Source organism: Canis lupus, chromosome 3 (genome assembly GCF_003254725.2).
Source record: "Canis lupus dingo isolate Sandy chromosome 3, ASM325472v2, whole genome shotgun sequence".
Lineage (NCBI taxonomy): Eukaryota > Metazoa > Chordata > Mammalia > Carnivora > Canidae > Canis > Canis lupus.
Window position 1 is genome coordinate 73,748,143 of NC_064245.1, and position 118,434 is coordinate 73,866,576.

Sequence of the window (118,434 nt, forward strand, 5' to 3'; positions counted from 1 at the left end):
TCTTGTGTTGTGCCATTTGCAGGGACAGCTAACTTCTGAATCCAGTATATGTTTCCTCATGTGTTTTGTTAGTTTGATTTTGTGAATCAAAGTAGGGCTTTCTCTGTGTCATGGGTTATGAGTATGTTGTTCTAAAAGTGCTTGGTATTTGCTCATAGCCAGGGATTTATATAGAAAGTCTCAGTTTCAGCTACTGTAATCAATATCATGTGGTGTTGGTGAAAGGAGGGATGCATAGAATAGTGAAACATGAAGCCCAGAAACTTGACCTATATGTATATGGTTAGGTGATTTTTTGAAAAAACTGCAAAGGCAATTTGAAGAAGAGTGACCTTTTCAAAAAGTGGTCTAGATGGGGCGTCTGGTTGGCTCAGTCAGTTAAATGTCCGACTCTTGATTTTGGCTCAGGTCATGATCTTGGGGTCTTGAGATCAAGCCCTGCATCAGGCTCAGCAGGGAATCTGCTTGGGATTCTCTCTCTCCCCCTGCCCCTTCCCCCACTCATGCGTGCACTCTCCTTCTAAATAAATAAATAAATAAATAAACAAACAAATAAATCTTTTTTTAAAAAGTGGTGCTGGAAGGGCACCTGGGTGGCTCAGCTGGTTAAGTGTCTGACTCTTGATTTCAGCTTAGGTCATGATTTCAGGGTTGTGGGATTGAGCCCTGCATTGGGCTCTGTGCTGATCATAGAGCCTGCTTAAGATTATCTCTCTCTTTCCCTCTGGCTCTCCACCACCACCCACTTCTCAAAATAAATAAATAAATACAATTCTGGAACATATTTAAAACAGTGGACCTTGACTCATACATTATATACAAAATTACCTCCCCATGTGTCAAGTGAAAACCTAAAGTAACGAAACCTCTAGAAGAAAAAAATAGAAAATTTTTGTGATCTTGGGCTAGGCAAAAGTTTCTTAGAACACAAAATATATGATCCATGAAAGAAAAAAATTGATAAATTTCATCAAAATTAAAAACATTTGCTTTTCAAAGATACTGTTGAGAGAAGGAAAAGACAAGTCATATACTAGGAGAAAATATTAGCACTTACATAGAGATTTTTCAAAATTCAATAATAAAAAAGCAAAGAACCCAATAAATAAATGCATGAAAGACTTGAACAGACTCTCCACTAATGAAGATATATGGATGTCAAATAAGCACATGAAAAGATGCTTATTGTAAGTCATGAGTGAAATACAAATTAAAAGAACACTGAGATACTTTCCCACCCATTAAGATGGATAAAACAAAGCAAAACACAACACTTGACCACAACAAGTGCTGGCAAGGTTGTGGAATATACGTTGCTGGTTGAAATGCAAAATGGTACAGTGACTCTGGAAAATAGCTGAAGAGTTTGTTAACAGAACTAAACATTACTGTGGCACCTGGGTGGCTCAGTTGGTTAGGCGTCGGACTCTTATTTTCACCTCAGGTCATGAAATCGAGGCCTGGGTTGGGCTCTGTGCTCAGAGAGGAGTCTGCTTCTCTCTCTCTCTCTCTCCCACTGCCTCCCCCCCTGCTCATACTTTCAAAAAGAAATAAATCTTTTTTTTTTTTTAAAAAAGAACTAAATATTACCTACCACATTTATCAATCTTAAGCATTTGCCCAAGAGAAGTGAAAACTTACGTTAACACAAAAACCTTTACATGAATATTTGTAACAGTGTTATTTATAATTGCCTCAGACTGGAAACAATCCAAAATCCTTCAGCTGGAGAATGTATAAGCATATTGTGGTATATCCAAATAAATAATGAAAAGGAACAAACTATTGAAACATATAACAACATAGAGGAATCTCAAATACATGCTTCCAAGCAATAGAAACCAAACTCAAAAGGCTATAATCCATTCTGAAAAAGACAAAAGTACAGGAAAGCAAAATAGGGCTAGAGATACGGATTAATTGCAGAGGGCGATGGGAGATCATTAGGGAGGATGGAATTGTTCTGTTTTTTGAAAAAATTTTAATTTAAGGGGCATCAGGGTAGCTCAGTCAGTTGAGTGTCTGATTCTTTTTTTTTAATATTTAATTTATTTATTCATGAGAGACAGAGAGAGAGAGGCAGAGACATAGGCAGAGGAAGAAGCGGACTCCATGCAGGGAGCCTGATGTGGGACTTGATCCTGGGACTCCAGGATCACAACCTGTGCCAAAGGCAGGCACTAAACCACTGAGCCACCCAAGAATGCCAAGTGTCTGACTCTTGATCTCAGCTCAGTTCTTGATCCCAGGGTTGTGAGTTCAAGTCCTACATTGGGCTGTACCCTGGGTGAGGAGCATATTAAAAAAAAACAATTTAAGTATAATTGGCACACCATGTTACATTAGTTTCAGGTGTACAACATAGTGATTTGACAAGTCTATGTGTCACCACGAGTGTAGCTACCATCTGTCACCATACAATGCTATTATGATACCATGAACTATATTCTCTATGCTGTGTGTTTCATCCCTGTGATTTATTCATTCCATAACTAAGAGCCTAGATCTCCCACTCTCCATCACCCATTTTGCCCATCCTCCCACCCTGCTCCCCTCTGGCACCTACCAATTTGTTCTCTGTATTTATGTTCTTTGTCTTAATTGTGTTGACTGCATGACTGTACGTGTTTGACAAAACTCATTGGAATGTGCACTAAAAAGAATAATTTTATTTTATGTAAATGATTCCTCAATATACCTGACGCAAAAAAATGTATTAAGCCTCATTTATGGAAATTAGCAAAATGTTGTCCTCCTGTACCACGTGGAGTGTTGTGGCTGTGCGATTATTGAAGAATTAGTAGTGTTTTTGCAGTTAGACCTGGGATGGTAGGGGCCGGCATCCCAGAAAATGACTCCATATAAGCAAACACAAGCATATATGGGTGACACTTTAATAAGAAGGCACCAAAATGACCCGGAGGTTACCTAGACCAGAACCAATGTAACAGCTAAGAGAGCAAACTCGAGTTGGACAGTCTGAATTTGAACCTGGCTCTTCCACTGCCTATCTTTGGGACCTTCGGCAAGTTACTTAACTTGACTATGCCTCAATCTCTGTCTGTACAAAGAAAATGATAATAGTCACATGCCTTGGGTGCTAAGAAGTAAACAACTAATACAAAGTGCTTAGACTTATGATGAGCATATAGTAAATGCTCAGTTAATGTTAACTACTATTACCCACTGGCTCCTTCAACCCACCTAAGTACCACTTTGTGCCCTGCCCTGAGACTGGACTTCGGACACTTGGAACAGAATCATCTTTGGATGATTTGAGATCTAGTGAGGGAAGGAGACAGACAGGCAAACAGACAATGCAGAGTGGATAAGTGCTAATAATTGACGAAAACACAAGGATTATGGGGACACAAAAGGAATGAAGGAGAAATTGATCTCTGCGGAGAAGAGGAAGTAGAATTCACCCAAAGAAAGCCCAAAGAGAAGGCAACTTTGAGTAGCATTTTGAAAGGTAACTAAGAGTTTGGAGACTATCTTCCTGAATACCTTGTGTACCTTTTAAAGACAGAGCCCAGAGAGTGTTTTGAGGATTCTTTGGGGGAAAAAAAAAAAAGAACAAGAAAAAGAAAAGTTTAATAACTATAGGTGAGGCTTTAAAGGGAGTAGGACTGAATTCAGAAGAACCAGAATTGCATGATCAGAGTTTTATTTTGGAAGGATGGTCCTGGTGTGGAGGACGATGGTCAGAGTGAGATAGTCAGTGAGGGGACTTCTCTGATAGTCCTGAGGGATGGGCTCGGGCAGGGAACCGGCAATGGACATTCAGGAGAGATTTCAGAGGGGGCTAGCTGGATGTGAAAGGGTCAGAAAGATGTTAGTGCCTGAGCTGGGACCAGAACTCAGATTTACCTAATCTGTCAACCACTGTGTAATGATGTCTGTCTTGTGTGCTGCGGAGGGTACAGAAGTGAACAAGTCTCACCCCAGCCCCTAGGGTTCTCATTCTGGTGGGGAAAGAGTCTTAGACAAATAATCAGAGGGTAATGAGTGATTTCAGGGAGGGTAGGGCCAAGCTGTAGAGCATGAAAGGGGTTCGAGGATGATGTGGGAGAAGCTGGATTGAATGTGTAGTGGGATTTTAGTTTGTGGAGGGATTGCACGAGCACAGCCATAGAGGCAAGTAACTGACAGGGAGGCAGCTGGACTTTGCTGTGGGAGATGAGATCTGGAGCAGAGGGGCAAGCCTTGAAGGTCCTCAAAAGCTTCCTCTTTGAGTTCTTTAGAGCTGAGTTCAGAGCCTGATGGGTTCCCAAGAGTAACTGGTTACTTGTATGTCAACTTGACTGAGCTACAGAGTGCCCAGATTAAACATGATTTCTGGGTGTGTCTGTGAGGGTGTTTCTGGCTGAGATTTACATTTTTGAACCTCTGGACTCAGTCAGGTAGATTGCCTCCCCCATGTGGGTGGGCATCATCCAATCCATTGAAGGCCTGAATAGAACAAAAAGGTGGGGGGCACCTGGGTGGCTCAGTCGGTTAAGCATCTGCCTTCAGCTCAGGTCATGATCCCAGAGTGCTGGGGTTAAGTCCCATGTTTTGGGCTCCTGCTCAGAGGGGAGCCTACTTCTCCCTCTCCCTCTATCCTCCCTGCTCTCTCTCAGATGAATAAATAAAAAAACTTAAAAAAAACCCAAAAAGAACAAAAGTGTGGAGGAAGAAGGAATTTGCCCCTTTTGCTTTCTGCCTTTGTGCTTAAGTTGGACCATTGGTCTTCTCCTGTCCTTGGACTCGGACTTACACCATTGGCTCCCATGGTTTTTAAGTCTTCAGATTAGAATTAGATCACTGTTTTTTCCATGTCTCTGGCTTGCAAATGGCAGGCAGATCATGGGAGTTCCCAGCTTCCATAGTCAAGTGAGCCATTTCCTCAGAGTAAATCTCTTTCTGTGCATACATATTCTACTGGTTCTCTTTCTCTCTGGGGATTCCTGACTGATACACTGGGTCAAGAAGCATGAGAGATATGGTCTAGGAACCTGAAGATCCAGCTTCTGTCTTCTATACTTAACTCACATCACTCAGGATGCCCATAGGAATGCATAACCAGGGACATAATAAGCCGAAGCACTCAAAGCAATAAACACGTCTATATTTAGTAAGAACTGCCATCCGCCAAAGTAATAAATTCAAAAAGAATTCTAATTTACAGCATGTATCACTCTAATTTAGGGGTCGCTGCCTTTACCAAACACCATGATTATGACTGGATCAGAAATAGGAAAAAGTAGCAGGTTCAGTTTACACATTTTAAAATGAAATGTAGGGACGCCCAAGTGGCTCAGCGGTTTAGCACCGCCTTCAGCCCAGGCCATGATCCTGGAGTCCCGGGATCGAGTCCTACATTGGGGCTCCCTGCATGGAACCTGCTTCTCCCTCTGCCTGTGTCTCTGCCTCTCTGAGTGTCTCTCATGAATAAATAAATAAAATCTTTAAAAATAAAATGAAATGTACCCTCGAAGAGCAATTTGTTGTTTTGTGCACATACAGGTTGCTCTGGTCTCTAACAGTTTAACTTATATATCTCTAGGTATGTGTTTTTACTACCATCTCAACTTGTCCTTCCCAGAACAGAGCCACTTCTTTCCTTTTAGGCACACTAGAACGGGTAACTTGTCCCCAGTGAGGCTCCTAATCTCTTCTTCAATCTGACAGCAAATAGTGGACCAATGATTATGTATCTGTGTGTGCATGTGCATACACACGTGTGTGTGCTGAACATCCTTCAACCATTCCTCAAAGACTTTGATTTCTCATAAAATTTGCATTTGTCACCGTTCAGATCACTTACCCACCTCTCTCATGTACTATCTCCTTGGAAGAATGGGTCTGCGGGGCACCTGGGCGGTTCAGCGGTTGAGCTCAGATCCTGATTCTGGGGTCCTGGGTTCTCCCGCATCGGTCTTCCCACAGGGAGCCTGCTTCTCCCTCTGCCTGTGTCTCTCATGAAGAAATAAAATCTTTAAAAAATAATTTTAAAAGAGGATGGGTCTGCTTTTGAACTCAGCAAATGTCATGTCACTCATAGTGGGAGGATTATAGCCAATCACCTGGACTAATCCAAGCCAGTGTTCCACTGGGATGTAGCAGTGACATATAATACATTTTGAGTTTACAGTCAACTATCTCAGTGTAAAAGCAAGAAGTTTCCTGGAGAAATCTGATGGAGAGTGCTCCAAAGTTTGAGTTCAGCCTTCTTCCCAACTCCTTCTCTTCTCCAAGCTGTGGAGGGGTCATGTAGTAAGTGCCAGCCAGATATTTTTTTCATGTTATGCTAAAATGAAGTCCAGGCTCAAAGTGGCTGTTGTGAGATCTAACAAGCCAGTATCTTAGTTCAATTACATTTAGGGGCAAGGGGAGAGTAAAGATGTTCTTACATTTTGCTCTAAATAAGAACTCTAAATCCCCATCAGAAACTATTTGTTGTTCCTATGATGCTGAGGATATACCAGTGTCCACAGACATGGCTTACTGAAGGCTTGAAGTTTATTCAGAATCATTTAATGCAGTTACTGTCCTGTTCCCCAACTCCCCAAGTTATGAATCCTAATCTTTTAAAAAAAATAAATATTATATATATTATACATTGTATCCTTTAATACAAGGCACTGAAAATCCTTTTTGGAAGAAGGTGGGTGTCATAAACAAAAAATAAATATTCCAAGAATGTATTAGGAAAGTTTGTGGATTCAGGGTGGGTTGTCTACAAGTTTATAGTTTGTGGCTTAGAAGACTTTGTGCTGCTGTTATCAAAAACCCAGAAACATAACTTCAAGGCTAAGTTAACTCATTCCATGCAATATCTGACAGATTTTTCTTTCTCTCCATCAACAATTGCCTATCAAAGAATGACTCACTTTGAAATTTCTAAGTACTGTCTCTTACATGTTACATTGCTAAGTTTTGCTCCTAGTGATCACTGCATGTATAGTAATCACATGATCACGCTTAATATTCTGATGGTTTTATTAACAAGTATATAATACATATATTGCATACTGTATATAGTATATGAGGACTGTACAGTACAAATTTATGTTCACAGTTTGACATGACAAAATGTCATTACTGAATTCCCATTGGACTACAGAGTAGAAACAGAGAAGGTACATTAAACATTCACATCTTTAGTAAGAAAGATTACCAAAATGTTTCAGTATTTGCAAGTATACTAATGCATGCTAAAAACCTTTACCCATTCAGTCTTATTAGCTTATAAAATATATTACACTTTATTAAAAATTTCTGCATAGTTTATACAAGTATTAAAGTATTGTAAATGTAATAATCCTGCTATACTTGCAGGTATGGTTTAAGAGATGCTAAGCAGAAAGATTATTTTGACCCTCTAACACTAAGTACATAACAGCAAAAAAAAAAAAAAAAAAAGTGCTAGTATTTGTAAAACATAGTATTGTTGTAGCCCTCGTTTAATGCATGTAAAATGGCTTTGTAAATGTATTAAGTGAATTTGCGATCATTTAGAACTTGTTAACCTCGACCAAGAAGAGAATAAAGACAACTCTGAGCAACTTCATGTATAACAGCAATTCCTTCAAGATGACTGTGTATTTTCTAACCAAATTATTTTAAAACCTTACATCTTTGAGATTGTCTTTAAAACAATCTAATCAGGAATGACGTGCAGATATATAGTATCAGCAATAAAGTCTTTCAAATTCCACATTAGTGCAACACTGATAGTGCAGATGGGTGTTTAATAAAATATACATTTACATCTATAGTTCCCCTATAAATCTGTTCCAAGGCTCTTGAAACTTCCATGTATTTAGCATTTCCTTAGTTGAACATAGCTATGCTGCTAACATGTTCTCCATACCAGATGATTTAGAATGTTAATGCCCATTTATGATGTAGATTCACATTTTAGAACTCTAAAATATGATGGATCCAGCCTTAATTTTTCTGACTTCCCCAAGATGACACTTGGACAATAAAAAGAAACTCTATAACAAAATTTATACAATACTAACTTCATGTTTACAAATCATTCTCATCAATGTAAAATATTGCAATTAAAACCACCATTGATAGTAACATGGCACATCATTAAAACCACATGTTCAAGGGCATCTTATCTTGTATTTGAGGTCTTCCACAATTAACACCTAAAAATGTCTAAGAGACTAAATTTCTCAACTATCATAGTAAAATACAAATATATATAAAAAAGGAAAATTTGGTTAAGAGCCAATTGGTAACTAAAGTATACAGACCAGAATGGGAACAGAGAATGGCCTCTCTGGGTTGCTTTTCTTTCAGAGTTAAAATGTATCTTTGTTAATGAACTGTTAACATAACCTAAGTAAGCTGAAGAGTAATGTAAGTCTTTGCAGGGTCTTGCTTGCTCTTTTGAACAAAATTTAAATATGCATAACACATCAAATTTCATGAGAACCTACAAAGCTTTCTATCAACTGGACTCACAAAGCTAATTATGCAAAGATGATCAATTCTACCCTTTCTTGCCTTTTTTCCTACCTTGTATATGGGTTGGAACACATACACAGGTCATCTCCATCTCCTTGCATTCCAACTCGATTCTTCAGTGTGTCATAAAAGAATCACTTCTAGAAATAAACACTTTGGCATGAATGTGACTGAGCATTTACAGTATGGACAATACCTACTTTATCCCTCAATTCATGTCATAGTTGCAAAAACACAAACAGAAAAAAAAAGCCCAATTAGGAGGTTTTAATATTCTAAACAAATTTTGCAGTGCTTACAAAAAAAAAAAAAAAATCAAAACCAAGTGCCAAGAAGATAACAAATCACTTTGCATTTCTCAACTACATTTCCTTTCAGCTGGTTCAGAGGGCTGAGTGGGATCTCTTAGGTGCACAGTCCCTACAACTAACTTATTAACATAGCGCCATCAAAGTAAGCTCCCCACATGATACGCAGGCCTCCAGAATCACTCATTCGCTGATGTTTTAAAAACAATTAAACAATGTGCTCCTCCCAGTAAGGTTGTGCTGGATCCTGAGCTGTGGCTGGGATGAATCGTCAGGATTCCATTCTTCTCTCTTCTCTTCCATCCTTTATCGAGGGATGAAGGCGCATTTGGTGATATGCACCCACATTTGACCACCGTCGCCCACTGTCTTCAAATTTAGGACCAATGACATTTCTATGCATGAATTATTTTTATTGGCATTTAGACTATGGTGCTCAAAAGCCAGCTTTTGAAAAAAACAAACAAAAAAAAAACTTCCCCCAAATAATGGCGCTATTTATCTTTAACATAAACACGAGTCATTTTCAGCTTCTTCTGATGGGATAATTGAGAGTGATAAATTTCCAGCTCTTTAGCAGTAGCTGTTGGGGAGATTGAGCTATAAATATATGAATCCCTGAACTGTGGTTTTCGTATTTTTCAGAAATCTTTCCCCCAAATGAAGGTATGTGTGCTTCACAACTAGTTGTATTTACAAATAGTGTCACTCAGGTCTTAAATTGAATGCATCTACTAAAGCATTAGCAGATACTTATTTATGGTATGTATCACAGACACAATTGACAGCCAACTTGGCACCTTACAGTTCACTCGGAAGAGTTTCTGTATAAAAGCTGTATGATTAATTTGATACGGGAATACAATTACCACTCAATGTGTCCCCGTTTGGAAAAAAAAAAAAAAGCTGTTAAGTAGGTTGGGAAAAAAAGGACCATCCAGATTCTTACCCAAAAGATTTCTTTCTTTCTTTTTTTTTTTAAACCATTACTGGGCAAATATTTTTGTGGTGTCCCTACAATCAACGCTTGATGACTCACATTAAGGACATTGGAGGAATGGTGACAGGTGCATGGATAACTGTCAGTTTTCGGCTTTGCTGTATGGTTCTGAACAGTCGGAACACAAGAGCCTGGAGCTCTGGGAATGCACTGCATAGCTAACCAAACAAACTGAAACTTCACCAAAGAGCCCTAGCCCAGGAGGAAGGGCCGGCTTCCTCCTCGGCCCCTGCCGCTTCTCCCCTGCGCAGTGCCCCTTTGTTCTGACTCCGTGCTAGGCAGATAGAGCATCCAGCCCTTAAGTGACACACCTCACCTGCCTGAATCAGCAGCTCTGGCTCAGCTCCAGTGGTGGCTGAGAACTTCTTGTCAGCTGCAGCCACAAAGGAGTGTAAAGGACTTAATTTAGATGATGTGGGAAATCCAAGTTGACAAGCAGGATCTGTGAAGGGCAATGGAAGAGTGGACGGTCCTACCTGAAATCTTGCTGCACCTCTAACTAGGCTGTGAAAGGGTGTCCACCCTTTTTGCTGGCGAGCACAAAATACGATCACTGGGCACAGAGGTATGAATGTCCCTGGCAAGGACTAGCAGGCTGGATACTGTATTTCTAATACATTTACTTTGACATTCTTTTGAGAAATACATGGAGAAACTGATAATTGGTTATTTGAAGTTTACATGTTCCCTTGTTCTCATTACATTAAACGTATCTGTAAGAAGGGTTTGCTTAGCATCCCCGGAAAAAAAAAAAAAAAAAAGTGTTCACATTCTTTAGGTCTGACCCGTGGTAAGGAGAGGAGGATTAGAGAACGTCTACTACTGACCATATGGAAGTCTGAATGATATAAATTCAGAGATTCAGACCAGCTGAATCAAAATTAAAATGTACATGTAAAAAATGAGTTAGATAATGGGTGGGAGGACAGAGAGAGAGCCGGGAAGAGTGGGGAGCCAGGCTGAGGTGGGGGACGGAGGCATTCAAACTAGCATGTGGCGTTTCCTATGCAGGGCGAGGTGGTCAGAACGGGAGAAGCTGCGGTCACAGTCTGGACACTGGAAAGGTTTGATTCCAGTATGTTTTCGGAAATGTCTTGTTAGTTCATCGGACCGAGCAAACTTCCATGTGCATCCTTCCCATGTACATTTGTAGGGTTTTTCTCCTGCAAAAAGGAAAAATGGCAGAGCTTATTTTTTTTCCCTGAGGGCAAAAGGCAATTCATTAGTAAAAAAAAAAAAAAAGAAAGAAAGAAAAGAAAACATTGGTGAAATTAAGATCTTTGAGCTAAAACACTGGGCAAATATTATTTTCAAGGTAGGTCCATCCATTTGTTTCCCAAAAAACACAGCACCACAGAAACCACAGCAAGATAAATGAGAAAAGGATGGCTTAATTCTCTTAATATTTAAAAAAATTTTTTTAAGAGTTCTTAAAGCATAAAGCCACTGAAATCCATTCGGAGGAGCTAGCAAATAATTTTGGTTTTGCCCTCAATAGTAGGGATGAATAACTTAAGAAACAACTCGTGATCTGTGTTTATCTCCAAGTCTTAAAGTTACTGGGGTGCTCAGTTTTATGCATTGCTTTCCACTTAATGAAAAGTCCAAATTGAAAGTCTGTGGGATTTTCTTATTATTTTAATAGTTTCCTAAAAATGAGAAGTGTGCCAGACACTGGCAAGGATTTCAGCATCTTTTGTTTAGTCAACAGCAATTACGCTTCAGTATAATGCTCTAATTCAGACATACTAAAAATACAGCAATTTCTCCCCACTCTGGCAGAAGCCAGGTCTCTCCAACCCCCTCCTGTGGGATGATGACAGGCAGGAACAGGAGCTCCTTGGGGGAAATCATAGGGAGAGCCAGGATGAAGACCCTTACAAATAAAAAGGCCATCACAGTGGCAATCTGAAATGTTTGCATTAGTAATCATGGGCAAATGGGCATCACAAATCAACTCCCGTCTACTATCCCTTGTTTTCTAGAAATTTTAAGGATTGACATTCCTTGGTATTTCAAGGAGATATTCAGACTTGTATTATCTGCTTTGCTTCACAGAACATTAAGTGCTGAGGTTATTTTCCCTATACCTCAATTGTTATTCAAATATTTAGTATCTGGGGCAGTTGGGTGGCTCAGTGATTGAGTGTTTGCCTTTGGCTCAGGTCGTGATCCTGGGGTCCTGGGATCGAGTCCCACATCAGGCTCCTAATGGGGAGCCTGCTTCTCCCTTTGCCTGTTTCTGCCTCTCATGAATAAATAAATAAAATCTTTAAAACGAACAAACAAATATTTACTGTCTTTTAAATCTTAGGCTGAAAGTTGGTAACATCCACCTCTCAGGTTCTATTAATGCCCTTGGTGGTGCTTTTACTAGTTACCTTGGCATCACCAACTGGATATTCCTCTAAACACAAGGTGATCACCCTAGTTCCCTCTGTAATAACAGGGACAGCCCAAGAATTCAGTTGTCCACAAGCTGGTGTCCCCTCTCCCAGGGAGTCACTGAAAAACTTCACTTCCATACCCCCATTTCCCTTCCCTTTTCTCTTCCAAATCCCAGATTTTCCTTTTTGTCAACATCCCTCATTCAAATGAATCATAAAAGCTCAAAAGCAAACAAACAAACTACATTCTGAGTTAAGGAAAAGGTGCACCCAGGACAACTGCTGTTGTACTAGGATTTCACATCGAAGGGGTTTGAGGTCAGGTCAGCTGGGACTTACTGTCAACTGTAACCACCAGTACTGACTGGGATTAATCAGGCCATGGAAAACATTTTTACACTTTTACACCGATTCCTTGAGATATTTTGCACATGAATGTTCAAGAGCAAATGGAACAGTATTCCTCACTGCTGTCATCATTTTTGTAAGATATGGCTGCGTGTTCTGTATTCAGTCCTGGGCAGAATAAATAATACCCTGGGACAAATAGGGCAGGCAATGGCATAGAGGTTCCCTCAGTTTTAGAAGACATGAATCCCCCAAAGACCTTTACTTTTCTGTATTTGTTCTGCATACTGAACTGTCGGGTTTTTTTTGTTTCGTTTTGCCATTGTGAATTTGATGATGTACAACACTTATTAAATGATGGTCCCTACAAAGGCCACATCCTTGATGAAACAGGCCTATGGCTAGGAGCCCTTCCCCTCTGTTCCAGCAGCCTTTCCAACCTTTTCTCTCTCCCTGAAACACAGAATATAGAACTCCACGGGACTGGGAGGGACCCTGTCACAGAGATAACCTGGAATCGAACGGAAGTATAAAAATAAATCTTGAACCAAAAGTTCGTTTTTCAGGACCAGCAGAGAGCTGTATAGCCCAACTCGGCTGGCTTGCACGACATCTGGACCATTTCATTAGAATCACCTTGCAAAGCTGGGATATCTATTTCTAACATCCCATTTTGCTATTTGTGAAGAAGAAAGCTGGAGGGAGTGTAGTATGTCTGATACCTGTGTGTGTTCTTCTGTGCGCTTTCAGGTGAGAGCTTTTAGTGTACACCTTGTTGCATCCGTCATAGTCACATCTGTGTATCCTTCGTTTCCGCTGGGTGTCCGGGGACTCCACAGGCAAAGGTCTCTTCCCTGGTTGTACTATGACTGATGGATGATTCCTATGAGAAAACCGACGTTAAATATAAGGTATCAGGTCAAAGTCTCTTCCTCTCCTTCAGTCTACCAAAGGCATTAACAACACTAGGCAAAAACAAACGAACAAAAAAACAAACAAAAAAAACCCAACAGAATAAACAAAAAGAAAATTAGCGGATCAACCCAAGAAGCACTGCTATATTCATTCAACAAACATTGAGTGAGCACCTACCATGAGCCAGGCACTGTGCTTGGCACCAGGACACAAAGATGAATAAAAACAGGGTTCCTGCCCTCGAGGAGCTCACACTCTAGGGGGAGACAGACATGTAGATAAGTAATGACAGCAAGAAGGGTTAGGTGCTATGCTAGAGGGAGATGCAGGTGCTAGGAGAGTCTCTTGCCCTCAGTAAAAATTTGCCTGTTCAGAAAATCTCATGGTACTTTATAAAGCCATGCTGAACCCTGTTACCCTGTCTTGTCACTGGCTGCCCTGAGTGTCACTTATTGCTCTTTAGGGAAAAAGGTAAAAGGCCAAATTCCTAAATCTCTGGCAACCCCCACTAAGTTATCTACATTTTAGCCTTTACATAATGGGCAATTAATTAGCTTCTCTTCAAGATCACCAATTCACATTGGAGTTTCAAATTTTGGCTCTTCTAAAATCAAGAAAGAAAAAGAAAGAATGGCGCTACTGAGTTCACGACCTCAAATACCTGTTGCTGGTATTCCTGCATGAGGGCGAATTTTGGTTGGTGCCGTGCTAGCTGTCAGGCAAGGAGGAGTCCCCTCAGCCCCGACAGTGGCTCTCAGGGGCCCCTGGGTCTCCCAGCTTTCCTGGCTGCTCGCCCAGACCCATGCCTGCACTGGCACACCTTTCCAGGGTGGGTTTGCAATCATGTCAAACAGTATTGCTCTGAACTTTCTTTTTCAGAAAGGGATCTGGTGGAAAGAGGAGGCAGATGGGGAAGGGCTGGGGAAAGTCTGCAAGCCTTCCTCGGGCTTCCTCTGCTGATTAATGTCTGTAATTAAAAAATTCTAATCTGTTAATTTGCTTTCCTAATGACTAATTACTTGATACATCACAAGCTTATGGAACTGGCCTCTGACAGTAATGAAAACTTCTTTGTCTTTTAAATTGGAATCTAAAGTTCTTAAAAACGTTCCAAATAACATATGAATTTTCTGTACAAGCATGGATGAAGAGAAAGGGAATCTGATGAAGGCAAATACTCAAGCTTGGGAAATTAAAAAAAAAAAAAAAGGATAATAAAATTTCACCATAAAAATCAAAAGGGAGCCCCTGAAATGAAACTTGTTTGGATCTGGGTAAAAATCTCAACATATGTCCCTTATCGGTAACTCTTCCAGGTAGGCTAAGAAGTAACTAGGAAAAGAATAAAAGGTGCATTGACTTTAAGTGACTCTACTTATTTCTCACTTCTATTATTAGCAAAGAAAACTGGCAGTTGAGTCTCACTTTACCTTCCTACCTTGATGTTTAGTGGGGGTGATATAGAAGAATAAAATAGCCAAGATGGAAAAGTGAACATGGGTGGGTGTGTGTGTGGGAGGGACAAGGACTTCAATTCTATATATATGTACAAACAGAGAGAAAATAGAAAAGTGACAGATCTATGGACACGTACAATTTTTAGACAGCTGAATCATTAATTTAAAATCCTTCAATAGAAAGAAAAGAGTTATCAGTTTATTTTTAACTTTCCACCTTAATGCCATGGATTGAAAGGTTTCATCATCATTAAGAGAACTTCAAGAAATAAAATGCTGGGGGAGAAACTGAATGGTTAAATACATCTCCTCTGCCTCTGGGATACCGGGGGAGTATCCCAGGTGATTTTAGAAGTCTCTCCCAATTATTAGATTTTATGGGTTGGGAATCTGTCTAATAGTCTCTGTGCAGCAGTTACGATCGCTTTTCCCAGCTCGTTTTGCATATAAATGTATGTTAAAAGGCTGTGTGCTCCAGGGTCAAATCCCAGCTCTGTCACTGATAGTCCTTGTGACCCTGGGCAAAGGATTTACCCTTCTGTGCCTCCGTTTCTCCTATAAAATAGGGATGATGGGAATAATATGATCTCAGGAGGTTGTGAGTAATGTACACAAAGCAGGATAACATCTGTTCCAGATGTAAACCCACTAAACGGTAGCTGTTAATATTTTGAGGTTCAGAAACCCATTTGCAAACTTTGCCCCTTCAGCTGCTTAATCTCATCAGTTTTTTTTTTGGGAGGGGGGGGGGTGTCCCAACACTAGAAAAGGAAATCTCTGCTCAAGCCAATGTCTACCTTGACAGGTAGCATCACTGAGAGCGCATGGCAGCCCCATCTCTAAGAAAGCCAGATGCTGGCAGAAGGTGGAGAGCGGGATCTTGAGATCTCGTCCTTTTTGGACTCTCCACTGCTCACTTTCAAAAAGGCTATTTGGGACCATTACAGCCAAGAAGTTAGAACAGCTCTTAAATATCAGATACCTGGTAATTGTTTTGAGTTAAGCCGGACCCTCTTAAGTTTGTTAAAATTCACACACACAATTAAATGAGGAGATCGGATCCTCAAGCTTTTTGTTCTAAAGACATTGCACATGTGTAAATATTAAAAAAAGGAATCTGATAGACAGTTGAGTGCCTTTAAAAATAATTCTGAAGCTGTAACTCTTACATTCCAGCAAATGGATTTCAAAGCTGTATTTTAAAGTCCGCCTTCGGAAAGGAAGGCCTTCCGGAAGGCAAATATTGGAGCTGCCTCATCGCAATGGTACTAGGCGCTTGGTTTCCATCGATTCTTTCCTGGCTAGCTGGTTTCCTATGTGGGCTGTGACTGGGCACACGCCAAGACATTACTTAATCACATCTGTGAGAGAATTACTTAAAGAGTACATGTCCCAGTTGTGGCTAATCTGTTGAATTTTTTGAGGGGCAAAATGCATTCTTAGGTCAGCATTAAAATAAGCATATTACTCATTAATCATTAAAAGCCATTGAGCTTGAGATCATCAAAAGAACTTAAAGTAAGCAAAAACCATTTTCTTTTCAGCAGTATTTAGAGCACAGAACATTGCTTTCAAATATTCCTCTTTTATAATGGTTTACATTGTAATTTGTAACCACCTCGACTTTGGAATAACCCTTTTCCGGTCAATGGATCATCCCTCTCTCTGTGGGCACTTGGCTTTATTTAGTTGTAAGGCATATTCATCACCTGTGCAGGAATAATGACAAGTGCAAGTCATGTTGCCAGTTATCTTGCCAGAGACACCTGGCATCATTAAAAAAAAAAAAAAAAAAAAAAGAGGTAACTTAGCCTACAAGGTGTGTCTATTTTGGCCAGTTCTTCTGTGTCTCCTTTCACCTGAGAGTGGGAGCGGGACGCACTGGTTAGACAAGGATGTGGCAAGAAGAGCCCTCACTGGGTGGCAAGAGATCAAACCCGGACCCCCTCTGCTCTTATAGTGTGATTATAGGCGAGTTATCTAATGTCTTGGCTCATCAGTCTCCATTTGCTCTGACTCCCACGTGCTTGTTGCGGGGGAATGAAATAATTCCTTTGAAAACATGTGGGAAAGTTTCATTGGTGGGGGGAGAGTGCGTTATGCAATTGTGAAAGGTAATAATGTACAAGTTCATCAGACACACTCTCTCCCTGCTGATGTGGCTGGTCGTAGGATTCAGTCTCTTCTTCATTTATCAGTGAGGAGGGGACAACCGCCTCCCCCGCAAAATAACTTACTATGATTTGGTGCAATGAGCCATTAACATGACCTACTAAGAAGGTACCTACTTGGGTTGAATGTGGGTAGAATTAGAATGTACTCTAAGTTCCAGAAAACAGCTGTTTGAGAGCCAGAGGATTCACACTCTGTTGCACAATTAATTGGGTAAGGGAGAGGGGAAAAAGTGGAGTAGAAACGTGGGCAACACTGTTTCAAGTTGGGAAGAAAGTGCTATGGGAGAATGATGATGGAAGGGACCTGGAGGGAACGAAAACTACCACCTCTGTACTAGGAAGCTGGCCATTACGTCCAACCTTGAAAGTGCCCCAACCCAAGACAATTACAAGAAAAATAATTACAACTGATAAGGAAAATAAAGAGGAAACGGAGGCACCAAGATTAAGTGACTCGGCCAAGGTCATCCATATAGTGGAGAGCAGAGCTGGGATCCAAGATGTCCGATCCAAAGGTCACCTTCTTGGTTCCTACAAACACAGCCTCCAGTGTAATCACTGGTAGAAGGCAAGGCTACCTATTGTAGTGAATCCCATCAGTGATGCTATTTAGCTTGTGTATGACACCATCACATTATAGACCTAAAACAGACCACTGTTCAGTGCATGGATGTAGGCCAACACAGAAGCTTTCCTCCTGCATGGCAGTTCTAAGGCAGACTGAATATTTTAAGGGCAGATGTGATTAAAAAGACCAGAGAATAACGGGTCATTCTAACACTGAACTTCTCTGAACTACACGGACAACTTTCTGTGGCCACCACTATTTACAGGTCTTTATTGGAATGACTTCTTTGGGCTGTGGTTGGCCTGAAAATTCTGATTCAAGACACTCCCCATCACAGAAACAGACTACTGGAAGGACGAGGTGTGTCTTAATAACTAAAGTTTTCACGATCCAACCTTAAGTAGAATATCTACAATCCCAAATTCAATCCATATTGGAATTAAGATTATGGGAAAACTATGTATAGTCTGGAAGGATTTAAAAAAAAAAAAGAATCCCAAAACACCAGGATAAATCATGAGTGATCCAGATGCTGCAAACTTGGCGTCAAGGTCATAAAGCAGTCCACATAGCAGAACACATTGCCTCTGGAGTGATTTCCCCATTTTTCCCAGTGGCTGCCCCTACTGCAAGGTATTCCTGGCAATCACACCACAACACCACGAGCTGGAAGCCTGTGCTTCCAATCCAGGTCCCAAGATGCACGCTGCTACGCAAATGTCGGGTAGACCTGAACATACTTACTCTTGCAACAGTGCTTGCGGGGGGGACACTGAGTTCATTAAAGGGGGTGACATTTCTTCAGGATAATAATCTGTCCTCTGTGGTTCAATCCCAGGTTCTATTTTAATTTTTTTCTGTAATATAGGCTTCTCATATGATTCAATTACAGGTACTAAAAAAACAAAAATAGAAAAGTCACTCCATGTACAATTTACCAATTTCAGCTTTTAAAAGTCTATTGCACAGCTTCTATCTCTAACACCGGATTATTTGTTTGCCTTTGCCAAAATTACAGCAGAAACAAATCTGGGTTTGGGGTGGGGTCGGGGTGGAGGGGGACGACTCTCATTTGGCCCCCACCACTATTCTGCTAGCAAGCAGCATGCATAGGAAGCTGGACTTTGAGCACCTCAGTCCTCAAACGGTTTTACTTTAGGATTTTGGGTTAACCTCTTTTTAACCCTTTCGTCTCCTGCCTACGGCGAGCCAGTGAAGGAGGCGGCTTTTAGTAACCATTACTTATCACCACCATCAGAGGCGTGTATTAGATGCCATTTTAACAGAGCCACATCCGCATTCAATGAAGTAACATAGAAAGTCGGGATTTTTACCGGCCCGAAGTTGCCGATTATGCAGTGAAAGTAATGATTTTATGGCATTCAACAGCTGGACTCCTGGGAGCTCTTCCAGGATCAACACTTAAAAAAAAAAAAAAAGCCACGACCAGGGAAAGGAAACGATGCCTGGGGCAGGGGTCCCTGGAGGGCCAGAGGCGGGGCAGGTGGCGGGGACAGGTGGCGGGGACAGGTGGCGGGGGCAGGTGGCGGGGGCAGGTGGCGGGGGCAGGTGGCGGGGTACCTTGCATGCTGCTGTTGGAGTTCTCCATCTCCTCCGACAGGGAGACCATGAGCGGCTGCTGGAGGTGGCTGGTGTACATGAAGGGGACCGGCTGCACCACGACGGGCTGGATGACGGGCAGTATCCCGGGGCTGCGGATGCCGTGCCGGGACAGGGCCGCGGCCATCACCGGGGGCATGGACAGCGGCACCCCGAAGGGCTGCACGCCCGCGGGGGGCGGCGAGTACTTCTTCACGGGCGGGCTGGAGGAGGGCAAGCTCAGGCCGGGCGAGGCCCTCCGGTGCGACGGCTGGAACTTCAGCGACGACGGCGAGCTTCCTGCCGAGGGCGGCGAGCTGCGCTTGTTCACCGTCAGGTCCACCGGCTCCAACTGCATCCCGTGCGACAGGCCCTCGGGCGTCTGGAAGAACTTATCCGGTAGCGGCGTCGAGTAGATGACTCCGTACTTGTTGGGCTTCATCGGCTCCATGTAATTAGACGGGTAGGACTACCGGGAAGGAAGGACAGAAACGTCTCAAGCCACCGGCACAGGTGCGCTGCAGCGCCAGCTACCCAAGCCGTCGCTACGGGGCGCTCCCGAGGGCGCGCACCCCGCGAGCGCTGTACCTGGATGTATGCTGAGCCCCCCAAAAACGCTGAGGACGAGCACCCCGCAAGCGCTGTACGTGGGGATGCATGCTGACTCCCCAAAAAACGCTAGGACGCGCACCCCGCGAGCGCTGTACCTGGATGTATGCTGAGCCCCCCAAAAACGCTGAGGACGAGCACCCCGCAAGCGCTGTACGTGGGGATGCATACTGACTCCCCAAAAAACGCTAGGGCGCGCACCCCACGAGCGCTGTACCTGGAGATGTATGCTGACCCCCCAAAAAAAGCTAGGACGCGCACCCCGCGAGCGCTCTAAGTGATGTATGCTGAGCCCCCCAAAACGCTAGGATGTGCACCCCGCGAGCGCTGTACCGGAAGATGTATGTGCCCCCCCAAACGCTAGAAGGACGCACACCCCGCGAGCGCTGTACGTGGGGATGCATGCTGACTCCCCAAAAAACGCTAGGACGCGCACCCACTGGCGCTGTATGTGGAGATGTATGCTGACCCCCCACAAAAAACGCTATGAGGACAGGCACCCCGCGAGCGCTGTACCTGGAGATGTATGCTGGCCCCCAAAAAAACTCTAGGACACGCACCCCGCGAGCGCTCTAAGTGATGTATGCTGAGCCCCCCAAAACGCTAGGATGCACAACCACTGGCGCTGTACGTGGAGATGCATGCTGACCCTCCCCCCAAAAAAAAACCGCTATGAGGACGTGCACCCCGCGAGCGCTGTACGTGAAAATGCTGGCCCCCATAAACACTATGAGGGTGTAATGAATGTCAGGGTTAACGGGGTAACGATGTTACATGAGACATCTCAGGGTTTTTTTGTCTTTTTTTTTATTATTCCTGAGAGACACAGAGAGAGGCAGAGACATGGGCAGAACGAGAAGCAGCAGGTTCCCTGTGGGGACCCTGATGCGGGACTCGATCCCGGGATTCTGGGATCACGCCCAGAGCTGAAAGCAGATGCTTGCTCAACCACTGAGCCACCCCAGGCACCTCGAAATCTCAGATTTAATTCTATGATGATTCCCATCCAAAATGTTAAGGTTGAGGTTGATACCTGGCAAAAATTTTAAAACAGGTGATACACAGAAGATTTTTCATGGGCCTTGATCCCTAGGAGTCAGTGGGGCTTCTCAGTGGGCAGGAAATGTGGCTTTCCCCCTAGCGGTGCGAAGTGTGCTGTTCTCACCATACACTTGTGCCTAACACAGAGAAACGGAGCTGCAGTACATTTGGAGGGGCTTCCGCTGCTGACCAATCGATGCGTAGGGTGACCTGAGCAATGGTCCTGTTTGCACTGGACAGTCTGGTTTCAGCACTAAACGCCCTACTACATCCCAGGAGACACTCCGTCTCAGGCAACTGAGATGCTCAGTCATTCCCACCCACCTATATATCGAGGGCCACCCACTAGCCCCAACTCATTCAACGGTCTTATTCATAGTTTGAATGAAACTGTAGGTGGTGACTTGATGTCCAAATTTGTGCATGACACAGAAGTCTAAGAAATAGCTATATGACTCAAATAAGGACACATGGTGCCTGAAGTGACTACTTACACACAAATTGAAGCGTAGTGTTTCCTTCAAATCTAAGATCTGACGATTGACCTGACTGATCTTCAAATACCTTTCTCTCAAGAGAGAAAACAGTCATAATCATTGCATGCTATGGGTGTAGTCCTCGGCCATGGAATTCACTAGAATTACTTCTATTCCTTAACTAAAATTGAAAAAAAATTGTTTGCTGTAAGATGCTTTTAAAAAAATTAAACTCAACATAAACTATTTTCTTTACTCGTAGGTATTTTAGGGAAACTGAAACTTTTATTAGTGATAACATGTTTGCTAAAACTACTTGCATTTAAAAACTTTAGTCAAATTGATAAGCAACATACCATGCCTTGCTTTCAGTTCTAAAATCATTTTGAAGCAATACTAGCTCATGGGACAACGAAAACTTACCAATAGGGTCTTATCATTGAAGAGTTTACATGCATGAGAAATTTCCGGACTGTCTCCAGTGCCCCAGTAGCCACTACTGTGAGTTATAAATGACAGTGGGACAGCAGTAGTTTTTATTGGGATTACAACTGAGATCATACCCCTTCTTCTCTGGGCCTGCACTAGGTGCATCTTCACCTGGCTATGCATCCCCGGTGAGGTTTCTGAAACTCCCTTCTCTGGACCTACCAGGCAGAAGTATTGGGCCTATATGGGACCAGGCGGTATTTATCTTTATCTGCTTCTGAAGTCAGTTTCTCATCATTAGGATTGTGTGTTTTGTTCTTCTGCCCTTTCTTTATCCCTGTCAAAGCAATCTCTATCATCTCCTAGAGCAGTGATTCCTGCAACATGGTGCACATCTCTCTCTAGGGGTACCGCAGACACTTACAGGTAGTACACAAAGAATACAGTGCTTTAAAAGAGTTATAGGTTTATTTAAATGCATAAGAAAACTTTTTTTACAGTGTTGATACAAACTTCCTTTTCAGAATAAATTCATTAAAAAAGCAATTCTACAGAAGAAGGTAGGAAAGCTTACTAATATTTAGTGAGAAGTGCAGGTGCCATGAGTATAAGGCAAAACTTGTCAAGGTGATATTGAAAACCCACATTTTAGGAGGTTGTGAGGTTAAAATTAAAATTGGATTCAGTGAGATAAGCCATGTAATGAGCTTAACACACACCGTAGTGCTAGAAGTCCCTTCTCTTTCTAGACAAGAAGTGGCGCTGTAATGGGTCTGATCCTCTCAATCAGGGCTTCCCAAACTTTACTGTGCACAAATGTACCTATCTTGTCAAAATGCAGATTCTGGATTTCTGGGGAGTGGCCGGCCCTAGGTGCACAGACCTCTTTTGAACAGCGTTGCTCTCAACGACAAAGAGAGAATAGAATAAAAATACTAATTTTCAGTATTAAAATTTGATAAACCATTCAAAAACAATTTCAAAGTGCAGGAAGAATTTTTCACTGATAATACTGCTTAAAAACAAGGATGTGAAGGATATAAAATCAGGAAAAAGATTTATTTATTTATTTATTTATTTATTTATTTATTTATTTATTCATGATTTTATTTATTTGAGAGAGAGAGAGCCCATGTGCACACATGAGCAGAGGGAGGGGCCAAAGGGAAGGAAGAGGGCGAGAACCTCTAGCAGGCTCCACACTGAGTGTAGAGCCTGACGTGGGGCTTGATCCCAGGACCCTGAGATCATGACCTGAGCTGAAACCAAGAGTTGAACGCTTAACTGACTAAGCCACCCAGGCACCCCTATAAATTGTTGCTTTTAAAAACAACAATTGTTTTGAGTTATGTATCAAGAATCAAAGGAGGAAAAAGAATCTTCCTTTAGAACCAGGCACACATAAGTACACCACAGGGTAAGAGGCCCAAAACATACGGCCATACTAATATTAAATATATTTACACTTAAATATGAAAACAGGTAATGTTAAGAGGCACCAATCTGCTAACAAAACAAAAAAAATTCTAGTATGTTCAACAAAGGTTTAAAGAAATAATTAAATATGGGGAGAGAAAGATTTCTCCTAGTTCTAAAGGTTAACTCACTTTATAGAATTTTCAAAAGGGCAAAAAGTTCTTGTATTAGAAACAAAAAGTTAGGAGATGGGAGGCAGCATTAATTGTTTCTACTCACCAAATGTAGCTTCTCCCTTATTTTCAGCCTTATTCTTCAAAGACCTCCCTATGACCTAGATTTTAATGCCAAGTTATTGGCAGCTAAATAGAAAGCAGAATGAGGACACATTTTTATTGCTGTCATTGCTGGATTTTTCTAACTGTGGGGTGAGTTTAAGGAAGGTAGGAATTTAGAACCTGGGAGATTTGCAAATTTAATAATATTCTCAGGTTTCTGAAGCCATAAAAAGAGAAAGCCACACATAAAGCCAAGTTTTATAAACATTATGTACTTTTCTGCTGACTTCGCTCCCCAGTGAATGCCCCCCGGCCCCCCATACCCAACCGTGCAGTTTTTGCAAGGCTTTGGGGCTAAAAGTAGGGAGACACATTTGGATACACATCACAGTAAACGATTAACTATTTCCAGTCTGACGGCCTTGTAAAAGGGTGAAGAAATGTGGTTCCTCATACCATCTCACTAGAAATTTCCATAGTGGTGTTGATCAGAACCTTCTGTAAGATGTGTTTGCTTTAATTATTTGGATGGAGCACATGAGCTACTACAATCAGCTTGCAAACAATCTGGTTCTCCACAGTGTAAGGGACCAATACAGGGTTTGCTCTGGGCATGTGCCTTAGGTGAGTACACCGTGGTAAGAGTAGCTTCTCCTCCGTTCCAGACTTTTCCTATCTTCTAGCAAAGCAGTGCAAATAAGGGCCGCATTAGCCCCAAATCCCAATGGGAGGCAAGTGTTGAAGAGGCAGCAAAAGCTCCTCTGGCCACAGGTGGCTAACCAATCCCCCTGTGCACACAGCTTACCCGAGGAGGCCTCATATCCTGGAACAGAGCAGCCTGAAGACAAGGCTCCAGCAAGGGTCTCTCCCATCTTCCGGCCCTCACTGGGGGTGGTCATGAGTTGTGCTTTTCAAAAAGTTCTCTCCTGTTGTAATATACATTCATGTGTTCAACCTCCACACCGTGTGTAATTTCTTTGCTGGCGGCCTCCTCTTACGTGATGAATGAATGAAGTGAATCAATGCACACTCTGAGCAAGTTTTTACTACACTATGGATAGCATCAATTCTTTTGATTCTCAAAAACAAGGACTTTCATTGTGACGGGGAAAAAGGCACAGGGCTTGGATGATTTTTCCAAAGCTACCACTTTGGACTTAAGTGAGCACTTTAATCGTCTCTTGTTTTACTGGGAATCGTTTTGGTGAGTTTTCCATCACAAGACAGTTGAAGTGGATGGACTGACTGCATGAAACATGGGCAGAGTCTCTATTTCACTGCTTATTAATATGAAAACCGAGCGAACATCCGTGACAGGGCAATGGCAAGTCAAAGGCATCTTCATACCAAGGGTGGGGTTCCCACTGCAGAAAGGCGTGGTACATTTATAAACACACACTCTGGAAACAGCAAATGTCATACTCTTCTATGCAAACTAAAGTAGAAAGCTCTCTTTCTACCAGGCTCAGAAAAGTCATGAAAGTTTCTGTTAAAACAGAACAGAGGTACTACTGATTTTAAGCAAAACCTCAACCTGTAAAGAGTCTGTCAGAGGATAATTTTCATTACAAGAAGGAAGGGGAAAAAAATACACTTTTTTCCAAAAGTAATCTTCCTAAAGGAATAAAATATGAATACTTTTAAAAAACGTTTTCTTTCTCACTTCCTGATTTAAATTCTTTCATTTCCGACCTTCTTTGAAAATATATTGGTAAAAGCAATTCTTTGATATGTGCATTGTATATTCACGTCTCATATTTTGCATATTATCATTTCCAATTTTACAAAAAAAAAAAAAAAAGGCTCAGGGAACTGCTGGTGGTTTGCCAATATCACATTGATAGTAAGTAGAAGAGATCCACAGCACGGGGAGGGGGTGGTGGTCTACGCTGTTCCACATTAGGGCCATCCAAAGCCTTACTGTTTGCCTCAAAGCACAAGGGTTAGCAGAGGAGGGTACCGAAAGCTTACATTTCAGTAAGAGAAATGACACTTCCTTATTTTTTCTAAACTTTAGCAAAATACCATCAAATAGGTACTCAGCCTTCAGGTCAAAGGTGGAATTAAAAAAGAAAAAAAGAGGAACAAGGGAATAATAAATTAGGCTTAATGTACTCCACCTATAGAGACAGGAAGGATAAAATATGAAGATTCAAGAGTGGAAACAAAAGCTTTTTATTTAGTTTTGTAAAGTAAAGTAATCAACACCCCACACTACCCAAATGTTCCAGTTAACCGAGGTTTTGCTGAATCAAGAAAAAGAAATGTATTTGTAAGGACTGTCACTAACTTTTGATGAAATGATCTCATCAAATTCTTTAAGGGTTAGCTCGAAGTTGAAAACTAGAGCGTGAAGGAGAAAAAGACCATTAATTGCAAAAATACTTCTATATATTTTAACTTCACATATTTATGTAAGGTAACAGCATTGTAAGTATATCTGTTACTTCAAATTCATTTTATTTCCTTTTTTTTCCAGTCAAGTGCATTTCCTTGCACTTAATTATATCACACCAACTTAGCAACACGGATCTTCATTTGAGCTTTAAATTGGCTCTTCAGCCATATTTTCATGCTTGATTAAAAGCATTGGAAGTATACTGAATATTAAAACGCATCAAAGATGGTTCTGCATCATTTATAAAATTAATCATATTCTCCAGTACTAAAAACCTATTCATATTTCAAGGATATAATTAATAGGGAAATTTTATAGCTCAATTTTCCTCCAACGTGATCACGCGATAGTTTGGGGTAAGGGGGCTGATGAATATGGTGACAGCACCAAATAACATCAGAAGTCAATTTAGTTTTTGATTAATGAAGTTCTTATTGCTCAGTTATTATCACCTTCAGACACTTGGGTTATCCAGCTCACACGCTGGAATGTAAATGTTATTTCCTCCAAGCCACTTGGACCTCACTTTTCATTGTACCCAGTGGTAAACACTCCGCTGGTTCAGTCATGCCCATGGCGACTCAGCTCCAAGGGCCTCCGGGTGACCCCTGTGTCTTGTATAAACATTTTTGGCAGGAGCCTCAGCGGCCGATGCATAAGGATGATCTAATTTTGCAAGCGTGTCATTACCAACCTTCAGATACACAACTCGGCCAAGTTTTTCCCCTTGTGACTATTTTCCAAGCCCATGGAAGAAAAGAGCAAGGCAGAGTGGGAGCCTTGCCCTGTTATTTCCTATTGGCCCATCCGATCGCCAGGAGTCCAAACCACTCCCTGCCTGGAAGTCCCTGGACCCCTCTCTGTCACCGCCCCTGTCCCACTTCCATAGCACAGCACCAGTGCTGGCCCTCTATAAACCCCTGGACTAACTCCTAGCCGCCTGTGGCTCAGAAGCTTCCTGAGGGGTTGGCTTTGCACGAAGGTGTTGAAAAAGACAACAAGATTCCCTCCCAGCCACAGACTCTTCCATAGTGGAAAGGAATCCCATCCTCATGGCTAGGTCCTCTCTCGTTACCTTCTCTTCAACCATCTCACTCAGGCACAGCTCAGTATAAGCTGTTGTCATTGGCTTTATTCTAAATATGTTTGTATTTTATTTAAGATTTTATTTACTTATTCATGGGAGACACAGGGAGAGAGGCAGAGACGTAGGCAGAGGGAGAAGCAGGCTCCCCATGGGGAGCCTGCTGTAGGACTCGATCCCAGAACCCCAGGATCACAATCTGAGCCAAAGGCAAACACTCAACCACTGAGCCACCCAGGTGTCCCCCGAATACATTTTTAGATGCAGGGCTGAGAATTTTTTTCTTCCCCAGGTTTCATCTTTTATTTAATCAGCTCCAGGAAGGACATGCTGAACACCACAGGACACAAAACGGAATATTTTTTTTTCTTCCAGTATTGAAAAAGAAAAGGACATTCACAAACATTTTTAAGAAACTATTCTATATAATTGGGTTGGTGATCTTGAGTAAGAACACCTCATAGAAACACATTCTTGATGCAGATTTCTTGTAAAAGTACAGCTGAAAGCTTCTTAATCATGATAAACATTGAGTATGGGATTTTTTTTTAATATCCTGGATGCACATTAATTTTTAAAAATCAGTCTGGTCAGGCTTTTTTTTTTTGAGGGGGGCAAACCAATAATCCCAAGAGCCCCAACAAAAAAGCTGGTAACTGAGGAGTTTTTATAAACCTCCTTCTGTCATGACTAGATTCACCTGTGACCCAAGTTCTATGCTGATCACATCTTGGGGGGCCTGGGGTACTGGTCTTGAGGAGACATGGATCCCATCTATTGAAGGGTATATGGTATTAAAGGTGCTAGGAGGGTGTTTAGCCCAGTTACCAACCGTGGCTTTGAGAAAAGTGCGTTTACCAAATGCCTGTCAAGTGATGAGTAACTTTAAGGAATAACACAACACACAATAATGTTATTGCCACTTGCAGTAAATAGGAAGAGGTGTTCAATTTTGGAAAACTTACCACCGACACAGAGTCCATGACCTCTTGCTTGACAGGGACCGGGTCAAACATGAGCATTCTTTTAGTTAAGCTTTCTAGGGTGCTCTGAGGTTTAGCCTAGAAAACAAAACAAGGTGTCCAAATAAATCCCAAGGTCACTTTAAACATAAGTGAGTAAAAATAAAACCTAATATTCCTCAAACCCCTTCTCTGCTCCTTCCTCTCCCCTGGCCCCAGAATGGCTGGAATTTATTTTCCTTACCTATGAAAGATGCCATTTTATATAATTAAAACCAGATTCCACGGTCATAAGTAGATGAGAGCCAACTGGCATTTCTAACTCCAATACATAAACCCTGACATTTTCTGGAACAATATGTACAGTCCCTCCTGAGCAGCAAAGCTTGCATAACATTGCTGTGCAATTCACCATCAGTTCACATGATATATGAATGTTAAACATTTTTCCTTATGTTCATTACAGACAAATCAAGAAAAAAACAAGACAGGCAAAAAGAAAACCTAGAACCAACCACCATTCATAACTTTGTTTTTATCCTTCCAAACTCTCTTTTAAAATGGATTATAGTATACATACGATTTAGTACCTATAATTTCACTTGACAACTGATTGTAAAAATGTTTCTTTTTCAGTAAGTATGGTTCCATACTGTGGAATTCAGTGTGCCACTGTGTGAACACAGCTTTTTTTTAAAGTATCCCTTTTTACTGGGCACTTAGATTGCTTCTAAATGTTCATCATTATGGATGGCAGTGAGCATCTTTATACTTATGCCTTCCTGCACACCCTTAATTTATTGTTAAATAGCGTAAGGGTAAATCTCACGTGGAGGAATTCTTGGGTGAGAAGCATGTACATTTTCCAAAGCAGCTGATCTATCATCCAGCAAAAATGCTCTATTATTTCCATGAATAAAACAGAACCCATTTCTCAACATGCCCACCTGCAATGTGCATTACCACTTAAAAAAAAAAAAAAAAAAACAACTTGGTTAGTTTGTCAGTTTCAAACTGGCAAACTATTTTTATTCTAAATTGATTTTGTTAAAGTCAAATTTTTTCCATTTTTATTTTCCATTTGCATGTCTCCTCTAGAGAAATGCCTATATATTGAGGTCTTGACTCCTTCCCCATCCCCAAGCTGCCCATTGTTTCCTAACCCACTTTTTATACATGAAGACTTATTTTTTGGTATTCACTCCCAATTCTTCATTAGGAAATAAGCTAATCTACAGCCTAATGTAAAGGAAATGTCCATCTTAATCCCATTTGGCCTTTCTCTTCTTCTGTTGTTATGCTCGTGTTATCCCTCCCTTTTCTTCTGTGTTCTGTACTAGTTCACTGCTGGCACTAATCTACATCAAGCCAACTGCTTCCTCACAAAACAGAATTTTTTGCTCAACTTTGCTCAACATCCAACTGCATTTCATATGTTTGCGAATCACTGCCCAGCTACTACCCACCCAGATCTTCGACAACCTGCTTTAGGCACCTACTATCCAAATTTGGTTTCAGGCTTCAGAGCTTTGGTTGAAGGCAAGGTCTTTACTGGACCACTTTGGTTTGTGTGGGAGAGTGAACGAGTTCTGGACTGCAGTCTACCTGAAAAAGCTGCAGAAGTCTCTGGTTCTAGGTTACCTCCTGTATTTCAGGATTAAAACTCCCCAGCCCCACCTCCACAATAGCAGTTGTATCCACGCTCTGTGGGTTTTACTACGAAATCTTCACATACGATTATAAAAGTAATACTGTGTCGTTCTTGTGCTCCCTTGCTCAGTTGAAGAAAGACTGTTCTGGGTCTCATGACAACACGTGAGTATCGTCATTAACTCAACATAAGGCTCTAACTTCGAATTTTATTTTCCTACACCACAGTATGTATTATAATCTGTGAACACAATTTGATACCAGGCTGCTCAAATCAATGGTGCTAATACCCTCTTATGTATGCCAGCAAAAACAAACCCCAACAGCCAGTGAAAAATGGATGATTTCATAATGAAGGATGAAAACCCCTTTTGTGTCTTAGGATCTATTATTAACCAGTTCCCAGCCAAGCAGCTGCGGAGATGGATATGGTTCTAAAAAATACTGTCCAGTGCCTCACAGCAGACTATAAACAAAAGATGTGAGATCTTCTGCTCAAATCAATGAGGTCAGGTAATTCAGCAGCCCTGACCTTTGGCTGGCCACCCTTCCCCCAAGCCTTTTAAATTTAATTTAATGGCTACCCTTCCCCCAAGCCTTTTAAATTGAATTTACTCTTAGATTCATCCACTTGACTGAAGGGTATCTTGATGCAAATCCTTCTAAATATAAGCAGTCCTATTCTCAGGTGCATAACAAAAAGAGCTCTGGTCTTGGTCTCTCTCTCTTTTTTTTAAGATTTTATTTATTTATTCATGAAAGACACAGAGAGAGAGGCAGAGACACAGGCAGAGGGAGAAGCAGGCTCCCTGCAGGAAGCTGACGTGGGACTCGATCCCAGGACTCCAGGATCATACCCTGAGCCAAAGGCAGAAGCTCAACAACTGAGCCACGCAGGTGCCCCGGTCATGGTCCTGAGACTCAAACAGGAGAGCTGCATCCTAGCTATGAAATTTAAAGCAAAACAGAACCCTTTGCCCTGTAAAGAGTTCGTATCAATAAACACATACGCAATTTCTGGATATACATAGGTGTGTACACGGCACTAACGCTGTTGGTTCCAACTTCAGGAGCAAAGTCAAGCATTTGTCTCTTTGCTAACGTAGGTAGGCTTTAGAGGTCGGTCCCCTCTGCCCTTTAAAAGACTCAGACTGAATTCAGTTTAAAAGTGACTACCAGCCTACATCCTGCCTGAGAGCTCACAGAGGGGCTTGCCACTTCCCAGCTGCACCACTGCAATAGCTTCCCAGCAAGTGTATGCCTCGCGGTACCTTACAGCCTTCACTACCAGTAAGAGCACACAGTGGAATTAGGATGGGCTCTGGTTCAAATTCTAACTCCACCATTTAGCTCATAAAGCCATTAACAACTTTTCCTAATGCCCAGAGCCGTGGCTATTAAATCCATTTAGAAATGAATGACACATTAACCTACTCTATCTCTTATCACTTAAAGACGTTATTTAAATCGCTTCATTAATGTTTATGTTTTATCTGAATTTTAGGAAATGAATGCTCCACAACTTGAAATCATAAATGAAAAAGGTAAAGTCTAATATAGAGCATCTGCCCTAATAAATTTTTTTCCTAATAAAATTTATTAAAAAATAATTGTGAAGGTATGTTTATAATATGTTCAAAACTGTACCTCAAGAGTAATTCAATCCCTGGTGAAGTGATAGTTCTCATTATAGAAGTATTTCAGCTAGTGAATGAAAAAGAAGTGGTACAATTAGAAGATCTCATTTTGAAAGACTTAGACAACGCAACGCTGGACAAAGTCTGCAACATTCAAATATCATTATGAATAGAACCAAACTCACTCACTGTCCATTTGCACGTCGAACAGTATTCCGTTCCCGACCTGGCTGCCTCTAAAAGGACCGATCATACTTTCAGCGATAGTCACAGGATATGGAACAAGAGGTGAAGGACGTGCAAAGAAGACTGTACACTCTTAAACTGTCAACCAGACGGCCCTTCTTGGGAGGGGGTCACGGGGTGGGAGAGCTTTAAACACACATCTGTGTGCCAATGTTTAAATGTATCAATTCTAGAATTAAAACTCAATCAAAGCACAGGAGGGAAGCTAAGCCAGAAAGAAACCAAATTTAGGAAGAGAATGGAACACAGGAACACAAATCAGGCATTTGTTTATTTATGTGCAGAAAAATTCTATAGTCTGTAACTAACTCCTGTGCCTATCTCTGGTCCTGACCGTGTCTTTGGGTTCTAGGAGGAGTGACTGCAAAGTCTCCAAGGTGCCATGCATACGACTGAGAAGTAACTTATGCACTGAAAGAACTAGAACGCAGTGGATCTTGTTCCATGTGGACAGCTCAGGCTCGGGGGACACTAACATCCTCGGTAAAGGACACTAAATAAAACACAACCGCGGCCGGAAAGCTCTTACGCGACACGGACCGCAGTCTTGAGCAGAACCAGGAGGTGGCGCGCTACAACAGGTATTAGGGGCTAAGGACACGCGGGAAATGGGAGTTTGCCGACCTCCCCGTCCTTAAACCCAGTGGGTTGTAAGCGGGCCCAGGAATTCTGTTAACCACTTTCTGTGGGTGCCACGGAGATGAGAAGTCCCCAAACGTGGTTCTGTTTTTTGTTTTTGTTTTTTCAAACAGCTATTTTCCAATCATTAATGCATTTACATCGTAGCCCTACTGAACTTGCCAGAATGATTTTCCATAACCGGAACAAATGTCATCCCTCCCTAACTGGGTTATTTTGCTGGGAAGAGCCATCCGACTGAATTTTTTCTCCAAAGAGAAGAAACACATTTCCCTTCACTCTCTCTACTTACACTTCTGACTTTTCCCAAGTTAAGACATGGGTCAGATTTTTTTGTCAAAATGCAAAAACGTGTGATTTAGGTATTTAAAAGCTTTGGTGAAAATCATTTACATAAAGTTTCAGAAGGAATGCAGTTCCATCTCACACTCATCCAGTCCACCAGGAGGCCTACTCAACAGCTGATTTAGGAGGATACAAATGAGCTGCAGAGCTCAGAAATAAGCACAACTCTTGATGTAAGAGGAGCCTATGATGTCACCAAACCTCCTTTGAAAGAAGCTTGTCTTGAAGCAGGAGCAAGTTTTATTATAGAAACAATCTTACCATTGTCCCTTCCTTAGAAACATCACACACACACACACACACACACACACACACACACACACACAATGTGTGTGTGTCTGAAGCTAAGTTTCTTGTGATACAGCAGGATCTGCTCCTGACCTTCTCCCTTCTTGGGTACATTCCAAATCTCATTCCTCAGATCCTCAAAGGGTCCCTGCAGTATCCTCCCCCAACCCAGCCTGACCCTTAGACTCCAAATGACCTGCCAGCCTCGGAGCAATCTTTGTCTCCTGCTGACCTCAGCAAGGTGTAAGGAGAAAAACAGTAGGAACAAAGCATGACGTCATCTGCAAGTGCCCTTAATTTTCCCAAGGGTTTGGATGTTAAAAGAGAAAGTGTACTGCCTCCCCCCCACCACTGCCATTTACTCCCCAAAGGAACTGGGGAAAAAGAAAACACTAAAAAAAAAAAAAAAAAAATTCGTGTGTGTGTGTGTGTGTGTGTGTGTGTGAGAGAGAGAGAGAGAGAGAGAGAGAGAGAGAGAGAGAGACTCCTGGTCAGGAGAAGGGCCAGGCCAGGCAAGCAGGGGACATCCCTGCAACTGAACTTCCTTTCAAAAGAAACACTTCTTTCTTCACTTCTGTACCCAAATGCTTTTAAGAGCTCCTGAGGAGTCACATTTTTATGGCAGTTGCCTTGGCCAGAGACAGGGCGGTTGGGGTGGGGTGGGGGCAGGCAACAAATGTGGGAGGGCATTTTTAGGTTGCAGGCTGCTTTCGGAACAGCCAGATGCTGGCCCCTACCTGGAAATGCGCATTTTCCTAGGGCTGGATGATTTTCACCTATCTTAGTCTTCTATTGTTGGTTTGAAAGGGGAAAAAAAAAACGCCATGGAGCATTTCTAAATCTTTGCCCCTCACAAACTGGGTTGGCCATTTTGCATCAAAATGTTTTGTAAATGGAAAGAAGTTAATTATTTAGTTTTAGATTAAATATAATGATCCAGTGAGCAAACAATCCGCCCTCTCTCCTCTCTCTGCTAACAAGCCACCCAATTTTACTTTCCTGCCTCCACCCATCTGCTCCACCCTATGGAGAGTTGCCAAGGCGAGTCCAACTTGTCCAAACAGGACATGGCTTCAGATAAGATTCTGTCCACACCCTGTACCTCGGAAAAGACCAAGTGAAGCAATTGATTTTGCATGTAAATAGGGACAGGTGCAAAGGTAACAACCAAGCAAAATCCCTACACGTTTGCAGACTGAGGCCCAGCTAAAGCAGGGCTGGGGGGTGGGGGGTGGGGAAACCCAAACCCATACTCTTTATAGGTAAACTCTCAAGTTCAACGCTGCCACCTGGCTAGTAGCATTCCACACCTTTCTGAAAGACATTTTCGCAAATGCAAATCATTTCGCCTACTAAGGTTACACGCTTGTTTTCCTTCTTCAGGCTCTCTGGCAATTTTGTGTTTTAGTCTGAAGGGCACAGAACTCAAGATCAATTGAAAAAACGCCCATACTGTGTAATAATCCTGCTGTGTACATATCTTACAAGGCCGGCCGCAGCCCTCACAATTCTCTTCCGTGAAGCGTTATATAATCAAATCCAGAAGGGCTGCGTGAGGCCACACGGCCTCTCATCTGCCTCTGCGCTGGTGCCCTATCACTGGAGACCCACCCCGCTCTCCCCCAAGGGGCCTCCACCCATGGGGCCCCACCCAGCAGGGAGTGGGAGGCAGGGAGGGACCAACTGGCTCGGGTCAGCAGCCAGTTCCTGGAAATTCCGGCCTGAGCAGGGATGGCTGGGACCTTACAAATAACCAGAAAGAGGGACGTCTGGGTGGCTCAGTGCAGGTCGTGATCCAGGGGTCCTGGGATCGGGTCCCGCATGGGGCTCTCCGCAGGTACCCTGCTTCTCCCTCTGCCTATGTCTCTGTCTCTGCCTCTCTCTCTGTTGTCTCTCATGGATAAATAAATAAAATCTTAAAAAAAAAAAAAAGAGTCATTAGGGTGGTGGCAATTCCTGGGCTCCCAAGGAGTCTCCATTAAAAGCTGACCTCACAGGGCCACCAGACCTTTGGATATGAAACCATGAGCTAATACTGCCCCCTCCCTTCAAAAGTACACGAAAAAGAAAGAGGAAAGCATTTTGAGCCACTGCCATGGGAGAGAATTAACTCAACATGTCCCCAGCACAATCCTCCCTCTCCGGCTCCTGCCTTGAAAAGCCTGCCTGCTGCCCCCCACCTCCCCGGTGCCTTATTTTCTGGTCATTCGCCATGGAAACCAACCTAGAGGTCATCTTTCAAGTCTTCCTCACCAACTTTTCTTTCCATTCCTGCTACTGCCACTGGGGGCCAGGCCCCCGGTGTAAGACTGTGTCACTGGGTTCCCTCCACCACGCTCCCCACGGCGTCCCTGGGCCCTCCGACTCATCCTGACCCCCTTGCCGCCCACATTTCTCAAAGCCCAGCCCTCACCGGTCTGGCCCAAGCTCGCAAACCTTCCTCCAAAGGGGTGCCCAGGGCTTGCAGAGTGGGTTCGAGCGCCCATGCTCCCCACACCCCGTCTCTAACCAGCTGCCCCTTGCTCCAAGGGCCCTTCACGCTGGCCGCCCCGTCCATCCACCCCCACCTCCCACCCCCATGTCTTTGTTCATTTTTGGCTCCGATGCTGGGCAACCAGCGTGGAATGCCCCATCCCCTTCCGGCTTATCTAAATCCTCCTAATTCTTCAAAGACCTGCTCAAGGCCTCTCCACTCTGTGCAGCCAGCTGATTGCGCCCCAGTTGAGCTGAGGCCACCCCTTCTTACCTAGACGGGCGGGGCCTGTTAAATGGTTTGTGGCAGACCACCACCTGGATGGGGAGCATCACCTTCCATTTCCTTAGGGGAGCAGAGGGGGCCCCCTCCCATCTTCCCCAAGGGGGGTCAGGCTTGCTCACGAGAGGGAAGTTTTCTGGCAGGCATGAGGGGTGCTTCCAAGAGCACTCAGCCCACAGTAGGACTTCTACAGCCTTCCCTTTTCCCTTTGCCTTTGAAGACACTTGGAACTCTCTCTTAAAGTAAGTTAATAGGGGAGAGGGGCCCTAACTTTAAAGCAAACTTGTTAAACCAAACTTCCTTTAAAAAAAGTTACTGCTCCTAACCTTAACCTCCTTGCCTGTTACGGGTCCTCCAGAGACTTTATTAAAATCATCCTCCCAGAATTTTTTATTAGCTACCCAGAGAGATCTTCTAAACAAATCTCATGTCAATGTCTCTTCTCTGTTGTAAAACCTAAAATAGAAGAGGAAAAAAAGAAAGAGGAAAAAAAAGAGACAGGGCAATTTTCCATGAGGAGAGAGAGAGTGAGAAAGAGAGTGTGTGTTTGGAGGGTTTTCTTTGTTTTGTTTTGCTTTTTCAGGATACTTCTATTGACCAAGGAAAGCAAAGGAAAGCAAAGGGCTACGTGATGTCACAGGTTTCCTGCAAATCATCACCACCTTCATGACTGGTGGTCTCCAGGTGCTGTTCTTTACATGGACTGTGTCACTGATGCCTATCGGGTGGGTGGGTACCAGTTTCCTATCACTTAGGAGAACTACGGAACAAAGAGGTAAAGCAATCTGCCCCAGGATCACACAGCTGTTAAGTTGTACAGCCAGGTTTTGAACCCAAAGCAGCCTGACTGCAAAGCCGGTGGCCCCGGCAGCCTACTCTACTCCCCCCGCACCCCACCCCCCGGCAGAGGACCACATTACACCAGGGACAGCAATAGCAGGCCAGCGCGTCTGCAAACACATCTGTCCACGGGGGATGTGGAAGGCAGGGACAGAGTACCTCCAGTAGCAGCAATTCCACCTCCTTCCAACTGGCCCCTGCTGCCTACCCTGACTCTGAGTGTGCACGCTTGGACGCAAGATCAAAAGACACATTCTGAAGGCCCCAAATTAGGCCATTATTCTTCCTAGCCAATGCACCTGCAATTGGTCCATAAAACTGCTCAGAAAAAAACTGGCAGCTCTACCCAAGTAAATACGGAAATCCTCATAATAACTGTACAAAGGTGGAAGGGTCAGGTCCTCATCCCCATTTTAGAAATGAGGAAATGGAGGAACAGAGGTGAAATGACTTGCCCAAATTCACAGAGCTGGTTGGAGCTGCAGCCAAGAACAGAAATGTGTGCCCGCAGACCCAGGGCTCTTTCTGTTCTGCCTCAGGGGCCCGTGCGGTGGGACTGAGTTATAAGCAAAATCCTCTCAAACTGGGATCACTCTGGATACAGAGGGTATGCGACGTGTACAGTACCTGCTGGCCCATGTTGGGCCGTGCCCTGGGGAGGTTCCAGAGGGTAATTAAGATTTCAAAACGCCTTTTCAGGTTGGATAACTCGGGACCTACTCCATCCTTGTGGCATAATAATGACTGCACATAATTTGAGATTAGCTCTAATGAGTAGGTGCTCAATAAATACTTGTGAGATGAATAAATGAATGGATGTCAAACTACCCTTCTTACACGTGAGGAGAAAAAGAAGGGCAAGGGCCTCTATAATGACTGTACACCAGGTGGCACACAAGGAAAACTTGCCCAGGGGCCAGCGAAGCTAGCTTGAACATCATCTTCTAAAACCTAAAACGCAGCCAGTGCGAAAACTTCAGGAGGCTTGGCAGAGAAAACCTCCCTCGTTTGGAGAATGGAGTGGAACAGGGGCTTGAACTTGCTAAGGAGAGTAGTTTTGGGGTGCAAAGCTTGGGAAGGAACCGCGGTCTAAAAGCCTAAGAACAGATATAAAGGGGTGGATTTCAGTGATTAGACTCAAAGCCCAGTAGTTAGTAGACAGAAGGTGTACAGGCCAGGGGGGAAAACCCAGTTTGTTCACAGGTCGCTCTCCAGGGTAGAATGCACTGACCTCAACGTCCATTTGATCTCTTCTGTCTAGATTTGGCCAAACTCCACTGAACCGGATTGAGAACTAGCCACAGGCCATCCCTGGAGATCCCCAGGCCTTCCAGAGATTGGAACCACCTTACCCATGTCCCATTCTAAGGGGAGCTTTCTTCAGTGTCCTCTGGTCAGGGGGCTGCCTCGGGAAGCACCCACCTCCTAAACGTCAGGGTAGGAGCTAGACCCCAGGTTTGCTCAGAATGCATGAGATGAAGGGCAACTTCACTTGCTACATTTGGTCTCCAGCTCCCCTTAATAATTGGATGGAGGAAATGATAATGAATTCAGCCTGCCAACACAATGGAGTGAGTTTCAAAAAGCTCCAGGAACCTGTTTTGCTAGAAAATGAACTTGACTATTAAAAACCCTGACCAAGGGATACAAAATATACTGATTTAAATTTTTTTTTAATGTTTCATTCAACTATGGTGACATTCCAGAAAAAGCATAGATCCAATTAAAAAGATATTTTTGCTTTGGGAGAAAACAGTCCTAGTTCCGGGGTAGAATTGTGTCTATAGCATTGTGTCTCTTTTTCATTACTACCAAATTTCAAGGAAGGAGAGTTCAGGGGGGGAAAAGCAGGGCTACCTCCTTTAGACAATGCTCTCCCTTATCAGGGTAGACTGCTGTCTGGTTTCCTGTCTCGAGCTCTGGCATTACTGCTTCAGATGAGAACAGGGGTCTAATAAAGGGGACAGATCAGGCTTGAAAATGAGAATGCTAAAAACCACCATGATATGATCCTCTTGCAACTTACTCTGAGATGTATTTTGACTAGAACATTACACATTAGCAAACCAGGTATCATTGGTTTTATGACTCTAGGGATTTTTTTTCTTAAAGCTAGAACCAATGAGTATGAAGCACTTCAGAAAGAAACCCAATTTCCAGAATAATGTAATTCCTAGGATTTCAAGGATGAGGTTGCTTATATTTTTTTCTTAAATACAACCGGTGTGAAAAAACAGTTAAGAAATACTTCCTAAAAAAAAAAAAAAAAAAAAAAAAAAAAAGAAATATTTCCTAAGAAAGCTGTTCTTTATAGCAAAAATGTTGACTTGGAAATAAATAATGATTTACACCATCAAGAGATGAAACCATTATTCCCATTTTTTTCCCTTTTGTAATTCTAGTAACTATCAGACAGATACAATCTTTCCAAATTGTTCAGCTTGGTATTTAAAAGCCTGCAAAGTGTATTTAATAAAATATATTAGACCCTAATAATCACATCTATTAGCCAACCACCTCCCTCTCCCCCAATGCAAAGAAAATAATTACCTGAAGTAAGCTAAATAAAGATTCTGTCTACCAAATCCAGTTGGATTGTTAACAGCCTTGGAACTAAATTGGAAAAGTTGCTTTGATTTGGGTTACTCACAAATTTTAGTTTTAAGGCCCCTTGCACTACAAGTCAGCTTTATATTTCAAGTTTGCTTCTCCCAAAGGAGAAAGAACAGCTCTTACTAAAAGCTTCCCAAACACCCATCTTTTTTTAAAGGAAGGGTATCAGTAACCTTCTATTTGATTCTAATAGTTTTCTTAATATCATATTATATGTCTCCCTTCACCCATTAAGAAAGAATGTAGTAGAATGTGAAGTTAAAAACCCAACTACTATTATCATCAATTTAGGGGAGGACAGGGTCTGATTTGCTGCCTTAGCAACTCTAAATTAATTCCATTAGAGAACATCATAGATAATCCCTTTGGATCTTAAAGAAAATCCAAAAATAAGTTTAGAAAGAAACTTGCCGGGAGTTTTCTTATCCAACTATCTAAAACTTAGTTTCTGGGATCCCTGGGTGATGCAGCGGTTTAGCGCCTGCCTTTGGCCCAGGGCGCGATCCTGGAGACCCGGGATCGAATCCCACGTCGGGCTCCCGGTGCATGGAGCCTGCTTCTCCCTCTGCCTGTGTCTCTGCCTCTCTCTCTCTGTGTGTGTGTGACTATCATTAAAAAAAAAAAAAAAAACTTAGTTTCTGAAGAGCCAAGAGAAAAATGTAGGTTTTAAACAGTTAACCCAGAAGTGTTAGCCCACAACTAACAGAATTTACAAAAAAAAAAAAAAAGAGGGGGATTATGAAAAAGTTGGTGTTGTAAAACAATGAAAACAAGAGGTCTCCTTCTGTTTTCAAAATAAAAGATTAAAATTTTCCAGACTCTCATTAAAATGAATTTATTTCCAGTTCTCTTTTTCTTTGAGCTTTTTATTCTTAAAACAGGTCGGAAATCAGATATAGAATAAATACATCTTTGTCCTTAGGAAAATTATCCTAGCACTTACATCTTTGTCTTTAAGAGATGATCCTGGGATTTTCTCCATATATTTTATGCCTCAATACTTTTCCTCAAGATTTCTTCCTTAAAACCTAAGCAAGATTTCCAAATCAGCCCAGTCTGCCAAGACTGCTTAAAACTCTCCATCCGGTAGAATCTCTTCTGCCCTGAGCTCCAGTGTTACTTGGGAACAAGGGTGGCCCAGAGCCTTCAGGTAATGCCAGGTCTTCTAAACTGTAAGGTGGCAATCCCCCCAACTCCAGAATTGACAGCTTCAGGGCAAAATGCCTACCTCTAAACAAACACCCTACCCACCTCCAAACAGGAACGGAAAACAAACAAATGCAACCTCCTTTAGACTTCTAGCCAATCTGCACACAAATTTCTCAAAGTCACAATTTGGCAATGATGAATTTAAAAAGGTACCAGTATTTATTCACTCACAGAAACACACTGGAGCAAAGGGTATATGTAAAAAGGTTAACTGACTCCTCATTATGACATAACACAGGCATCTTAAGCAATTGCAAGTGTGTAGAGACATGATAACTCCCTGGGTGGGGATCGGGAGTTTAGGGGCAGGGACCACGGCCTGGTCTGGGCTACTGATCTACCAGAAAACAGCCTGAAACAGGAAAGAGCACACATATGCCACTTGGAATGTATGACGCAAACCCCAGCCTTGAAACAAAGAACAGGAAACAGCTCTGCTGGCTGTGCTGGAGAGCAAGCACAGAGAAACATTTAGCCGGCCCTCCCTGACCCTATATTCATGAGCAGCTGGAGTTTTTTAAGACAACAACAGGGGGGTGGAGGTGTTTGTTCTATGGGTGTGAATAATAACACCAGCTTTATTCAGGGGACCTGCCCTATTTACAAATAGGAGCTTCCACATACAGTAAACATCATAAGTGAACATGTGATTTTATCATATTCAGGCAGCAGAGACCTTCCTAATTAACACCAGCCTCCTTTCCAATTTCTTTTGTCTCTTTCTCCCCCATCCCAATGGCTGGTCTCGAGCCATCATCAAATTCTGGGTTGGGGTAATGAGTATTGTTCAGCCTCAGCATCATGACGAAAATGAAAAGGGCGCACTCTTAAGAATTCAGATGACAACTGGGTTATCCCACAGAACTGAAAACCGGACCAGTTCTAAGCGTCTCTTAGCTACACAACTACATTCCTAGACACAGAGTCTGGGATATCTAGAGTCACCCCAAATTTCACCATCTTTTTCAACCGCATAGTTAGAAACCTATCTGCACACAGCTGCACATCTGTTCTCCATGTACACACACCTAAAGAAATTCACCTTTTGAGAACGTGAATCTCTCTTCCTGACATTTCATTTAACCCAGAAGTGTTACACGATCTGTAGAACAAGAGCATCAATTTTTGTAAGATGCCCGAAAACGTCTATCTTACTTTAGGTATATTTAAGGTAGTAAAATCCATTCAGTCTTTTCCCCATTATGTCTTTTTATCTTGTTATAGTGAGCCAGGACTGCTCAACTCAGGTTTCCATGATCAGAGATTTAACAATCTGTGTGTAGACAAAACTACAGGTAAAAAAAAAAAAAAAAAAAAAGGCATCACTGTGTCCATAGCAACCAAAAGATTGGGTTTTAATTTAGAAGTTTGCAGTGAAAAAACAATAGCGTTTTATAATTGACAAGATTTTGTGGTCTTAGCAGCTACTTTTCTTTGTTATTCTCACACTAAGATTTTTAGACTTGCATTCTCCTTCATGAAAGCCAAATGTTCCTTGCAGTGTATCTTTATTGAACTTACAAGAGTACATTAGGCTTTTTTCTTCTAGTACTTCTGCTGCAAACCCCACTGACTGTAGAACTGGAGACAGTTTCTCTAGGGAGTTTAAATTCATCAAACATCTCATTTTAGGTTTCTGTTAACAGGCTGAGGTCAACATACTCCATGCTTCCAGCCAGAAGAAACTCATTTGTCCATTCCTTAAAAAACACTAACTTGCAAAATTTTGGAGATGTTAATGTTATCAGATTGTTTTCTTTTTCCCTAAAAGCAAGTCTTCCCTCCCGTTAGGCAGATTATCATCCAGATGGGTTTCTTATAAAAAAATGCTGCTCAAATGCACTTAAAAAAAAAAGTACAAAATTGCTCAGTGGAAAAACCTGTAATGAACAACTGCCCTATTCGCCTACTCCATTTTGCTAATAATTATATGCTCCATGTAAATGAAGTCAGAATACCACTACACACTGCTCCGCAAATCCAGGCTCTCGTGAGAATATAATCAACACATTGAAAGTATCTTAGGTGATATTCGTGGAGAAATGCATTCTGAGCTAGCAAAAATTCGGTGTAAAATGTTTATTTTAGTGCAATACAAGAAGGTGAGCGATTTCCAATTTCCGTTTAACCGGACTTAACAACAACAAAAAAAGTCCAGGTCACACGTTCTCCGTCTATTATTATTGCATATTGCTGTAAAATTTAAAGCAGAAGATGCGCCCTGATATCTCCCAGGGAAGTGGATAGGAGGACAATTCCAAGTATTATCTGCCATCTCCAAGAAAGCCACTCTGAAATGTTAGGTCGGTCCCCAGGGTCCAGGTCCAGGGATCAGCCCCTCGGTCCCCACACGGCTGAGTCCCTAACGCTGCAGGCAGTTGCCTAAGGCGCTCTCCGCCTCCAGCCTCGCTGCAATCCTTGCTCCAGGCACTGCGGCAGGTTCCCTCCGCGCCCCCGAGGAGGGCTCTCCAAACCCGGCCGGCTCTTTCCTCCTGCCCCCGAGGATCCAGACGCCCCGGCAGCTCCTGGGCTCCAGGACCGAGAACGGGATGCTGCCTTCGGTCCCAACGGCCCCAAGTTTCTTCCCAGAGGGCCCGGGAGGCTGCTCCAAGTTTGCTCCGGCGGGCGAGCGGTCGCGCGCGCCCCGTCCGAAGAGGGGGGCGGCGGGGGGCGGGGAGGGGAGGGCGCGGGAGCGGGGGGTGGGGGACCCGGAGGGGGAGGAGCAGGAGTGCGCGGCCTCCGCGCTACCTTTCTCCAAACAACGTTGCCACACGCGGAGAGCACTGAGGTTTCTGGGGCTTTGGAGGGAATCGCGAGCGAGGGAGCGGGCGGGCGGGTGGGGGGACCACACAGGTGAGCCCCCGCCCGCGCCCGCGCCCCCGCCCTCGCCCTGGCGGGCGCCGCGGGTCTCGCTCCCCGCACCGCGGGCTCTGCACGGCGGCTGCCCGGAATCCCACACTCTCGACCGCCGAGCCCGAGGTCTCCCCCCGGCCTCCCCCAGCCCCGGCCTCGAGGAGCTGTTGCACTTTCCCAAGCCCACAGGCGCCCCCGCCCCCGCCCCCGCGCTGCGCCCCCAGCCCATTCACTGCGCGCCCCCCCAGCCCGGGCGGGGGGGAGGCAAGGAGTCCGCAGCAGCCGGGAAGGGCGACAGCAGGAGTCGGGCCGGGGGAAGGCGAGGGAGAGGGCACTTACTTTTGGAGGCGCGGTGCTGGGCGCTGCAGACGAGAAATAAAGGCCCGGATCCGAGGCGCCTTGAACCCCGCGAATGCAGCAGTGTCAGCGCGCCAGCCCGGGCGGCGGCGGCGGCGGCGGCGGCCGCAGGGCACGGGCACGGGCACGGGGCCGGGGACGGGGACCGGGCCGGGCACGGGGCCGGGGACGGGGACCGGGACGGCCGCGCGTGCGGCGGGCGCTCGCGCTGCGCTCCGGCTCGGGCTCCGGCTCGGGCTCCGGCTCGGGCCCCGGCTCCGCGCGGCTCCGCTCCTGGCTCCCCTCTGGCTCCTGGCACCAACTCCGGGCAGTCACATGACGCCGGCGCCGCTCGCTCTGCGAGCCTCCCGGGGCTGGCGGGGTAAGTAGAGGCTGGGACCCGGGGTGGGAGGGTCAGGGAGGGGAGAGGGAGCCGCCGCGGCCGCCCGGGCTGGGCGGGTCCCCACCCACTTGGGTGGAGGCTGCCGCCGGAGGGGTCGGCCGAGTCACTCGCGCAAACACGCACCCCGCCCTGCGCCCTTCCCCCGCCGCCCCCGCCTCCCGCGCCGCCTCCGCCCCGCCCCGCCCAGTCACCCGGGGCCGGCCTCACAGACACTCATTATTCCCCGGAGCCGGGCGCCGCCCCGCCGGCCCAACCTGTCCGGCGAGGCGCGGCTCGGCCGAGGGGCTGGGCGTGCGCGGCGCGGCCCCCGCCCCGCGCCCCCGCCCCCGCCCCGCGCCCCCGCCCCGCCCCGCGCCCCCGCCCCGCGCCCCCGCCCCGGCGCCCCCGCCCCGCTGCCCCCGCCCCGCGCCCCCGCCCCGGAGCCCCCGCCCCGCTGCCCCCGCCCCGCCCCGCGCCGCGCCCCGCGCCCCCCGCGCCCCGCCCGCGCGGGACCCGCCGCCGCGCCGCCGCCCCAGCCCGGGGGGAAGGAAGGGCGGCGCTGCCCGCTCCGGGCGTCACGGGGCTGCAGCCCGCTGCGCCGCTTCCAAAACACACAGCCGGGCGCGCGGGCCCGCGGGGCGGGGGGCGGGGGGCGGCGGCCGGGCCATCAATCAGCCGGCTCCGGCGGGAAGGGCGGCCCCGGGCGCGGCGGGAAGGGCCGGGCCCCGCGGCCAGCGCGGCCCCTCCCGGGCCGAGGCCGAGTGCGTGCAACTCTCTTAAAGAAAAAGCAGGGAAAGGCGCCGCCGGTGGAGGAGCGGGGACCCGGGGCGGGGACCGGCAGGCGGCGAGGACGGCAGCCCTGAAGCGGCCCCGAGTCCCCAAGGTCATCCGACGCACGGTCCGGGCGCTCCGGCCTTGTGCCCGGGGCGCGGGGCGCGGAGGGGCGGCCCCGGAGGCAAACTCCGCGCCGGCCGGGCCTGCCGCCGGGGCGAGCCGGACCCGGTAGCCGCGGCATCCGCTCAGCCGGGCCTGCCTGCAAACTTGGCCAAACTTCGGAGCGTCCCTCCCCGGCGGGAGGCAGAGCTCGGGGCCAGCCGGGGGCGCGGCCGGGGACGGAGCGCGGGCGAGCTCCGTGCGGGGCGGTGGACACGCGCTCGCCGGCCCCGCCCGGCCCCCGCAGGACTCGCTGGGGCTCAGCCCCCGAGTTGCACGCTTTCTGAATCCCTCTTAAACAGTATTAATGTCATAAAGGGTGCAATAAAAAGAACAAAGGACAAATTGGCTCAATTGTTTTAGTCCTGCGTGATGTTTAAAAACGCCCCGCTTCAGCGTATGGCTTGTTATTGCTTCAAGATGTCTTAAAGGCCCTTTCGGTTCACTCTTCTCACTTTGATGCTTCACCCAGGCATGGTGCTGCTTGAAACGTAGAGGTACGTAGAGGTATGGTCTATACCGAGCCCCATCCGGGAGCTGCGCAGTATTGAAGAATTAGTACCCCGTAACCTCAAGTAGTGGAATTGCACGGTATAAAAAAGGCACATAACATAAAAGACCACGTGGAGAACACCCAGAACTGACACTGGTTCTTGTGCCATCGGGCTGGTCCCCAAGATGACTCTTTAAAGGGATGAGAAGTTTATTCTATTTTTTGAAGATTTTATTTATTTATTCATGAGAGACAGAGAGAGAGAGTCAGAGGCGCAGGCAGAGGGAGAAGCAGGCTCCCTGCAGGGAGCCCTGTTGCAGGACTCCATCCCAGGGCCCCTGCATCACCACCTGAGCCAAAGGGAGATGCTCTGAGCCACCTAGATGCCCCGAGAAATTTCTATTAATGAGTAAAGGACAGATCCTGGAAAATAAGTTGGATTCGTGTCAATTACTAATTGCAGTTCATTGATCACTGACATCAAATGTCTGATTGGATGGCTTAGCTTTGTATTAGCTGAAAGACCGTAGTATTAGTGATGACTGATGCAATCATTTTTGCATTTGGATGTGTGGCTCGCAGCACCTGCTCCAAAACTCCAGGCTTTGCTCAGAGGCCACAGTGGTGAAAACCTAAAGTACATTAACCGTGTTCTTTACCTTGTTCATGTGGGTGTGGACCCAAAGGAGAAACGTGAAATAGGTCTGAGAAAAGTGTGATCCGAGATAAGTAGGGAGTGGCTTCAATATCAAAGGTGGGGGAAGGAGGAGAAAAGTCATAAAAAAGCTTAATTAATGAACACACTGCATTCACTGCCCTGTGGAGGACCGCTGAAACACAACTTGTACAAGAATGAAGGATCAGTGAAGGAGACCAACAGCCATCTGTCCAGGTACCCAGAGCAGAAATGCCTGAGGTCATCCTTGACTCCTCCCTTCCCCTAGCAGGTCAGAGCCCTGTCCTTCACAGAATCTTGGCCCTCCTCCTTGACCACTCTCCTGGTCCAGCCCATAGCCACAGGGTCTTGTTGGTCATCCTGCTGGTAGCAGGGTTGAAGTGTGGGAAAGGGATTGGAGCAAAGGAATAAGAATATTTCCTCTAAAATACAAGCCTAAAATGTGTCAATGTCCTCATTACATTCCCTCCAGAAGAAGACCAAGAGTTTACTACCTGTGCTGACCTGGCCTCCGTCTATCTTTATAGACTCATCTCTTCCTGTTACCCCCCACCTCACTCCTCCCTGCAGCAACAATGAACTTTTTTCCCTCCAGCTCATTCTCCCCACCTGTGGCCCTTTGCATATGCTAATGTTCCTAAATGGGCTTAGTTAGCATCCTTGCCTTCTCCCCCAACTCCTCACCTCCATTCTCATTTCTGTATATTTTATCCGTCCTTTAATTATTGACTTAAGTGACGTCTTCAACAAAATGTATCTTGTCTTACCACCACCCCTCACCCCTCCTTTGGATGAGTGGAGGCACTCCTTTTTGGTGCTCTGATAACACCCATGCTTCACCTCTTGTAATTCTTTCTTATGGTAGATTATGTAACTCTCTTTCAGTGGCACTGAAATAGAAACTCTGTGAGGGCACAAACATTGTCCTTTTAAAAACAAAATGGTATCCTCGTGGCCCGGATGTTCAATGAATATGTGTAAAATGAATAAATGTCAGCAATGAATTGGGAAGAAGTCATTCAGAACTAAAGAGATGAGAGAAGAGTGGGGAGCTTCCGGGTGGCAGTGGCCACGAACTGTGTGTACCTTTGAGATAGTGAAGGGGAGGGAGGAGGGAGTTCTTCCCGAATGTCTCTGAGCAGTAGAGTGAGATGGTAAAGGTGGTGCCCGGGTCTCCTTTTTATCCTTAACGTTTTAGCACAGGGACCACATACACTCAGGTGTTCAAGACATCCCGCACAAATGAAGTATCTCAAGCCCGGTCCTTGTGGTGGCAGCTTTACTCTTGTTCTTTGAGGACCGTAGGCCAGTGTGGTTTAGGTTTGGGGCAGCACGTACTGGGGGAAGGATACCTCTCCCTGGCCCCAGCCTTGTTGCTCCCAACCAGTCGTGGCAGCCCCAGTCTCTTTTGCCAGATATATGACCTAGTTCTGGCCAGCAGGACATGAAGGAAAGTGTGCTGAAGCTTGTTTTTCCTAATTAAAGGAAACTCTTGCAAGGATAAATCCCCAGACCTGCTTTGGAAGTTATATGAGGACATGACTGTTGAAGCTGTGGCAGCCATCTTGTAATCATGAGAAGAAAGCAAGGTTTCAGAGTTCCATACGGATAAGCTCTTTTTTTCATCATTAGTTTCCAGTTCAAATAGTACATCTTCTGGGATGACTTCCTTGACCACACAACCTAAAATATCCCTCCCTTCTCCAATCTCTGTCTAGTTGTTCTTGTTAATTTTTTGGATACCTCTTTCCCCACTGGGCTCCATGAGAGCAGGGACATTCTATCCTTCGCTTGTATTTCCCACCAAGTTCCTACAACAGTGCCTAATAAACGGAAAGTGTTCCAAACGTATTTGTTGATTAATGGCTGACAACTAAATAGTAACTATGTTGAAACTGCGTCAGAGCTCAGTGGACACAAGCCACCACAAACCTCCATTTTCCCTTCCGTGGCTTGTATCATAGATAGTTCCATTTCAGGAGGTCCCTTTTGGCTATACAAGTGCATATTCTTGAGATGCCTTCTTCTGATCCCACTCTCTTCCAGAGCTTTTCCATTCCTTCCCTCAGGGAAGTTTCTCCTTTTCATTTGAGGATCCAATGTCATGAAGGCAGAAAAGTGTCATGTGCTTAAGAAATTAATGAGCCAACACAGATAACATCTACCTTAAAGGGTAACAAAACCATAGGGTTTTTTCTTTTTCTTTTTTTCCTGCTAGCTTTATTGAGATATGATTGGCTATCATATATGTATGTTCAAGGTCTACGACATGATGGTTAGACATACCTATATTACAAACTAACCGCAATAAGGTCAGTTAACATTTCCATCCCCTCACATAATTAGTATTTTGTATGTGTATGTATGTGTATGTGGTGACAACATATAAAACTACCCTCTTACCTCTCAAGTATATAATATAATATTGTTAATTATATTTATCTTGTTGTACATTGGATCCCTAGACCTTATTCATTTTTATAGCTGCAAGTTTGTGCCCTTTGACTGATATCTTCCCACTTCCCTCTTTGCCCCCCCAAACCACCATTCTATGGCCTGTTTCTATGAGTTTGGCTCTTAGATTCCACATATAAGTGAGATCACACAGTATTCGTCTTTGTCTGAATTATTTCACTTAGCATGATGACCTCAAAGTCCATCTGTGTTGTTGCAAAAGGTAGGATTTCCTTTTTCCTTTTTTTAATGAGTGGAAAATATATAGCAAGAGAGAGTAGATGTATGTACACATACACACACATATACAGTGAGACAGAGTGAGAGAGAGACATTTTCTTTATCCATTTATCCATCAGTGGACACTTTGGTTGTTTCAATATCTTGGCTATGGTAAATAATGCTGCAGCGAACATGGGACTGCAGATATCTCTTTGAGATAGTGATTTCATTTCCTTCGGATACATACCTAGAAGTGAGGTTGCGGATCATACGGTAGTTCCACTGTAAACTTTTTGAGGAACTGCCATACTGTTTCCCATAGTGGTTATACCAGTTTCCATTCCCACCAACAGTGCAAAAGAGTTCCCTTTTCTTCACACCCTCACCACCCTCACCCTCTCTCCTTTCTTTTACAAAAGCCATTCTAACAAGTGTGAGGTGCTATCTCATTGTGGTTTTGATTTGCATTTCCTGATGATGAGTGCTGTTGAGCACCTTTCCATATACCTCTTGGCCATTTGGATGTCTTCTTTGGAGATGTTTATTCCTGTCAAGTCCTTTGCCCACATTTTAATCAGATGGTTGGTTGGTTGGTTGGTTTTGTAAATGAGTTATATGAGTTCCTAATACATTTTGGATATTAACCCTTCATTAGTAGGTGGTTTGCAAATAGGTTCTCCCATTGTGTAGATTGCCTTTTCATTCTGCTGATGGTTTCTTTTGCTGTGTGAAGAAGCTTTCTAGTTTGATGTAGCCCCATTTGATGATTTTTGCTTTTGTTGCTTGTGCTATTGGTGTCATATCAAAAAACTGTTGCCAAGACCATGGTCAAGGAGGTTTTCTCCCATGTTTTTTTTTCTAGTCATTTAACAGTTTTTGGTCTTATGTTTAAGTTTTTAATCCATTTTGAGTTAATTTTTGTGAGTGGTGTTAAAATAGGGGTCCAATTCCATCCTTTTGCATGTGAATATCCAGTTTTCTTAATATTGTTTTTATTCAAGAGATTATCTTTTCCCCACTCAGTACTCTTAGTTTTTTTGTCAAATATTAGTTGACCGTATATGTGTGGATTTATTTCTGGGCTCTTAATTCTGTTCTATTGCTCTATGTGTCTCTTTTTATGCCAAAACCATACTATTTTGTTTGTTATAACTTTGTAATATAGTTTGAACTCAGGAATTCTGATGCCTCCAGCTTTTTCTTTCTCAGAATTGCAAAGCCATATGTTTTGAGATAAAATTAGAAACACTAGACTAAGGGTTGTCTATCTCAAAAGCATAACAAAGAGTCCAGTGATTCTCTTTGGCTTTTCTACAAGTTCTACCAATATTACCCATCGATCCATCAATCTGTCCATTCATTCAATTAAAGTTTGCCAGGAAGTACTGAGGTAGAGGTAGGTGACCAAGAGTTATAATAATAAATACGAAACCAAATGTATGATCTCCCTCCCCCATCCCACCCCTCTAGGAGCTCTCAACATTTCCAATACAGGTGGGCAATGAAAACAGTTCTGGATTATGTTTGGCAAGACAATGCAATTGAAGGACAGTGGTGCAAAAATAATTGAAATTGTTGGATCTTGGAATCTAAGTTGAAGAGCTAAAATAGAAGGAGGCTCTAAAGAGATAGCCAAAGGATCAGTGACCAGGACATTTCAAGTAGGTTGTAGAGAGGGCATATTGGGAATAACATAATGAACGACCTGAAAGGTTAGGAGATGAGCAGTCAGAAAGTGGGGACATGTGGCCTTAACATTTCAAGGTGTCACAGTGCCAGAGATGACAAGGCTCAGGGTGTACCTGTGGGAGTGGGAGACTAGAGGAGGTGGTGAGACCAACGGAAAAAGTGACTAGGGTACTGCGCAGGTTCCTGGAGCCTAAAATTATTCAAATTGTAGCTGGACTCAGGGTCAAGAGCAAGACCTAGGCCCTCAGGCCACATCTTCAGTCCATGAGAAGAAGACTTCAAGAAACTGGTGAACGATAGCAACCAGTAGAGATACAGCCTCCTTTTCTATGGTTAAATTTGCTTTCCTTGCATCATGATTATTTGAGTTAAAAATAACCATTCAATATGGGGTTGCTTATTGGTGATTTTACTAACATAAATATGTCAGTAGCTTTATTTTCTACTTTTTATTGCAAATGTATTATTTCTGCTTCATTGAGAGTTCAAAACCCCCTTTGGGTGGGGGGACTTGTCAAGGATCGTAAATATTATTATATCATTTCAAAGGGAATATATTATTATATTATTTTAAAGGGAAATAAATGTAATTTCCAAATCAATGACCTACGCATATAAAGATGTAAATTGTAACTAATTTCTAAGTTGGGGGCTATCTAGATTTCCTCTGTGCTGGGAAGCAGAGGTAGTAAAGAATAAGGGAGCCCACAAAATGAGATAAACTACTTGCCATCTTTCAGCTGGTTTTGGAATAAGCCTGGCTCTTTATGTTTCCAGCCCTCACCTCTCTTGGAAAAATTATCAGCATTTAAGTCTTGGATTTAAGTTAGTTGAGTAAGTTCTGGTTGAACATTTACCGTAAGTCTGGGGTGGGTACAGGAGTAATGAAGCAAGCAAAGAGAGGGTGTGTGAATTATGTTCTAGGGAAGTGGCCTTGCCACCTTTCTTCTGCTCATTCCAAGTATGCTGGATGCCTGTACTCCAAACCCCAAAGACTAAAGTGCCCAAGACTTCAGCCTTTAGTTCCTTAGCCTCTCAAGCCGGCAAGCCAGTAGTCAGTCCACACTTACGAATGCTTTAGAAGTTTTGCTGACACATTGCAAGAAACAGTAAGCAGGTGGTAGGATCATATGAACAGTAGAGTTCTTTATTACCCTTGTAATTCAAAAAGATTTGCTAACTGGAGACAACATTAAAATGATATTTTATTTTAATCAAATCGTATCAAAGTGATAGGAGTAGGGTGATTTTTTTTTCTCTGCCTTTGAATACTTTTTTGTTCTTTTCTTTAATGAGCATATATTACTTTTGTGAGGGGAAAAATGTGCTTTTAAAAGTAGCCAAGAAAGAAACATGCGCGTTGTGTATGATTACATGTGAGCCCTCAAGCACAATTTTGCTGGAGGGGTCCTTGAAGGCACCCTGACCTCAGAGGTGTGGTTGTTGCTTGCGAATTTTAAAGCCCGGTGGGCTAAGAAGGCACAGGCTCTAGGAGGTAAGGGGTCTGGGAGAGGGTGAACATCTCCTTTCATCGCCTCTAGCTTTTTAACTGCTGCCTGAATAGCTGGACCTGTGCAGGTTCTTGGAACTGGAATTCTTCCTCAGAATAATATGTATTTACTTTAAAAACCACTCCAAAGAGTAAACGCTAAAAAACAAAAATAGAAAACCCAGCAAATTGGACTGAGTAGAGCCCAAGTTCCCATTTCTCAAAAGATAGAAACATACTTCCTGGAGCCCAAGGTCCACTCACCCTCTCCCCCTGGTCTTTCGCCAGGATCTGTTGATTCAGCAGGGGAAATGGGAGTTGTCAGCAGTTGTGCTGGACGAGAACATGTGCGAGGCTACCTTCAGGTCCCCAAAGCACCATTAATCCAGGGGAGACTGCATCTTCTCAGCTATTGGGGTTCTAGCTTCTCTGGGATTTCTTTCAAAGCTACGTTTGTTTGTCTGTTATTGTTCTTAGGGTTTTCTGGGTAACTATAAGCAACAGACTTTGTTAGTTCCTCTTGAGATTGGCCACTACTCCCCACCCTTATTTCTCACCTCCCAGCATCCTGTTTGTCTCCCTGACTCTGTCCCCCGCCCCATCCCCACCCCCGCTCAGCTTTTAGCCATGTTTTTCTCCCCTCACTTAGTTAATTTTAAATTTCTGTTTTTATAAGTGTTCTCAACACCAAAAGAGGCAAGCCACATATTCACTTTTTATTCGCTGCTTTATGATTTCTTCTCCTGTGGATATCTTTAAAATACAAGTCATGCATGTTCCAATGTGTGTCTCCCCCTACCTTACCGGAGGACACTGTATTTCCAGAAAATTGGAAAGAGTAGAGAGGATTAAAGGAAACATGGGAAACTTTGAATTTATGGATGGGATCTTTTTTGGTGAGCTTTGCCTATTTAGAATTAGTCTGTTATGATAAGAACAACAACAACAACAAAAATCTACAATGTGTACTGTGTTTATAGTCACATTGGTACAATCTTTAGCTTATTGAATTTTATTTTATTTGTTTAAAAGATTTTATTTATTTATTCATGAGAGACACACAGAGAGAGGCAGAGACAGGCAGAGGGAGAAGCAGGCTCCATGCAGGGAGCCCGATGTGGGACTCGATCCCAGGACTCCAGGATCACGCCCTAAGCCAAAGGCAGACGCTCAACCACTGAGCCACCCAGGCATCCCATAATAAATTTAATAGCTTATTAAATTTAAAGGACATTTCAACCTGTCCATGATTTTATATGAACTATTTAGACTTATATTTCCATTTTGCTCAGTATTGTTGCAAATGGCTCTCTAGCTATGAAACACTATGGAATCCAGCATCTCTTAATTCTTGCAGGTTTAGAGAAACACAAAAAAAATTTTTTTAGAATACCACCATAAAAAAGTCACCAGTACCATGAATATATAGTTCTGCCTAGTAATAGCATCTTCACAAAAGAGAAACTTCATTTTCTTAAAAAAGGAGGAAAACACTTTTGAACTCATTGAATACAACTCTTGCTACACAATAATTTATCTAATCAGTTTCTTTTTCCATATTGAAGTCAAGAAAAATAGAGACTCAAAAGAAGATATGGATGATGGCATATTCCTATTCTCCTTTCTCTGAATACTTTGTAGTGTCAGAAAAGTTAAGATTCACCCCAGATGCACACAAATTTCTCTCCTTCCCATGTTTGCTTATTTGGCAAATTTCTCAAATACAATTTGCTTTCTTTTTTCTTTCACTTAGTGCTGAGAAGACCAGTGCATCTTAAAGAAGATCCCAAGAAGATTCAGGAGGAGGCAGGAAAGGTCTCCATGAGGATTTATTACCATGTCCCAGGAGAGATGATTTAGGTAGAATCTTATTTATTTTGCTTCCCCTGTGTCCTCTTCCCCTTCAGATATCTCAAGATGTTCCCTGTTCTGGTGACTTTGAAAGTACTTTGCCAAAAATTCAGTCTTCGGGACTTGGTTTTGATTAGATGGTAGTGCTAGCAAATGAGTAGCGCCATTTGGACGAGAACATTTGGCACATTTCTGAAAGTATTTTCCTTTACTCTCTTCTGTACTTCAAGCAACACTTAGAGCCTTACAAAAAAAAAAAAAAAAAAGAAAGAAAGAAAGAAAGAAAAGAAAAGAAAGGAAAAGAAAAGAAAAGAAAAGAAAAGAAAAGAAAAGAAAAGAAAAGAAAAGAAAAGAAAAGGAAAAAGAAAAAGCCCAGGTAATTTAATCTAGACCATTTGGTACAGATGACCTGACGAAGATGCATTATCTAATTCAGACACAGTGATTGCTATGTCTGATGCCCTCCTAATAACACTGTTGATTATGTTGTTTTAAGTCTAGATAACAGCCTTCCTGTTGCATAGTCTCTAAAAACTAGAGAAGGAAAGCACAGTTTGTTTACCTTATTTTAAAGAAAATATTTCTTGTATTACTGTTTTTTTAAATGAGTATAATTCAGATTTTCCTTTTGAATCCAAGAAAGAAACATTACAAAAAAAGTTTTAAAAATTGTTTTTATCCTCAAGAATTCTCCCTCTTCAGCTTCCCTGTGAAATTTATGTTTCTAGATAGCTTGAACTCCAGTAAGTTGTTTGTAAGCTAATTAGGGTAGGGGCTTTATCTTTTTACAGCTCCTGTTACAACTCTTTATATTTAACAGACAGTTGTATATTATTCCAACAATGAATTGCCTTGACCATATAAATAATGTGTTTCTCATTGGAACTTATTTATCTACATAAGAATGCCAATACTCTGATTTATAGAGTATTGATTTGCATTTTTATATTTTATACCTCATTCATATTATTTTGCTTTAGTATCTCTGAATTGTATTCCTGAAAATGCAAGCTTTGCTCAAGATAGTGTTTGTTATTAGAGCCTAATTTTTCAGGGAAAAAATTATAATTAAATATTATATTTAAAATATTGTAATTAAAAGTTCCATTCAAATATATCCTCTTTATATCACATAAAAATGGAAAGAAAATTAGACTGGGGGGTTAAATAAGAAATGTCCACAAAAATAGTCAAAGATGATGACATCCGTGCTTATGTGTAACGTTAGGTCCCTCCTTCTCCAGTTATCTTTATTTATCATTATTGCTTGGATCCAATTCAATGAAAAGAAACATAGTAAGATTTTTAAAGGTCATTTGAAGATGGGATCACATGGCCAGAAAGCAATGTGAGGAATATCACACTCATTTTTCCTAAAGGCTTTGCCTTGGAGCAAGAAAAAAGGCTTCCTTACACTGACTGGCTCATGTTTCGTATCAGGGGAATCCAAAAAAATCACTGACTGTAAACAATGACAACAACAACACAAAAAGTAATTAATTTTGTACAGTATTTCTTTTCCTTGTGGTTGGACATACTCTAGCTGTTTGCTGAGCCCACAGAGGCAGGGATCAAAAGAATTTCCGCATCCTGCTGCTGATTTGGTTATCTGAGGTAAGTGGCTATTCGATCAGAAAAACTCCCAGAGGAAAGAAGAGTAAGAATCCTTGGAAAAGAAACTCCTAGCATTATTTAAATAGGCATTATTCAAAAATAGGACATGGTGGATATTTATTACCCTGATGGGCAATGGTGATGCTATACTCTTTGGGGGCCATGGCACCATACTAATGACATCATTACTATTCTCTATTTCCCACTTGTGGGAGGATTTATACCCAAGTTGTCAAAAGAGATTTAGATTTGTCAGTGCCTTCCCTGGCTCTTCATACTGTCAGGGCTGTGGCTGGGCACAAATGCTCATTTGCTGTTTTCCAGTGATTTAATTAAAAATCTATTTACAATATGTGCTGGACCCCTACTTAGATAGGGGTAGGATTAAGTACTTTTCAAGGTTCCTGTCCTCAGAGACCTTAGCCCGAAATGGAAACCAGACACATATCTTCACGCAAAGATAACTAACGGTATGGGAAGTAAAGGATCTATTTTTTGAAAGGTAGTCCAAAATGAGCGTGGTATCACTTTGGCTTCAGAAGGTCAGGAAAGACTTCCTGTGAGGGCAGCTGAGCCTAGAAGGATGATGCACCCAGAAGTGATGCACAGGCCACTCTGGTTCCAGCAAGGGGGTCCTGTGGACTCAGAGAACAGGTTGGAAAGATCAGTGAGAGGCACATGGGACAGTGCTTAAATTTAGGCCAAGGAAGAGAGATGTCAAACAATTAACACTTTACCAAAGTTGGATTTTCCAAGACCTGCGTGAAAATCATGACATTTTGCCCTTTTCTTTCCTTCTTTCTTTCTTTTTTTTTTTTTTTAAGAGATTTTATTTATTTATTCATGAGAGACACACACACACACAGAGGCACAGACACCGGCAGAGGGAGAAGCAGGCTCCAGGCAGGGAGCCTGACGTGGGACTCGATCCTGGATCTCCAGGATCACGCCCTGGGCTGAAAGTGGCGCTAAACCGCTGAGCCACCAGGGATCCCCAACGGCTGAGCCACCCGGAGATCCCCCATTTTGCCCTTTTCAATTCAGATATTTGCCAAGTGCAATTTAATATTTAAAGTTTTACACGCTTACATAAATACATTTACATAACTTGTTTTACCTCAGATAATATCCTGATTTGGTATTTGGAAAATAAAATAATTTATTCTGTCTTAAAATATTTGCTGAATATCTTGTGCCAGGTACAAGAATTGAATAGTTATGTACTATTTCAATAATTGTTTATTAGGGGGGCACTCAGGGTACAATATAGAACAAAAAGAAAAGTCTCTGCCCTCACAGAGCTTGTATTCTAGTGGTATATTAGTTTGCTAGGACTGCCACAGACTGTCTTAAACAACAGAAGTTTATTTTCTCACAGATGTGAAGACTAGAAATCTGAGATCAAGGCTCTGCCAAACTGGTTCCTTGTTAGGACCGCGAGGGAAGGATCTGTTCCGGGGCCTGTCTCCTTGGTTGGTGGATGTCCGTCTCTCCTTGTGCCTTCACGTTATCTTCTCTCTACACTTGTAGGCATTCCAGATTTCCTCTTATAATAATATCGGTCATGCTGGATTGGGGCCCATCCTCATTCTAACTTCATTACTTTGTAAAGACCCTATCTGAACCTATAGTCCCATTCTGAGGTGCTAGGGGGTTAGGATTTGAACAGATGCATCTTGGGACGGACACAATTCAGCCCATAACAAGTGGACATTGATGACAGAGCAATGAATGAAGTCTAGAACTGGGGTGGTCCTGGTTGCTGTGTGTCAGGCACTGTACCAGGTATGGTCACGTGCCTCACTGCACTGAATGCTGTAACCAGCCATGAGGTAAGTATTGTTATCCAGACTTTACAATGAGGAAAATGAGGGGGTTTGCTTTAGTGGCACTGTGCTTAATGTTTTCATTAGTCAAAGCCTTGGAAATGAAAATTAAGCCATGGCTGAATGTGTAGGGTATATATTTGTGGCTAATTCAGATTCAGAAGCAATTTCTGAATGTAAAGAGGGAAGGTCTTTTTTTTCTTTTTACATTAGATTCTAAGAAAAAAGCCCAAGATAAAAGTAATATTTGATAATTAAGTATCTTTTTTTCCTCTGTAAACAATCCATTATTTTATGAATTAACACTATTATACATAATAACACATTATTATATATAACCATAACTATTTATAGTAAATATACAACTATCTATTAAGTAAATCCTACATTTTTTATAGCAATGATCACTTCCTTTGGATTTGTTAGGTTTAAATAAGGTTCCAGGTCACTTCTGGAACTTTTTGATTCATCTTCAGACCAGAAGCTTGCCTCAGCACTGCTCCTATGGAAAGAATTCTCATATTACCTGTTTTGCCTGTTTCAATCATGATGTTCCTCTGGTGGACAGATTCAGATTCAGCAAACTTTTATGTCATGTGGCAGGCAATTTCACAGTAATCCATGCATTTCATAAATATGGAAAACCAAAGGATAATATGGTGCATTTATGAGCATCAATTTTTTTCAATTATTTTATGGGAAAAAAGTATTTAACTTTTTTTTTTTTTACTTAAGGTAACCAGTAAATAATTTAAAACATAATTTAAATATCGAAACAATACAGGTATATATTATAGTGTAAAATGCAACATTTGCATGAACTTTCCAGATGAAACTTATTTCAAAGAAGTTGCTTTTGTTTTAAGTTGTGCCTTGGTTCAACAGAGATGCGAACCTGCCCTTCTCCTTCAGAGGCCTGGGATTGGGGGGCGAGGGGGTGTCTGGAAAGAAAACCTTTGCAAAGTTCTGAAATTTTCTTCATTCAGTCTTCGTAAGAACCATGTGAGGTATATTATGCTCATTTAAGAGATCAGAAAACAGAAGTTTGGATAAATTATCTTGCCCTAGTTAACACGGCGAGTAAATAGCAGAGGCAGATGTTAAATTCAGACTTTCTGACTCTAATTCCGGGGCATTTTATATTGCACTACACCCACTCGTTGGATGAATAGGCTTCAGTCTTCCCGAGGCCACATAGACCTCACAGTTCTGCATGTCCCCATGGTCCAACCTCATTGACTCATGGATTCATGCACTTATTTGTGCATTTAATAAATAAATAAATAAATCAGTAACTTTTGAGAGCTTACTATGTACCAGGCTTTATGCTGGGTCCTGAGGACACAATGGTTAGCAACAAAGGCATAACATAATTTTTTCCCTCATGGGGCCTACAGAGTCGTGGAAACACAGATGTTACACAAATACCATAAGACACTTGTTTATAAACTTGATTGGTATTATAGAGGGAAAACATAGGGTGCCATGAGAGGGAAAAAAACCAGATGTGTTAATTTAGTGATCAGAGAAGACTTCTTTAAGGAAATGAGTGACCTTTGATCTGAGGTTTTGAGCACAAGTTAGCTAGAAGAAAACTTATTTGCATGTAAAGTAGTTATAAATTGCCATCCTACAAAACCCATCACTAGAATTCCCTCTATCATCATTAGATTCCTTCTTTGTCCACAGCAAGATCAAATTCTTGCCCTCGACCATCACATTTATTCTTTTCTATTATATCTATCCATCCACCCATTCATCATGGAGCATCAGCTATGAGCCTGGCACTATTGTGCCCTGAATCCTTTTCTTTTTCATCTTCACTCTCTTCTTTTTTCTCCTTTGACTGCTTTAACCTTCTGATTCTTTTTCTAAGCTTTATTTATTTATTTGAGGGGGGGTGGGGCAAAGGGAGAGGGAGAGAGAATCTCAAGTGGACTCCCCATTGAGCCCATAGCTGGAAGCAGGGCTCAATCTCATGACCCCAGATCATGACCTGAACCAAAATCAAGAGTTGGATGCTTAACAGAGTGAACCACCCAGGCACCCCTAACTTTCTCATTCTTGAAGCTATTTTTGATTCACATATTCATTGTTATGCCTTTCCCAGACCAGTCACTTCCCTTCCCTTGGGCTAAGCTATCATTTCTCATCCTGTTTTCAACAAATGCATTCTTTCATCACATTTTTCTGAAATTTTTATATTCAAGTGTAAGAAAATTAATTAGGTTTCATTTGTTTGTTTATTTTGTCAACTACTTGGTGTTTCCATCCCTTAACACAGAAATACCACTAATATAAAAAAATGAACATTTTTGGAATCTCTTTCTTTCCCTTCTTCTCTCCCTCCCTACCTTTATCTATCATCTGTCTATATTTGGGATAATTTCTTCCCTTTAACTATAAACTCCTAGAGATGAATAGATCTTAATATAGCATCTGGAGCTAATAGTAATCACTTCTTAAACTTTTCATATGCTTTTAAGAGGCAAGGCACATACTTTATAGGCCTGCTAATATGTTTGATGTACCTCTGATATAAATCACAAACGAATTCAGAAATGCACAGCCCAGGATTAGCCTGCTTTCAGCTTCTTCTATAAAGTCATTTCTGTCTTTTCTGTCAAAACCAGGACATAAAAAAATCCAAGTCAGCAATAATATAGTGTATCATCAACTATTTAGGCAAACATACACTTACCTCTCTATCTCCACACAAGTCAGTCAAATCCAACAAACCTTCTTTGGGAAGTCTGAAGACTCAGAGTGCACTATCTAGAAAGTTCCACCTATCAAAAGATAAGTATAGGGGATTTCTCTTTCAAGGCACGATGGAGTAACAAGGACCAGACTTAAATGCCCACCATAAATAATTAGAAAGCTGGATAAAATATGAAACAATGGTTTTCAGACATTGGACAATAGTCTGCCTAGGACTATGATTACTGAAAGAAGAGAAACAAACAAGTGAGCTCGGTAATTCCCCTGGCTTTCTGCCTGGAAGTAATTTCTAGACTGTGGACTCAGGAAAGAGGGACCCAAACAGATTCTGGCAGCCTTATTGAGTTGGTAAGATGGAGGCTAGAGTTTGAGGAGGCTGAGATGGCTAAAAGTAGTGGGAAAATTCTGGGAAGGAGGGGGGCTATATGAAAAAATTGCTCCAGAAATATGTATAGGAATCCCTTGAGTCTTGTCCTGAATACCAGGACACAATTATATAGAATGACATTCCACAAGTTTGGACAGAAAAGACACTCCACAAAGTTGTAAGCTAAATAAATCTCAGGGCACACATGAACTGGGAGAACATTTGGTTAGCCAAAGGGGAGAGTCCTTGTTCATTCTTAGAACATTCAGTGGAGTCTCTAAAGTATCATATGTTAGTAATACGTCTGAACTATCCTTTGAGTGAGATCCTCTGGGCCAATGGTTGGAAATTTTTCTTAAATTTACAAATCATAATTATTTTTGGCTTGTGGGTCATATGGTCTTCACCACGACTAGTCAGTTCTGCCATTGTAGTGTGAAAGCAGCCGTAGAAAATACATAAGTGAATGGGTATGGCTGTGTTTCAATAAAACTTTATTAACAGGGATCCCTGGGTGGCACAGTGGTTTGGTGCCTGCCTTTGGCCCAGGGCGCAACCCTGGAGACCTGGGATCAAATCCCACGTTGGGCTCCTGGTGCATGGAGCCTGCTTCTCCCTCTGCCTGTGTCTCTGCCTCTCTGTCTCTCTCCCTGTGTGACTATCATAAATAAATAAAAATTAAAAAAAAAACTTTATTAACAAAAACCAAGTGGTCAGCCTGTGAGCTGTAGTTTGTTGACCTCTGCTCTAGACCAGCACTGTCCAATAGAAATATAATGCAAGCCACATATGTAGTTTTAAATGTCTGGTAACCACAGTAAAAAGGAAAAAGGAGTAGGCAAAATTAGTAACATACTTTATTTAACCCTACATATCCAAAATATTATCAATTTGACATGTAATCAGTATTAAATTGTTAATGAGGAAGTTTGTGTTCTTTTTCTCACACTAAGTCTTCAAAAATCTGTTGTGTTTTTATACTTATAGCACATCTTAATTCAGATTAGTCACATTTTAATAGCCACATATAGCTAGTGACTAACTACCATAGTGGATAGCACAGGTCTCACCGGTCTCTAGTAAAGCTTAAAAACAGATTTTGAAGGAATCAACCTGATGGGACAATGAACTTCACTGCCTGCCAAAACAAAGCCCAATGCTCTTGAAAGGAGGACAACAAAATACAGACACTTAATAATGGAACAATAGCAACGTCACCAGCAAGTAAAAAATAAATAAATAAATAAATAAATAAATAAATAAATAACTAACTCGACATGCTTAAAGGCAAGAAAAAAATACAAGAAGAAGAATAAGTTAAGAGAAACAGACCTAGAAATGACAAAATAATGGAATTAGCAGACACAATGTTAAGACAGATTTTATTATGTATAATTATTTAAAGGAAAACAAAACAATAATCAGAAGAAAAATAAAGGATATAAAAAAGAACCAACTCAGACTTCTAGAGATAAAAAAAAAAAAACCCTGCAATATCTGAACTAAAGATTTCAGTGGATAAGATTAATATCGTATTACGTACTGCAGAAGAAAACATTAGTGAACCTGTGAGCATAGCAATTAAATTAATCCAAGATGAACCACACAGAGAAAAAAGACTGAAAAAAAAATTGGTTGATAAGGGGCTTAGGAGCACCGATGGTCCATCCGTTGAGTGTCTGACTCTTGGTTTCAGCTCAGGTCATGATCCTCAGAGTCATGAGATTGAACCCCAGTCCCACTCTGCACTCAGCAAGCTCTCCCTCTCTCTGTGCCCTTCCCCTGCTCACATGTGCACATGCTCTCTCTCTCTAAAATAAATAAATCTTAAAAACAAAGTAGAACAAAACAAACAAACAAACAAAAAAAAAACCCAAAGGTGAAATAAAAACATTATCAGACAAACAAAACTTGAGGAACTTTGTTGCCAGCATATCTATACTAAAAGAAATGTTAAACAAAATTATTCAGGCAAAAGCAAAAATGACAGCAAATAGCAACTTGGAATACCAGAAATGATAAGTATGTGGACAAATAGAAAAGATTTGTCTCATCATTTTAAATTTTCTTTAAAAGTTAATCGACTATATAAAACAAAAAGAATAACAATGTATTTTTAAGATTTATCGAATGCATAGAAGCAATATATATGACAATAGCTTGAAGGACAGAATGAAGCAGTGGAAATCTATAGGGTTAAGGATTTTATGTTATACATGAAGTGGTATAATACTATTTGAGTGTAAATTATGAGTTAAGATAGGTATTATGAAGTGTTGAGGAATCACTAAAATAAAAAATAAATTAAAATATATCTCACCAATAGATAAAATGGAAAACTAAGCAGTACCAATTAACTCAAAAGAAGCAGGAAAAGAAGAAAAAATAACAAAAAGAGATGAGACAAAATGAAAACTAATAATAAATTGTAGAGTTAAACTCAACCATATTGATAATTATATTAGATGTAAATGATCTAAAGACTCCAGTTGGAGTCAAAGATTGCCAGACAAGATAAAAAAGTAAAATTCTCTTATATGCTGTGTAGGAGCAAACCACTTTAAATATATAGGCAGGATAAATTAAAACTAAAAGGAGGGAAAAAATATAATTTATGCAAACATAAATTATAAGAAAACCGGAGTGGCTATATTAATATCAGATAAAGCATACACCATAAAAAGGAATATACTAGGAATAATGATAAAGAATTCAATTTATTGGGGAGACATGACAATCCTAAATGTAATAGAGCTTCAAAATACATGAAGCAAAACTTGACAGAATGAGTCAGGATTCTGGGAATCACTTAAATTCTCTGAAGTGAATTAGTTGTATGGAATTGGGGAAATCATTTAATCTATGAGCGAAAGTTTCCTCCCTTGTAAAATAAAAATAATCACACATATATCATGAGTATTTTGTGAGGGTTAGATAAAAGTATATGTGAAATTAAAAGAACAAACCCAACCTGACAGAACTGAAAGGAAATTTTAAAATCTGCAGTTACAGTTGGAGTATTCAACACTTCTCACTTACAATCAATAAAGAAAGAAGACAAAATCAGCAAGGAATGTTGAAGACTTGAATGATACCATCAATCAACTGTACCTAATGGGTATTCATAGAATAACCAACAATAGCAAAATATACATTTTTTTAAAAGTTCACCTAGAACGTCAATCAAGAAAGGCCATATGCTGGTCATAAACAAGTTCTAACAAATGTAAAAGTATTGAAATCATACGGTTTGTCATCTGACCATAGTGAAGTTAAATTAGAAATCAATAACAGCTATTTGGGAAACTTCCAAATATTTAGGAATTATATAACACATTTCTAAACAACACATGAGCCAAGGAAGAAATCATAAGGGAATTTAAAAAATATTTTGAACTGAATGAAAATGAAAACACAAATCAAAATTTACGAGGTGCAGTTAAAACAATGTCTTAAAGGCAATGTATAGCATTAAATTTTAATATTAGAAAGCCAGAAAGATCTAAAATTAATGACTTCATATTCTACCTTAAAAAGCAAGAAAAGAATGAATTAAATCTAAAAATAATAGAAGGGAGAAAATAACAAAGAAAAGTAGAAATCAGTGACACAAAACAGAAGTAATAGAGAAAATAATTGAAACCAAAAGGTAGTTGGAAAATTTCAACAAAATTTATAAACCCCTAGCTAGATGCATTAAGAGAAAAAAGAGAGAAGACACAAATAATATCAGTGACACACTACTGATACTACCATTACAAGGATAATAAATGAATATTATGAATATTTTGTTGTCAATAAATGCAACAACTTAGATAAATGGGGCTAATTACTTAGAAGATACAAATTTGCCAAATATGACTAAAGAAGTAGAAACCCTGAATAAGCCCTATATCTCGTAAATAAATTAAATATGTAAATTTAAAAATTTCCCACAAAGAGAACTTTAGGTCCAGATTTCACTTGTGAATTCTATCAAATATTTAAGAAACATATCAACGTTTCAGAAACTCTTTCAGGAAATGGGAGGATAGAATACTTTCCAATTCATTTCATGAGGCCATGTTACAAGAGAGAAAAAAAGAGAAATAATGTGAGACCAATATGACCCATGAACGTAGACACAGAAATCCTTAGCCAAATACTAGCAAATCAAGTCTAGCAATCTCTAAAAGAAACAGTATATCATGGTGGCAGGTTATTTCAGAAATGTCAGAAAATCTAGAAGAAGGCCTTTGAAGGTGGGGGTGTATGCCAATGGGAAGTAAAAAGTAAAAAGGGAGCATTATTAGCTTCAATAGTCTTGATTTTTATCCTTATAGCAGCTGATATTTCTGATCATTTACCACATTCCAGGAAGCATGTTCAGAGCTATATGTGGATTCTCTTGTTTAATCTGTACGAGAATTCTATGAGGGAGGTACTATTGTAGCATTTTATAAATGAGTAAACTGAAGCAGAGAGAAACAACCTATCCACAGTCCCATAGCTATTAAGATCTAGACCTGTATTATCTGTCTCCAGGTCCTGCATTCTTTGCTAATGCACCACTCTACAAAGAACTGCTTATTTTCTGTGCTTTTGCCTATAAGGCTTATTTCATCACTCCTAAACATTTATTCACTTTTTCAGTCCATGATTAAGAACTTTCATCTGAGTCAAAATATTAAGTAGTTCCAAATGCAAAATACTTCTAAAAGTATGTGTATTAAATTATAAAACTTACAATACTAGCATGGAAAATGTACTCTATCATTCCCTCCTAAATTTTTATGTGGTTACACATGTTGTGGTCTGCAAGAAGTGGGAAAAAAACAAAAACAAAAACATCCCCAACTTTCCCTTTCCTATGTGTAGAACAAAATTCCTTTTATTTTTTACCCCCCAACCCCCCCCCCCCCCCCCCCCCCCCGCCTGTGTTGACCTAGAATTCAACGCTGGCATTAAGACTTGATGGCATATGAACTTTGGCAGGGTATTTGAGCCCTGGGAGCTTTAGTTCTCAGTTTTGCAAAATGAAATGGTTCTGCCTCTGACGACCCATGATCCTGTGAGGATGAGGAAGGTATCAAGGTGAACTTCAGTATTCTTCTCTTCCTTCTGCTTCTCCCTCACCTTCTCTCGTTTGTGATGCGTCTTTAGAGTCTCAGAGGTTCGAACCTCTCCAGAAAAGGCTTTTTGGATCTTTTTTGATCAGCGTCCACAGTAATCATAAACCAGTAGGACCATTATACATACATATGTATAGTGAAAGTGATCACCTAATTTATTGTAAAAATTAGGAAAACTATTGCTTTTGAAAATAATAACTCTGCTGATCCACCAAGAATAAACTGGGCCTGTCCTGGGGAAACAGCCACATGTGATAAAACCTTGATGCATTCTTTTTTTTTTTTTTTTTTAATCTATTCTAGTTAATGGTAAAGATGCTTTCCAGGATCTATTAAATCAATTTTGTGACCCACTAATGAAACCCTATGCAAGTATTTTAATTCCTTCTAAAGAATGTCTTGTCTGGCCATTACAACATTCCTGGGATCCAGAAGTGTGAAGATAAGCATACACAAGTATGAAGTTTTGGAGAACTGAAGAGGTTCTAATTCCCATAGGTACACTTATTCTGTTTCTCTTCATTCATTCATTCATTCATTCATTATCTATTCTTTTATCCACTCCTTCATCAAATACTTTGAGCATTTCCTATTTTACCACAGGCTGGAAATGATCAAATCCTGGATGCTGGGACCTGGTCCCTGCCCTTGAGGAATTCCTGTGTTCTGGTGGCCAGAGGCACCTGAAGATAGATTGTTTCAGGACAGGGAGATGAGTGATAAAGTACAGAGATGAAAGATCACAGGAACCTGGAAGAAATATCCACCAAGTTTGCAAAAGAAATAGGGAGGGTTCTATGGAAAAGACTAACACTGAAGTGTATGAAGTTCTTGAGGAAGATGTCGAAGCATCAGGGCACCAGAGGAGCTACTGCAAACCAGCCTCCAGGCTGCACCATGTGGCTCTCTCACAAGGAGGATGCAGTTCGGGAGCTGATGTGCAGCCCCATCTGCTTCCTTGGTGTTTCCCAAATTTATTTTAAACTTCTTGAGAGTACTCACACCCTCTCTATTTTGGTCTCCCCAACCTAACTGTCCTATCCATCTTACCCTGCTTGAATTTTCTCACAGCACCTTATAGTTTCTAAATATGCTGTATCATTTACTTATCTGGTATGTGTTACCACCTGCTTGGTCCTCCTATAATGTAAGCTAAAGGCAGGATTCATTTATTTTGTTCACTGTGGTGTCCCCTGCCCCCTTCCCCCCCCCCCCCCCCCCCAGCTCCTGGAAAAGTGCTTAGTCCATTCACAGTAAGTTCCTGGTAAATAATGGGAATGACTTGAAAGAGCAAATTTCTGTATCCAGACATAATTTGTAAGTGCTCATACCTGAAAGAAAATGTAGAGGAAAATATAAGCCTGCGAGGCACCATTTCTAATCACATCCTTTTCCTTCCTCCCTCCAACAGTGTGTATTGATCACTTGCTCCCCTCCAGCCCTGTTTTGAGCACTTGGATTTCAGAGAACAAAACAGATCCTCTTTTCTATCTTCGTAGTGCTGACCTGCCAGCGTGGAAGAGACATGAAATGAGCTATGTGATTGCAAATCTGGGATAACTTCTAAGGAAAAAAAAGTACAAGATGCTTTGAAAGCTTGAAATCATAGCACATGACTTGCGCTGGGAGGTCAGGGAAGTGATTTTTAAGCTGTGTAGAAGTGAACTCAGTGAAAGAGGGGTGGGAGAAGGAGCATTCAAGTAGAAGAAACAGAGTTGCAAAGGTCGCTGAGTGGGAGAGAGAATACCTGAGTGTCTGGTGTGGCTGAGCCAGTGGGGAGGAGAAGCTTAGCTGAACAGAAGAGGTGGGCGGGGTCTGGCCAGGTAGCTCCAGGTGAGCACAGGTGTTAAGGGGTTGGACCTTTAGCCCAAGAGCAAAGGGGAACCCTGAGAGGGGCATCAACTGGGGGATGTTGAAATGAAAAGATAGCTCAGGCTTCAGTGCAGATATGGGATTAAGGAGTCTCACAGAGCAGCTATGGGGGTGTCAGATAGGAGGGTGTGCAGAGCTCAAAGCTCTGGGTAGGTTAGAGAAATCGTGAGGACAGGACATAAAATTGAGGTGAATGCTTTTCTTTAGTTTCGGATAAATCGGTGACAGCTTGTATGTATAAAGTTTTTTTTTAAAGATTTTATTTTTATTTAAAAGAGAGAGAGAGTACTGGGAGAGGCAGAAAGGGAGAGAGAATTTCTAGCAGACTCCCCACTCAAAGCAGAGCCCATCACTAGTCTCAATCTCACCACCCAAGATCATGATCTAAGCTGAAATCAAGAGTCAAATGCTCAACCAACTGAGCCACCCAGGTGCCCCTGTATGTATGAGGTTTTTGTTTGTTTCTATGAACCAAAATATAACAAAGATGCATCTTGAATTGTCAGAATTCTTTGTGATATGTATATGAATATTAGTAAGAAGTGAACTGCCCAATCCATGATGATCTAGTAGCCCCTGGATGGCTGCTGGGTCTTCAGGGGATGCAAATAAGGGATCCTACCTGGAGGGCCTGGTACAGATCACAGGAAGATAATAAAAGCAGCACATGTGGTTGTGTGTACATGCACGTACCCAATCACAGAGCCCGGCCCTCACTCCTTTCTTATCTTTCCTTCTAGCCCTGCTTCTTTCTTTCCACATCTTCCTCTTAGCCTGCAGTTTAAGATCAGTAGTTCTTGGGATGCCTGGGTGGCTCAGTGGTTGAGTGTCTGCCTTTGGCTCAGGGCATGATCCTGGGGGCCTGGGATCGAGTCTCACATCAGGCTCCCTACTGTGAGCCTGCTTCTCTCTCTGCCTATGTCTCTGCCTCTCTCTGTGTCTCTCATGAATAAATTAATAAAATCTTAAAAAGAAAAAAGATCAGTGATTCTTAATGTTCCTTGGGCCTTCTCCTGAGAATAGTGTGCAGCCAATACACACAGAAAATGCCATATCATGTATCTGGAGCCCTGGGACCCCAGACTAAGAATCTTTGACCTGCAGGGTTTGTAAAATGGCAATTTGTAGACAAAAATAAATATATTTAGCCAATAAATATATGAAAGATGTCAAACTCACCAAAAATCAATTGAGCCAATGCAAAGATAACATCTTTTTATTTTTTATTTTTTAAGTAGGCTCCATGCCCAGTGTGGAACCCAATGCGGGACTTGAGCTCAGGACACTGAGATCAACACATGGGCTGAATCAAGAGTCTGACATGTAACCCACTGAGCCACCCAGGTGCCCCATGAGATAACATCTTTTATTGATCAGATTGGTAATGATTCAAAAACTTGATAATACCCAGCTTGAACTGAACAGAAAACCAACAGCTTGGCTGTTGTGGGAGGAAATGTGCACTCTTGTATACTCAGGATGTGCACAAAACAGCTTTTGAGAGAGCAACAAGGCAGTACCTTTCAAAATTGTAAGTGCCTAGATCCTGCAACCTAGTAATTCCATCCTAAGAAACTATCTTTTAGGAAAACACGCATACCTGTGGAAATAATCTAGGATGTTCACCGCAACAATGACTAGAAAATTGGGAACTACCTAAATGATCACCCTGAGGGCAATGGTTAAATACCTTTGGGACATACCCAGACCACATCGTGGAATACTATGCAGTCCAAAAGAATGAGGTCGATCTGCACTGACAATATAGTAAGCGATAAAGGCATATTGCAGGCCAATATATAGGTAGCACAATACATTCTCTATTAAAGAACTTACAAAAATATCTGTTATTTATAAACGCCTTTTTACATATTTAGAAAATAAATACATGGATGTACCTGAAATTCAAAATAGTGATTTAACCCTGGGGAGTAGGATTTGATTGAGGGGATGAGGGAGGGAAGTCTTGAAATTTTCCTCTTTTATTTTGTGCACTTCTATACTGTTTGAATTTGTTTTAACAAGCCTATACTATCTCATCTTCATTCTTTTAAAAAAAAATAAAGGTAGCATAAGAATTCTCCCCCCAAGTTTCTTTTCAACTGTACAGCTCTAATTTTAGAATTTGAGATGGGAGAAAAAGCAAAGTGGAGATGTGCCCCAGTGTCCTCCCTGGTTAAAATATTTCAGTGATGTCCCATGTGTTGGGGATCAAGTCTAAACTCGTTGGGGTGCCTGGGTGGCTCAGTTGATTAAGTGTCTGCCTTGGCTCAGGTCATGATCCTAGGATCCTGAGATCGAGCCCTGTATGGAGCCCAGCACCCGGCTCTGCACTCAGTAGGGAGTCGGCTTGTCCCTCTGCCCTTTCCTCACTCATGCTTGCTCTCTCTCAAATAAATGATTTTAAAATGTTAAAACAAACAAAGTCTAAACTCTTTAATGTAGCACTGCAGGTTTTCCTAAATCGGGCCACTTGCCTTCCCCTACAGTGTCTTCAGTGATCCTCCAACTGGATGCCTCTGCCCTCACTAGAACCCTCTAGGATTTGGATTCTGAGGATTCTCTGTGATTATTGTTGCACATTAATTGTGCCCAGATTGCTCACTTGCCTCTAAAGACATCCTCAGCTGCCTAACATTCATTCTATTCTTTGAGACTCAGTTTACTCATCACCTCCTCCAGTAGATCCAGCCCACTAGCCAGCTGCACCCTGGTCTGGGTAGGGTGCTGCTCCTAAATGCTCCATGTCCCCTATATTATGTCATTTATTGTACCCTACTGCCTCTTTGTTTTAGTATCTTGTTTCCCTCTAGGCAAGAACCTTCCTGAAGGCAGAAGCTGTGTTTTGTGTCACTGTATGCCCATTGCACATCCCAATGGCTGGCTACTGGAGACCCTTACCAAGTGCCTATTGGATCGTCCAATGTTCGTATCCCCTTTCCGGAATCCACTCATTGGCAGCCTCAAAGAAATATGGGAGATCAAATTTTAAAATTCCTCACAAATTACTTTTTTACATAGAGCAAATTTAAAATTTAAATCCACAAAATCACAGCACTTTAGAACTGGAAAAGACTTAAGAGTTATCTAGAGGAGTTATCTTCGATCAAAAATCTGTGAACTAGGGGCGCCTGGGTGGTACAGTTGGTTAAGCCTCTAGCTCTTGGTTTGGCTCAGGGCCCTGAGATCCAGTCCCGAATAGGGCTCTGCGCTAAGTGCAGAATCGGCTTGAGATTCTCTCTCCCTCTCCCTGCCCCTCCCATTTGTGCTTTCTCTGTCTCTCTAAAATAAATAAATTAACTAAGAAAAAAGAGTCTGTGAACTAGTACAACTTGTCATACTCCAAGGCAAAATGAGAAAAATATGAGCAATAGAGCAGATTAAAAAAAAAAATCAGGTTAGATACATTTGGTTTAAATGATGCTTTCTTATTCAGAAATTATGTCTCCCTCCATTTCTTTTTCTCTCCCTCCATTTTAAGGTTATTTATGAATTATGTGCTTGTAGGGTTTTTTTTTTAGTTTAATTGGTCTACTAAATAAAAAAAATCTGGAAATCCTGGCTCTTGTGTATTTCACCTCAGAACTAAGACCCAGAGAGATTATCACTTTGTGCATAGCCAACAAAGAAACAAATGTTTCCGTCCAGAATCCTTCTGCTGTTGTGTGTAATGCAATTGCGTATGTATACAAATATTATATATGTTTGGTGTGATTGGTTTTCTGTTCAGTATTTTAAATCCAGAAATGCAACAGTCAGTTAACATATTTGTTGTATTACAATGGGAAACAGCCTTGCTCTTTGACAAGTGTCTATAACCATATGGTATTGCTGTCTGTTAGTATTTGGTGAGGTTTTAAGAAATGTCAGAGTCTTGAAATGGTATATATGCAATATTATTATTGACTTTGATATGGAAATAAAGACTGTTTACTATCAATTTTTGGATGCTTTCTAAGTTTGAAAGTGTTGTAAGCATCTTAAAAAAAGAATTTAAAGTGACTTTGAATTTGGCTATTGCTTCAATTCTGATTTTAAACATCTGAATACTGTCCAACTGAGAAATCCCACTTCCAAGAGTTTTTCATGAGAAAATAATGAGAGATGTGTGCACAGCAATACATATAGAGGTGTACATTAAAGCATTCGTGTTAAAGAATAGAAAAAACACAAATGCCCAATAATAGAGAATTGATTGAATGCATTTTGACGTGATCCTATATGGCTGTATTTTTACTTTCTTTTGTATACTCGTTTCTGTTTTCTAACTTTTATCTGCCCACATTATACTTATATAAGTAAAGTTTAAAAATCTGCCTAGCTTGGGACACCTGGGTGGCTCACTGGTTGAGCATCTGCCTTTGACTCAGGGCATGATCCCGGGGTCCCAGGATCTAGTCCTGCATAGGGACTACTTCCCCACTAGAAGCCTGCTTCTTCCTCTGCCTGTGTCTCTGACTCTCTCTCTGTTTCTCATAAATAAATAAATAAATAAATAAATAAATAAAAACTTAAAAAAAATCCGTCTAGCTTAACGTTTTGTCCAAAATAACATTTCTTACCTGTTCTTATGTTTTTCCCCCTAATTTGACATTATTGATGAATATAATTTGATAGCCCATCAAAATTCAGTATATATAGACTCTAAATTTTATTCTTTCAAATTTAGCTTTTACATCTTCCGTGTTTATGTAGTTTAGCTTGGCTTCATATCTGACACTGAGCTGCTATCGATCAGCACACAATCCAAAGGAAAGCTGTCATTCTCGTTTTGAACACTATACTCTCTAGCAAGTTCGTGTTTTAGGCCTGTACATTCTAATTAGCTATCTGTAAGGACATAAACTCAAAGATCCAAGGACATTTGAAAGTATAATTGGTCTAAGTATTTATTTTTCCTCTAGATCTAGCTGCATCTTAGCTCAGAGTCAGACTGTTGGCAGTGGATTTACCAGGGTTGCAGCCTGCTGGCCTATAAACCAGAAGAAGTAACATTCTTAGCACTTCCAGCCCCCAAAAAGCCTCTTTGAAAGAGGAAGACGAGAGAGGCTTTCTCACATCGTATCATGCATACCTGTGTGTGTACCAGTGTGTGCATCAGGTGTGCATGTGTTTGTGTGTATGGCTGAGAGATAAGAGAGAGGGGGGACAGGAGGTAGAAGGGAGGTGGGGAGGGAAACAGTGAGTGGTTTCTGGAATCTCTGGCGCTGGGTTAATTCTTCTGCTGTTACAGCTTCCAATAGTTCTTCCCACTAGCTGTTCTACTGTGAATTAATTAATTAATTAGTTATTCAATATCTGGCTCTTTCTAGAATGTAAGGCAAGAACCCTGTCTTTGCCTCCCACCCCCTTCCCAATCCCAGTACGGTGCTTTTTACATATGTGGTGAGGATTTAATAAATATTGGTTGAAACCCTTGCTTAGTTCTGTTTGTACCTTGTCTAACAGTTTCTATGGCTGCTATAGCTTTTCTTCTTCCAGCTGCTTCTCAAAGCCATTTCTGGAAGAGGACCATTTCATCAGACTGTGGGAGGGGCTTGTTGACTATTTCTCTAGCAGGAGGGGAGGCCCACCCTTTATCCATTGTGAACTTTAGAAAGTGAGACCCAGGCCTCAGCCCCTTTCCATGTCAGGCTCCTCCCTGTCCTAGCTGCTCAAACACTCTAGATAGTTTTGTGACAAAAGCCAAGCATCTGTTTCAAGGTTCTCAGTAACACAGGGCTGCAGCTTTTTTAGGACACCTGATTTGGATTACCATATGGCCATGGGAACTCCAGCCCTCTCATAAACAATGTATGCCTCCATCTTTAATTTGTGCAACATACCGTTTGCCTCCAGAGAGCTTGGCGAAGGCGGTGATTCTTGCCTGATTTGTTCATTGCTCTGTCTCCATCTCTAAGGACAGTGCATAAATGCCTGGTCCGTGGGCACTCAGTAACTACTTGCCGAATGAGTGAACAAATGATGAAATGTCCCCATGGCCTCTGAATACCATCCTGTGTTTGATGTGCTCTTTTGCTTCTAGTTTGCCTAGTTAAACCCCTGAAATGTGTGCTGTTGATGAAGAAGGCCATCCTTTACGGACCCTCCTTCCCAAATTACAGTTCTAATGCTCTGCTACCCAAACCTTCTCAGCTGGACTCTACTTCTTCAACTTCCCCTTACAGAACATGTCAGACCAGTTAATATTGGCAGTCACATGCTGGTCTGTAGATTATACATTTCTAAATTTTCTGACCAACCACAGATTTTATAAATGTAACACATCAGCCTTTCTTTGTGCATTGTGGGGAAGGTAAAATGCTGTACCTTCGAATCAATATTTTCCATAAGAATACCATTTTTTACTATGTGATTCAGCAATTAGACAAGTGGAGATAAGATATACTAAACTTAAAATCCGTCTGCCTCCTTTTATAAACAACAAAAGCCTTGTCACTTCCAATTTGTCTCATCTTGCAGGAAGCTCAGAGCTAAGATTTGTGCCCCTTTGTGCTATCTATTTTTACACTCAACTTTCTGAGACAGTGATTTCACCTCTGTTTCCCTTCATCACCGTGTACTTTTAAACTTAAAAAAAAAATAAATGGCATTGTACTTTGTGGAAAGTGGCCTCAAATTCTTTTCCAGCAGATGGAAAATTATAATTAATGAGAAGAAAAATATTTCTCTAACCATTGACAGGTGCTTTTTCAAAGCCTGCATTCCAAGATGCTATCAATGCCCCCTTCTAACTCACTGGCTATCAACTCTCTTTATGAGCTTGATTTTTCTAGCATCACAGGTGCTGGAAAACATGCATGTTAAGCTAGAACGTCGGAGCACAGCAGAAAGAGCCCTAGGTTTTCAGACAGCAGAACTGGACTCTTATTACAATTCCACTTACTAGTGGAATAATCTTGGACCAGTCATGTAATCTCTCTGTGCCTCAATTTCTCTTCTGTACATTGGGCATACAATCACGAGCTGTACCTACTGCATTGAGTTCTCAAGATATATCTCTCTCTCACAGATATAAATGAGATAACACATGTCTACATGTTTTATAAACATTACCATTGTCTGCATTTCTGTGTCCCCCACAAATCTGTATGTGCTTCAAGATCAGAGACTACACCTGATTCATATTTGTGTTCCCAGGGCCTGGTTTGTCAGCCCAAAGATACATTTTAAGAGAGGGCACTAGATGTGGCTGACATGCAGCTACCCACATCTTTTTAATTTCAGAAATGCTCCACCGATGTCTCGTTATTTATTTTTTTAAGATTTTTTTACTTATTCAGTTGAGACAGAGACATACAGAGAGAGAGAGAGAGCATGAGCAGGGGGAGAGGCAGACGCAGGGGGAGAAGCAGACTCCCTGCTGAGCTGGGAGCCTGATGTGGGCTCCATCTCAGGACCAGGAGATCATGACCTGAGCCAAAGGTAGACGCTCAACCATCTGAGCCACCCAGGTGCCTCTGGTGTCTCATTACTAACAAACCTTCATTGGTCAGCTGGACTTAATTGAATACCTTCTGCATGTTTTCTACTGCTGCTAGGGTATTGAATTGAGGAAGAAGTATCAAAAAGAAACAGAAAAATGGAAGTGCAGGAAACACACATACACTCATACCATTATAGATTCATAAATGTCAGGGGCCACAAAATGGTGAGTTAAGGGCTAAATTGGCCTCCACACATGCTTTCTTTGGCTCAAACATTAATTTTTAAAATGTGACCCAATTAGGGGCACCTGGCTGGCTCAGTCAGTGGAGCACACGACTCTTGATCTCCCGGTTGTGAGTTTGAGTCCCACATTGGGTGTAGGGGTATAGAGATTACTTAAAAATAAAATCTTAAAAAGAAGTCACCCAATAATCTGAAATCCAAAAAATGTGGATTTTCCCTTCTCTTGAAATTGTGAACAGCTGGTCCCCCTAGGCCAGGTCCCTCCAAGGGGGACCGGTGCAGCTGTGGCCTTTTCAGGCACGTCCTTGAGAGTCCACCACAGAGGACTGTCACTGACTATCATTTCCTGTTGTCTCCTGAACACCGAGGCAGATAGGAGCTGCTGCTTTTATAGCATTTATTCTGCTTGCACTTAAAGGGCATCCACTGCACACCAGGTGCTACTGTAAGCTCTCTGGTTCCCTACCTATCATAGGTTAGGAAGCTGAGGCACAGTCAGTGCGTGGTGGATCCAGGATTCCAACCCGGGTCATCGGGCTTCCAAGTTCTCACTATCCATCACTCAGCTATGTCCCATCTCAGTGGAGACTCGGGGAGGCTATCAAAAATCATCCCTAACCACAGCACAAAGTTGTGCCAGAGCCTCTTGTCTGAACTCTGGATTCTAATTGGAGCAAGATTCACAAGGGAAGTGTGCAGAGTTGGAGAGTTTCAAAGATAAAAAGAATCATTAGCCCAGGCATGTTAAATGTACTGTGCATAGGCTTGTTTGAGACCTGAGAGCTGGCATCTGGAGGGCAAGCAGGGCTAACGCAGCTGCGTGAGGTGCAGACAGAAGGCAGACAGGGCTGAGGTGTGGCTGCTGAGCCCCACAGCGCTGGGAGCTGGGATCTGATACCCGAGGAAAGCAGCCTGACCTGGGCGGGGGAGGGAGGGAGGGAGTCGATAAGGTCCAAGTCCTGTTCGACCAACGTGATATGGGATGAATCGGCATTCTTACAGGAGTCCTGCTGAACTTCATTCATTGCTTTCACAACATAAGAAAGTCAGTTTTGTAACACAGGTGTCCCTACAATACTGGCCTGACTGTTTACTTCTGCTTCAGTCCCTGAGCTTATGAGCACATACTCCAGGCATAGAACGAGCAGAAACTTGAGACAGAGCTTATCTTGTAATGCTGGGTTTTGCATCATATCCAGGGTGTGGTGTTACTTTAGAAGGCAAGTTCAATAATTACGTGTTTACAGATTGAGCAAACAGTGCATGTGCCCTGAGATGGCTCAGAATTTATACTTTGAGAGCCCGGTGAACTAACTTACTCAGCTGGACAGCAGGCTCAGTACCTGAATGTGTCAAGTGGTCACAGTATATTCAATATATATATATGAGTATGTACATGCACGTGGACATATTCACTATATATGTGTGTTTGTGTATGTACACGTATAGACTCATACACATAAGTACTTTCATTGGACACTTGTGCACACCTTGTCTTTAATCATACTTATTTACAAAATAGCCCAGGAAAGCTTGAAGAGGCTACGTGAAACAATTAAAGCTAATTCAGGCCAGCCCAGGTCATTGACCCACCCAGCGTGTCCTCTCTTTTTTATGTGTGATCTATTAACCATAGGACTCTGTGTTTGGTGTTCCCTAATAACATAATGGAGTGACCAAAATTAAGGTTAAAAGCATTAGAGTCATTTAAATAGCCTTTTTTTTTTTTTTTTTAGAAAAATGCTGATTAACCAGTTATATTCTTTTTCTCTTGCTCCATTATTATTCTCTCTCCTGGAGGGAGACTGGAACCATGTTGACTTCTCTGCTCTTAATAGAGCTTGTCAACTACTGTCATACAGCAAGTGTTTATAAGCATCAGTACTAATGACCTGTGGCTCACACCTCCACCTAATCTGTTTCCCTGGTCTATTTCTCTTAGATAATTTCTTCCTTTTCTATTTTTGCATTTTCAGGGACAATGCAAGTCGTAATAGTTATCTGATTCAGGGCATTCTAAACACATTTGAACGATGGCAATCACTTGTTATTCTCACTCGATAATAAACCTAAAGGCAAGCTTGCAAGCACTGACTTGTCCTTTCCCTCCTCATTCCAGCTACTACTCACTTGAAGTTCAGGGCTTTGAAATTATCTGCTTAATTGGGCTACATGTCACTGCTGTCTGTAGAAGTGGCTTTAAGATGCAGGTGTTGGCTTTTTGGGCCTCCTTTGCTGTGATTTTACATGTCTTGTTTGCACTGCTACACTAGCTCCCAGGACCAGGCAACATCCTTAGCTTCCCCTGGGGCGAGTAGGAAGGGGCACACCCTAGATTGTTCTACTCCCTTTGAAGTAGATGCCATCTGAGTGTGGCCCTTCCTTGCTCTGGGTATTCAGATGTTCTGGACTTAAGTTTCTACTCCTCTTGGCATGGTCATCAGATGTCCACATGGAGACTTTTGGTTTACTTAGAGCTATGCTAGGAGAAGCATGAAATTACTTCCCAAAGGGTGTGGTCCTGCCCCCTCAGAACCAGAAAAAGGAGGCCATGTTTGGACCAGTAACCCATCCTGGAGTGTGTCAGTTTCCTTATTTGTACAGTGGTAAGCATCAGACAAGACTGCCTCTAACAAAATTTCCTTTTTTTTTTTTTTTTAAGTTTTATTTGTTTAAGTAGTGTCTATCTCCAACGTGGGGCTCAAACTCACGACCCTGAGACCAAGAGTTGCACATTCTTCTGACTGAGCCAGACAGGAGCCCCCAGGATTGCCATTTCTGATCAAATATTCTATGAGCCACAGAAGGCTAGGAATACATATAAACTGAGAATTCTGAAATCTTAAGAATCATCGAGAGAGAGAGAGAGAGAGAGAGAGAGAGAGAGAGACTCTGGCACCAACCAACAGGACAGAGAGCTCGCAGGCAAAGGACATTAAGGTTGAAGCCAGTTTCTGCCCATTCCTTGCTCTGTGACCCTTAGGAAATTACTTCTCTCTAGGTCTTAGGTGTCTCCCCCTTAAATTGGAAATGCTGCTATCGACACTGTGGAGTTGTTTTAAGGATTTAATAAATGCACATAGTACATATTAAGTACTACATGCTTGACTGACACATTGCAGCCACTGTGTAAATGGTGAAAGTTACTACGATAACAGCCCATCTTCTGAGCATATGGTTTTTGGAATAGCTGAGGCTCCAGAATAGATCTGACCTAAGGAAGATGGTTTATGAAGCCTTTGAAGTTGGGGAAGGACTAAGAATGCCTTTGAGGATAGAGTAGCTAGCTACTGGAGGATATGATGCAAAGGATGTGATAAGAAACGGAGGTGAAGGGTACTGATGGACGAGACCTTCTATTCACTTACTTCTTCCCCTGTTCCCGGTGTAGATATTTCTGAGGGGAAAAGCTCCTCATTATCAGTATAGTCTTGCATCTTGTCCAGCATTTTCCAGACACAGAGTCAACCTTTGTATTCAAAGACGATGGTGTACTGATGATACATTGTGACTCTTGTTATCCATAATAGATAAGGCGGTGTCTGAAAAGGCCCACTGGGGCTCAGCATTTCTTTCTCCAATATCCCGATATGAAGATGGGTGGTATTTTGCTGCTATCAGTGCTTGTGATGCCCAACGCGTTCAGTGTTTCCGCAGACAGCTGGATCCTCTACAATCTTGTCTTACTGCAGATCTTAACCTAGGCTCCTGTAGGTCTCAGGGAACATTTGAAGTCCTTGAAATTCTTTGCATAATTGCATGTATAGAAGAAGCATGTGTGCATGGGGCGGGGGGGTGGGGTGGGGTGGGGTGGATGGGGAGGGGGGAAGGGCCAGGGGATCCTGGCCAGAGCAAAGGGAGCTGACCTAAGAAAGCTGAACACTGTTGCTGAAGGTGTCTTATAATAGGAAAGAATGTGGGGCCCCTGCATAGCTCAGGTGGTTAAGCGGCTGACTCTTGGTTTTGGCTCAGGTCATCATCTCATGGGTCCTGGGATCGAGCCTGGTGTTGGACTCCGCATTCAGCGAAGGGTCTGCTTGAGGATTCTCTCTCTCTCCTTCTGCCTCTCTGCCTCTTCCCAACTCCCACACGCATATGCATGCTCTCTCTCTCTCATAAATAAATAAATAATAAATAAATAAATAAATAAATAAATCTAAAAAAATAGGAAAGAATGAAAGTGACATCATGAGATGAAAAAAATGGTAAAATGCAGACACAGAGAGTTCCCCCAATATCTATTGGCTTTAATACCCCCAACACCTTCTTCTTTCCTCTAACAAACAAAACGATGGTGTCTCTTTGGTAAGGTGTGTCACCGTTTTCGGCCAGCTCTTTAAGACAAAAATCAGGATCTTGCTGAATGGTCTGAAGGATATCTGGTGAGTGGCTATGGAGACTTTGCACTTTCTTCATTATTCCTAGAGAGGGCTTTTTTTTTTTTTTTTTTTTTTTTTTTTAGGTGGAGTGGACCTCGAGAGTCTAAGAAACTTCCCAGGGAAAGAAATGAAAAGTGATTTTGACACCACCAACCTAAAAGTGTTAAAATAAACGTTGACAGGATGAGTTTTTTTTTTTTTTAAAGAAAAGAAGGAAAAGTGCTTGTTTTCCAGATTTTATTGCAAACACAATCAGTTCTTTGTGCTGGCTTTGCCTCCAGGCCAGCAAGAACCACAGGGCCACACCCCAAGGCAGCTTCGATCCTTTCCTTTTCTTCCTCTTCCTCCCCTTCCTCCTCCTCCTCCTCCCCTTCACCCTCCTCCCATTCTTCCCCCTTCCCCCTCTTCCTTCTCCTCTTTTTCTCTTTCTCTCTGTCTCTGGGTCTCTCTCTCTCTCTGTTTCTCAGTCTCTGTTTCCCTCTTTGTTCTCAACCTTACACACACACACACACACACACACACACACACACACATTCATCTTTAAAAGGTACAGTCTTCATTATATCACCAATGTCAAGATTTGGAACATCTTAAGGAGGTGCTGACCACTATAAACCTAGCTTGGGGAAGGAACTGAATTTCGGTTGAATCTGATTAGAAAATACAAAACTTGTCTTTTAGGAAAGGGGAGGAAATCAATTAATAGAATTTGTTGAGCCTCTGTGAGTCCAGAGCTTCTGTTAATATTCTTTCTGAGGGAGTCAAAAGCCCACAGCTCATCATTTACCATATACAACAGAATGCATATCATACCTGGTTGTAGAGGTTGCTCTCTAGAAGTTTATCGACTAGTGTGGGAGACAAGTCTCACATCCCTGAATCAACCAAGGAGAATAAAGTACAGTCAGACTTCTAAGAAGGAAAACATTAAGCAGGCTGAAAGAACACATCAGATCATCAACAGACAAATACTGAATGGCCTTCAGGAGGGGAATGGCTAAAAGTCGTGGTTCCAAATGATGGAGTACTATTCAGCCAAAAGTATGGAAATAAATCTAAATGTAGCTGCCTGGGTAAGCCTCAAAATAGTTTTGAATGAATTAAGCAGTTTGGGGGGATCTGCATAGCATTATATCAAATATGTAAAAAAAACAACCCACATAAATAACATCATTTATTTTGTGTGTATATATGTATATGCGTGTGTATTTCTTTTTAAAGATCTGGAAGGAGACACATTGAACTCAGAATCGCAATTACTTTTTGAGGATGGCAAGATCAGGGTAAGGGTGCTAGTCAAATATATATTTAGTTTCATCTGTTTCATGCTGGTTTTGTAGTTGGTAACTTTGGTGACTAGGACTCTTTTTTTTTTTTAATTTTGTTTATTTATTCATGACAGACACAGAGAGAGAGCAAGAGACACAGGCAGAGGGAGAAGCAGTCTCTCTGCGGGGAGCCTGATTTGGGACTCGATCCCAGGACTCTGGGATTATGACCTGAGCCAAAGGCAGACACTCAACCACTGAGTCACCCAGGCACCTGGGTCTTGAGGCCCAGCTCTCTTCTGCAGAAAGCAGTCAAAGGTTCTGCAAATATCTTGTCTTCTCCAGATGTCCCACATTGAGTTCCTGAGAGCCAGAGCCTTTCTGAGATCCCAAGAGTGAGGTCTCTTCCGCTTTTCTTTGAGATTTCCAGCACAGTACTAAATGAAGACCTACCAGAAGAATGTTACAACCAGCACGGTGCATTTAAATGTTTGTGTTTAGCTATGGGAGTTTAGTGATGAATCCTTTCTCTCCAGTCCTGTCTATGTAGCTCTCTAATACCATCAGATGTCTGTATTTTAAGTCTTGAGCCAACGGTTCTCCTGCTGTACTCCTCCAAGTGGCCCCAGGGAACGAGAAAAAGGTCCTGCAAGAAACAAGCTAATGCACAGATGATGGGAGGGCCCATGAAGGCTAGTTCTAGTGCCTTCCATCCTTCTCCAGGCCAGGCATTTGGATATCAAGCATCTTACCTACAAAGTGGTTCCGTTTCAACACTATGCAGTTGTCCTAGCATATCAAATAGAGAAAATTTTACCTTTTCAATCATCCTCCTTTTCCCCCAGTCAAGGCATTTAAGGCCAAACAGCTTTCAGTACACAGCCCATGCCAGCCCAAACCAAACCTGCTTCTCCCCTCTCCCCACGCTCAAGGAGGGAACCGGGTCAAATCTATCATGACTGTTTCACGGGCCTGTAAAAGGTCTAGCCATTTTATTTTTTACGTAGGAAATGTTCACCCTAGGAAAAAGTTGCAAAGTGGCATAAAATATTAAAATGGCATCTCTTTCACTTTATACAAGGGAAATGGATTTTGTTTTAAAGTCTTTACTTTTGCATTTTGTGAACTACTTGCATAAATATCTGGAGAAGTTAATAGCCTCAGCCAATTATGAACACACTCTTAAAATGTTTTGAAGAGCTTTGTTCCTCCTGTCTCCCTCCTTTTAATATTATATTGAGAGTTTATATATAATCTAAAGTGTTCTCATTATGACAGCACTACTAGTCATTTGAAGAATACATTCATCTAAATAAACACACTCCAAAGTGAACCAAATGCTAATGCACATTTTATTGGATGAAAAGACAAACAATATAATTATACTTGAATTTTAGAAAATCAAAGGTAGTAAAACAAGTTTACACCAGAGCCCAGGGCAGGGTTTATAAGTTAGCCATACACACATTCTCTCCAAGCCACACAAGCCTGGAAAGTTTGCTAAAATGAGCTGAGGGTTACTTCACCAGACTAACAAAAAGGAAAATGTCTATCAGTTTTTCTTTTGTTCTTTCCAGATCCTGCTCAAGTGCACACTGAGCCAGCAGGTTCACCAGAAAGCTATTGAGCATTGGCTGGAACACATTATGCAGGGTGAATTTCTTCTGGAATGTTGCCAAAGGTTTTTTATGCTTCTGTGGTAAGCATTTCTTGAACATTGTCATTTAGCCAAGCAAAGAGCATTTGCTTAAAGGATAGAAAATGTTTAAAAAATCCTGTTTGTTTAAAAGCAGGTTAAATAGCAATATGATCTTAGGGAAGAGAAAAGCACTTATTTCTCTAAGTGACCTGATTAGGTTAGTTTAACTTTTTTGCATTAACCAGATTCTAGTTTTTCCTAAAATAGTTATACATATATTAATACTGTCTTCTAGATAGTATCTTCCAGTGCCTGCTTTTCTTTAATGTGATTAGCTGTTTTTCAAAACTAAAATTTCACTTTAGAGAGTTCACACATGTTTGTGTATATAGGAGCTACTAGTAATAGCTAAGAGAATTTGGAAGTGCAGAGAACATACTAAAATAGAATTTCTTTTTTTCACTTTCAATTCTAGAACTATGCCATAAAAAATTAAAAAGGAAAGCATAAAAATGACTTTAAATTAGAGCAGATAATATTTTAAAAGTATTGCAAATCTGACTATAAATTCCAGTTCAAATTTTTGACATGTAAAAAATACAATACAGGGGACACCTGGCTGGCTTAGTTGGTTAAGCGTCTGCTTTTGGCTCCAGTCATGATCCTGGGGTCCTGGGATCAAGCCCCGCATCAAGCCTCACATCAAGCTCCCTGCTCAGGGAAACTGCTTTCCCTCTCCCTCTACCTGCTGCCCTACCCCCCTCCCACCACTTGCGCTCTCTCTCTTTTTCTCTCTGTCAAATAAAAAAAAAATCTTTATTAAGTAGTACAATACATAAGCATGTCCCCAGAAATTACTCTCTAGTGAATAGTAAAATCTGATCCCTACCCACCTCACTTTAACAAAGCTTTAATTTGTACCAAAGTTCTCATCATACTGTCTGTAATATCCAGTAATATATAAGGGCTCTCTCTAAATTTGTCAAAGAGAGATCCTAAATATAAGAATTTGAATATTGTCTCTGCCATTCACTAGTTGTATGATCTTGCTTAAATTACTTGACTTATGCAAAATAGGAATGATGACATTTATCATGGGGCTGCCTTGAAGATGGAAGATGTCTGTAAGGAGTCTCAAGTGGTTGGTAAAGGCTTAAAAAACGATTAGTTTCTTTCTTGTCTTCCCCAATCCATTCCACTACTACAAATCAATCTGGAGGCTTAAATAGGCAAAACTGCGATAAGTTTGGATTGTGTTGTTTTAGTGTTAGGATCTTTCTAGCTCTTGCATTTTATATTTGGATGTGAAATGTACAAGTTTCTGTAAACACTCTTCAACCAAATTAATCTTTTTTGTTTGTTTGTTTTGATGAAGGTGGGACTGATTCTGATATGGGGGAACTCAATGATAATGCAAAAGAACTTTTTTCTCAAGAGCTGACTCTCTCACGAAAATGCACTCAGTGAAAAGTAAATAGGATCCCTCCTCCCTCTTATTTTTTTTTTTATATTTTTATTTTTATTTATTTATGATAGTCACAGAGAGAGAGAGAGAGAGGCAGAGACATAGGCAGAGGGAGAAGCAGGCTCCATGCACCGAGAGCCCGATGTGGGATTCGATCCCGAGTCTCCAGGATCGCGCCCTGGGCCAAAGGCAGGCGCTAAACCGCTGCGCCACCCAGGGATCCCTCCTCCTCCCTCTTAGTGTTTACGTTAACTCATAAGGAAAAACCTGGCAATTCTCCTTTTATACCTAAATCCTGTGGAACTTGCTGCCTCCTGTATTTAAGTTTGAGCTATGATCCTAAACTTGGCTCCCTTCAGTTGAGGTCTGTCAGGTACTTGGTGTGTTCCCGCAACTGAACTTCCCATCTGTAACCTGCACCTGCAGTTTGCGGTGTACAGCCCAGATAGCTCTGTTCTTCTGGGCCTCCTGGGTCCCCGGCAGCACCGGCCATTGCCTTTCATACCCCGTTTCTCAGCTAGTTTAGACCCTTACAAACATTTGGGTGTTCTAGTTTCTGTGACTTTGTTTTGGTTCTTTAAAAACAGCTCTTCCCCCACCCCTGGCACATCACCATTTCTCCAAGGCACTCATTGTGAGATGGGAAGGCCGGTGCCTGTCATTTGCATTCCAGATTGAAACGAACAGAATCTAGACTTTTTTCTTTCTTTCCTCTCTCCTTCTCTCTCTTTCTCTCTTGGTGTCATGACAAACAAAAGAGGATATGAGACATTTTAATTCTTTTGTCAAATGTGCAAGTGTCAACTCCAGGAGATGTTGAATTTTCCTCACTTACTTTGAGTTGTTTATGTAAACTGTAATTCCTACTTTGAACATTACTTTGATATTGAGGGAAGCATGAATTTGGTGGAGACGTTGGGAGGGAAAGCAGGGATGTGGAAAAGCGACATCTTTCTCATTTGCCCAGAGACGTTTAATTTCTGGAAAGAACATACATAATGGCAAGTAAAATGGCCCGGTCTCTGGGGCCAAGAAATTGTGTTGTGTGTGTGTGTGTTGTGTGTGTTGAAGCCGTTAGGGTAGAGGCTGATGGTATAGACATCCTACCCCAGTGTCTGCTTCGTGGCTGCTTCTCCTTCACAGTATGCTCTCCCAAGGTGGAGTCACTTGCTGATGGATCCAGGGTCTTTGGATAAAGAAGAATAAATCCGATAAATAAATTCATAGCGGTTGATTTAATTGCTTTAAGAAATCATTCAAAAAGAGAATGTCAGGAAAAGGTGTGAGCAAAATAGCACCCTCCCTCAGATTCTGGCTCAGGGATGGAGTTGGAGGCAGAAGTGATGTAAAATAATGTAAAAGGGAATTCTTAAATATTTAAAAATATTTCTTGAGAGGATAGTGCTGAGAATCTATGGGTCAATATAATGCTTCTTAACATAAGTTTTTTTTTAAAGATTTCATTTTTTAAATTAATTAATTTATTTATTTCTAAAGATTTCTTTATTTGAGAGAGAGAGACAGAGCCAGAGACAGAGAGAGGGGCAGAGGCACAGAATCTCAAGCGGACTCCCCACTGAGTGCAGAGCTCCCACGTGGGGCTTAATCTCACTACCCTGAGACATTGACTTAAACCAAAACCAAGAGTCCGACACTTAACTGACTGAGCCACCCAGGTGCCCCAAGGTTTTATTTTTAAGCAGCTACTATCATTATACGTTTTGGTTAAGGTTAAACATTAAGATTTAGAGAGTTCACAGCTCAGGCATCAGCATTTCTTCCTACTTTCATTCTTCTCCCCACTGCCTTTTTCCTCTCTTCCCCTCTTCTCTTTTGCAATTAGCAGGAGACTTGTCTTCTTCAAGATGCTCATGATATAGTAAAGAAGGCCTCCAGGGCAAACATGCATGCAGGTAGCCCAGACTGGAAAGAGTATGTACTAGCCAAAGAGAACACAGAAGCAGTCAGTCCTGAAGGGCTTCATGGAGGAAGTGTCTTGCAGATGACAAGACAGACAGGAAGTGAGACTGTGCTGGTGATGAGATCCTGTGAAACTGGTTTGGGCAAAGGAAAAAGCATAGGAACACTACTGCAATATGAATGCTGGGCAGTTGTTGAGAGTTTATTATGTGTAGCCACCTGCTAAGTATTTTACATGGATTGTCTCATTTAATTGTCACATGAAACCTTTGGGGCAGATTTTCTTCCTATTTTAATCAAGGGAAAAATTGAGGCAGAGCAATGTTATGCTACTTGCCCACAGTTGCACAGCTAGACAGTGGTATGCCAGGATTTCAATTTCCTGAGTCTGGGCTTTTAACATCTTTGTAGAAAGGATCTGTTTTTGTTGGGGGGGTGGAGGGGGGAAAGGCAGGATGGGATTTCAGTGTTTTTGTTTTTGTTTTTTTTTAAATCCTTTGCTTATATTTACATGGAAGCGAAATTTTTCTTCAATTTTTCTTCTTGGGGTGTGTGTGTGTGTGTGTGAGAAAGGTAATTTGTAGATGGTTTGGACAATAGGGAGGGATGTGCTTAGAGGTGGAACAGTTAAGAGACCCACCACTATCCCAGGTAAAAGATATTGATGATGATGGTAATGATGCTGGTTATTATTTTATCGAGCACTTACTATGCACCACATATCTTCACTTAATCCTTACAATGGCCCCATGAGATAGATAATTATCTTTTCAACTTACAAATGAAGAGACTGAGACTCTCAGAGTCTAAGTAACTTGTTCAAGGTCACACTGCAGGTAAGAGGTAAAACCAGGATAGGGGTACAGGTTGTCTGATTTCAGACTCAACCCTTTTTTTTTTTTTTTTTTTCAGACTCAACCCTTAAGCTTAGGCAGCATGCAATATTAAGTGGCATAGACATTCTTACGGGGGTGTGAGGCTCCTGAGGTGTTATCCAACTCTGGAGATGTCTAGGAAAAAATAGAAATATATACACTTGGAAGCATGAAAGTTGACAGATGAATGAAACCAAGGGAATAAATATGTGGAGGAAAAGCTGTGTGGAAATGGTGTCCTGGAGACCATTTCACAGGAGACAAGACTGAATGAAAGACCCTTAGAGGGTGGGGAATCAAGATCCTGCCCCTCAGTTCTACAGCTTGCCTACTGAGTAGTGATAGATAAGCTCCTCACCTAGCATTTTATCCTCTGACTCTATAAAAGTGAAGAAAGGAACCCACATTCCTTTTTTCTTAATATTTTTTTATTTTTTAAGTAATCTCTACACCCATCATGGGGCTCAAATTACAACCCCAAGATCCACAGTCACATGCTCTACTGACTGTGCCAGCCGGGTACCCCAGAACCCACATTCCTAAATGGCTTTACACGATTTTTTTTGTGATCATTAGTGAGGTGTGGACATACACACCCTTTAAGAACTCCAAAGTTCTTTACAATCTAATGTGTATGGAGATAAGAAGGGAGCAGTGGAGGGGTCTGAATCCAACAAGTGGGCTGAGGATACTGGGAGAATGGAGCTGTGAGCTTTTTAAAATGTAGCAAGAAGGAAGTTACCTAGATATGCTTGTGGGTTGGGTCCAGATGGAAACCCTGGAAGAAATACCACACTAAGATTTAAAAGTAGGATAAGAGAGAGGAACAGGAAGAGAAAAACTCAGGAATGTAAGTGAAGAGGTTGGTGCCATGGGAGGAGCCCCAGCCTGGGTCTATAAGTCAGACTCCTGCCCTACCCTTGACCCTAAAAGGTTCTTTGCCTGAGAGTACACAGCTTCCACTTTCTGGGCCTCAGGCTTCACCTTTGTAAAAATGATAGTATAGTTGGTTGTCACGGCTGATGAACCCACAGCCCAAATGGAATGACAAGTATTACTACGCATCACGCCAGTCCGTGGTTGTGTGGAATGTTGTACTGAGAAGGGGAGTGAGGCCAGGAAAACAGATGTCAGGGTGGATAAGTGAAATCTGCTGGTGGTGTGCGGCAGGGGAGGTGCTTCATTCAGGCCTCACATTTATCCCCTCTAGCCCTGGCCTCCCAAAACAGGAGACTCCGAATCCAGGAAACTGAAGTGTCTGAGGAAAGTCCTTTCTGGAATTCTGGGGACAAGGCAATCATTGCTCATGAGATGTCAGCCATGTGGCCTTACCTGTGGGGGCAGACCTGGGCTCTTGGGAAAAATCTTTGCTTTGTGAGGAGGCTAAAAGAGAGCACACTAGGAGTGGCCAGATTCTTCTGATAGGTGACTCTTGGGGTCTGGGCCAAGAAAGGGTTTTGGACAGGAAGGGGATTCACAACAGGGCATGCTTGAGAGGAATTGTTTAAGACTTTAAACCCTTGCCAAGACAGAGAGCATGAGACTGGGCCTATAAGTTCCTTTAGCTATATATAGTGTGTAACCTGAAAACGCCTCCCTGGGCAGCATTTGTGTTTTTGACCCCACAGTGTGTGCCTCATGTGGAGGATGGAGTGGGGGAAGGGATTCTGCTGGGGACAGACAAAAGTGGGGAGGCACTGGCTTTGAAGACCACATTTCCTCCCTTTTTATGCCTGGGGTGTAACCAGAGACCAGAGTCAACAAGGAATCTGGCTCAGGACTGCTTTTGTTTGCAGCTCTCCATGGGGCGTGACTTGCTTTTTTCAGAGGTCAGTGAATTGTAAATTGTGTAATTTTGGGTTCTGCTGAACTACCATAGGGGAGACATTTGAGGGGGTTGGCAAGAGAGGGGTGGATGGTGACTCTCAGGCATCTAGGAAACGTTTACTGTCTCTAAGACCAGACACGGCCACATGGAATTCTCTCATTTATAGACAAGCAGAAAATACATGTGAATTTGAGTGCTAACACCTGAATTTACTTTGGTAAATGGATCTATGTCAAGTATTCGAAATAAGGTGATATCCTGAGTTCAGGAGGAGCAAAACAGTAAAACCAATGATTTTGTATGTTTGATTGCACTTTTCTGGCTACAACTATTTGTGGTCTCTGAAGCTATATACATATATATAGCTGGGAAGGGTACATGCTGGGAACTGCTAAAGGTCTCAGTCATTTTCCATATACATTTTCCTTCCCCTCCCCCACTTCCCCCCTGCTTAGCACAAGACCTGATATTTATTCATGCACTCAACAGATATCTGTTGAGCATTTATCTTACTCCAGTCACTGTTCTAAGGACTGGGGGTAAAGAAATCAAGCAAGCTCTTGCTCTCTTAGAACTTAGAATCTATTGGGTTGGGGCAGACAAAAAGATTAATATATTATACAATATATCAAGTAGCAAGGCATCCTCTGAGGAAACACAAAGGAAAGGTGCAGAAGATAGAGGGGTGGAGAGGGGTGGTTTCTCTAGGGAAGTGGAGTTGGAGAAGAGTGAGGGGGTGACCCCTGAGGCTCCATGGAAGGTAGCATGTCCAAGACCAAGATAGAGGGTGTGTTCCAGGGAGGGTGCAAGGGAATTGGTGGGAGGTGAGGTCAGGGCAGAATCAGAGGCAAAGGCAGACCTTGTAGGTCACTGTGAGAACTTAGAGTTTTATGCTGAAGGAGACAGGAAGCTTATGGAGGATTTTCAGCAGAAGAGAGACAGGATCATTCTGGCTACAATTTTTAAAATAAGTTGAAGAGGGCAAAGATGGAAGCAAGAGGAGAGGGTAAAATAATCTAAGCAAGAAATGACAGTAGCTTAGACTGAGGATTTACCAGATTCTAAATATTTTAAAGGAATAGTTGGCAGGATCTTGAGATGAGTGGAATGTGAAAGTAGAAGGAGAGAAGTAAAGATGAGTCAAAGACTTGGATCTGAGCAGTTGGAGGAATAGAGCTGTTGCTTACTGAGATAGGGAGGAAGAGGTTGGAAATAAGGGATCCAGCATTTGGTTTTAGAATTGCTAAGTTTTGGGGATCCCTGGGTGGCTCAGTGGTTTAGCGCCTGCCTTCAGCCCAAGGCATGATCCTGGAGCCCTGGGATCGAGTCCCACATCGGGCTCCCTGCATGGAACCTGCTTCTCCCTCTGTGTCTCTGCCTCTCTCTCATGAATAAATAAATAAAATCTCTAAAAAAAAATTGTTAAGTTTAAGATACCGGATAAACAACTAGTAGAGATACATGAATCTGGAGTTCACAGGAGAGGATGGGGCTACCGGCATAAATTTGGAAGTGGAAAGCACGCGGAAAATTAAAGCTATAGGTGGGTGGAGGCCACCTAAGAAGAGGGAATATAGGTGAAGAGGAAGAGCAATCCAGGAGTGATCCTCAGGGATTCCAGCACTAGTGGTTGGAGATATGAGAAGAACCAGCTAAGGTGATGAGGAGGAACCAGTGAGACAGGAAGAGAGAGTGATCTCCCAGGAAACAAGGCGAGAGGCTGTTTCAAGAAGGGAGTGTCCAACTGGGTCAGATGTTGCTGATAGATCAAGTATGAAGAAGACTCAAGTTAATCAGTGGATTTGGAACATGGAAGTCATTGGTAAGTTTCACAAAAGCAAGTTTAAGTGGAACTGTGGGGATGAAAGCCTGATCTGGAGTGGCTTCATAACATTACAGAAAAAAAATAAGGGGAGATAATGAATATGTAGACAATTCTTTCAAGAGATTTTATTATGAAGAGAAGTCAACAACAACAACAACAACAAAAATTGAGGCAGTTGCTGGAAGAAGAAATATCCGTCTCTAGTATGGCCCAATAGCATGCCAGGAACTGGTTTCTAAAACAGTGGGTTTTTCTTTTCTGAAGAAGGCAGTTCCAGAAGAACCCTAGAAATCTATCTTGTGACTCTCCTATTGGGGCTGGCTAAAGACTCTATGCAGTTTCCCTACCTGTTACAGGGAGCTCTGGCATCACTGGGTCTGCTGGATGGTAGGAGTCAAGGGCACTCTGCAGGGCAGCCTAGATCTGCTGCAAAGCCTTCTCTTGCTCTGGGTCCCACTCAAAACTACAACCATCTTGAATCACCCAATACATTTGTTAGGAGCAGTATCCCCTATTGCAAGTTATGTTTCTCCAAAACCCAAAGGGGTTCACAAAGCATTAGATTCTTTAGCAGTAGCAAGACCAAGGTGTAATAACTTGTCCTTTACCTCTCAGGGATGTCTTTTTTTTTTTTTTTTTAAGATTTTATTTTATTTATTCATAGACACAGAGAGAGAGAGAGGCAGAGAAACAGGCAGAGGGAGAAGCAGGCTCCACCCAGGGAGCCCGATGTGGGACTCGATCCGGGGTCTCCAGGATCACACCCCAGGCTGCAGGCTGCGCCAAACCGCTGCACCACCAGGGCTGTCCCTTTCGGGGATGTCTTGACGTGCCTTGGATCATCAAAATTCCTAAACAATTTGCTAGTATGGGAAGTACTGCAGGATCCATTTTCAAGGGAACCCAGGCTTTGGGTCTGAAATCTGGCTCAGATTGGGTTATTGTGGGCACCTCAGCCTTCTCCTTAAAAGCTCTTAATTTTTATTTTTTTGGCTTATTCTACAAGTCATGCAGCACTCTATTGGCTGCTCATCTAACTCACTCCTAAGAACACCACGATCTATTAACCATCATCAAAACCTCTGTGGGTGGAGGCACCCTGGTCGTGCCTCTGGCCTTGCTGCCTGTTATGGTTTATGTCTGTTTGTAGTTAAGCACTGGCATCTGGCCTTTGTTATTCTGGGATCTCATCATTCCCATTGACACGAGGGAGCCCACTTATATGGCTGAGTCACCTATACTCAGTCAGACCCACAGCAGAAAGTCATCACTAGGCTTCTCAAAGACGATGGCCCTCACCGAGGTATTCTTTACTGCCTAGCAAAGATAATGTTCTTTGAACCCTTTCAAGAAGCATAGGTCTCACATGACAGATTTGTTCTGCTATTCCTGTCCGCTAAGCATTGTGTGCTCTTCTTCAGTTTCCTGCCGGGGCACTCCAGACTCTGCCCAAAATCTACTGTAAGGTATCATCAGGTCCAAGCCTCGAAGAGCCATTCAGAAACACACTAGTACTAACTGTAGAGGGAGGTTCCCAGTCAACTACCTCTTTCTTGCTTTTGTATTCTGCTCCCCTCCTCGTTCTCCTGTTTATCATCCTCAAGATCACTCCCACCCATGTCCCCCTAGTTCACGCTGACACATCCCAGCCACATCCTGCAGCTCTGTCTGAGGATAAGATGTTTTCTGCTGGATCTGGCATTCTATTTCTGCACTCGGGCTGCCTCAAGACTAGTTATTGGTGCAGGAGCAGTGAATGGAGGCAGAAGCAGATCTTCAGGAGAAAAGCATAATTTTGCGATAGTCACTGTCAAGAATCTAGTCTTGCCCAGATCTGGAGAAGAAACCAGAAGCAACATTCAGATTAATATCAGTCAACTGATGGGATATTTGGGATGGAGTTAGAGAAGCCAAGGAATGTCCCCCAGGCTCTAGGCTTCTCCCTGAAGGATTAGGAGGAAATTGTGGTGGCAAAGTATGTGTGAGGCCAGAGAGCACTGTGGGAAGTAGGGTCAGTGGACTCTATCTGGTGAGTTTTCATAGGTGGCTGTACAGTCCCAGAACTCTCATTCCAGTGAGCAGAACTACATCAATCATTCATTCATTTGTCTATTCATTAATTTAACATTTGAAAGCCTCTTATACTAGGTGCTTGGGTTCAAGACAAAAAAAAAATCTGTCTTTATTTTTCAGAAATTCAGAGTGTAGTGGGGCATGGACAGAAATGCCATTCGCCACTTACTATTACATGTGATAGAGTAGAGGATGTACAGGGTTTTGTGGGAGTCAAGACAAAATAAGAAAAACACTTACCTGGTGTGTACGTACACAAAGGAGGAGTTACATAACATCTTGTTTAGTTTCTTATCCTGGCACGCTTCCAGAGCCACTTGACCACAATCACTGGTCATGGATAACATAAAGAATCTCCATTTGGTAGCTGAGAGGAGTGTAAAGTCAACCTTCCTTTTTGTTCTCCACATCCATGCCTAGTTTCTTAATCTGTTTTTGTGACACATCTCTTGTCCCCCAATTTCATTGTCCTGAATCTCTTCTCTACTTTTATACCTGATGTGCTTTCAGAGATCTCCTGAATCCCTCTTGCCCAAAGCCCAGGCTTTTGGGTAAATCCTTACTCCCTGTCCTCTGTACCTGCCCAAGGGGAAGGGAAAAATGTCTTAACATGTGCACCAGTCAGGCATGTTGATTATCTAATTTCAGCCTTCCATTGTTTCCATTCTATAAATGAAGCCAAGGGACGTTAAGGAATTTGCCCAAATTCACATAGACAAGAAGAGAGCAGGATTTTCTTTCTTTTCTTTCCTTCTTTTTTTTTTTTTTTCTTATTTATTTATTCAGGAGAGACACAAGACAGAGGCAGAGGCAGAGGGAGAAGCAGGTTCCTTGCAAGGAGCTCGATGTGGGACTCCATCCCAGGACCTGGGATCACGACCTGAGCCAAAGGTCAAGTGGTTGAGCCAATGCTCAACCAGTGAGCCACCCAGGCGCCCAGAAAACAGGATTTTCAATGAAGATCCAATATTCAGAATACTGACCCATATCTTAAATGCTCCCAGATGATTAAGTACCTGGAAAAATTCTGTCACAAAGATTTTCTGTTCAGTTTCCCAAAAGAAGAGAAGAAGAACTAAAAGGCTGCTTTGTAATTTTAAAACCTCTTCATATTTCCTATCAAAAATTTGGTCCCCTCCAGGTACCCCCAGACTCATAAGGCACTTACATCTCTCCTCCAGGGTATAAAAGTATATGAATTTCTCATGACTATAAATGTAGTAGTGGAATTCCTGGGTCACATAATGTGCGTATGTGTATATATATATATGCAGATATATACTTACTGAGTAAATATCACCTAACACTTTTTCAAAGTGATTGCACCAACTTACATTTCCACCAACAGTATATGTGCTGATTATTCTCATCAGCATTTGGTATGGTCGGTCGGTCATTTGAATTTTAGCCATACCGGTGAGTTTGTAGTGAATCTCATTGGGGTATTAATTGTATTTACCTGATTATCGATGAAGTTGAGCACATGATGTAATAAGTAGAATATTTGAAATAGACTTTTCTTTTGAAGATACTTTCTTTCAGATTAAGGAAGTCCAAAGCGTACGGTTTCCTTTTACCACGGCTTTAGCTGCATTAAAACAATTTGATTTGTCATGTTTTCATAATTACTCTGTTCAAAGTATTTTCTAGCTTCTGTTTGAAACTGTAGGTTTGTTTAGAAGTGTATTTTAAAATTTCCAAACATGATTTTCTGAATATTGTTTTGTTATTGATTTCTAGCTTAATTCTGTGGTAAGATAACATATTCTGCATGTTTTTAGTCCTCTGACATTTGTTGGGGCTTGCTTTAAGGCCCCAATTTTTAAATTTTGGTACATAAAAGAAATGAGTATTCTTTAGACGTTGGGAGTGGTGTCCTTACAGTCCCACTAAGTCAATTTTATAAATATGTATATACTCCTGTGAATATGAACTAACTTTTGTCTAACTTTTGTCTACCATATCAGACACAGATAAATAAAATTTGAGGCTATGCATTTAGTTCCATACAACTCTTATATCTTCTTGATGAGTTTAATTTTTATCAGTTTGAAATCAATCTCTTTGTCTTTAGTAATGCTTTTAGCCTTAATATATAGTTTTCTAATACTGATATCATATCTTTGAGAAATCTTAAGCTTTAGATTTGTCTTTTGTAAATAGCATATACAATTCAGTGTAATTCTGTGAGACAATCTTTGGCTGTTAAACAGGGAATTTAAACATTTGTATGTAATCTAATTTCTGATTTTGAAAATTTAAATCTGCCATCTTGCTCAGCTCTTCAATTTGTAGCACTTGTTCTCTATTCCATTTCTTTTAGTTCTTGCTTTCATTGCATTGATGGAGGACTTTAAAGTTTTATTTGAATCCTATAAAATCTTGTAGCGGTTGTACTAGATATTGCAATATGCAACCTTAACATATAATAAATTCAGTATTAATTGGTTCCTTTCTCTTTTCTTGGACAATGTATGGACCTTAACACACCATAACCCTATTATTTCACTCCTGACTTAATTTTCTGGCAATGCATTATAATTCTTTATATAATTCTCCACAAGATATTTTTTGTATTGTTTTATATTTTTCATTCCTTTCTGCATTTTTGACCTTTTATCTGGAACCATTTCCTCTTGCCTGAAGGCTATATATATTAGTTCAGATCTTTGGGGATGAATCAAAAATCATCCCCCAAAAAACTGGAGAAGTTTTGGTTTGTTGGAACAGTTCTCTTTTCAATTTATATACTCTGGGAATAGAATTCAGAGTTGGCAGTTAATTTCTTTTATTATTCTTATTATTATCTTATTATTTTGAAGCTATTTTCCCATTGTCTTTTGGCTTCCAGTGTTGTTGTTGAGAAATTAGCTGTTGGTCTAATTACCACTCCTTTAATGGCAATCTGTCTTTTTTCTCTGGCTGCTTTTAAAATATTTTCTTTGTGTATGATATTTAGCAGTTTTCCTATAAAGTACCATGGTTTTCCTTTGTTTAACTAGTTTGGGATTTCTCGGGTCTGTCGACTGATGTGTTTAATTTGTTTTGGAAAAGTCCCAGCTCTTAACTCTTCAAGTTGTATTTCTGTTCCATAATCTCTGTCCTCACCCTCTGGGACTTCAACTAACATACATTAAGACTTTTCATGGATCTTTTATGTCAGTGCCATAGTCTAAGAAAAGGCAAATACTAAGGTTTGAGCGCAACCATTTTTGATGCTTTTATAACAACTGGCAGACTGATTTTATGCCATGAATCTAATAAACATGTGGGCTTATATTAAAATGTCTTTTTCTTATTTCATTGTTCTACTGATTTATTCAACTGCATTTTATAGAACTATCAGTTTGTGACATTTGGATATTTTAAAAAATTCACTTAGGAAGTGCTTTTCTAGGTCTCTTACCCTCTCTTCTAATTTTTCTTTTATTTTTTCTCTCTATGCTTCATTCTGGATAATTTTTTCCATATTACAAAATCTCTATCTGTATGTAACTGACTATTAAGTCTATTCACACGCAGATTTAATATATTCCATATGTATCTTAATTATTTATTACTTTTTAGTTCTAGCATTTTCAGTGTATCTTTTAAAAAATAGTTTTCAGTTCTCTGCTAAAAATTTCAAGGTTGAATTTTCTTTCCTTCAATAAATTAAGTGTAGTTTTATTTATTTTTTTTAAGTATGTGAAAATTCTAAAATCTGAGTCTCTGCACTCTATGGCTGTATTTTCTTGTTTTCATTTATGTGGTTTTTGTTTCCTTGAATTTTTTTTTTTTTTTTGCCATGCTTTTTTGTTTTGTTTTGTTTTGCTATGTGTGTATGTATGTTCAGATATTTTCAGTGTAAAGGGAAGGGGTTTTCACTCTTTCCTGCTCCTGTGGGATATCTACATCCTTGATTTCCTCATAAGAAGAAAATGTGTAGGATAATAAATGCTTGCTATTAGTTTGCTTGTTTGTTTGCTTTAAAAGCTTCCTATTTTAAGCTGCTTAGTTTGGAGTCATTTGTTGCTAATAGATAGCTAACTAATATACTTCAGTTTGAATACCAGCATTACCCTTTACTAGATTGGCATCCTTGGACATAGGACTTCACCTTTTGAAGCCTGTTTACTTTTTATTTTTTTAAAAATGGTAATAATAGCTACTTACAGTGCTGTTGAAGCCCAGTCTCTGTTACATAGTAAATTCTTAATAAATAACTATTTTAATTTTTATTACATTTATTATTAAGTAAAGTGAATGCTTAAGAACAAAGAAAGCTATAGAGCCACTATAAAAAGCAAGCACAAAAACTTACAAAGAATAGCCACCTTGGATCATTAAGTTTAGGGCCAAGAAGCTTTATCTGCTTTCTAGACCCTAAGAACATAGTTGTGTCAGAGTCTACATAACGAGGATCATGAATTGTCCATAAAAGGTCAAACAGAATCTATGTACTATCATTTCCTTTTTTTTTTTTTTTTTAAGACAGGAAACACACTAAATATGTCATATACATTTACTTGTCTTCTTTAACAATGTGTTTGTACTTAAGGAAGTTTCAGCAATCTAGAAAGTTCTTTTCTCTGGAGCAGTGGTTCTCAAACTATCATGCATCAGAATCACTTAAAGGGCTTACTGAACATAAAATGTTGGACTCCACTCCCAAAGATTTTGATTTTATAGGTTTGTATTATGGCCTAAGACTTTGCATTTATAACAGATTCCTAGGATGATGCCAATATTGTTGGTTTGTAGCCACTTTTTGAGGACTTCTGCTTTGGAACATCTTTGTCTCTGATAAATGAAGCATTATAAATGTGTTAAAGAAGAAGCAGTTCTAATATTAGGCAAAATATAGAGTAAAAGAAAATCCAATTGCTTTACAAGGATGTACAAGACCCTGATGTACAAGACTTTATTTTGCACTGTTTCTTATTTCCACTTGGCCTTCATTCTATTCCTCAAAGACACCAAGCCCATTTCTGTCTCAAGGCTGCACTTGTTCCCTCTGCCTGAGGCTCTTCTCTCCCAGATTATGGCCTCTCTGTATATCATCATTGAAGGCCTAGCTCCAAATGTCACCTTTTCAGAGAGGCATTCTCTATCTAAAGGAACCATCTTCTCTCAACATTTCCCACTCTCCTAATTTATTCCTTTCATGTCATGTATTATGATCTGAAATTGCCTTTTTGTTTCCTTATTGTAAATCTTCAATGTAACAGACACCTTGTCTCTTAAGTTCTTTGCTATCTCCAGCATGGAATGGGCCCTAGTATGTAGCAGGTGCCCAGGAGATATCTGTTGGTTGGAAACAGCAATGTTTTTATAACCTAGTTTCTGAAAGGAGGTGAAGAATGCTAGTAACCTGGGAAATATGGAATATGGTCCCTCCCTAACCTGCTCCCTACATGTTACAGATGTCAGGATTCTCTCCAGTTTATAATGCGAAGGTAAGGGGTTAGTGCTTTTCCCTCCCCAGGGGTGTCTTCTACACTCTTGATTGCCTCATAAAAAGACAAGATGGTGACTTGGGCAATGCTTGTCACTCTCAGAGACTCCAGAGAGTTGCTAAATGGGTCAATTTTTCATCCATCCAGAATACTCCTAACTTTTAGAAGTGATTCTCTTCAGGATGACTGGCATCTGCTAAGTTGTCCCTAGCAATAATAAGGGAAGGAGAGCTGTTCCTTACTTTTGTTGGGTTCCAGATGGGCTCTGACTATAGTTATTCCCCCTTAGGTAGTTCCAGTTGTTTGGGATCCCATGTTAGAAATGGAACTGATCTATCCCATTGACAAGGACATGGGCCACTAAGATGAACAAAGAAGCAAATCTGCTTACTCAGATATTTTTAAATTGTATTTATTTCCTCCCAGTGGTTTGCTCATTAAAAATTGAGTGCCTGTGCAAATTCTGGCTGTAGACAAGGCCTGGACATTCTCTCTACAGACAATTGTTTGTTGAGCTGACTCACTCCCATACCCTCTCCTCCCCAGGTGTCTACCGCTGGCACCTGGTTTTGCAGTAATCTCAGGCTGCTGACATGAGCCTGGGGAAAAACAACAGAGCTTTTTCTAGGGAATTAAGGAGTGAATCTTATGATCTAGCCACTGACTTTTACCATGGTTTGGGGGAGAGTTTTTCCCAAATAAAACAAATTGAGAACTCTCCTGGTTGGAGATACTCTGGATCCCCAAAGCACTGGAGTTAGAAATGTTTACACAGATACATCTCATATTCTTTCTGTCCTTTAGATAGGCATGTAGAGCATTCCAATTATACTAATTTCTTTCACTTCTCACCTTTATCCATGCTAAGGCCAGCTAGAGACACTGACTAGTGTCACTTGATTAGTGACTTTGGCATTGCTTGCACACCTTGTTGTGCCAGGAATGAACTGAAGATGGATTTGACAAGAAGCAGAGGCTGTGGGTGGGAGGCTTTGGCAGCTCCTCTTCTGAGCTGCCTTGAGGGTTTTGTTAGGTTAACTCAACCTCCCCTAGAGCTTTTCTGTGTTTGTGTGGGAGTTCAGTGCAACAACTTGCTAAGTGCCTACTCTATATCAACCACTCTTCCCAAGTAGATGTTGGGGATACCAAGACTAAAAGAATTTTCTCCTTGCCTTCAAGGAGCTCACAATCTTATTAGGAGAGGGACCTATGGTGGTGTCTTGAAGATGGCTACAAAGTCTTTCAATTCCTTTTCCTGAATTTGAACTTTTCCTATCACTAGTTTTGACCAGTAGAATGTAGTGGAAGTAATATTGTATAACTTCCAAGGTTAGGACTTAAAAGATCTACAGCTTCACTTTTGCCATTCTTAGAATGCTTCTTCTTTGAAGCCAGTCACCATGTAAGGAGTCTGATTACCTAAGACCATGCTGTGAAGAAGCCCAGACTAGTCACAGGGAGCAAGAGTATGAGAGGAGCACTAAGGTACTACCCATGTGACTAAAACCTTCTTGGGCTTTATGTTTACTTCAACAGCTAGCTGAATACAGCTAAGCAAATGATGTCAGCTGACGCCACATGAACAGAAGAACCAACAACCAAGACTTGCCTAAATTCTTTTTTTTTTAAGGTTTTATTTATTTACTCATGAGACACACACACACACACACACACACACACACACACACACACACAGAGGTACAGACACAGGCAGAGGGAGAATCAGACTCCATGCAGGGAGCCTGACATGGGACTTGATCCTGGGACTCCGGGATCATGCCCTGAGCCGAAGGCAGGTGCTAAACCGCTGAGCCACCCAGGCGTCCCACTAAATTCTTGACCCATAGAATTGTGAGCATATGAAATGGCTGCTAATTTTAAACCATTTAGCTTTTGAGTAGGTTGTTATTCAGCTATAGATAATTGAAACACAATTATTCTTAATGATGGAGGGATGCATAGGATGTTAATAGGAACACAGAAGAAAGTACCTGAGCCAGCTTGAGACGATGGTCATGGAATGCTTTCCAATGCAGGTTTGCTTGAGTAGAATCTTCTCCAATGATCTAGATGTCAGCCAGGCTTGTGGGAGGGTAAAGTCTGTCTAGATACAGGAGAATAGAACAAAATAGCATGGAGGTGATTAAAAGCTTGGTACATATGTGAGGGATCGTCAAACAAGTGTAAGGCAGAGAGGTTTGGGTAAAGTTGCAGAGGTGTTCATAATAATAAAGAGTAATAATAGATAATCTTTACTGAATACTTACTATGTGCCAGATCCTGATCTAAAGGTTTTATATGTATTAACTCATTTAATTCTCACAACAACCCTATATTATTGTTCCTCTTTTACATTAGAAAAATATGAAGCTTTGCAACAATGTGGATAAAACTAGAGGGTATTATGCTAAGGGAAGTAAGTCAATCAAAGAAAGACAATTATATGATTTCACTCATATGTGGAATTTAAGAAACAAAACAGAGGAGCAAAAGAAAGGGAAAGAAAAATAAAAGACATAATCAGAGAGGGAGACAAACCATAAAAGACTCTTAAACAGAGGAAACAAGCAAGGTTACTGGAAGGGAGGGAGGTGGGGTGATGGGGTAAAGTGATGGACATTAAGGAGGGCATATAATATAATGTAATGAGCACTGGGTGCTATATAACTGACGAATCTGAACTCTACCTCTGAAACTAATAATGCACTATATGTTAATTAATTGAACTTTAATCTAAAAAAGAAGAAAATGAGGCACAAAGAAATAATAACTTGCTCAAGGGCACATAGTTGGCAAGTGCAGTGTAGGGATTTGAACCGAAGCAAGATCTTGGAGGATTTTATGTGTTTCTTTAAAGAGCTTGGACTATGTTCTGTAGCTGATGTGAAGTGACCCAAAGGTTTTAAGGAAGGGAGTGACATGGCCACACCAAAAGATTCTATCCTCTTTATAATTTTCCCTACACTGGTCATTTTCTTTGCCTGTTGTCTATTTCCTCATTGTGACTAGCAGTGAACTCTTAATAACAAGCAGGGCCTGTGGGCTTATCTTTGAAGGATATAAGGAAAGAGGAAAATATGGGGACATGTGCTACTCCACAGCTGGTCTTGGGGGTGGAGGGGAGGACAGAATGCCCAGGGAGAGAATGGGTGTGGCAGCCACCAAGAGAGGAAAGTGGGCTGCATCTTTTATCCCATGGAAAGATGAGAACAGCAGCATATGGGAGCCAGCCTGTTCTGAGAAGATCTTTTAGGCTAAGGCACAGATAGGCTCATGGGCTTTGCAGATACAAAGCAAAGCAAAGAGGCTTTGCTCTCTTTCCTCCACCCCATGGGCTTTCAGGTGATTAGCATCAAAATATTAAAAATAGCTGTTGGGTTCCCAACAGCAATTCACAAAGAAGAAAGCATTTCACATAAGTTTAGAAATGTTCATCTGGCTGTGGCCATTGCTTTTTGAAGGGGTCCTTATGGGTAAGCCATCAAAAAGCTTCTGCATGCACCACACCCACTTCCTCTCTTTCCCCTGTTCTGTCAACCAAGGGCAGTAGAGCAGATTTGGTAGAGTCTTAATCTGCGTGAAGAGTTGTCATATCCACATTTTGACAGATTTTGTGCAAAGAGGGAAAAGACAAATATGAGTGTATAAGAAGAAAGAGGTCTGACTTAGGTTCCAGTAGAAGCTAGGAGATCTGTCCCTCAGACTTAGGTTAACCTACTCTTACTTTGTATGATATGGACAAATGTCTGAATTTCTCTAGATCCCAGGATCCTCATCTGTAATATGAGGGTATCAGGTGAAATTCTCTGAAGCCATTCCTGACCATCCTATCTAAAGCTCCCTATATTCATTATCTGTTGCTGTGTAACAACTTACTTGAACTTGTAGTTACTTCAAATCACAATAAAAATTTGGTCTCATAGTTTTTGTGGGTCAGATTTCCAGAGAAGCTTGACAGATTGATTATGACTTGGTGTCTTTTATGAATTTGCTGGGTCTGCAGTCATCATTTTCAACATAGGTGGTAGGCACTGGCTATTGCCACCTCCTTGCACCCTAGGACTGTCCATGAGACTATTGGAATGTTCTCACAACATGGCAGCTGGCTTCCCCCAGGATGAGTGATCCAATGTGGAAGCTGCAATATCTTTTATGACCTACTCTTGGAAGCCACATACCACAGCAACCTAGTGGTTACCTTGGTCAGTTCTATTCATTGTGACGAGGACTACAAAGAGCAGGAATGCCAAGAAGTGAAGATCATCAATAGTCATCAATTGAGGCTGGCTATCATCTTCCTCCTAAATTTCTATCACATTATCATGTTTTATCTTTAATAGCACTTACCTGAAATTTGTTATTTGTTTGCTTGATGTCCATTTCCTCCCCACTAGAATGTAAGCCTTCCCAAGAGCAGGGATTTTATCTTTTTTATGACTGTATCTTCAGCATCTGGAACAATGTCTGGTGAAATGTTGATGCTCAATATTGACCATGAGCTAGGTACTATTATTATGCCAGTTTCTGATGCAGAAATAGAGGCTAAGAGAAGTTAACTGATTTGACTGAAGTCATATAGATAGTAAGTGTTAGAGCTGGGACACCATCTTATGGATAGAGACTGATACTAATAGTCTAAGTGGATAGCATTCAGTGATTCCAGGGGTGTCATTACACAAATGGAATTACATGTGGAAGTGGAGAATAGGACAGCGTATGGGAGGAGGGCTGACAGAATTCAATGGGCAGCTAGTAAATACTAGAAGGAAGTAGTAAGTGTCTATATAAGTGGATATGTGTGTATGGTTGAGATGGTTGAAAGGGAGGTTGAGAGAGAGGCAGGGAGACAGAGAGAGAATGTGTGGGTATGGTAGCTGGATCATTAAAGGGGAAATAATGTGCTCTGAGCAGCTGTTATGACATAGGCCTAGAGATAATACTTTGACCTTAGTCTTATTTGCCTCCAAATTCTTCAAAAAATTGGTCTCCAAGGAACATCCTTATTAAAATAACTAAGTGAATGTTCCTTTAAAAATCCCACAAGCAATTTAAGTCATTATTTGATTAGCAAGCATATTGCCAAATTACACATGAATTGCTAACTTAATTATGTTTGTGGGAATTATCCATTTTCTGGACTATTTGCCAGTAAAAGAAAAGTACAGTCTTTTGGCCACCCACTCTCCATTCTCCTTCCCAACCTCCTGAGGGAGGGGCCCTGGTATTCATCAAACATACAATGGGATCCTCTTAGAACAATGCCTCCCCCACCCTCTCCTTTGGCCTGGGAGGTGGAAATTTGTGAGGAGTGGAGGGAAATGATAATAAAAGGCCCTCACTTGCTCTTTCTTCTCTGAAGCCTTCTGGGTTAGGGGTGTTGTCTTGTCTGTATGGAGGAGTCTTTGGTCTTTGAGTGAGACCAGGGTGAGATACAAGAGAAAGGCTATAGAAGTTGGCTGTTGAGATGGCTCAAATCTAGTCTTGAAGCAAAGATAGTGATGGTTCCTGAGTTTCTTCAAGGCCCAGCCTTGTTGACCAGAGTAGGAAAGCAGAGAGAGATTCTGTGTAGGTCTACTCAGGAAAAATGAGAGTTTTCATTTAGCTTGAAAGTATCCTCAGGAAGCTGTGGGTTGTTATGGTTAACTGGACCAAAACCAGACCTGACCGAAAGATTAAAATAATTTCCCCCTCAAATTAGTGAGATTATCTCGCTAATAGCACCCAGACAGAGACTGATTAGCTATGTGTCAAGGAGAATGGCATTTTCCATGTGTTTACCACTCAGGCTTACCTCTCAGTTTATTCAAGGCAGACTCTAGAAGAGCCCCACTTTCCTTTTCCATGACTCCCTTATGAGGCGGCCATAGCACACTGGTTTGAACAGAGGTCTTAGAGGTTGCTTCATTTTGTGTCCTTGGCTCTGGCACTTACTATGTGACCAAGGTCAAGTTACTTAGCTTCTCTGTGCCTCTATTTTATCAAATGTAAAAATGGAACTAATAATTGTTCTTATTTCATAGGCTATTTGTGAAGACAAAATTAGGATAATACATCTACATGTATTAGAACAGTATGTTGCATTCAAGAAGTCATTTAACAAACATTTATACAATATATGTTGCTATGTGCCAGGTATAGGAGAAGGATGAAGGAGATCTGGTTCTGGCCCTAATGAAACTCACATTCAATTGTATTTATGGAGGGTGGTAGGCAGAATAATGCTCCCCCAAAGATGTTCATGCTCTAATCCCTGGAGCCGGTAAATATATTAGGTTACATGGCAGCAGGAATTAAGGTTGCAGATAAAATTAAGGTTGATAATAAACTGGCTTCTAAATAGCAAAATTATTCTGGATTATCCAGGTGGGCCTACCATAATCACAAGGGCCATTAAAACATGGAAGAAGGAGGCAAAGGAGTGAACATCAAAATGATGCCATGTGAGAAAGACTTGACCTGGTGTTCCTGGCTTTGAATATAGAAAAGGGGCAAACACCAAGGAGCACAGGTGGCTGCTATAGGATGAAAAAGACAAGGAAATGAGTTCTCCAAATGGAATACAGCCCTATTGATACCTTGATTTTAGCCCAGCGAGACCTATTTCAGACTTCTGACCTCTGGAACTCTAAGATAATATATTCATGTTGCTTAAACCACCAAGTCCGTGGTCATTTATCATAACAGTGATAGGAAACTGATATTAATACAGGTAAGAAATAAGTCAACACATGAATATATACTGTAATTTCAGGGAATAAGTACTAGGAAGAAAATGAAGCAGGTTATTATTTTTTTTTAAATTTTTTTGTATTTATTTATGATAGTCACACACACACAGAGAGAGAGAGGCAGAGACACAGGAAGAGGGAGAAGCAGGCTCCATGCACCAGGAGCCCGACGTGGGACTCAATCCAGGGTCGACTGGAACCCGCCCTGGGCCAAAGGCAGGCGCCAAACCGCTGCGCCACCCAGGGATCCCAAATGAAGCAGGTTAAAGGGATAATTAGTAGAGGTCAGACCCTAAAAAGCCCTTGGAGTTTGGTTTTTATGGCAAGGAGTTTGGATTTTATTCTTCGTGTGACAGGAAACCACAGGAGAGTAACCACTGGAGAAGGTGGTATGAATGGATATACATTTTACAAAGCTCATTTAGGCTGCTGTGCAGGGAATAGACTGGAAAGAGTTGATGAGTGGAGGTAACAGGCCCAATTAGGAGAATACTATGGAAAAAGATAGACTTAGGTGGCAGTGATAGAGGTGGTGAGAGTCGGATTCTAGACATATCTTGGTTGTTAGAGCTGACTGGACTTGATTCTGGCTTGGATATGGGGTTTGAGGGAAGGAAACAAAGACACCTCCTAGACTTGGGCTGGAGCAGCTGGGTGAATGGAAATGCTATTTAATTAAAGGTTGGTTGTCCCCAACACTCAGGAAGTTTGTAAGTTTTCTAGTTCTGCACTTGATTAGGGAATGCGTGGACAATGCAATCTACTTTCAATCCCAGCCCAAGGAACACTTTAATTAGGAAGGAAATATTGGGATTGTAGATGCATACAAATATGGTTTTCTGATGCCAAAAATAAATGGTTTCAAATTGTATGTGGTTTTATACTACCCATCCTTTCTTTCTACTCACTATCATTGCCAATTAATAGGGACAACCTCATAACAGATCAAAAATAGGAAATGATGGTAGGATGCCAGTATTGTCTTCAATTATTCCATTTCCATAACTGCAAAAATCTCACTTGTACTATTTAATAACTTAATTTTGGCAGCATTTACATGTATCCATTTCCAATGCCAAGATTGATACACAGTTGACCTTTGGTCCAACAATGGTTCAAATTGCACAGGTTCACTTATATGTGGATTTTTTTGGATAAATATAGTCCAATACTACAGATATTTTGTCTTACGATTTTCTTAATACTATTTGTTTTTCTCTAGCTCAATTTATTGTAAGAATATAGTATCATACAAAATATGTGTTAATCAGCTGCTTATGTTATCAGTAAGACTTGTGGTCAATAGTAGGCTGTTAGTAGTTAATTTGAGGGGAAGTCAAAGTTATACATAGATTTTCAACTCCATGGGGAGTCAGCACCTCTCACTCTTCAGATCTTTCAAGGGTCAACTGTATATTTAAAGATTGCTTGATGAAACATGGAGTTAAGAGAAGTTGTTGTTCTTAGCAACAATCTCTATTTTTTACTTTTATCCATATATCAATTACCTTTGGCTATGATCCCACACATAGTAGCTTAAAAGAATAAGTTTTAACTTAATTCTTAATTCTGTAGTTTGGTAATTTGATTGGAAAGCTGGGAAGGTCTGGTATGGGCTGGCTTGGCTGATCTTGGCTGAGCTCATTTATATATCTGTGATCAACTGGTGGGTTAGTTGGGGCTGGATGGTTTGATGGCTCCACAGAGGTGGCTGGGAATAATGAGTCACTCTTTACAGGGTTTGTCCTCTTCCATAGGCTAGCCTGGGCTTCTTTATATGTAATGGCAGCTGGATTCCACAAGTGAAAAAAAAAGTACGCAAAGCCTCTTGAAGCCTAGGCTCTGAACTTTTCAGTATTGCGTCTGCCATATTCTATTGCCCAAAGCAAGTCACAAGCCCAGCTCAGATTTAAGGGGTAAAGAAATTGCCTCCTTCCAACAGGATTGCATTATATTGGCTGTAGATATGGGGACAGGATGAAGAATTATGGCCAGTTTTGTAATCTGTCACAATCATTTAGAATGCTTTTGTTTTAAATAACAGAAAATCCAACTCTAAGTTATTTAAACAATAAAGGCCCATATATCTCACAAAATATGAAGTTTGGAGGAAAAATGATTATAGGTTTAATAGCTTAACAATGCCATCATAGTCCTAGATTTTCTTTTATCCAAATTTCCACTCTGTCATTTCCAGCATCTTTGCTTCTGTCCACATTTTAACAAGATGTCTACAACAGTTTCAGGATTTACTTATAAATGATCAAAGTCTAGAAGAGAAAAATGAAATGTCTCTGTCTTGTATTTCTCTTTAGAAATGAGGAAAGCCCTCACTTCTACCCAGAAGCCCTTTACAGTCTTTCCATTGGGTCCCATTATATCATAAGACTGTAACTGAGGATAAATAGATTGAGAAGCTCTGCCTGTCAACTTTCTACTGCTAGCTTTTGGGGTAAGAAGATGGGAATTAAAGGTGGTGAGCTACACATACATTTCCCTCAAGAAATACAGCAGCTTAGGAATGGTGAATGAAGGGCAAGTAGTTCCATGAAGAAAGTAGCTTTGGGTTTATCCTTCTGGATATCCCTACCATTTGCAATGAATTCTTTAATAGTAATGATAACAACAATGACAACAATAGATGGTAAAATGAAGTCAACTGGTAGGAGGTAATGTCCCTGACTCAAGGGATTTCAAGTAAATTAGGACAAATAATTTAAAAAATCTCATTGCTTGATTCTTGTTTTGAATATTTATATCTGCTTCTTGAGCCATGTAAGAAAATTTATTTCTTTAAATCTTTCAGGCCACTAATGAGGTCTGAGTTTCACAGTCTTAAACAACCAAATAAAGAGTGAAGAGATGAAAATATAGCCACCAGCTAGGAAACTTTAAAGCTTTTGTTTACAGAGTACATTTGTCCTTAATTTAATTAAGTTTCACAACATCTATTAGTTCTCCTGTCTTTAAAATTTGACCCAGAGTGACATATATGGCAAACCCAAATATCATTTTCTAGGAATTCTCAAGTAAAATGTGCCTTTCCTTTAGCTATTCTCCATAAATAAAATGCCTTGTAAAAAGACCATCACCTTAGCAACTGTCAACTGAATTAGCTTTATGAAGGCGAAGTAAAACTGCAAGTAAACTTGCAGAGAGGACTTGAGTGATTTTTTTTTTTAACCATTAAAGAAAGTGAAATTAAAAAAAAATAAAATAAATAAAAGACTTCTGACCAGGCTTTGAGAAAGATTAAACTATGTAAATTTAAAGTAAATACAGTTTAATTTTAAGAAAAGAAGTTACCCTGAAAGGCAAAATTGAAAATCATAATGTTCTACAATTTCCTTCCATTTATGATTTGTTTGAATATCTATTTTTTTTCCTCCTTGTTAAACTGCTTACACTTCAAAAAACTTTTCCTCTTTCTATAAGTATCACCGTTAAAGTAAAAGCAGCCAGTGCACTTAGTGAATTCCATACTTTGGGATTTTGGGGGTCTTTTTGGTAGTATTTTGATTCTTTGATAGGACTTCGTCATTGACACACTTGTTTTGTATGGGGGGGTTTGGGATTCCCAATCCTCTTACCTACTACAATTTAAATATCTATGACAGGACTTTCAAAGGCAAACTACAATGATTTTAGAAAAGAATTAACAATGTGGACATAGGCCAATGATCAGATGTTCGTAATAAAGGTATAAACCTAACATATGATTGATTCAAAATAAACTGTTGTTTTTTGTTTTGTTTTTGAGTCACATATGACAGAGGTAATGTAGTTCGGATATCAGGGTATGACAATGGTTAGGAGAAAATGTGGAGTAAATTTCAACTTAGAATATTGGATATTTTCTAAGAACCAAAAAACTATGGTAAGAAACATAAAATCATTTTTTGTAGCCACCCTCAAGATATGTACGCAGGGAAGAAAATCTGAAGGAACTGCTCCCAAACTGTGATAACTGTGGTCATCTCTGAGTGGTTCCTATTTGGGGGCAATTCTCCACTGTGTTCAGTTTTGGTAGAGTCCCTTGCCCTAGCTGCCTGTGGAAACTGAAAGGGGAGTCCTTTTTCTGCTCACTGCATAGCCACTAGGGTGTGGTCATATGACCTAGGCTTGGACACCAAAGGCTTCCAGGCTTCCACCTAAAATATCAAAACTTGGGTGTGTGACCCAGAATCTGGAGTAAGGTAAGCAAGCGAGGCATCTAGGGTGCTTAGGTGTACAATTTAAGGAGGCACTCCGTTCTCAGGTGCCAATCTGTATATCTATGATCCTTAAATGTTGTGCCCTAGCCCCTGACTTGCTTCTCAAGTTGCAGCGATGGTATGACACTTGGACAGTCAGAAAGCAGATCATCACAGTGGGGGTGGAGATGACAGTGAAAGGATGAGAGTGATGGCAGACACAGTGATGGTGGCAGTGTCTGTGGTGCTGTTGATGCTAATGGTGGCATCACATAGATTGGGATGAGCTTGGCTCCCCTGGGAGCTTTCCCCTTGGTTTTCCCTTGGGAAAAACTCCTGGTTCTCCTGCCTCTAGGCATTGCCATTTCTTCATATACTTCTTGGAATTGCTACAGCCCAGGCTGCCACTAACCTGAAGATAAAGCCTCAACAATCCCTCCAATACACTCTTTTTCTACTTAAGAGAACCAGAGTTGGTCTCTATTGCTTGCAACCAAGGACCCTGAGCAATATGGTGAAATTGTGAGCTATTTATTTTTTGTTCTTTTTTACCCTTTTCTCTGTTTTCAGTTTTCATGTAGTTATAACCAGATTACATTTTCATGGAAGGCCAAATATTTTTATAAACTTGTTCTGTCGTCAAGTAGACCAGAGTATATAGGGTAGACTCTGAACTCAGTTAATTCAGCAACTCATCAATGATGTTAATGCCAAGCACCTAGATTCTTTCCATCTCTCCATTGCTTCACGGTTAATGTTGGCTTGATCCTCAGGTTAGTGGCAGCGTGGCTGTAGCAATTCCAAGAATTATATGAAGAAATGACAACGTCTAGAGGAAGAAGAGAAAGGATTTCTTCCTATGATGCTTTTGTAAGAATGAGGAATAATTTTTCAGGAGCCCCACTGCTAACTTCACTTTCGTTTTATTGGCCAAAATTGAGTCATTTGCCTGAGCACAGCCTAACTCCTGACAAGGGCAATACTTTCCTTAGACCAATCAAACACCTTCTAGAGCTGGGGTTAGTTTCCACTGAGGCACATGCCACTGTGGAGAAGAGGAGAGTAACTGAATAAAATTGGAATTCTGTTAGGAAAGATTGAAAGGTTGAATGGAGACTATATAGTCAACCTGCAGTACCTGTAACTTATTTTCACTACTTGTTGAGTGCTTTGCTCACTTTGGCGTGTGTGGTTATAGGCTGAATATTAACGTATATGTATTTTGCTAATCTTCTCTTCTGCTACCAGTTTTAAAATGCTGACTAGAGCATAGTACAATTGTGCAGCCACTGTGGAAATTAGTATGGCGGTTCCTAAAAAAATTAAATAGAATTATCATGATCAAGTGACTCCTCTTTTAGGTATTCAAAAGAATTGAATGCAGGATCTCAGAAAGATATTTGCACACTCATGTTCATAGCAGTAAAATTCATGATACCCAAGAGGCAGTAGGAATGCAAGTGGCCATTGACAGATGAACGGAGAAACAAAATGTAGTTTATACATACAGTGGAACATTATTCAGCCCTAATGAAGGACATTCTGATACAAGCTAAAACATGGGTGAACCTTGAAGACATATGGAAGTAAAATGAGCTAATGACAAAAGGAAAAATTCTGTATGAATCCACTCATATGTGATACTTGGAGTAGTCAAATTCATAGAGACACAGAGTAGAATGGAGGTTGCCAAAGGCTGGAGAAAAGGGAAAATGGGGAGTTATTGTTTAATGGATCCAGAGTTTCAGTTTGACAAGAAGAAAAGAGTTCTGCACAACAATGTGATTGTACTTAATATACTTAATGTCACTTTGTACACTTAAAAATGGTTAAAATGGGAAATTTTATGTCATGCATTTTACCACAATTTTAAAAAATGCATAAATTAAGCACAAAAATCCCATTGTGAGGGTTAATTTTATGGGTCAATTTGGTAAGGCTATGTATGGTACCAGCTGGTCAAACACAAGTCTAGATGTTGCTGTGAAGATATTTTTAGATCTGACGAACATTTACATCACTAACTTTTGGTTTTGTTTCTCTGGGGAACCCTGACTAATATAGCTCTATTTTTTCATAAACATTATATAATATTTACATAAATTTTATAATTAAACACCTTCCTATCTTTATGACTAGAGGATGTGAGAAACTCAAAGACTCAAAGTTGTAAATCACAGGAGCCCTGGACCAAATGTCTGTGGGTTGGTTGGAAGTTGTATAGGAATAGATGAGGAAGTGTGTGGGTCGGGGAAACCCCACGGAGCTTTCCCCTTAGACTGGAATTCCCTTTCCTTACATAGTCCCTTATTGTATTCTTTCTGAAACCACTCGAAACAAGAGCTGGTACAACTAGCATTCAAAAATTATTAGAGGCATTTATTATTATTTTAGAGGGAAGATATGCTTCCCCCATTCATACTATTTCCTTTTATGTAGAGGCAACTCTACTAGGGGAATTAGCTGGCCCCTCGTCCCTCTCTCTCTACTCACAGACAGCGAGTTTAGAAGAAGAAACAGAATGTATTAGTCTTTTATGGCTACAGTAACAAATTGGCACAAATTGAATGGCTTAAAGCAGTAGAAATATATTCTTTTGCAGTCCTGGAGGCCAGAAGTCTAAAATCAAGGTGTGGACAGGATTGGTCCCTTTCTGAGGCTTTGAGGAAGTTTCTGTGCTATTCCTCTTTCACAGCTTCTGATAGTTGCCTGTAATCTTTGGTGTTCCTTGGCTTGCAGATGCACCACTCCCGGCTCTGCCTCCATCTTCACATGGCCTCTCTGTCCATCTCTTCTAAGGACCCCTGCCATTTGATTTAGGTTCCATCCAAACTCAGGATGATCGCATCCTAAGATCCTTCACTTAGTTACATCCACAAAGAAGGTTTTTTACAAATCACAGATTCTGGGTGAGCAAATCTTCTAGGGGGCCATCATTCAACCCACTACATCAAACTCATGTATTCCAGTCTCTTTTTCCTTCTTGGGGCGAGTCTGACTTCTGAAGATATGTGTTCTGCATTGATTCACCTGTTGTAGGTTTTAGAGGAGTCTTGCCCTCCATCAGGAAGTCTGTCTCTGCCATGCAATCCTGTGACTGTGTGGATAAATCTGTGTAATTTTGGGTTCAGAATTGGAAACCCACTTACCTGCAGCCATAAAGCCTTATTCTTCAATATCAACTATATCAAATAAAGGTGATTGTTTGGTTTCCCATCTGCCTAATCCCTCTGTATTATTTCTCAATTAGTTTAGAATTCAGGAAGGGAAGAAAGGTGCCCTTTTCCTGGATCCCTTGACAATTCAATAGCTATTACTTAAGGCTCAGCTCAAATGTCACTCACTTTTCAAATTCTTCCCTCACTTTCACAAGCAGAATTAGCCATCTCTTCTGGGCCTCCATGCTCCTTTGTATTATCTTGTTAGTACTTTTTTCCATTGGGTTTCAGTTGCTTGCAGGCTGTCTCCCTTTTTGCACCTCCTAAATCCCATTCCCTTGTGTTCCATGAGTACATGACTTGAATGAGCAAGGACTATATTTTGACAACCCAGACAACCTTCTAAGAATATAAAACACAGGGTGCATGATTAGCCATCATGCCTCCCTTTATTCTGTTGTACTTTTGATTTCATTGTCATCTTTGTTTTCTTTGCTGTTAGGCATCTGTAAATAAGAAAGAAAACCTCACTTTCTTTAATGAAGGTGGGATCCAAAGTATCTCGTATTTTTTGTCAAATCAATTTATGGGTTTTGCCCCCTTAAGAAAGGGTGGTCATTTATACTGCTTTATATATCTTAAAATGGAGAATATTTCCTTTACCTTTGAAAGGTTGAGAAATAAAAAAAATGCATAAGAGAAAAAACATAAAACTTATACATCACCTCACTATCCCAAGTCCCTGCCACCTTGTATTTCCAGTTTACTCTCTCTCAATTCTATACGTGAGTGTAAAATTAACTCATTAATAATACTATATAACTTGGTGCATACTGATTTTTATTTAACATTATATCAATAAGCATTTTCTCTTGTCATGATACATCCTCCAAACTATGATTCTTTAGGAGGGCTGTATAATATTCCTTCTTATAAATATAATTTATTCAACTATTTTCTTCCTATGGGGCATTGTTTTTAATTTTTAGCTGTTTAAAATAACTTTTGAAGTCTATTTCAGGGCACCTTGGTGGCTCTGTCCATTGAGCCTCTGATTCTTGGTTTCTGCTCAGATCATATCAGGGTCTGAGATGGAACCCCAAGTTGGATGCCTGCTGGGTGAGGAGCCTGCTTAAGATTTTCTCTCCCTCTGCCCTTCCTCCCCTGCTCATCTTCTCTCGCTCTCGCTCTGTCTAAAATAAATAAATAAATAAATATTTTTAAAAGCTCTATTTCAAAAATCAATTGTAACTCTGACATTATACGTAGCAAAGCCCAACAGTTGCCACAAACTTGAGATGGCGAGCAATGCTGTGGAACGCTGTACTCAAGAAAAGTCAATTGATAAGGTTGCCAGCCTCACCTACAACCCTCTTGTGATGCATATAAACCTGAGCCCTGCTTCCCTGGCTACAGCAGATTGAACTGAGAATTGATGACTGACCCAAAGACAGTCATACATGGAGGGTCCAGTGGCCCTGGGCTGAGGCATGAGTGCCAACTCATGTGGCCACTGTTTCCTAGGTGATGACTGGCCAATCAAACAAAGGCTTTTTCAAATTCAGTTTGAATTTGAAATCTATTGGGTGTGGAGGCAGAAGAGAGCGCAACCAAAAAGTTGGCTAGAAAGGGGCAGACACCCTGAGAGCAGTCAGAGAGCCCTGTCCCCATGGCGGTGGGAGCCATGACAAAACAGGAACAATGGAGTAGAGGAAAAGAAGTGTGGGGAGGATTAGGCAGCATGAGGAGAGAAAAGCAGAGGCAGAGTGTAGCTGAGTCACCATACTGGCAGAGCATTAGAGAAGGAGCAACAGATGCCTACTGCTGAAGCAATGTCAAGAAAAACAGGTGGCTGGAGGTATACTGTGTCCTGAAAGATATTCCCAGCTCCGCCAGGCAGCTGCTGTAACTGCTTCCTGCTCTTCTCCACTTCCTCCAGTATCCTCACAATGAACCACATTAACCCGAGTCACCAGAGCACGTCTGTCTTCCTGGCAACCTGAAAAAGCCTGATCGACACCATGTAATATTAGTCTCTCTATTATGGCCCATATCAGGTGACTTTATGATGATATGTTATGTTTCTCCCCGACTACAGTCCTTGAGGTCAAGGACTATGTTCAATGCCTTCTTAAAACGTCCTCAGCAACCAGGACAGTACACGAACACATAGTAGGTGCTCACCACTTGTTTGAAGAATGAATGGCTGGTGAAAAGTGTGAGCTGCACGTGGCCAAAAGAGCCCTCAGAACACAGAGAGCAGTCAGAGAGCATTTCGCTAAGGAGGTAAGGTGTTGGTTTTTGATTTTGTCTACCACCGATTTGGGGTACAAAACTGTTTAATTGCAGGAATTTTATTTGACACAATGGCTAGGCAAAAATCCGCCTTCAACTTTGTGGTAAATGTGCCACATTAATTTTTTAAATGCATTTCTTTTCTGAGCATTTACTGAGCCCTGCCTCCTATTAGACATTAGGCTAAGCTCTTAGTATACATTATGCTGTGCTGTATGAGGAGGGAGCATGTGGGGAGACAGAGTCCCAGCTTTATGGATGTTTTCAGTCTAGGAAAGAAAGCATGCCATCCACACCAAGAAAAATAAAATAATGTAGAACGACTACAGTGGTGCAAAGTGTTGCTGAAATGTGATTTTATTTATTTTAAAGATTTTATTTATTTTTATTAGAGAGAGAGAGAGAGAGAACATGAGCTGGAGGGAGGGGCAGAAGGAGAAGCAGACTCCCCTGCTGAGCAGGGAGCCTGATACGGGGCTGGATCCTAGGACCCCGGGATCATGACCTCAGCCAAAGTCAGATGCTTAACTACTGAGCCACCCAGGTGCCTCTGAAACCTGATTTTAGAAAAGACACTTGAAAGTTGCCTAGAAAGGGCTTCCTTTTTTTTTATTTTTTAATTTTATTTATTTATGATAGTCACAGAGAGAGAGAGAGAGAGAGAGGCAGAGACACAGGCAGAGGGAGAAGCAGGCTCAATGCACTGGGAGCCCGATGTGGGATTCGATCCCGGGTCTCCAGGATCGCGCCCTGGGCCAAAGGCAGGCGCCAAACCACTGCGCCACCCAGGGATCCCAGAAAGGGCTTCCTATTAAGGAGGTAGCAGCATCTTTTAAAACCGTGGTTGATAATACTTTATATTGTCAGTTTAATAGGGCATGATTATCAAACCAGGCTTTTCAATGTTATTTGGAATGTATCTGTGAGCTCCTGAATTTGCTATTTTCAGGTAATATTTATCCACAGTCTCAAAAGAAGCTATTATTATTACTATTTCAATTGAGATGAGAAATCACTATTTTCTCCAAAAGGAAACTTTGCAAAATAGGACTGATATAAGAGTTACATCACTGGTTGATGTTTTTTAGTAAGCTGAATGCGTTTGATTTGGCAACATGGGGTTATAATATCATGATGCCTACTTGCTGATAACATGTCAGCACTTCAGTTGAAACTTCAAATTGTGACTCAAATAGCAAGACATTTATTTTACTGTATTCAGGCTTTGAACCATAGTCGCTGAGATATTGGAGTTTTTTTTTTTTTAAATGATGTGCTGAATTTATCATTATATATTACAGATATATTTGAGAAGCATTTTCCCAGTGAACACTGAAATCAGCAAAGGAGCCTCATCATGGTTTCTGTAATTAAACTTTGAAATAGAATTTCCTGTTACTCAACCTTTGGTCTACTTTCAAACTTAGGCACAAATTTAACTGAAGGATATCCTGAATGTTCCAGGTATGCTGTTTAAAAAAACAGTTACTATTGGAGGTCCCTGGATGGCTCAGTTGGTTGAACGTCCAACTCTTGATTTTGGCCCAGGTCATGATCTCAGGGTCGTGAGATTAAGCCCTGTATCAGGCACCCTGCTCAGTATGGAGTCGAGTCTGCTTGGGTTCTCTCCCTCTCCCTCTGCTTCTTCCCCTACTTGCCTCTCTGCATACTTACACACTCTCTAAATAAATAAAATCCTTTAAAAAAAACCCCAAACAATTACTATTTGTAACTACTCCCTATGTGAATCGAGATTTTTCTCAATACTGTGCAACTACAATAAAATACAGAAAGAGACTGGGTGTTAAGACTGATAAAAACGTATAATTGTCATTCCTTACCCCCAGTTTAAAATCTTCACATTATATTGGCACGGCAGAGTAGACTGTGTGGTTATTACTTGCCCAGCATCCTTCCTGGGATGCACCTCAGTTTCCCTCTGAGACAACATCTGCTTCCATACTCAGTCCATGGAGACTCTGGGTGTCCTGGGGACCCACTCTGGCCACTCAGTAGGCACCATTATCAGGCCACAGTGACAGGTTTAGGGAGAGGTGTGTGAGCCAGGCCCAACCACTGAGGCTTAGTTGTGGGACTGTGTTGGGTTCTCTTGGGGGAGGAGATTGCAACTGATAAAGATGGTTATAAGCTCAGAGCTGCTGGAGCCACCACAGGGAGGAAGCCCTTCTTGAGAGCAGAGCAGCCAGTGGAGAGGGATGCAGAGCTGTATTAAAATGGGCAAAAAGCTTTGATCATACTCTTTTAGCTTCTCCTGAATCCTGAAACCACTTCTGAATTTACAGAAATAAATAAATCCTTCTCATCCCTCACTTTTTGTTTCTTCTCTGAGTTAGTTGAGATTGGAGTTTCTATCATTCACACTTGGAAGAAAAATCTTGACTAACATGCCAACGATTATAATTTTTTCCCTTTGGTTAATTTAAGAAAAGGCAAATGGAATAATAAAGGTGAAAGTATAAAAGTCAGTTTGCATTGATAAAGCATCATTTCTCTTAGGTATATATACATTCAAGTTTCAAGTAGGAATCACTTGACAAAAGTTCTGCTGGAATACAAAAATTTAAAAACAAATATAAAGTACAAAAATATATAATGTCTACAACCCTGGGCCTACAAAAATAAGGTCAAGTGCAGGTGTAGTGAAGTCATTCCAGACCACTTGCAGCCTGTCCTGACCGACTTTTCCAGCCTCAGGCCTTGCACTCCCTCCTTGTCAGAATTCTAGCACTCTCTCTAGCTGCCTTTGCCCCTCAGTTCTTCAAAGTCTTGCTTAGCTTGTGTCTGCTCAGAGCACCACCTTTTCTAACTGTTGGTTTTTTCATTCCTTCTTTATGGTTCAGCTAAATAGCACCTTCTTTGTAAAGCCTTTCAGAATCTCCCCCATGTAGAATGGATTGCTCTTCTTTCTGCTTGGCCACCATCATGATCTGAGCTATGTTATTGTTGGGGATACATAAATACCTTTGTTCTAGTCTGGAGTCTCATGGGCAGGGCTTACTTCTCATTCATCTCTGTATACTTCCTGTTTAAACTCTGGCATCTAGTAGATGCTCAATGTATATTTGTCAAATGAAATTTCTATGCTGGGACTTCAAGTAGTTGCGCTCTCCAGTTTACTCTCCTGGGTGCTCCTAGCCCTTCTCATGTAGGGTGCAGAGGGACCTGTATATACATAGCAGCAGTACCCGTCAGCATTCACAGTCACCAAACACCACAAATGACCTGTGTTTCATCCATTCAAAGAGTCCCAGTCCAAGGATAACTTTTATTAGCTCTATTTATTGGTCCAAACATACACTGCTTGGTTTTAATGCGGCCTTGAGCCAAATATAGTAATGCACAGATCAAAGAGCCTCCAAGGCTATTCAGTATTGTGGACGCCACCATTCTCCATCAATTTGTATTCTGGCTTAGTGGTCTAGTGCTTTTCTTCCTTGGTAGTTTCTATTTATCACAAGAATGGGAGATATTTATCCAAGGAGTTTTACAAGTATTTGTAAAAGTATTTCACAACACATTCAGGTATCAGGAAGCTTGCTTTGTACCCAGCCATGCTGGGTGTGTCACCATCTTTGGGCATCACTCATGCCTGGTGTCACCTTCATTGGGCTGCTTAATTGACTTGTGTGCTTTGGGCCATCTGAGATGATAGTGACTTCCCATGCTGCTTTCCTGAATAACTAATGATAGGCATTATACCTGCAAGTATTAACCACTCCCGACTTAAGTTGGACTAGTTGGACAACCTTAAATGTTCTGAAACTGTCCTTCTCCTTTTCCTGATGGATTTTTTTGGGGATGAAGCACCCCACCCCACTACCTGTTGAGAAAGGATATGATGGTGGACACTTTACCCTGTATCATGATCAAGCCATCCTCATGCTTGGAAGGGAATGCTCGTCTAATGGAACTCATTCTTCTAACTCGTGAGTAATTAGTTGTGATGACCCAGTTCCTGCTGAATTATTAGGAATGTCCTCTTTGTGAAAACAACCATGCTGAGAGAAGTGACAGTAGAACTGCTAGAGTTGTTGGGATGGCCCAGGGCCAATCCAGACATATCAAGACTAAACTCCTACCTTTGGGGCTGAATCATCAGTAGGAGTAGCAAAGAAGGTGACAAGGTCCTATTCCCTTGGGCATTCCTGCTTTGTTGGACAATGCAAGCAATTTGCAGGCTGGAGAATAGTATTTGGGACATGCGTGCTGACATGTTAAAAAGAGATGGCTACCCTGATTTTTCCAGAAGTCAACCCATCTTAAACCATTTTATTTTCAATTGATCTTTTCCGTTGATTTGGCTATCTGTTGATAACCCTCTCTGGGTTTACCCCATTATCGCTTCCTAGCAGTGGGGACCAGGAAAACATTACAGGAATCATAAAATCAAAGAGAGAAAGAGGTGCTTAGAGTAGATGTGTTGCTTTTTGTAACTAAAAACCTAAAAAACTCAGAAAAAAATTTCCCCTCCCATTCTCTTTAGATGTTTTGGTGTTGTTTTCCTGAAAATATATAATTACACATATTTTAGAATGTGGAATGAAATAATTAAGAAGAAATTATCATAAATGGCTACTCTGTGATCTTGGGAAACCATTCAGATCAGTCTGTTGTTAAGAAAACAGCAGG

The 118,434-nt window shown here is 41.6% G+C and overlaps 2 protein-coding genes across 16 annotated transcripts; one reads left to right on the forward strand and one right to left on the reverse strand.

Annotated features, from left to right (window-relative positions):
- Positions 1-6,966: 6,966 nt before the first annotated feature.
- KLF3 (KLF transcription factor 3) lies at positions 6,967-43,459 on the reverse strand. Of its 4 annotated transcripts, XM_025438325.3 has the most exons (7): positions 27,922-28,017; positions 21,370-21,532; positions 20,868-21,012; positions 19,208-19,694; positions 18,371-18,521; positions 13,235-13,395; positions 6,967-10,940 (listed from the first exon to the last, which is right to left on the reverse strand). In XM_025438325.3, the coding sequence occupies exons 4-7, from the start codon at positions 19,674-19,676 to the stop codon at positions 10,759-10,761; spliced, it is 963 nt and encodes a 320-aa protein (XP_025294110.1). In that variant the 5' UTR covers positions 19,677-19,694; positions 20,868-21,012; positions 21,370-21,532; positions 27,922-28,017; the 3' UTR covers positions 6,967-10,758. The 4 variants fall into 4 exon arrangements, with proteins under 4 accessions (XP_025294110.1, XP_025294108.1, XP_025294111.1 ...); XM_025438323.3 differs by lacking the exons at positions 20,868-21,012; positions 21,370-21,532 and adding an exon at positions 43,333-43,459; XM_025438326.3 differs by lacking the exon at positions 21,370-21,532.
- On the forward strand, positions 41,454-70,969 carry LOC112654032 (skin secretory protein xP2-like). 12 transcript variants are annotated; one of them, XM_049108688.1, is made up of 6 exons: positions 41,454-43,711; positions 53,421-53,894; positions 55,029-55,132; positions 56,511-56,658; positions 65,461-65,655; positions 66,569-70,969. In XM_049108688.1, the coding sequence occupies exons 1-2, from the start codon at positions 42,690-42,692 to the stop codon at positions 53,443-53,445; spliced, it is 1,047 nt and encodes a 348-aa protein (XP_048964645.1). In that variant the 5' UTR covers positions 41,454-42,689; the 3' UTR covers positions 53,446-53,894; positions 55,029-55,132; positions 56,511-56,658; positions 65,461-65,655; positions 66,569-70,969. The 12 variants fall into 12 exon arrangements, with proteins under 12 accessions (XP_048964645.1, XP_048964643.1, XP_048964642.1 ...); XM_049108686.1 differs by having other exon boundaries at positions 55,062-55,132; XM_049108685.1 differs by having other exon boundaries at positions 53,421-55,132.
- The last annotated feature ends 47,465 nt before the right edge of the window (positions 70,970-118,434 follow it).

What these genes read in the sequence shown, in the direction of transcription:
- KLF3 (XM_025438323.3), bottom strand. Translation starts at nt 27,978, where the DNA reads ATGCTCATGTTTGACCCGGTCCCTGTCAAGCAAGAGGTCATGGACTCT. An exon ending in CCGCAAGCACTGTTGCAAGA is followed by an intron (nt 13,396 to 18,370) that starts GTAAGTATGTTC and finishes GTTTTCTCATAG; the next exon opens with GAATCATCCATCAGTCATAG. An exon ending in GCACAGAAGAACACACACAG is followed by an intron (nt 10,941 to 13,234) that starts GTATCAGACATA and finishes TCCTTTTTGCAG; the next exon opens with GAGAAAAACCCTACAAATGT.
- LOC112654032 (XM_049108685.1), top strand. Translation starts at nt 42,690, where the DNA reads ATGCTGCCTTCGGTCCCAACGGCCCCAAGTTTCTTCCCAGAGGGCCCG. An exon ending in AGCCTCCCGGGGCTGGCGGG is followed by an intron (nt 43,712 to 53,420) that starts GTAAGTAGAGGC and finishes TCTTTCACTTAG; the next exon opens with TGCTGAGAAGACCAGTGCAT.